The sequence below is a fragment of the Balaenoptera acutorostrata genome, chromosome 9, assembly GCF_949987535.1.
Source record: "Balaenoptera acutorostrata chromosome 9, mBalAcu1.1, whole genome shotgun sequence".
In the NCBI taxonomy this organism is placed as follows: domain Eukaryota; kingdom Metazoa; phylum Chordata; class Mammalia; order Artiodactyla; family Balaenopteridae; genus Balaenoptera; species Balaenoptera acutorostrata.
In genome coordinates this window covers 46,442,912-46,587,090 of record NC_080072.1, presented here as the reverse complement: position 1 = coordinate 46,587,090, position 144,179 = coordinate 46,442,912, and the positions used below count along the sequence as shown (strand labels likewise).

General features: G+C 41.5%; 2 protein-coding genes, 1 non-coding gene and 1 pseudogene across 3 annotated transcripts; 2 read left to right on the top strand and 2 right to left on the bottom strand.

Moving 5' to 3' along the window:
• The first annotated feature begins 60,605 nt into the window (after nt 1-60,605).
• On the top strand, nt 60,606-61,728 carry LOC103018464 (60S ribosomal protein L36a-like; annotated as a pseudogene).
• Nucleotides 61,729-67,858: 6,130 nt separating this feature from the next.
• CTR9 (CTR9 homolog, Paf1/RNA polymerase II complex component) lies at nt 67,859-93,093 on the top strand. The gene is made up of 25 exons (XM_007174927.2): nt 67,859-68,242; nt 69,819-69,917; nt 71,614-71,853; nt 72,367-72,484; nt 72,959-73,048; nt 74,419-74,567; nt 75,663-75,770; nt 78,284-78,391; nt 78,499-78,735; nt 78,963-79,052; nt 79,167-79,295; nt 79,406-79,589; nt 81,214-81,302; nt 81,813-81,998; nt 82,086-82,173; nt 82,316-82,464; nt 84,512-84,628; nt 84,771-84,916; nt 85,828-85,899; nt 87,114-87,249; nt 87,399-87,545; nt 88,172-88,329; nt 89,388-89,484; nt 89,711-89,823; nt 92,000-93,093. The coding sequence occupies exons 1-25, from the start codon at nt 68,198-68,200 to the stop codon at nt 92,445-92,447; spliced, it is 3,543 nt and encodes a 1,180-aa protein (XP_007174989.2). The 5' UTR covers nt 67,859-68,197; the 3' UTR covers nt 92,448-93,093.
• Nucleotides 93,094-113,674: 20,581 nt separating this feature from the next.
• Nucleotides 113,675-126,422, bottom strand: EIF4G2 (eukaryotic translation initiation factor 4 gamma 2). Its single transcript, XM_057553257.1, has 23 exons — nt 126,374-126,422; nt 126,011-126,022; nt 124,566-124,692; nt 124,164-124,229; nt 123,373-123,513; nt 122,711-122,813; nt 121,864-121,995; nt 121,708-121,774; nt 121,475-121,626; nt 120,632-120,742; nt 120,363-120,446; nt 120,175-120,273; nt 119,756-119,897; nt 119,506-119,666; nt 119,014-119,127; nt 118,285-118,410; nt 117,688-117,792; nt 117,384-117,599; nt 117,038-117,296; nt 116,502-116,706; nt 116,137-116,348; nt 115,928-116,049; nt 113,675-114,503 (listed from the first exon to the last, which is right to left on the bottom strand). The coding sequence occupies exons 1-23, from the start codon at nt 126,420-126,422 to the stop codon at nt 114,438-114,440; spliced, it is 2,871 nt and encodes a 956-aa protein (XP_057409240.1). The 3' UTR covers nt 113,675-114,437.
• Nucleotides 118,819-118,961, bottom strand: LOC114236837 (small nucleolar RNA SNORD97). The gene has a single exon (XR_003622694.2). It is a non-coding gene; the product is annotated as a small nucleolar RNA SNORD97 (small nucleolar RNA).
• Nucleotides 126,423-144,179: the final 17,757 nt, after the last annotated feature.

The following is a 144,179-nucleotide window of genomic DNA, read 5'->3' as shown; positions in this document are numbered from 1 at the left end:
GATAATAAAGGATTATAACCCATGAATAAAGTAAGAATTCACAAGTGGTCCCAGGGTACGCTGGGGAGAGAAAAGATCTTGGCATCCTGACTGCATTAGGCCAGCCCTGGAGGGAACAACCACTGGAAAAATTGTCCTCCACTTTCTCCACTCTGCCTCCAGAGCATGACTTACCCATTTGCTTCAAGGACATGCACTGTGCACATACCCTGTGCATGGGCCTCTGCTAGGCAGTGAGGTTGCAGAGGTGAGCAAAACGGAGATTATGGTATAAGAGTCAAGAAAGTAAGTAACATCTATGACTAAAGGGTGTGTAAAAGTGGTTTGCAAACTGTCTGTCGGTATGCTTACAAGAGGCGTTAGAGTAAACTCTTGTCTAAGGAAGAACGTGGTGAGTACCATGGATGGGCTGGGCTGGGCTCACTGAACTTGAACCAAGGGCTGCAGGCATCCCAAGGAAGAAGACGTGGGGGCATTAAGGAAGTTTCGATTCTAGAGGAGTGGGCACTTGAGGCAGTCATGCACCCACACAGGTCAAGGTTTCAAGATGTGGAGAGTGGGTCTGGGATGGTATCCCTAGAGAAGTAAGTGGTGTGGGCCTAAGCGTGGCAGCGGGAAAGTGCTCAGCGCTGCCGTGGCAGGGGTTCTGTCATGGGGCTGGGCTGAAACGGTCAGACTATGAGGGAACGTTGAACCCTAGGCTTGAGTTTGGACTTAACTCCAAACTGGGGTTGGGAGCCCCAGGAGGTTTCTAAGCTGGACCAGTGCATGATGAGAGCTAGGCTTTGGGAAGATTCTTCTAGGACAGGGGGACCAGTCAGGAGATTAGTGATAAAAGTCCTTTGGAGCCAGATGGATTCCAAGGAACTGTGGGGAAATAAATTAATCTCTCCAGTGTCAGTTTCCTCTTCTTCAAAACGGGTAACACTGGGGATTATCTTCAAAAGACCTGTCATGGCCCACAGGCTGGCCAATTAAAATAGGTACCAATGGCTGTCTTGCTGGAGTTGCTGGGTCCTAGAGGTCCCCTGCAGTTCCAGGCACGAACTCTTCTCTTGCCAGATCATGGGGAGATCCAGGGAATTCTGCGGGGGAGTCCAGGGCAACTGGGGTGGTGGGGGAGTAGTCAGGGGTCTCGGGGCAGGAGCTGTTTACCAACTGACAAGGAAGTACCTCAATATTTTAACAACACATGGCTATGGTGAGGTGGCTGGGGTAAACATTAATTAGCCTGGGTGCTCCTGAAACACCCCATAAAGATGTGGCTCTCGAGAGAGAGAAGAAGATGTCTAGGATGACCAGGTTGAGCAAATGGATATATAATAGAGTCATTTATAGAGATGGGAAAGTGAACTGGGGGACCGGAGTAATAGACTCAAGAGTCCCATTTTGGACATGTTAAGTTTTAGATGACTATGAAACATCCCAGTGGAGATGACACACGGACAGCTGGACATGTGAAGCTCTGCACAGAAGTGGTAACAGCAGTGATGAGGGTGGGCAGAAAGACATAGACTCAATAAATTTGTGACCTAACTGCATGTGGGGGATTGAAAGAAGAGGTCGGGTGACTCCAGAGTTTTGCCCCTGGACAGGTAGAGAAATGCTAATGCCAAAGGGCAGCCAGGAACAGGCACTCACTGGTTAAGAAAGATGAGTTCAGTGTGAGATGCTGCTGGGATGCCTGGATGCAGACAATCAAATGGAGATGCCCAAGTGGAGATGCCCAGAAGATGGTTAGAAATACGGGATTGCAAGGATTGTTGCTTGAGAGAGGTCCAGACGGGTGGCATAGATTTTAGAAATATGGATCTCTAGGAGACCTTTAAGTCAAAGGTGAAGATCGTGAACAAGCTACTGGACATTTGGGAGGGCCATGACAATAAGTGGAATCAGAAGTCAATTTGCAGGGGTTACTTATGGGGTTTGGTGAGGTCTTGGATGTGATGGCGATGAGGCTCATTTCATCGTGCACTCAGCAAATATGTGCTGACATGGGTGGGTGGAAAAGGGAAGGAGGATGTGGGTAAGAATGGACTATGATACCAGGATGATCTTAGATAACCCAAAAGGGGGTAGAGGACCGGGGAGGATTTCAGAGAAGGCGGTACTACTCTTTGGAGAAGTCTGGATGAGTCTGTCTCCTCCTCTGGGCTCCCCTGGACCCTGTGCTCACACACATCCATCAGAGCAGAGCTTTCCATGGCTTACATACTTGTACACGGGTGTAAATGGACAAAGTTGCTCATGGCTGCCGGTGGTTATTTGGGGATTATGGTGGCCCCAGACCCCACCAACACACTCAAAGAGCTGAGAGGAATCAGTATCTCAGCCTTACTCTTTCCCATTCATAGCCCACGGGAATGCTGGAGCACACCAAAGAGAAACTCGATATTAGACATCTGTCACTTGTTGTTGGGACTTTTCTGCCTCCCCTACCTAATTTTGAGGTCCTCAAAGACAGGGGTCCTAGTGTAGGACTCTCTAAGTGGCAAAGAACAGAAACCCACCCTGGCTGGCTCAAGCATAAAGGGGGCTGTGCCAGTGATAACTGAACCCCCCCAAAACCTAAGGAAGCATACCCAGACCTCAAGGGAGCAGAATGCTGTCGGGACCTGAGGCCCCTACTCTGTCTGTCTGTCTTAATGTCTCTATCCTTCTGTCTCCCTCAGGCCATGTAACCCTCTGCCTGTCTCTCTTTCCCTCTCAACTCTCTCTGCCTGTCTCTCTCTGCCTGTCTCTCTTTCCCTCTCAACCCCCTCTCTCCTTCTCTCTCCTTCTCTCTGTGCCTCTGCTCCCTCCTCCTTCTCCTCTCTCTAGTCTTGCTTTTTCTGGACTTTTCCCTTGCTGTGGCTCACATGGCCTCTCAGCTCCAGCTGTTTCCTTCCCCCAACCACCTGACAAGTGTCTTGTTTCAGATTTTCAAGAACATCCGACTGGCCTAGCTTGTCTGTTTAAGCCAAGTCTCCTAAGTCATTAGCTACCTTTGGAGGAGATAGCTCTCTCTGGTCTAAGAGTCAGAGCTGGGGCCATGCGTTAAATACAGTGGCCCTTTTTAGAGCCAGATACTGGCATCAACCAGCCAGCAGCCTCTTTATTCAGGGGATTCTCATTTCCTATGGGCAGGACCTCTTTGAATGCAACCTACAATTGTGTTGGCTCTTGTAACAACCAGGTCATTCTTGGCTCATCGAAAACCCACTGTCCACTGAGGCACCCAGATCTTTACCACAAAAATTGAGCTACCCCTACCTTGCCCTCCCCTAAACTATCCTGAGTAACTCTGCAGTCTCAGCGTGTTCTTCAAACACAGGATTTCTGTGCTGGTGCCGTGATACAACAGATTGTTTATCTCACCAAAGGAAGAGCCAAACTTTCTCAGATTGTCCTTTCTGGCTTCACATAGGTATGGGTTTTGTTTTGTTTTTTTTATGAAAAAGGGAAAGATATGTGAAGCATAAAAGGATTTTTGAGGTTTCCAAGTTGACATTGCACCATTAAATTAATTCTAACAAAAGCTCGATTTCACTAATCCTGAGAGGAACTTGATCTCCAGATGCACTGACTTACTGGTTGGGTGCCTGCACCACGAGGCCTCTTCCACAGCCCAGAGTTGGGTGTTTTTCCTTTTTAAAAGACTTTGAAGTTGCGAAGAGCATATGTCACTTTTTAAGAGCAAACCCAAAAGAACTCTTGCAAGTAGTTTTGTTCAAGTGAAGGCTAACTGAATTAAATAGAACAGTCCCCTTTCATAACAACAAAAGAAGAAGAAAGAGGAAGAGGAGAAGGAGGGGGAGGTTCATTTGTTCTTCCCCATCTCCCTGATAGGGAACGCTGGGCGGCTCCAGGGCTTGGTTCTCAGACCTAGATTCTTTTCTAACTGCACTCACTCCCAAGAGGATCTTATTCGAGCTCGTGATTTTAAATACCACCTATTTAAACTCTCTGAAGACTCTCAAATGCTCGTGTCCAGTCTGGACCTCTCCCCCAACTCCAAAGTCATATATCCAACTGCCCACTCAACACTCCTCTTGGGTGTCTCATAGGCAGCTCCAATTTAACCCATCCAACCCGCAGGACCTGCTTTGCCCTCAGCTTTCTCCATCTCAGTAAAATGCAAGTCCATCCTTCAAGCTGCTCAAACACAAAACATGACTCATTCATGATTCCCCTTCTTGCTCCCCACACACCCTACAGGGAATCGATCAGAAAATCCTGTTGGCTTTATCTTCAAAATATGTCCAGAATCTGACCATTTCTTGCTACTTCTACCGCTGCTACTCTGGTCTAGGCCTCCATGATTTCTTGCCATTGTCATCAATGCAATTGCCTCCTAATTGTTCTTTTGCCCCCACAAAGCAGGCAGAGTGTTTCTTCTCCATCATGAGTTATATCATGACTTATAAGACTTACTTTCTATCAGGTACTATACATGGCAATTTATATCCATCGTTTATTCTCAGAATGTATTCCCCAAAAATGTTCAGTCTGCATTTTCCAGTTAAGGGAGTGAAATGAAATACCTTATCCAGAATCACACAGCCATTCTTTGAAAGAGCTGGACCTGAACACCTCAAGGCCCTGGCTCTTTCCTTAAATCCAGTTGCTGACAATAAATTTGATTTTCATTCCCAGGAAATCCCTTTCTCAAAGCTGCCTGCTGAAGTCAGTGCAATCTAAAGTCAAGTTCATAAAAAGAGATTTTAACAAAATCAGGTAGGTAAAAATGGAAGAAAAGCAGGAAGAACATTTCTGTAGGTCAGTCTTCTTGACGGCAGTTTACCTGCCCAATTTATTCTGTTCAATCAGTAAATCTACCCAACTTATGGTGTGATATATCAGAAAGAGGTTTTTCAACCAGGTACCCTGGGGCCATATGAGGATAATACCAACCAGGGCCATATTTACTCTCCTTCCCCTCCTTGGGATTCTGGGACCTGTAGCATCATTTATTTATTTTTCACATCATTCTGGGTGCAACGTTCCTCAGGCTCAGTACCTCTTTTATTTCAACAATGACAAAAACTGCACAAACAAATATCTGAGCACATCCTCCAAACATGGAGAAATGTCTATGCTTCAGAATTCACATATGCCCAATCCAATCCATTTGTTTTTGTAAGCTTGAACTTTCACATTTAAAATAAACCATGTACTAGACAAAAGAATTCAGTTTGGATCTGAGCCTTCCTTTGTGATCATCCTTCCTTCTTCTGGATTAAAAGCAAAAGACATCTGCGTGTTTTGGATTCTCCAAAAGCTAGTTTTGAGGGGTGCTAGGGACCGCCCTCATTTTCTTGGATGGGGATTCTGCTCAGTTTTTGTTTTTGTTTTTTTTCCTGAATGTTGAAAGCATTCTGGGAATGGAAAACTGTAGGGCAGGACCCTGAGGGCAGGGCACCTGGGTGATGGGTTCCCTAAGAGCAGTAAGGGACTGAGTGGAGAAGTTACCCCCTGGAAGATGCATAGCTTTGGGCAGCAACCTTAGCTCTGCATGGAGGCTGTCACCCATGACCCACAGGAATCTGCTTGTGCTTCAAATGTGGATATAGGGGTTGGGGTGGGGATTCTAATGGGCTAAAAATATCATGTGAACCAGAAAGGCTCTGAGAAAAGGTAGTGTCTGCTATTAAGCAAGACACATCTCAGAACTACGAGAGGTGAAGAAGAGGAGTATGCCAAAGCATAGAACCAGACTTAATACCAGCTGGTGATCAAGCTCCAGAAACAGCAATTTGCTCAAAGAAAAACAGGATAGAATCTCAGGGACTACAGCCAAAGGGACCTGCCAGGAAGGGAGAGAGTGGGAATCCGTAGGGTCAGTGGAAGAGAGCAGTAAGGGAAGGGTTTTACTCTTCCAGAAGTCTGAAGACCCACCACAGTCCTTAGGGAACATGACACACACTGCAGAGAATGTCCTTTGGCTAGAGTAGGGACTCAAGCCATAGATTAAAATCCACATCTTAATATTCATTTATTCATTCATTCATTCAATAAACTTGTATCTTCTCTACTTCCTGCTAATGAGTCTCCTTGTTTTTACTCTTGCCTTTGTCTAATCCAATCCAGTCCCCCCAGAGCAGCCAGAGACACACTTCTAAAATGCTATTTGGTTGCTTACACCCTCTGGCAGAGGGAGAACAGACACCAGTGACTGAAAGGACTCCACTCCCTGTATCAAGAGCTCCTCTCCCTGAGTCCGGCTAAGTCTGCCCTCCTCCTTCCTGCTTAAAAGATCCACTGCTGACCTTGGACCCTTCACATACCTTCACTAGTTGCGTTAACATGAAGACCTGAGTGATCTCTCCTTTCATTTTGCATTAGAGTAATTCTTTGAACTCTCAGAGTTTAATCTTATTTTTTGTAGTTTTTAGAAGGAGAATGGGGTAGGACAAATGATGCTGCCTCATTGTGACTCATTTACGTCTTCCCTCTGCCCCCAGATCCTCTCAATAAGACCTCCATATAACATCTATATATAACAGAGGGACTGCTAATGTAAATTTCAAAAAAAACCCTATAATTTTTGCTATGGTTAGAAGTGGGAATAGCAAACTACACTGGGGTAGATTGTACCTACTGTGGGGAAAAAATCAGCTGAGTGACCTCCCCTAACAAATATAAGGCAAATAAGTACTCGTGCACAGGAAAGAGATGTAACAAACTCTTGTAGCCTGACAAAGACTACCTCTCCCAAATATCTGTGATATATCTACTGTGGTAAATCTGCATAGGAGACAAGGGCATTGAGCCCCTGACCCTTTCCTTTTGCAGGAGCATTATTACAATCTCATTGACATATTGGGAGGGCCCCAATTGGAATCTGTGAGCAGAAGGGGATACCAAGGGGCCCAGAGGGGAACACATCATGAGGGTGATCTAGCTCGTGATAAGAGCCTAAGTGGTCACGGAGGAGCGAGGTGGGGGGTTTGGTGGAGCATGTAGCTGAGGCTGCAGGTCCCTCTCAACCAAGCCATCCTGACGTGGTGGTGTGCTTTGGGTGTAATGCCTGAGTCAAATGTATGAACTAAAAGAGCTGTAACTTTAGAACCTAAATAAGAGACACTCCTGTGACCCAAGAGGTTATATCAGCCAGCTAGAGAAGGTTACACTACAGTAACAAAAATCTCCAAAGTCTCAGTGGCTTACAACAGTAAAGGTTTATGTCTTAGTCATATTACATGCTGGCTATGGTTTGGCTGTAGCTCTGCTCCATAAACTCTTCACTCCAAGACTCAAAGTGAAGGAGCAACCCCACATCGCCATTTTTGTGGCAGAAGAAAAAGAGAGAGAGTGATGGCTCTTGAAGTTTCTGATTAGAAGCAGCACATGTTACTTCCATCTCACTGGCCAAAGCAAGTCATAGGGGCAAGCTGGACAGCAGTGGAGTGAGAAATACAATCCTTTCACAAGGAGGGTAGAGACAATCTACCACAGAGAATTCTAGACTAGTGAGGGCATTGTTATGGCAACAAGCTACAACTACTTGAGACATGTTTTCAACTATTACACCATATGATGGCAACAAAAACAGGGGCAGCAACATCATCATTGGACCAATGAGACTCTAGGGTCCTCTCTCTGCCTAGCATTTGGAGGCAGGACTGTCCCCTTGGACTGAGTAAGCCTCTGAGGTTATTAGAAAATTCAAGGGAAAAAAAATACCTCCAGTGGAAGATACAGGACTTCCTGCTAAAAGACAGGCATGCGGGTGCTTAAAATTTTTAAGGAAGATGATTTTAGTTGTACTCCAAGCTGGGAAAGCAGTTCATAACAATTATATGCAAAATCAAGAAGATGGCTTATGGTTGTAACAGTTAGCAGTCAATCAATAGTAACCATATACCAGATAAGCTCTGTTAAGCACTTCATATGAATTACTTTAATCCACACAAGAATTTATAAGTAGGTAGTATTATTACCCCTATTTTACAGAAATTAAGATTTATAAAGGTGAAGTATCCTTTCCAAGTGTACAGAGTTAGCAGATGTAGAGTTCTGATTCAAACCCAAACCTCTCCAACTCCAGAATTTTCTCCCTAAACCACATTTGATTACCTCCCTCTGATACTCTTCCCTTTTCCTCCTCTAATTTGACCCCATTTCTTATTTTCTGTCTTTGCCTGTTTTCCTCTTGGACACTGCCTCTGCTACTGCAGCACCAGGAGCCTCTCCAAAGAAAGATTCCCATTCTCTGTCTCCACATCCTGAAAGTCAAAACTTAGACCTGCCCAGGTCCAGCCCTAAAGGTCAAGGTTGCTCTGCAGTGTCCTGGATTCCATACCCCTCCCTCATTTGCCAAGAATGGTCACCTCCCCGCCTTGAGTCCATCTCTGGCTGCAACTCTCTGCCACCATTCCCACACTGGGAGGGCCCAGCTCTGCTAGAAAAGAGGCAAGAGGGGCAGATCTCCAAAGCACACCCTGCAGCAAATGTACAGCAAGCAGACAGCTAACTTGTCCTAATTCACAAGGAGAGGTTCCCATTTCTAGAAACAAACCTATCCAGCGAAGAACAACTCAGGAATTTTAAAACACTGAAAATACTCCAAGTGCCAGAGTCTTTCTGTGGCAGGCCCAAACCGTTCAAGGCCTTAAGCAGCCCCACACTTGGCATTTGGAGAGTCAGCAATTACCATTTCATCCAAACAACTGGCGTGCTAAAGTTTACCCTTAGAAGGGTGACCATATGCTTTGAACCAAAACCAGGAAAACACTCAGTGAGAGATTTCTTTTCTGATTTGTGAATGTATTTAAAAGAAAAGTCTCCTGATAACCTAAAAATCCTATTGCATTTGGTTTTGCATTCAACGAAATCCCTTGTATAAATAAAAATACAATTCTATGAAATTGGAATTGTATATCTTCCCCTAATTACTCTGTCAAGGCAGGCTTACATCTGGAAGTCTTCTCCTAAAGTAGTGTTTCTCAACATGTGATCACCTTCTGTGCATGCTTTAAATTGATGTTCCTGGATTCTACCCCAGATTGGAGGTGGTAGAGCAGGGAAATCTGTCATTTCTAGCAAGGTTTCTAAGAAATTCTCACTGAAATTTGAGAACCACTGCCTTAAATAATGAAAGCCCCTCCCCAAAAAAAGACTAATGAGTTCATGTGAAATAGAAGTTTTGGAATCCCCCAAATGCCTATAACTTCTCTCAAAAATGAGTCCATGCCATTACTTGCAAAAGATTGCTGGTATGTGGCCAAGATGGTGGAGTAGGAAGAGCCTGAGCCCACCTCCTCCCAAAGGCACACAAAAATCACAGCTACTTACAGAAGGGAACTCACACAACTCAACATCAAACAAACAACCCAATTAAAAAATGGGCAGAAGAGAGAGATTGGTTCAAGATGGCGGAGTAGAAGGACGTGCGCTCACTCCCTCTTGCGAGAGCACTGAAATCACAACTAACTGCAGAACAATCATCGACAGGAAGACACTGGAACTCACAAAAAAAGAGACCCCCACATCCAAAGACAAAGGAGAAGCTGCAATGAGTTGGTAATAGGGGCGCAATCACAGTAAAATCAAATCCCATAACCACTGGGTGGGTGACTCACAAACTTGAGAACAATTATACCACAGAAGTCCACCCACTGGAGTGAAGGTTCTGAGCCCCATGTCAGGCTTCCCAACCTGGGGGTCCGGCAATGGGAGGAGGAATTCCCAGAGAATCAGACTTTGAAGGCTAGCGGGATTTGATTGAAGGACTTCAACAGGACTGGGAGAAACAGAGTCTCCACACTTGGAAGGCACACACAAAGTAGTGTGCACATCAGGACCCAGGGGGAAGGAGCAGTGACCCATAAGAGACAGAACCAGACCTACCTGCTAGTGTTGGAGGGTCTCTTGCAGAGGCAGGAGGTGGCTGTGGCTCACTGCAGGGACAAGGAAGCTGGTAGCAGAAGTTCTGGGTAGTACTCCTTGGCATGAGCCCTCCTGGAGTCCACTATTAGCCCCACCAAAGCCTCCAGTGCTGGGTTGCCTCAGGCCAAACAACCAACAGGGAGGAAACTAAGCCCCACCATCAGCAGACAGGTGAATTAAAGTTTTACTGACCTCTGCCCACCAGAGCAACAGCCAGCTCTACCCACCACCAGTCCCTCCCATTAGGAAATTTACACAAGCCTCTTAGATAGCCTCATCCACCAGAGGGCAGACAGCAGAAGCAAGAAGAACTATAATCCTGCAGCCTGTGGAATGAAAACCACATTCACAGAAAGATAGACAAAATGAAAAGGCAGAGGACTATGTACCAGATGAAGGAACAAGATAAAACGCCAGAAAAACAACTAAAGGAAGTGGAGATAGGCAACCTTCCAGAAAAGAATTCAGAATAATGATAATGAAGATGATCCAGGACCTTGGAAAAAGAATGGAGGCAAAGATCAAGAAGATGCAAGAAATGTTTAACAAAGACCTGGAAGAATTAAAGAACAAACACCTAGAAGAATTAAAGAACAGAGATGAACAATACAACAACTGAAATGAAAAATACACTAGAAGGAATCAATAGCAGAATAACTGAGGCGGAAAAACGGATAAGTGACCTGGAAGACAGAATGGTGGAATTCACTGCCACAGAACAGAATAAAGAAAAAAGAGTGAAAAGAAATTAGGACAGCTTAAGAGACCTCTGGGGCAACATTAAATGCACCAACATTTGCATTATAGGGGTCCCAGAAGGAGAAGAGAGAGAGAAAGGACTCAATAAAATATTTGAAGAGATTATAGTTGGAAACTTCCCTAACATGGGAAAGGAAATAGCCACCCAAGTCCAGGAAGCACAGAGAGTTCCAGGCAGGATAAACCCAAGGAGAAACACGCCGAGACACATAGTAATCAAACTAACAAAAATTAAAGACAAAGAAAAATTATTAAAAGCAACAAGGGAAAAACAACAAATAACATACAGGGGGAACTCCCATAAGGTTAACAGCTGATTTCTCAGCAGAAACTCTACAAGCCAGAAGGGAGTGGCATGATATATTTAAAATGATGAAAGGGAAGAAACTACAACCAAGATTACTCTACCTAGCAAAGATCTCATTCAGATTTGACAGAGAAATCCAAAGCTTTACAGAGAAGCAAAAGCTAAGAGAATTCAGCACCAACAAACCAGCTCTACAACAAATGCTAAAGGAACTTCTCTAAGTGGGAAACACAAGAGGAGAAAAGGACCTACAAAAACAAACACAAAACAATTAAGAAAATGGTAATAGGAACATACATATTGATAATTACCTTAAATGTGAATGGATTAAATGTTCTAAGCAAAAGACACAGGCTCGCTGAATGGATAAAAAAAACAAGGCCCATAGATATGCTGTCTACAAGAGACCCACTTCAGACCTAGGGACACATACAGGCTGAAAGTGAGGGGATGGAAAAAGATATTCCATGCACATGGAAATCAAAAGAAAGCTGGAGTAGCAATATTCATATCAGATAAAATAGACTTTAAAATAAAGAATGTTACAAGAGACAAGGAAGGACACTACATAATGATCAAGGGATCAATCCAAGAAGAAGACATAACTATGGTAAATATTTATGCACCCAACATAGGAGCACCTCAATACATAAGGCTAAATGCTAACAGCTATAAAAGAGGAGATCAACAGTAACACAATAATAGTGGGGGACTTTAACACCTCAGTTACACCAATGGACAGATCATCCAGAGAGAAAATTAATAAGGAAACACAAGCTTTAAAAGACACAATAGACCAGATAGATTTAATTGATATTTATAGAACATTCCACCCCAAAACAGCAGATTACATTTTCTTCTCAAGTGCACACGGAACATTCTCCAGGATAGATCTCATCTTGGGTCACAAATCAAGCCTCAGTAAGTTTAGGAAAATTGAAATCATATCCAGTATCTTTTCCGACCACAACACTATGAGATTAGAAATCAATACAGGGAAAAAACCGTAAAAATCACAAACACATGGAAGCTAAACAATATACTACTAAATAACCAAGAGATCACTGAAGAAATCAAAGAGGAAATCAAAAATTATCTAGAGACAAATGACAATGAAAACACGATGATCCAAAACCTATGGGATGCAGCAAAAGCAGTTCTAACAGAGAAGTTTATAGCAATAAAATCCTAGCTCAAGAAGCAAGAAAAATCTCAAATAAACAGTCTAACCTTACACCTAAAGGAACTAGAGAAAGAAGAACAAGCAAAACCCCAAAGTTAGTAGAAGGAAAGAAATCATAAAGATCAGAGCAGAAATAAATGAAATAGAAACAAAGAAAACAATAGCAAAGATCAATGAAACTAAAAGCTGTTTTTTTGAGAAGATAAACAAAATTGATAAACCTTAGCCAGATTCACCAAGAAAAAGAGGGAGAGGACTCAAATCAATAAAATTAGAAATGAAAAAGGAGAAGTTACAACAGACACCGCTGAAATACAAAGCATCCTAAGAGACTACTACAAGTAACTCTATACCAATAAAATGGACAACCTGGAAGAAATGGACAAATTCTTAGAAAAGCACAACCTTCTGAGACTGAACCAGGAAGAAATCGAAAATATAAACAGACCAATCATAAGCACTGAAATTGAGACTGTGATTAAAACTCTTCCAACAAACAAAAGCCCAGGACCAGAGGGCTTCACAGGTGAATTCTATCAAACATTTAGAGAAGAGCTAGCACCCATTCTTCTCAAACTCTTCAAAAAAATTGCAGAGGGAGGAACACTCCCAAACTCATTCTACAAGGCCACCATCACCCTGATACCAAAACCAGACAAAGATGTCACAAAAAAAGAAAATTACACACCAATATCACTGATGAACATAGATGCAAAAATTCTCAACAAAATACTAGCAAACAGAATCCAGCAGCACATTAAAAGGATGATACACTATGATCAAGTGGGGTTTATCCCAGGAATGCAAGGATTCTTCAATATATGCAAATCAATCAATGTGATACACTGTATTAACAAACTGAGGGAGAAAAACCATATGATCATCTCAATGGATACAGAAAAAGCTTTTGACAAAATTCAACTCCCATTTGTGATAAAAACCCTCCAGAAAGTAGGCATAGAGGGAACTTACCTCAACATAATAAAGGCCATATATGACAAACCCACAGCCAACATCGTTCTCAATGATGGAAAACTGAAACCATTTCCTCTAAGATCAGGAACGAAACAAAGTGGTCCACTCTCACCATTATTATTCAACATAGTTTTGGAAGTTTTAGGCGCAGCAATCAGAGAAGAAAAAGAAATAAAAGGAATCCAAATTGGAAAAGAAGAAGTAAAGCTGTCACTGTTTGCAGGTGACATGATATTATAGAGAGAGAATCCTAAAGATGCTACCAGAAAACTACTGGAGCTAATCATTGAATTTGGTAGAGTATCAGGATACAAAAGTAATGCACAGAAATCTCTTGCATTCCTATACACTAATGATGAAAAATCTGAAAGAGAAATTAAGGAAACACTTCCGTTTACCATTGCAACAAAAAGAATAAAATACCTGGGAATAAACCTACCAAAGGAGACAAAAGACCTGTATGCAGAAAACTATAAGACACTGATGAAAGAAATCAAAGATGACAGAAACAGATGGAGAGATATACCATGTTCTTAGATTGGAAGAATCAATATTGTGAAAATGACTATACTACCCAAAGCAATCTACAGATTCAATGCAATCCCTATCAAACTACCACAGGCATTTTTCACAGAACTAGAACAAAAAATTTCACAATTTGTATGGAGACACAAAAGACCCCGAATAGCCAAAGCAATCTTGAGAACGAAAAATGGAGCTGGAAGCATCAGACTCCCTGACTTCAGACTATACTACAAAGCTACAGTAATCAAGACAGTATGGTATTGGCACAAAAACAGAAATAGAGATCAATTGAACAGGATAGAAAGCCCAGACATAAACCTATGCACCTATGGTCAACTAATCTATGACTAAGGAGGCAAGGATATACAATGGAGAAAAGACAGTTCCCTCAATAAGTGTTGCTGGGAAAACTGGACAGCTACATGTAAAAGAATGAAATTAGAACACTCCCTAACACCATACACAAAAATAAACTCAAAATGGATTAAAGACCTAAATGTAAGATCAGACACTATAAAAGTCTTAGAGGAAAACAGAGGAAGAACACACTTTGACATAAATCACAGCAAGATCTTTTTTGACCCACCTCCTAAAGTAATGGGAATAAAAAAATAAATAAACAAATGGGACCTAATGAATCTTGAAAACTTTGCATAGTGAAGGAAACTATAAACAAGACAAAAAGACAACCCTCAGAATGGGAGAAAATATTTGCAAACAAATCAACAGACAAAGGATTAATCTCCAAAATATATAAACAGCTCACACAGCTCAATATTAAAAAAACAAACAACCCAATAAAAAAATGGGCAGAAGACCTAAATAGACATTTCTCCAAAGAAGACATACAGATGGCCAAGAGGCACATGAAATGCTGCTCAACATCACTAATTATTAGAGAAATGCAAATCAAAACTACGATGAGGGGACTTCCCTGGTGGCGCAGTGGTTAAGAGTCTGCCTGCCAATGCAGGGGACACGGGTTCAAGCCCTGGTCCGGGAAGATCCCACATGCAGCAGAGCAACTAAGTCCACGTGCCACAACTACTGAGCCTGCGCTCTGGAGCCCGCAAGCCACAACTACGGAGCCCGTGTGCCACAACTACTGAAGCCTGCACGCCTAGAGCCCATGCTCTGCAACAAGAGAAGCCACCACAATGAGAAGCCCATGCACTGCAACGAAGAGTAGCCCCTGCTCACCGCAACTAGAAAAAGCCCACACGCAGCAATGAAGACCCCATGCAGCCAAAAATAAATAAATAAATAAAATTAAAAAAAAAAAACTGCAATGAGGTATCACCTCACACTGGTTAGAATGGGCAACATCAGAAAATCTACAAACAACAAATGCTGGAGAGGGTGTGGAGAAAAGGGAACCCTCTTGCACTGTTGGTGGGAATGTAAATTGATACAGCCACTATGGAGAACAGTATGGAGGTTCCTTTAAAACCTAAAAATAGAACTACCATATGACCCAGCAATCCCACTACTGGGCACTACTGAGGAAACCATAATTTGAAAAGAGTCATGTACCACAATGTTCACTGCAGCACTATTTACAATGGCCAGGACATGGAAACAACCTAAGTGTCCATCAACAGATGAATGGATAAAGAAGATGTGGTACGTATATACAATGGAATTACTCAGCCATAAAAAGGACTGAAATTGGGTCATTTGTAGAGACGTGGATGGACCTAGAGTCTGTCATACAGAGTGAAGTAAGTCAGAAAAAGAAAAACAAATATCGTATATTAACGCATATATGTGGAACCTAGAAAAATGGTACAGATGAACCAGTTTGCAGGGCACAAATAGAGACACAGATGTAGAGAACAAACGTATGGACACCAAGGGGGGGAAAGCAGTGGGGGGTGGGGGGGATGAACTGGGAGATTGGGATTGACATGTATACACTAATATGTATAAAATAGATAACTAATAAGAACCTGCTCTATTAAAAAAAATTTAATTTAATTTAAAAAAAAAGAAAGGAAAAAACATATCAAGGAAAGGATACATGAAGAATCCAGTTTGAAGGAAACTATGCCCCAAGAAACAAAAAAGTTTCCCGCAAGTGCTTCATGCTTTGGAATAAATGAATGAGAGCCAAAGTCTATAAACTGAGCATTGAGTACACATTGATGGGGTTCAGGACACACTACCCCAAAATATGGCATCTTGGTGTACTGTATATTTTAAGAAGAAATTTGAGAAAATGACGGAAGCAAGAAGGTCACTCTGACCTTCCTCTGCCCTTCTCCCTTGAAAGAGTCATTAAAACCCTCAAGTGAGACGAACATCCTTGTCTCCAAAGACAAAGTGACACCTGGAAGAATCTGAACAAGAAGGCCTTGTTAGACTTACCCAAGTTTACTATAATTACCTCTTACTCCTTGACCTATCATATTCCTCCACGACTGTGTACTCTTGCTCAAACCTAGCATAAAAAGACTCAGGTCTAACTGTCAAAAAAACCCCAAACAAACCATAATTCAAAAAGACACATGCACCCCAATGTTTATTGCAGCACTATTTACAATAGCCAGGTCATGGAAGCAACCTAAATGCCCATAGACAGACGAATGGATAAAGATGATGTGGTACATATACACAATGGAATATTACTCAGGCATAAAAAGGAACAAAATTGGGTCATTTGTAGAGATGTGGAGGGACCTAGAGACTGTCATACAGAGTGAAGTAAGTCAGAAAGAGAAAAACAAATATTGTACATTAACGCATATATGTGGAATCTAGAAAAATGGTACAGATAAACCAGTTTGCAAGGCAGAAATAGAGATGCAGATGTAGAGGACAAATGTATGGACACCAAGGGGGAAAGCAGGGTGGGGCAGGTGGTGGTGGGATGAATTGGGAGATTGGGATTGACATATATACACTAATATGTATAAAATAGATAACTAATAAGAACCTGCTGTATAAAAAAAAATAAAATAAAATAAAATTTTTTTAAATGGGCAGAAGATTTGAATAGATATTTTTGCAAAGAAGACATACAAATGGCCAACAGACACATGAAAAGATGCCCAAAGGGCACAGGACCAGCTGGTATTTTTATATATTTTTTACAACTGAAGCTTGGGTTTTGGAAAACCTGGGAGGCTTTGGGGAAGAAGCTCAGGTTACAGGGATCAGGCCTGAGGATGGAATTCATGACTCTTGGACTCTGGCACCTGAATAAGGACAAACCTGAAAGACAGACACTTGCTGATCTGACCAAGGGGCCTGAGTATGGAACAGAATGAAGAAAGTACCCAGTCAAAATGCACAACTAGGCAGGATCTATAACAGAACTCCTTGCTCCAGGCTACTTATCTGGAATTCCAGCTGTTGCCAACTTGGGCTTCCCTGTCCTCAGGTTCACTGCTAGAGATGCATCACCAACTTACTTTAGATCCATGCTGTTGAGGGACAATGAAACAATTGCTGCTTACCCCTTGGTCACCACACATGCCAATCAGAATCCACAGTGTGCACCTGCCATTGGGTCACTTCCTCCAGCACCTGCCCAGCTGGGGGCTTTGGGGAAGAAAACAGGTAATCCTGGCCTCCAGCCCTCCTGCTTATCCTGCTGTAAGTAATCATTCATCCACTCTGACTCCTGACCCACCCGGCCGTCTGAGGCCCCACCTCATCCCTCTCCTAGACTATTGCAGCAGCCTCCAGGTTGCCCTCCCTACCCCCAACTCCTACCACACAAATCCACTGCACAGAAAGCTACCCCATCAGTTTTCTTAAGGCTCAGTCAGGATCAGGTGCTCAAGCTGGTCTGAACCTCTTCAATGTCATCCTCACTGCTTAGAGAATAAAGTCTAAATCCCTCAACGGGACATCAAGATCTTACACAATCCAGGCACAACTTTCCCTGCTCATTTCATTTCCCATTCTAGTCTCACATGGATCTCCTACCCTGTGCTTGAGCCATATTTAAATTCTTGTTCTCCTATAATGCTCTGCATGTTCCAACCTTCCTATCTTTTCAGTCTATTCTTTCCCCTCTGAAGCCCTCTTTTGTCTCTGCACTCACTGAAATCCTAGCCATTCTTTACAACTCATTCTTCTTTTTTTTAACATCTCTATTGGAGTATGATTGCTTTACAATGGTGTGTTAGTTTCTGTTTTATAACAAAGTGAATCACTATACATATACATATATCCCCATATCTCCTCCCTCTTGCGTCTCCCTCCCACCCTCCCTATCCCACCCCTCTAGGTGGTCACAAAGCACCGAGCTGATATCCTTGTGCTATGTGGCTGCTTCCCACTAGCTATCCATTTTACACTTGTTAGTATATATAAGTCCATGCCACTCTCTCACTTTGCCCCAGCTTCCCCTTCCCCCTCCCCATGTCCTCAAGTCCATTCTGTGTCTTCACTCCTGTCCTGTCCCTAGGTTCCTCATAACCACATTTTTTTTTTAAGATTCCACCACCTCCATGAAGCCTTCCTAGTTGAAAGTAACTTCTCATTTCTCTCTGCCTCTAAGTACTTGTCATCATCTAAGTAGCCATCCTTGTCGCTCTCTGCCTGTGTTTCAGTTTAACCCTTATTTGAATGTAAACACTTTGAGGGCAGTGCCGTGTATTAAATTGCTAGCATGGTGTGTATATTCAATAAATATTTGCTGAAGCTGAACTGATCTAGAAGATGAAATTACACAGGGAGTTCTGGGGCAGTTAATAGAAGAAAGAAAGAATAGAGATCCTGGCCCTGTGTCCTCACAAAGCCAGCACGCCCTCAAGGATGAGGCTGGGGAGGAAGTCGCAGTGTCCCTAGGCGTGGCCACATCCCAAGGGCTCACTACTGTCTCCAGCCACATAAATCCTGCAGCAGTGTTCAGAGACAGAGCCTTGACCTGGTGAGAAGCAGACACAACAACTGTCCGAACCCAGGTCACCTGGGTGTTAAGATGCTGAGACGTTAATGCCAGAAGCATGCAGCCCAGACTCAAGCAACCACATTCGTGCGTCCTTCTCAGGGCAGAATGTGGCTCTCTTGGAGGAGGGGCAGGGAGAGTCAGCCGTGACATTGCGCTGCCGTGAACAGCATCAAGATGGCTTGAGGTGTGCAGAAGTGATAGAGGTCATGAAAGGGCTTCTGTTTCGCTCTGCACACACCCTGACGTCTTTGGCTTTCAGCTTGCCCACTTCCTCTGGTCTGGCATAAAGAAGGCCCAGTTGTCAGCTCTGGGCACTGCTTGCACTCCTGCCCTCCCATAGGGACCCAGGTTTCCTACAGAACAGGGGGAGTGGTGAGCTGTCATCCCCTGCACTTCTCAGGGAACGAATTCCCGGAGCTGTGGGAATTTGCCGTGAGGCAGGAAGCTTCTTCCTAGTGACTTGGGTTGGAGGTAGGAGGAAAAGGAGGTGAACAGAGCATCTGGCCTTGGCCCTAGCCCTAGGGTTCCAGCATGCACAGCAGGCTCGGGGATAGCCTGTGTGACCACTGGGAGTCCACCACCCCACCACCACTGCCACCGCTGCTCAGGGAAAAGGGAAAAATAAAAACGTCTGTAAGATGAGCTCCTACACACAAACCTGGAGGCTTATGGGGCCCCACAAACCTGCCACTACCAGTGAGTGACTGATACAATAGGTATCTCAGTAGAACGCAGTTCACTTAGAAGGTTGAATGGTTACCATTGAATTCCACTAAAATCCCATCAATTATCAGGGCTTTATAAGAGCTCCTGACAAATAATGATAACTTACTGTTATGGGTTGAAGTCCTAACCCCCAGTACCTCATAATGTGACCATATTAGAAATAGGATCGTTGCAGATGTAATTAGTTAAGATGAGGTCACTAGGGTGGGCCAGATTCAATGACTGGTGTCTTATAATGAGGGAAATTTGGACAGATACACACACACACACACACACACACACACACACACACACACACAAGGAGAGCACCATGTGAAGAGACACAGAAGATGGCCACCTACAACCAAGGAGAGAGGCCTGGAATAGATTCTTGCTGAACAGCACTCAGTAGGAACCAACACCGCAGACATCTTGATTCAGACAGACTTCTAGCCTCCAGATCTGTGAGACAACATATTTCTGTTGTTTAATCCACTCAGTTCATGGTACTTTGTTATGACATGCCTAACAAATGAACACTCTTACCATTGAAAAATTCTCACTATAAATCATGATCACTTATTTCAGTTAGCCCTACAACAACCCAATGAGTCAGGTATTTTATTTATCCTCATTTTTCCAAACGAGGGCTCTGAGGCTATGAAAGGTTAAGAAATTTGCCCAAAGTATTAAGTTGTGGAGCCAAGATTTGAACTCTGCTGCCTGACTGTGAAATCCGTGTTCTTTTCTGCACCACCCACCACTGCCCCAGAAAGAAGGGAAGTCCTGATGAATAATGCTGTCGTGGGAACCAGGCCCACGTGAGCTCTGCCTCGTAGTCGTGCTCCCCATGTGGACACACTCAATTCATTGTTGTCAACACAATGGGCTTCCTGACATGCCACCGGGGTAGACAACACCTGGCAGTTCCCAGATGGCTACACAGGAGCCAGGGTGGATGACAGGCCAGCAAGGGCCAACAGGTGAGGCCCAGCTGACAGGATTTGGCAAGAGGGTGAGGCCAGTATTCATGGACCTGACAGGTTCAGTCATGGTTCTACAGGGTGGGTGGCACTGGGCACTAAGAGAAGCCAATGAGAATTCTGTGAAGGCAGGAAACAGACGGGCAGTTATTAGGAATTGAGCCTGAAAAGGAATAAGGACAAGACAGGGGCAGAAATGCAGGATCTGGGACCCACGGAGACCAAAGGGGCTGAAATTCAAGGCCAGAAGGTGGGGGAGGGACCACAGGAGCCCCTCAAGGAAGATGCTGCCCAAGGTCAGAAGTAACTGGTCTCTGAGGCTGATGCTCGTGGGTTTGACTTTGGTGGGAACAAGGTAGCGTTTAGAAGAGGCTTCTTGTCTAACTACTGGAGAAATAACTTAACTTGAGCAAATGAAGCAAATGGGGGAAATCCCATGTCAGGCAGTTGCCCCAACTGCAGGCTTAGAGCCATCCTGGCTTTCATTTGGGGTTTCTCTGCCCTACTCTGCCTGGTTCAAGTCCAAGGGTCATGAAAGGCCTTTAACAGCTCTGGACAGAACACGCCTTCCTCATTTCTCTCCTGATTCTGAGCCCTGACTTCCTACCAGATAGGGTCCTAACACTCCTAGCAGATGTGCCCCAGCCACTTCCCAAGTGTTTCCTAGCCACTATCAGCAAGCCACCATCGCTTCCCTGAGTGTCTGGGGTCTCAGATATGAGCTTATGGGCTTCGCCAGTTGGGACCAAGGCCAGCCTTCAGGAAGTTGGTGGCAGGGGACTTGTTTCCCTTCTGAGCTCTACTTACCCATCTTCACACCATTGCAGGACTTCCTCACCCTACCTTCTGTGGGACATGGATAAGCATTTTAAATGTCATTATTTGTATATTCTAATCTAATGTACATTTTGAAAAGGCAAAATTTTATAAGTAGCAGCATAATTCTTACAGCGCTTTGGGATAAGTTTAACAAACGATGTCACAAGAACTGTAGAGAAATTCTGCTTTTTGACCCAGTAATAGCACCCTTGCAATGTCATTCTAAGGAAACATTCAAGAGATGAGGAATATACTCATTCATGAATTTAGTAAGCTTGCTAAAGATGTGAGGGCTGTGTGGAGGGATCACTATGCAGGGCACTCTATTCCATCTTGCCAGCAACCTCTGACTTCCTGCATTCCCCTCACCCCTTTTCATTTGTCCACCCAGATGACCTCTGAGGCTCCAAATCCCGCCCCCCCCCATTATAAAGAGCAACTCAGCTCTCCATAACACCTTCCCCAACACTCCCCCACCCAAACCCCCCAAATGCTCCATTCAACACTCTCACTCCCCACTCCAGAGAAGGCAGTGAAAAGTGGTTATGCTTAGCATAGTTTTCCTCTTCCTCTCACATATACTATGGAAATTAGAAAGCTAATTGAAAAGAGAGAGGGTTAGCTCTGTATGTGCTGACATGAACAAAAGATATTGATGATTTATCACCAAATGAAACAAACAGACAAGTTACGGGGCCATATATACAGTGTGATACCTATGTATCCATGAGGTCTGGCAGGCTCTGTGTCAATCTGTTAGCTGTAGTTTCTTTCCTGTGGGGAGGAAATGGAATTGAGGTTATAATGGAGAACATTCGCTTTTTTACTCCATATAAATATATTATTTGAACTTTGTTTATTTTACAATGAAAATGTATTGATTGTGCAAGTAAGAAAGAAAAGAAGATGTAGGATTTCAGCATGGGGAAAGCAGGCCAAGGATTGCCAAGGCCCTGCCCTCTTGGAGAAGCAAATTTTTACCCTCAGCTAGTTTGCTCATTTTTCCCCAACTGCCTCAGGAAGCCGAGAGAGAGTGGGCTCTCCTGTTGGAGGCGTTGCTCAGAAAGCCAGGCTTAATGTTCTTCCATTACTGCTGGCTAACAACCCTTCTCTCTCAGCCTTTCCAGACCACTCACCCGCACGCAGTGCACCAGGGTTGTATGGGGCCCGGAAGACCCCTCCTTGATAGGTTCTCCTTCCTCTGGTGAGAGCCATGCCAAAAAACCTGGGGTTCACCAGGACCACAAGCTCCTCTTCGACAAGGAGAGGTGAGGGAATTCTGAGTTGTTATTGATATCCCCTTTCACCTTTCTCGGCAGGATTAATCAGGCTCGGCCAAAACCAACCAGTAACCCTGAATGAAAACAGAGAAGACAGAGAGCCTCAGTTTTATCTTGTCCACTGTGCCTCAACTCATAGGAAACAAAGGTAAGTCAACAAGCTGTGGTTTGTAACCACTTTAATGGATCAGGGGAAGTAAGAGCCTTGAATGTCCTCCCAGGTCAGATGGAAGTTTCCCTCCTGGGAGAAGAAAATTCCTGCCAAGTTAGTGCTGGTTGTTGGCAGGCCACCTCAGGTCCTTGCCTTGTGGTGCTCTCCATAGGGTTGCTTGAGTGTCCTCACAACATGGCAGCTGGATTCCCCAAGAGCCGGTGATCCAGGGGTGATCAGGCCACATCTTTTATGACCTAGACTCAGAAGTCACACATCATTTCTGCCACATTCTATTCATTAGAAGCAAATTAGTAAGCCTAGCCCAGACTTAAGAGGAGGGGAATGAGGCTCCACTTTTTGAAGCGAGAAGAAAGAATTTGTGGGCATATTCTAAAACCACCACAGTCATTACCTATCAGCCCTTGTATAGCTTCAAGAGACACAAAAATGAGTCACACAAAATCCCTGCCGTCAACCGCAAATCAATCAATGTGATACACCACATTAACAAATTGAAGAATAAAAACCATATGATCATTGCAATAGATTCAGAAAAGATTTTGACAAAATGCAATATCCAGTTATGATAAAAACTCCCCACAAAGTGGGTGTAGACAGAACATACCTCAACATAACTAAGGTCACATATGATAAGCCCACAGTTAACATCATATTCAATGGTGAAATGCTGAAAGCATTTCCACTAAGATCAGGAACCAGACAAGGATGCCCAGTCTCACCACTTTTATTCAACAAAGTATTGGAAGTCCTAGCCACAGCAATCAGACAAGAAAAAGAGATTTAAAAATCCAAATTGGAAAGGAAGAAGTAAAAGTGTCATTGTTTGCAGATGACATGATACTATACATAGAAAATCCTAAAGATGACGCCATAAAACTACTAGAGCTCATCAATGAATTCAGTAAGCTGGAGGATACAAAATTAATGTACAGAAATCTGCCACATTTACATACATTAACAATGAACTATCAGAAGGAGAAATTAAGGAAACAATTCCATTTACAATTGCATTAAAAAGAATTAAATACCTAGGAATAGATGTAACTAAGGAGGTAAAAGACCTGTACTCAGAAAACTATAAGACACTGATGAAAGAAATTGAAGACTAACAAAAACAGATAGAAAGATATACTGTGTTCATGGATTGACAGAATTAATAGTGTTAAAATGACCATACTACCCTAGGCAATCTACAGATTCAATGCAATACCTATCAAAATACCAATGGCATTTTTCACAGAACTAGAATAAATAACTTTAAAATTTCTATGAAAACACAAAAGACCAAGAGTAGCAAAAACAATCTTGAGAAAGAAGAACAGAGCTGGAGATATCCCTCCAGCTCAACACCGCTAATCATCAGGGAAATGCAAATCAAAACCACAATGAGATATCACCTCACACCTGTCAGAATGGCCATCAGCAATAAGACCACAAATAATAAATGTTGGCCAGGACGTGGTGAAAAGGGACCCCTTGTACACTGTTGGTGGGGATGTAAATTGGTACAGCCACTGTGCAAAACAGTATGGAGGTATGGAAGTTCCTCAAAAAACTAAAAATAGAACTACCATATCATCCAGCAATTCTACTCCTGGGTATATCTCTGAAGAAAACAAAAACACTAATTCGAAAAGATGCATCCCCCCCAATGTTCATAGCAGCATTATCTACAGCAGCCAAGATATGGAAGCAAACTAAGTGCCCATCAACAGATGACTGGATAGAGAAGATGTGGTATAAATATACATACAATGGAATATTACACAGCCATAACAAAGAATAAAATTTTGACATTTGCCACAACATGGGTGGACCTGGAGTCTATGCTAAGTGAAATAAGTCACACAGAGAAAGACAAATACTCTACTTTATCTCTTATACATGGAAACTAGAAAATAAAATGAATATAACAAAACAGAAGCTGACTCACAGATATAGAGAACAAACTAGTGATTACAAATGCAGAGAGGGAGAGAGGGGCAAGACAGGGGTAGTGGATTAAGAGGTACAAACCACTCTGTATAAAATAAATGTTACAAGGATATATTGTACAGCACAAGTAATATAGCCAATATTTTACAATAACTTTAAATGGAGTATAATCTATAAAAATTTTGAATCACTATGTTGTACATCTGAAACTAATATAAGATTGTAAATCAACTATACCACAATTTTAAAAAAATTCCCTGTCCTCAAAAAACTTTTTGGCTTGACTTCCCTGGTGGTCCAGTGGGTAAGACTCCGTGCTCCCAATGCAGGGGGCCCAGGTTCGATCCTTAGTCGGGGAACTAGATCCCACATGCATGCTGCAACTAAAGATCCTGCGTGCCACAACGAAGACCCAGAGGAGCAAAAATAAATAAATATTTAAAAAAAAAGAAAGAAAGAAAAACCTTTCAGCTTAACAAAGGAGACTGACAAGTCATACTGGATTATATAAGCTGTGGGAACACAGAGGACAAAGTTTTCTCCTGGGGGAGGGAGGACAGTGGGAGAGGAGTCTCTGAAAAGAGGTAGTATCTGATGTGGGCCTCGGAGTGTGAGTAGGAGTGTGTTAGATCAGGTGAACTGATGCTCAGCCCCCATTCCAACCACCTTCTGGTGTTCCCTATTCTGCAGGAGCTGCTAAGATAAAACTACATTTCCCAGACTTCTTTGCAGGCGACGCTCTGGAAAGGATTTAAGTTCTACTCAGTAAGACGCACAAAAGCAAGATTTGGAGGGCAGGAATCAGGTGTGAGCCAAGCTCCCATCCCTTCTGCTATTTCTGCTGACGATTCTGCCGTGGAGGTGTTTGCTTTTCCTACAGCACAGGTGGCAGCAGCCCCAGACCCTGGCTCATGGGGATATCCTTTTGCTGTTGAGACTGTGGCTAGTGTGGCATGGTTCTGGAGTGGCAGCTATGCGCTTCCTGAGCGTAGACAATGCTCAGGCCTTCCAGAACCTCTTCTAGAGTTGGAGTGGAAGGACTCAGAGCACAGGGACAGCTTGCCTCAAACTCTCCCTCCTATGTCTACTCCTCCTGGCCCCCTTGACTTCAACCCTTTCATATCCTTAAATGAGTGAGAGGCCACCCCTTTGCAAGGACTCAGAGGTGATCTTACTTTGGCCAGTGCCAGGATCTTGGAGCCTTAACTACAGCTGGGAGTGAAGCCATTTCATTTTAACAACCAGTCGCTCCAAGTTAAAAACCATAAAATGCCAACAGAAACTTAAGCTGGCCCTCTCCAGTCTTTCACTGTCTCCCTCACTGAACCCATCCACACATGCAAAGTTGTCAGCCAAATGGAAGCGTCACTGGATTCATTTAAGGGATAAATGTGGGACCTTTAGAAAGTCTATAAGCCTAGCAGATGTCAGGAAGCCAGCAACTGATGTTTGCCTGTGGTATCTGGGCTGTGTACCTGGGATGTGCAGGTTAGAACAGAGCTCACCTCTCCCCAGTCCTGGGCTGCAGAGACACTGACTTGTGATGGGGTTTTTATTGCTCTTGTTTTCAATCATTAATGTACCAGCATCACATGCCAGCTTCCACAGGGCTCTCATTCTCCAGCAGGCTCCCCACCCCTGCGCCCACATACACATACACATACACAGTGCTTCAGATACTCGGGAGACTGACCTTCCCACATTCATTTGATAAATATTTATAGCTTAAGAAACAACAGGCTGGAAAGCCCACAACAGCCATCAATCCCACCCACAGTGGGACTTGCCTGGTGTCAGCTTGGCTTGTAAACCTCACTGAGTGCAGGGCAAGGCGTCCTGGGCAAGAGGCAATAAATACACACTGCTTGGTTGAGCCCCTAATTGACAGAATCTTGAAACCAGAAACCGAGTCTAGGTTTCCTGCGTAGCCCGTGAGCCTTAGATGGGAAACAAGCATGAGGACAAGATGGATTTGACTTCTGAAAGATGACTCTTTTTTGAATTGCAGTAAAGAGTCAGTGTCCAGATGTCTCCCAAAGACCTCCTTATGCAGCTTCTAAACATTTTCTAGATCCTGGACCCCTTTCAGAATGTGATTAAATTTCTGGGTATTCTCCCCAGAAAAATACACACAGGCACATACACAACAACACTGTGCATGTAATAACTTCAGGGACAGGCCTTCCAGAAGGTAAGAGTCTCACAGAGAAGGTAAACAAATGAAAATGCACGTGAATATAGAGGACAACGTGACGGGCACTCTGAAGGATTGTGGCGCTTAAGTATTTTGAGAGTTCATGGGGGAGAGAGGTCAAGTTGTAACGTAAAGAGCCAAGCACAACAAGAAGGAACCAATCCTAAATGCATTCCCATGTCCTCCAGACGTCCACCGAGGGCTTCTGTACCCTGATGTCCAAGTGAGGTGGCCTGGACTTCTGAATCCCATGGACCAGAGAGTTCCACGTGCTCTCCAGCATTTCTGCTGGCTCCCTGTGGGGACCTCAGTCTCCTGGCCCTTCTACCTCTCGAAATTCTAGCTTCCTCACACACCACTTCTGTCCCCATACGACATCCCCCCCCAACACAAAATTCAGCCACTCCTTTGGCTTCCACAATAGAAAAATTCAATCCCACCAAGCATTTATACATACAGGTTTTACAAAATATGGGAGAATGGGTCCTGGGAAAGGGTCATATTATACAGCACCTGGCCTTCTGCCATCACTGAGTCCCTCTCCCTTCTCTCCACACTTTTGTCTCTTTCACCCTTTTTTTCAGAAGCAGCTCAAAGAGTTCCTGAGCCTTAGTGCCCGCTGACACCTAGGCCCGGGGTGAGGGTGGGGTGAGGGTTGGTGGGGAAGGAGAAGAACCCTCTCTCCAAGGACGGATCAAGGCACCCTTCCAAAGCACACACGCAGTGACTTCTCTAAGAGGAATTCAGCAATAAAAGTCTCTCCATCCCATTTGTATTGGTGAGTTGAAGAGAACAAAATCCACTCCAGCTAGATTAGGCAAGAAGGGATTTATGACAGGATATTAAGTGTCTTACAGAACTACTAGGAGAAATGTAGAAAAGACTTTAGGTTGAGCTTTCAGAAAAGCCTCCCAAAGAAGAACTGGGCCACCAAGGAAGCTGCTTGCTCCAAAACCACCACTGCTCCTGCCACAAGGTCACCAGCAAAATGCATGATCCTGGCCTCCCAACATCCATGAGGCTAGAGACAGGACACCAGGATGCCTGCTCACGCCACCAGAGAGAGCTCAGTCAGTCCCTCAACTGCAATGCCAGCAGAAAGAGCAGGGGCAGCAGAAGTATGGCCTCTGCCGGGCTTCCACCCCGATCTCTTTTGCCTCATACCTTGAGGTCTGATCATCCATCCAAGGAAAGACATCCGAGAGTCCATTACAGTCAGGATCCACAGGGCCTGTCCAACAGGTGGGGACTCTGGTCTGAGCACTCATCCTTGTAATGTGGGTCACACACACTTGTGTGCCCTTCTCCTTGCCCCCAGGCAGAGCCAGGACTGGAATGAGGCAACGGGGCTCCAGGGGCGCAAAGTAGAAGGAGGCACTCCCTCTATGGCTCATGCAAGTGAAAGGTCAGCACCTGGAGTGAGTGTCTCCTTAAATATTTGTGCACTTGGTGCCTTGCTCGCCTCATCTTAGTTCCAGCCAGCTCCCAGGGGAGACTAACCTGCACTCCTTCCCCAGCCTTGACAATCTGGAAACAGGTCCTGGCTGGACATCGTGGTGAGATTTCCTGCCACCTTCAGCTTGATTCCTAGGCCAGATGTCAGAGGGGGCACCAGGCTGTCTGAAAGCCAACATTTCTAGGCCCAGCTTCCTGAATTCAGGAGTCTTCAATAAACCGATGTATTTTGTACCTCTTAACCCCCACCCCTATCTTGCCCTTCCTACATATAAAATAAATAAACTATAATGACATATTGTACAACACAAGGAATATAGCCAATATTTTACAGTAACTATAAATGGAATATAACCTTTAAAAAGTGTGAATCAGGGACTTCTCTGGTGGTTCAGTGGTTAAGACTGCAAGCTCCCAATGCAGGGGGCCCAGGTTCGATCCCTGGTCTGGGAACTAGATCCCACGTGCATGCCGCAACTAAGAAGTCCTCATGCCACAACTAAGAAGTCCACATGCCACAACTAAGAGTCCGCATGCTGCAACTAAGAAGCCCGCTTGCCACAATGAAGATCCTGTGTGCTGCAACTAAGACCCGGCACAGCCAAAATAAATAAATAACTATTTTTAAAAATTGTGAATCACTATGTTGTATACCTGAAACTTACATAATACTGTACATCAACTATACCTCAGGACTTCCCTGGTGGTGCAGTGGTTAAGAATCCGCCTGCCAGTGCAGGGGACACGGGTTTGATCCCTGGTCCAGGAAGATCCCACGTGCCGCGGAGCAACTAAGCCCGTGCGCCACAATTACTGAGCCCGTGTGCCACAACTACTGAAGCCCGCACGCCTAGAGCCTGTGCTCCGCAACAACAGAAGCCACCGCAATGAGAAGCCCACACACCACAACAAAGAGTAGTCCCTGCTCACCACAACTAGAGAAAGCCTGCGCGCAGCAACGAAGACCCAACACAGACAAATATACATAAATAAATAAATGTATTAAAAAAAACTATATCTCAATTTTTAAAAAACTAAGTAGAAAATAAACAGCTGTATTTAAATCCCTCTGTGCTGATGTCTCATGAGGGATGCTGCTCTTTTGTCTTATGGAGTAAGGAGTTCCTTCTCCTTTTTCACACCAATAGGCAATGAAAGAGATAGAATATGGCTAAGCTCACCCCACTTTCCACCAACTTGCTCCCAAAGGGAGAAAAAGGAAGAAAAGCATTGTGGTAAAAATAAATAAATTAGACTACATTAAAACTTAAAACTTCTATGCATCAAAGGACACAATCAACAGAGTGAAAAAGCAACCCACAGAATGGGAGAAAATATTTATAAAACATATACTATCTGATAAAGAGTTAATAACCAGAATATATAAAGAACTCATACAACTCAATGACAAAAAAATAAACAACCTGATTTTAAAATGGGCAAAGGACTTGAGTAGATATTTATGCAAAGAAGACACATAAATGGCCAACAATCACATGGAAAGAGGCTCAGTATCACTAATCATTAGGGAAATGCAAATCAAAACCACAATGAGACACCACCTCACACCCATTAGGATGGATACCTTAAAAAAAAACAAATAACGGAGTCCCCCGGCAAGATGGCTGAAGAGTAAGACGCGGAGATCACCTTCCTTCCCACAGATACAGTAGAAATACATCTACACGTGGAACTGCTCCTACAGAACATCCACTGAACGCTGGCAGAAGACGTCAGACCTCCCAAAAGGCAAGAAAATCCCCACATACCTGGGTAGGGCAAAAGAAAAAAGAAATAACAGAGACAAAAGAATAGGGACGGGACCTGCCCCTCTGGGAAGGAGCTGTGAAGGAGGAAAGGTTTCCACACACTAGGAAGCCCCTTCGCAGGCGGAGACTGCGGGTGGCAGAGGGGAAGCTTCGGAGCCACGGAGGAGAGCGCAGCAACAGGGGCGCAGAGGGAAAAACGGAGAGATTCCCGCACAGAGGCTCAGTGCCGAGCAGCACTCACCAGCCCAAGAGGCTTGTCTGCTCCCCTGCCGGGGCGGGCGGGGGCTGGGAGGCGAGGCTCGGGCTTCAGTCGGATCACAGGGAGAGGATTGGGGCTGGCGGCGTGAACACAGTCTGAAGGGGTTAGCGCACTACAGCTAGCCGGGAGGGAGCCCGAGAAAAAGTCTGCAGCTGCCGAAGAGGCAAGAGACTTTTTCTTGCCTCTTTGTTTCGCGGTGCGCAAGGAGAGGGGATTCAGAGCGCCGCCTAAACGAACTCCAGAGACAGGCACGAGCGCGGTTATCAGCGCGAAAACCCAGAGACGGGCAGGAGACGCTAAGGCTGCTGCTGCCGCCACCAAGAAGCCTGTGTGCGAGCACAGGTCACTCTCCACACCGCCCCTCCCGGGAGCCGGTGCAGCCCGCCACTGCCAGGCTCCCGGGATCCGGGGACACCTTCCCCAGGAGAACGCACGGCACGCCTCAGGCTGCTGCAACGTCACGCCGGCCTCTGCCGCCGCAGGCTCGCCCCGCCTCCTCCATACCACTCCACCCCCCCACCCCCACCCCCGGCCTGAGTGAACCAGAGCCCCCGAAGCAGCTGCTCCTTTAACCCCGTTCTGTCTGGGCGGGGAAAAGACGCCATCAGGCGACCTACATGCAGAGGCGGGTCCAAATCCAAAGCTGAACCCCGGGAGCTGTACGAACAAAGAAGAGAAAGGGAAATCTCTCCCAGCAGCCTCAGAAGCAGCGGATTAAAGCTCCACCAACAACTTGATGTGCCTGTATCTGTTGAATACCTGAATAGACAAGGAATCATCCCAAATTCAAGAGGTGGACTTTGGGAGCAGGATATATTAATTTTTCCCCTTTTCCTTTTTTTGTGAGTGTATATGTGTATGCTTCTGGGTGAGATTTTGTCTGTATAGCTTTGCTTTCACCATTAGTCCTAGGGTTAGGTCCGTCCGTTTTTTTTGTTGTTGTTTTTTTTTTACTTAAAAAAAATTTTTTTCCCGTATAAATGTTTTCTTAATAATTTTTTCCTTATTTTCTATTTTTAGAAATTAAAAAAAATTTTAATAAGTTTTTTCATATTTTTTATTTTAAAAAATTAAAAATTTTTTTCTTAATAAATTTTTTTCTTAATTTTTTTATTTTTTATTATAAAAAATTAAGAAATCTATTTTTAAAAATTAAAAAAAATTTTCTGAATACATTTATTCTTAATAATTTTTTTCTTATTTTTTATTATAATAGCTTTATTTTACTTTATTTTATCCTCTTTCTTGCTTTCTTTCTATTTTTTTCTCCCTTTTATTCTGAGCCGTGTGGATGAAAGGCTCTTGGTGCTCCAGTCAGGCATCAGGGCTGTGCCTCTGAGGTGGGAGACCCAACTTCAGGACACTGGTCCACAAGAGACCTCCCAGCTCCACGTAATACCAAACGGTGAAAATCTCTCAGAGATCTCCATCTCAACATCAAGACCCAGCTTCACTCAACGACCAGCAAGCTACAGTGCTGGACACCCTATGCCAAACAACTAGCAAGACAGGAACACAGCCCCATCCATTAGCAGAGAGGCTGCCTAAAATCATAATAAGGCCACAGACACCCCAAAACACACCACCAGACGTGGACGTGCCCACGAGAAAGACAAGATCCAACCTCATCCACCAGAACACAGGCACTAGTCCCCTCCACCAGGAAGCCTACACAACCCACTGAACCAACCTTAGCCACTGGGGACAGATACCAAAGACAATGGGAACTACGAACCTGCAGCCTGTGAAAAGGAGACCCCAAACACAGTAAGATAAGCAAAATGAGAAGACAAATAAACACACAGCAGGTGAAGGAGCAGGGTCAAAACACACCAGACCTAACAAATGAAAAGGAAATAGGCAGTCTACCTGAAAAAGAATTCAGAATAATGATAGTAAAGATGATCCAAAATCTTGGAAATAGAATAGACAAAATGCAAGAAACATTTAACAAGGATGTAGAAGAACTAAAGAGGAACCAAGCAACGATGAAAAACACAATAAATGAAATTAAAAATACTCTAGACAGGATCAATAGCAGAATAACTGAGGCAGAAGAATGGATAAGTGACCTGGAAGATAAAATAGTGGAAATAACTACTGCAGAGCAGAATAAAGAAAAAAGAATGAAAAGAACTGAGGACAGTCTCAGAGACCCCTGGGACAACATTAAACGCACCAACATTCGAATTATAGGGGTCCCAGAAGAAGAAGAGAAAAAGAAAGGGACTGACAAAATATTTGAAGAGGTTATAGTTGAAAACTTCCTTAATATGGGAAAGGAAATAGTTAATCAAGTCCTGGAAGCACAGAGAGTCCCATACAGGATAAATCCAAGGAGAAACATGCCAAGACACATATTAATCAAACTATCAAAAATTAAATATAAAGAAAACATATTAAAAGCAGCAAGGGAAAAACAACAAATAACACACAAGGGAATCCCCATAAGGTTAACAGCTGATCTTTCAGCAGAAACTCTGCAAGCCAGAAGGGAGTGGCAGGATATACTTAAAGTCATGAAGGAGAAAAACCTACAACCAAGGTTACTCTACCCAGCAAGGATCTCATTCAGATGTGATGGAGAAATTAAAACCTTTACAGACAAGCAAAAGCTGAGAGAGTTCAGCACCACCATACCAGCTTTACAACAAATGCTAAAGGAACTTCTCTAGGCAAGAAACACAAGAGAAGGAAAACACCTACAATAACAAACCCAAAACATTTAAGAAAACGGGAATAGGAACGTACATATCAATAATTACCTTAAATGTAAATGGGTTAAATGCTCCCACCAAAAGACACAGACTGGCTGAATGGATACAAAAACAAGACCCATATATATGCTGTCTACAAGAGACCCACTTCAGCCCTAGAGACACATACAGACTGAAAGTGAGGGGATGGAAAAAGATATTCCATGCAAATGGAAATCAAAAGAAAGCTGGAGTAGCAATTTTCATATCAGACAAAATAGACTTTAAAATAAAGACTATTACAAGAGACAAAGAAGGACACTATATAATGATCAAGGGATCCATCCAAGAGGAAGGTATAACAATTGTAAATATTTATGCACCCAACATAGGAGCACCTCAATACATAAGGCAAATACTAACAGCCATAAAAGGGGATATCGACAGTAACACAATCATAGTAGGGGACTTTAACACCCCACTTTCACCAATGGACAGATCATCCAAAATGAAAATAAATAAGGAAACACACGCTTTAAATGATACATTAAACAAGATGGACTTAATTGATATTTATAGGACATTCCACCCAAAAACAACAGAATACACATTTTTCTCAAGTGCTCATGGAACATTCTCCAGGATAGATCATATCCTGGGTCACAAATCAAGCCTTGGTAAATTTAAGGAAATTGAAATCGTATCAAGTATCTTTTCCGACCACAACGCTATGAGACTAGATGTCAATTACAGGAAAAGATCTGTAAAAAATACAAACACATGGAGGCTACAGTACTTAATACACTACTTAATAACGAAGTGATCACTGAAGAAATCAAAGGGGAAATCAAAAAATACCTAGAAACAAATGACAATGGATACACGATGACCCAAAACCTATGGGATGCAGCAAAAACAGTTCTAAGAGGGAAGTTTATAGCAATACAAGCCTACATCAAGAAACAGGAAACATCTCGAATAAACAACCTAACCTTGCACCTAAAGCAATTAGAGAAAGAAGAGCAAAAAAACCCCAAAGCTAGCAGAAGGAAAGAAATCATAAAGATCAGATCAGAAATAAATGAAAAAGAAATGAAGGAAACAATAGCAAAAATCAATGAAACTAAAAGCTGGTTCTTCGAGAAGATAAACAAAACTGATAAACCATTAGCCAGACTCATCAAGACAAAAAGGGAGAAGACTCAAATCAATAGAATTAGAAATGAAAAAGGAGAAGTAACCACTGACACTGCAGAAATACAAACGACCATGAGAGATTACTACAAGCAACTCTATGCCAATAAAATGGACAACTTGGAAGAAATGGACAGATTCTTAGAAATGCACAACCTACCGAGACTGAACCAGGAAGAAATAGAAAATATGAACAGACCAATCACAAACACTGAAATTGAAACTGTGATTAAAAATCTTCCAACAAACAAAAGCCCAGGACCAGATGGCTTCACTGGTGAATTCTATCAAACATTTAGATAAGAGCTAACACCTATCCTTCTCAAACTCTTCCAAAATATTTCAGAGGGAGGAACACTCCCAAACTCATTCTACGAGGCCACCATCACCCTGATACCAAAACCAGACAAAGATGTCACAAACAAAGAAAACTACAGGCCAATATCACTGATGAACATAGATGCAAAAATCCTCAACAAAATACTAGCAAACAGAATCCAACAGCACATTAAAAGGATTATACACCATGATCAAGTGGGGTTTATTCCAGGAATGCAAGGATTCTTCAATATATGCAAATCAATCAACGTGATACATCATATTAACAAATTGAAGGAGAAAAACCATATGATCATCTCAATAGATGCAGAGAAAGCTTTCGACAAAATTCAACACCCATTTATGATAAAAGCCCTGCAGAAAGTAGGCATAGAGGGAACTTTCCTCAACATAATAAAGGCCATATATGACAAACCCACAGCCAACATTGTCCTCAATGGTGAAAAACTGAAACCATTTCCACCAAGATCAGGAAAAAGACAAGGTTGCCCACTCTCACCACTATTATTCAACATAGTTTTGGAAGTGTTAGCCACAGCAATCAGAGAAGACAAAGAAATAAAAGGAATCCAAATCGGAAAAGAAGAAGTAAAGCTGTCACGGTTTGCAGATGACATGATACTATACATAGAGAATCCTAAAACTGCCACCAGAAAACTCCTAGAGCTAATCAATGAATTTGGTAAAGTAGCAGGATACAAAATTAATGCACAGAAATCTCTTGCATTCCTATACACTAATGATGAAAAATCTGAAAGTGAAATTAAGAAAACACTCCCGTTTACCATTGCAACAAAAAGAATAAAATATCTAGGAATAAACCTACCTAAGGAGACAAAAGACCTGTATGCAGAAAATTATAGGACACTGATGAAAGAAATTAAAGATGATACAAATAGATGGAGAGATATACCATGTTCTTGGATTGGAAGAATCAACATTGTGAAAATGACTCTACTACCCAAAGCAATCTACAGATTCAATGCAATCCCTATCAAACTACCAATGGCATTTTTCACAGAACTACAACAAAAAATTTCACAATTTGTATGGAGACACAAAAGACCCCGAATAGCCAAAGCAATCTTGAGAACGAAAAATGGAGCTGGAGGAATCAGGCTCCCTGACTTCAGACTATATTACAAAGCTACAGTAATCAAGACAGTTTGGTACTGGCACAAAAACAGAAATATAGATCAATGGAACAGGATAGAAAGCCCAGAGATAAACCCACGCACATATGGTCACCTTATCTTTGATAAAGGAGGCAAGCATATACAGTGGAGAAAAGACAGCCTCTTCAATAAGTGGTGATGGGAAAATTGGACAGGTACATGTAAAAGTATGAAATTAGGACACTCCCTGACACCATACACAAAAATAAACTAAAAATGGATTAAAGACCTAAGTGTAAAGCCAGACACTATCAAACTCTTAGAGGAAAACATAGGCAGAACACTCTATGACATAAATCGCAGCAAGGTCCTTTTTGACCCAGCTCCTAGAGAAATGGAAATAAGAACACAAATAAACAAATGGGACCTAATGAAACTTAAAAGCTTTTGCACAGCAAAGGAAACCATAAGCAAGACGAAAAGACAACCCTCAGAATGGGAGAAAATATTTGCAAATGAAGCAACTGACAAAGGATTAATCTCCAAGATTTACAAGCAGCTCATGCAGCTCAATAACAAAAAAACAAACAACCCAATCCAAAAATGGGCAGAAGACCTAAATAGACATTTCTCCAAAGAAGATATACAGATGGCCAACAGACACATGAAAGAATGCTCAACATCCTTAATCATTAGAGAAATGCAAATCAAAACTACAATGAGGTATCATCTCACACCGGTCAGAATGGCCATCATCAAAAAATCTAGAAACAATAAATGCTGGAGAGGGTGTGGAGAAAAGGGAACACTCTTGCACTGTTGGTGGGAATGTAAATTGATACAGCCACTATGGAGAACAGTATGGAGGTTCCTTTAAAAACTAAAAATAGAACTACCATACGACCCAGCAATCCCACTACTGGGCATATACCCTGAGAAAACCATAGTTCAAAAAGAGTCATGTACCAAAATGTTCATTGCAGCTCTATTTACAATAGCCAGGACATGGAAGCAACCTAAGTGTCCATCATCGGATGAATGGATAAAGAAGATGTGGCACATATATACAATGGAATATTACTCAGCCATAAAAAGAAATGAAATGGAGGTATTTGTAATGAGGTGGATGGAGTTAGAGTCTGTCATACAGAGTGAAGTAAGTCAGAAAGAGAAAAACAAATACAGTATGCTAACACATATATATGGAATCTAAGGGAAAAAAAAAAAAGGTCATGAAGAACCTAGTGGCAAGATGGGAATAAAGACACAGACCTACTAAAGAATGGACTTGAGCATATGGGGAGGGGGAGGGGTGAGATGTGACAGGGTGAGAGAGTGTCATGGACATATATACACTACCAAATATAAAATAGATAACTAGTAGGAAGCAGCCGCATAGCACAGGGAGATCAGCTCGGTGCTTTGTGACCACCTAGAGGGGTGGGATAGGGAGGGTGGGAGGGAGGGAGATGCAAGAGAGAAGAGATATGGGAACATATGTATATGTATAACTGATTCACTTTGTTATAAAGCAGAAACTAACACACCATTGTAAAGCAATTATACTTCAATAAAGATGTTAAAAAACAAACAAACAAACAAATAACAAAAAAGCCACCAGAAAATAACACATGTTGGCAAGGATGTAGAGAAATTGGAAGCCTTGTGCACTGCTGGTAGGAAGGTGAAATGCTGCAGCCACGATGGAAAACAATATCATGGTTCCTCAAAAAATTACAAATAGAATTCCGTATGATCCAGCAATTCCATTTCTGAGTATATACACAAAAGATTTGAAAGTAGGGTCTTGAGGAGATGTTTATACTGCCATGTTCATAGCAGCATTACTCACAATAGCCCAAAGGTGGAAGCAATCCAAATGTCCATTGATGGATAAACAAAATATATACATACAGTGGAATATTATTCAGCCTTTAAAAGGTAGGAAATTCTGAACATGCTGCAACATGGATGAACCTTGAGAACACTAGGCTAAGTGACATATGCCAGTCACAAAAAGACAAATTCTGTTTGATTCCACTTACCTAGAGTAATCAAATTCGTAAAGACAGGAAGTAGAATGGTGATTCAGGGGCTAGGGGATGGGGAGAATGGGGAGTATAATGGGTAGAGAGTTTCAGTTTTTCAAGATGAAAAGAATTTTGGAGATTTTTTTATACAATAATGTGAATGAGCTTACCACTACTAAACTGTACACTTAGAAAGAGTTAAGAAGGTAGATTTTATGTATATCTTACCACAATTAAAACATTTTTAATTAAAAAAAAAGAAAAGCATTATGCATGAGCTGCCTTTCTCTGCCCTCTCTATATAACAGTGTTTGAGGATTACCATTTGGATTAGAAAGGGCCTTTAGAATACCTGCCCAAATCTGCAGGAGCGCTATGTGTTTAATATAGTACATCTGCCATTGGTGGTGGAGGGGCTGGGGCACCAGGCATTGCGCTCAGTACTGTACTTTACTTGTGGTTCCTTTTTCTTTTATTTTTAATTTTTATTTATTTACTTATTTATTTTTGGCTGTGTTGGGTCTTCGTTGCTGCTTGTGGGCTTTCCCTAGCTGCGGCGAGTGGGGGCTACTCTTCGTTGCGGCGCACGGGCTTCTCACTGTGGTGGCTTCTCTTGTTGCGGAGCACAGGCTCTAGGCATGCAAGCTTCAGTAGTTGTGGCACGCGGGCTTCAGTAGTTGTGGCTCGCGGGCTCTAGAGCACAGACTCAGTAGTTGTGGTGCGTGGCACACGGGCTTAGTTGCTCTGAGGCACGTGGGATCTTCCTGTACCAGGGCTTGAACCCGTGTCTCCTGCGTTGGCAGGCGGATGCGTAACCACTGTGCCACCAGGGAAGCCCCATGGTTTCTTATTTAATCCACATGAAGACCCTAGGGGGTAGGTCTAATTATTAGGGATGAAACTGAGGCTTCAACAGGTTAAGTAACTTACCAAGTCACAGAGCTAACACATCAGTGACCCTGAGACCTGACCCCAGGTCCAGTAGGGCTCTGAGGCTGGGTGGCCAGCACCACACCACACTGCCTCCCTGACAGAGGCTGACTTTTCAAGGTCCATTTCAGGCTCCTTCCCAGCACGATCAGAACCATGGTGTAAGAGGCTCTCTATCTTCCCCATTCCTACCACTGCCCCCATGAAATGTTAAATAAACGTACAAGGATAACTTTCCTTCTACCTCTTTGCAGCCGCCGCCCCAAGAGGCCCACCCAGACCAAATCGCACACAGGAGGCGGCCAGCGGTGCGGTAGGTGGTGTGCTGCCCTGGAAGGGAGACCGAGAGTTTTCCAGCCAAAGGGCCCTGGGTTGAAAGCCCAGTGCCACCCCTACGTACCTGTTTGACACTGAGCACGTGACACCCTCTCTGAGCCTCATTCATTATCTGTAAAATGGGATAAGTGATCCTCACCTCGTAGGGTGGTTAAAGGGTTTAAATGAGTATGTATACAGTCCTTCCTCAGCATCCGCAGAGAATCAGTTCCAGGAGCTTCCTCGGACGCCAAAATCCACACATGCTCAAGTTGCTTATATAAAATGGGTACAGTAGGCCCTCCGTATCCATGGGTTTTTCATCCATGGATTCATCCAATCTAGTATTGAGTGGTTGGTTGAATCAGAAGCTGTGAAACCCATTTAGGTCTTTAATCCATTTTGAGTTTGTTTTTGTGTATGGTATTAGGGAGTGTTCTAATTTCATTTTTCACATGTAGCTGTCCAGTTTTCCCAGCACCACTTATTGAAGAGACTGTCTTTTCTCCATTGTATATTCTTGCCTCCTTTGTCATAGATTAGGTGACCAAAGGTATAAGGCCAGACACTATAAAACTCTTAGAGGAAAACACAGGCAGAACACTCTTTGACATAAACCACAGCAAGATCTTTTTTGACCCACCTCCTAGAGTAATGAAAATAAAAACAAAAATAAACACATGGGACCTGATTAAACTTAACAGCTTTCGCACAGCAAAGGAAACCATAAACAAGAAGAAAAGACAACCCTCAGAATGGGAGAAAATATTTGCAAATGAAGCAATTGACAAGGGATTAATCTCCAAAATATACAAACAGCTTATGCAGCTCAATATCAAAAAACAAACAACCCGGGGCTTCCCTGGTGGCACAGTGGTTGAGAATCTGCCTGCCAATGCAGGGGACACGGGTTCGAGCCCTCGTCTGGGAAGATCCCGCGTGCCGCGGAGCAGCTGGGCCCGTGGGCCACAATTGCTGAGCTTGCGCGTCTGGAGCCTGTGCTCCGCAACAGGAGAGGCCGCGATGGTGAGAGGCCCACGCACCGCGATGGGGAGGGGTCCCCACTTGCCGCAACTGGAGAGAGCCCTCGCACAGAAGCGAAGACTCAACACAGTCATAAATAAATAAATAAATAAATAAATAAATAAAAGAACGTGAATTTCTAAAAAAAAAACAAAAACAAAAACAAACAAACAACCCAACCCAAAAATGGGAGGAAGACCTAAATAGACATTTCTCCAAAGAAGACATAGAGATGGACAAGAGGCACATGAAAAGATGCTCACCATCATTAATTATTAGAGAAATGCAAATCAAAACTACAATGAGGTATCACCTCACACCGGTCAGAATGGCTGTCATCAAAAAATCTACAAACAATAAATGCTGGATAGGGTGTGGAGAAGAGGGAACCCTCTTGCACTGTTGGTGGGAATATAAATTGATACAGCCACTATGGAGAACTGTACGGAGGTTCCTTAAAAAACTAAAAATAGAACTACCATTCAACCCAGCAATCCCACTACTGGGCATATACCCTGAGAAAACCACAATTCAAAAAGAGTCACGTACCACAATGTTCATTGCAGCTCTATTTACAATAGCCAGGACATGGAAGCAACCTAAACGTCCATCAACAGAGGAGTGGAGAAAGAAGATGTGGTACATATATACAATGGAATATTAGCCATAAAAAGGAACGAACTTGGGTCATTTGCAGAGATGTGGATGGACCTAGAGACTGTCATACAGAGTGAAGTAAGTCAGAAAGAGAAAAACAAATGTCGTACATTAATGCATACATGTGGAATCTAGAAAAATGGTATAGGTGATCTTATTTGCAAAACAGAAATAGAGACACAGACGTAGAGAACAGATGTATGGAAGGAAGGGGGAAGGGGTGGGATGAATTGGGAGATTGGGATTGACATATATACACTATTGATACTATGTATAAAATAGCTAACTAATGAGAAACTACTGTATAGCACAGGGAACTCTACTCAATTCTCTGTGGTGACCTAAACGGGAAGGAAATCCAAAAAAGAGGGGATATATGTATACATATAGCTGATTCACTTTGCTGTACAGCAGAAACTAACACAACATTGTAAAGCAACTATACTCCAATAAAAAAGTAATTTAAAAAAAAAAGAAGGGCTTCCCTGGTGGCGCAGTGGTTGAGAGTCTGCCTGCCAATGCAGGGGACACGGGTTCGAGCCCTGGTCTGGGAAGATCCCACATGCCGCAGAGCAACTAGGCCCGTGAGCCACAACTACTGAGCCTGCGCGTCTGGAGCCTGTGCTCCGCAACAAGAGAGGCCGCGATAGTGAGAGGCCCACACACCGCGATGAAGAGTGGCCCCCGCTCGCCGCAACTGGAGAAAGCCCTCACACAGAAACGAAGACCCAACACAGCCATAAATAAATAAATAAATAAATAAATAAATTTAAAAAAAAAAAAAAAAGAAGAAGAAGCTGCAAAACCCAGCAGATTCAGAGGGCAAACTGTGTATGCAAAATCTGTGTTGTCAGCCAAGGTTGCCTGTCCTTTGAAATTCAAAAACACTGGCTTGAATCTTATTTCAGCCTCTGCCAGGGACAAGATCCATCTAGAGATTTATTCCTGCACAAATCGGAATTGTGTCACTTTCCTTCGAAGGCAAAGAGGCTTGGTTTTAAATACTATTTTCTTCTCTGTTATCCATGAAAATTTCCAAGAACTGTGCCAGGTCCATCATAATCATTTTGAGGACCAAGAGGTCAAAGAAGGGGTAGAAAGGAACAGTCCTCCTTCTTAAAGCAGAGGCTGGACCCCTCCACAAACGACTTCCGGGAGGAGTTGATCTGTTCTGAGGTTTTCTGATCTAAGAAACAGAAAACCCAACCTGAAGGCCTTAAATACCAGGCAACTTATTTGTTCCCAAAGTCTAAAGTTCAGAGGCAGGGTGAGCTTCTAGCACCGGTTGTTCAGAGGCTACACCTCTGTTTGCCTGGGTCTCTCCCCTCCCCCTCCCACCCCCATCAGCTCTTTCCCAACTGGCCTCTTGGGGTAGCAGGATGGCTCCTGGCAGCTTCCAGGGTGACATGCCTCCTCATTCACAGCTAATGGATCAATGTGGTCACATGCCCACTCCTATGCCAAGGGGGTTGGTATTACGTTGATGACTTAAGTCAGTTGGAACCTACCCCAAAACCAAAAGTTGACTTGATCCTTGACTTAAACCACATTGTTGTTATACACGGTGGGATAGCTACTGGTGGGGCAACCGTATTACAAAACCCTTTATCAGTGTGGGTGTGTGTCAACCTGTATGTGTGATATGCCAGTGTGTGTAAAGTATGAGTGTGCTATGTGTATGTCATGTGTCTGTGTGAGAATGTGTGTGAGATGTGTGTATATAAGTGTAGGTGTGCTTGGTAATCATTTTGCAATGTACACAGGTCAAATCATTACACTGTGCACCTTAAACTTATACAGTGCTGGATGTCAATCATATCTCAATAAAACTGGAAAAATTTAAAAACCGTATGTACGCTATGTGATTGTGTGTATATGTGTGTATGTGAAGTGTGTGTGTGTGCTGAGAAGAACAAGTGTCCAAATTAAGTGTCACTTCTGTTTGGGGCCTTTCCCTCTGATCTCTGCTGCTACCACCTTGATGGCCACTAGGGGGCACTGTGCTCCCCTTTTAACACTCTGGCCAATGTGTGTACAAAATCCTTTTCCCCTAAGCACAGATGAGAGGTTGGAAATTTTGAAAACAACTATACTAACAAAAACGAACAGAAAGGAAATCAATTCAGAGAGCATAAGAAACATTCAAAGTTGTTTCTTACAACGTACATTGCGGAGCCAATAATTACCTCCTGTTTTCCGCAAAGCGCTGTCTGCCTTTGAGTCTTCCCAGCTCCTGGCTGTGACTGAGGGACACCGTCTCACTCCCTGCTTTGCTGAACAGTCTCCAAGAAACCTGTTCCCTTGCAGCCAAGGCCAAAACTCCCATCTGTGCTCACCATTTCACCTCAGGGCCCTTCCTCCCCACCCCCTCCTCTCCCCCTCCTCCCATCACTGTTCCAGGAGACTGCCTTTCCCAGCAGCAAGGGGCCCACAGTAAAACAGCTTCATTATACTCTGCAAGCTAAGAAGCAGCACGATCTAAACACAGATAGAAAGGTGGCCTCATGCTCTCCATCAGCGCAATTTAGACTCCCACGAGAGACCAGAAGGTCACCTTCTCCCCAAGCCCTAGTCTGGTGCGGGTTCTAGCTGCCTGGCCTGCTGTCCAGCCCCTCCCCCTCCCCTTCCCTGCCCTCGCCCGGGCCCTGGCCAATCGAGCAGAACCACAGTCCTGTGCAGCCCTCTACTGCCCTCTGCTGGGGTTTTGCTTACACAGCCCCGGAGTTCACCAGCACCCAGGGACTACGGGACTCGCTTCACCAACTCTTTCAGAGTTCCCCTTTGGTCTGGCCGCTGGAACATAACTCACCAATATTTTAACCCACCCATCGCTTCTCAGATGCTTAATTAATCTTTTTAAAGCTCTAAGGGATTTAAAACTCTCACTCCCCAGGGACAGGGTGAAAATTGAAAGAACTTACTTTTTCATTCATTCATGATTCAAATGTTTATTGCATGCTGTTTGCTAGACTCCGTGCTTGCACTAAGGACACAAAAAGGAATAAAAAAGAAACTATCCCAAAAAGGAATAAATAAGATGCTGGGATAAAATATAACAAGGAGAAGCTACTTGGATGAGGAGGAAGCAACTCTTCCTCACTGCAACTTTTGTTCTCCTGCCCATCTGCACATAACAGCCAGAGTGACAATGTTATACACCGAGAAATTGGAGCATGTCACTTTCCTACTTCAAATCCATTAAGTGCTTCCATTTGTATTTAGGACAAAACCAAGCTGTCCCTACAAAATCTGGCCTATCTTTCCAACTCCATCTTGTGTCCTTCTCTCCTGTGTTTGCTGTGCTCACCACACTGGTCTTTTTTTAGCTTCCGCAAATAAGCCAAGCTGTTTTCTCTCTCCCAACCTTTGGATATGCAGCTCCCTCTACCTCAAATGCTCCTACCTTCGTCTCCATGAAACTGGTTACTTCTTATTCTTCAAATGTCAGCTTATATGTCACCCATCAGCAAGACCTTCTCTGTCTTCCCCATCCAAAACATGTCCACTTCTAGTTCTATCTGATATCAAAACATATTTTGAAACTTCAATTAATAAAGCAGTTTGATATGAGAAGAAATTAATGAAACCAAAGAAAAATAAGAAATAGACTCTAACGCACAAGGGAATTTACTGTAAAGTGGAAAGGTGAGATTTCAAATCATTGGGGAAAAGAGGTTAGTAAATAAAATAAAAGTAAGTAGTGATAGCAAAACAAGTCAGTACCTATTGAGATAAGAACAAAGCTGGGTTCTTATCTCACTCCTTACACCCAAGTCAATTCCAAATAGATCAAATATGAACTGTAAAAAATAAATCATAAAATATCTTTAAAAAGGGGGTTAACTAAACACTAATCTAAGAAAGAGGCTTTTCTGAGAAGGCTATGAAATCCAGAAGCTAGAAGGGGAAAAGTTAGTCAACTTGCCTAGGTAGCAATGTAACTTTGGTATGAAAAAAAAGGAAAACAACAACAAAAACTGAAACTTAAATGAAAGGCTAGGTTCCAAAACAGGGAAAACAAATTTAAAACATATTTGTCAAAGAGCTCTTTTCCTTAACTTAAATAGAACTGATATAAATGAATATATATATATATATATATTTAAAAGCCCAACAGAAAAGTGTGCAAAGGGTAGAAAGAGATCATAGAAAAGCAAATTCAAAGGATGATAAACATGCAGAAAGATGTTCTAACTCATGTATACTTAAAGAAATGCAAATCAAAATGGTAAGAAAACATTTTTTTTTTCACTTATCAAACTGGTACAAGGCTTCTCTGATGCTGGCAGGGATGTGAAGAAATTAATCCTCTCATCCACTTTTGATGGAAGGGGGGTACAAATTGATGCAATTTCTTACTGCAGGTAAATCTGATAAATACAAAAATTTAAAAGGCACATGTCTTTTTATATAGCAAAAAATTTAGATATGGTTATACCTACAAAAATTCAGTCACATATGTACAGTTATCTTTCTGGCAGAATTTTTATAAAAACAAAACTCAAAGTGTCCATTAAAAGTAAAATAAATTATCCATCATCTATGATTCCATACATAGAAAATCCCAAAGATGCCTTGGAAAAACTACTAGAGCTCATTGATGAATTCTGTGAAGTTGCAGGATACAAAATTATTATATATAGAAACCTGTTGCATTTCTATACTAACAATACACTATCAGAAAGAGAAATTAAGAAAACAGTCCCATTTACAATCCCATCAAAAAGAATAAAATACCTAGGAATAAATCTAACCAAGGAGGTAAAAGAACTGTATTCAGAAAGCTGTAAGACACTCATGAAAGAAATTGAAGATGACACCAACAGATGGAAAGATACACCATGTTCATGGATTGGAAGAATTAATATTGTTAAAATAACCACACTACCCAAGGCAATCTACAGATTCAGTGTAATCCACATCAAAATACCAATGGCATTTTTCACAAAACTAGAACAAATAATTTAAAAACTTGTATGGAAACACAAAAGAACCCAAATAGACAACAATCACCTTGACTTCAGACTATACTACACAGTTACAGTCATCAAAACTATATAGTGCTGGCACAAAAACAGACACAGAGATCAGTGGAACAGAATAAAAAGTCCAGAAATAAACCCATGCACTTATGGTCAATTAATCTACAACAAAGGAGGCAAGAATATACAATGAAGAAAAAACAGTCTCTTCAATAAGTGGTGCTGGGAAAACAGGACAGCTACATGGAAAAGAATGAAATTAGGACATTTTCTCACACCATATACAAAAATAAACTCAAAATAGATTAAAGACCTAGGTGTAAGACTAAATACCATAAAACTCCCAGAGGAAAATATAGGCAGAACATTCTTTGACATAAATCATAGCAATATTTTTTGAATCTCTCTCCTAAGGCAAAGGAAACAAAAGCAAAAATAAACAAATGGGACCTAATTAAACTTAAAAGCTTTTGCACAGCAAAGGAAATCATCAACAAAATGAAAAGACAACCTACTGAATGAGAAAATATTTGCAAATAATATGACCAATAAGGAGTTACTATCCAAAGTATATAAATAGCTCATGCAACTCAATATAAAATAAATAAACATGATTAAAAAATGGGCAGAAGAACTGAATAGACATTTTTCTAAAGAAGACATACAGATGGCCAAAGGCACATGAAAAGACAGTCAACATTGCTAATCATCAGGGAAATGCAAATCAAAACCACAATGAGATATTACTTCACACCTGTCAGAATGGCTATCATCAAAGACATTACAAGTCAATGTTGGTGAGGGTGCAGAGGAAAGGAAACCCTCTTGCACTGTTGGTGAGAATGCAAATTGGTACAGCCACTGTGGAAAACAGTATGGAGGTTCCTCAAAAAACTAAAAATAGAACTATCATATCATCCAGCAATTCTACTCCTGGGTATATCTCTGAAGCAAATGAAAACACTAATTCAAAAAGATACATGCACCCATATGTTAAAAGCACCATTATTGGAGAGAGGGGGCAAGATGGCGGAAGAGTAAGACGCGGAGATCACCTTCCTTCCCACAGATACAATAGAAATATATCTACACGTGGAACTGCTCCTACAGAACACCCACTGAACGCTGGCAGAAGACGTCAGACCTCCCAAAAGGCAAGAAAATCCCCACGTACTTGGGTAGGGCAAAAGAAAAAAAGAAATAACAGAGACAAAAGAATAGGGACGGGACCTGCACCAGTGGGAGGAAGCTGTGAAGGAGGAAAGGTTTCCACACACTAGGAAGCCCCTTCGTGGGCAGAGACTGCGAGTGGCAGAGGGGGGAAGCTTCAGAGCCACGGAGGAGAGCGCAGCCACAGGGGTGCGGAGGGCAAAGCGGAGAGATTCCCGCACGGAGGATCAGTGCTGAGTAGCACTCACCAGCCCGAGAGGCTTGTCTGCTCAGCCTCCAGGGCGGGCGGGGGCTGGGAGCCGAGGCTTGGGCTTCGGTGCTAGCCGGGAGGGAGTCCGGGAAAAAGTCTGCAGCCGCCGAAGAGGCAAGAGACTTTTTCTTCCTTCTTTGTTTCGCGGTGCGCGAGGAGAGGGGATTCAGAGCGCCGCCTAAACGAGCTCCAGAGACGGGCACAAGCCGCGGCTGTCAGCGCGGACCCCAGAGACGGGCAGGAGACGCTAAGGCTGCTGCTGCCGCCACCAAGAAGCCCGTGTGCGAGCACAGGTCACTCTCCACACCGCCTCTCCCGGGAGCCTGTGCAGCCCGCCACGGCCAAGGTCCCGTGAGCCAGGGACAAATTCCCCGGGAGAACACACAGCGCGCCTCAGGCTGGTGCAACGTCACGACGCCTCTGACGCCGCAGGTGTGCCCCGCCTCCTCCGTACCCCTCCCTCCCCCCGGCCTGAGTGAGCCAGAGCCCCCGAAGCAGCTGCTCCTTTAACCCCGTTCTGTCTGGGCGGGGAAGAGACGCCCTCAGGCGACCTACATGCAGAGGCGGGTCCAAATCCAAAGCTGAATCCCGGGAGCTATACGAACAAAGAAGAGAAAGGGAAATCTCTCCCAGCAGCCTCAGAAGCAGCGGATTAAAGCTCCACAAACAACTTGATGTGCCTGCATCTGTTGAATACCTGAATAGACAACGGATCATCCCAAATTCAAGAGGTGGACTTTGGGAGCAGGATATATTAATTTTTCCCCTTTTCCTTTTTTTTGTGAGTGTATATGTGTATGCTTCTGGGTGAGATTTTTGTCTGTATAGCTTTGCTTTCACCATTAGTCCTAGGGTTAGAACTGTCTGGTTTTTTTTTTTTTTTTTACTTAAAAAAATTTTTTTTTCTAATAAATGTTTTCTTAATAATTTTTCCCTTATTTTCTTTTTCTTTTAATTTTTTTTTATAAATTTATTTATTTTATTTATTTATTTATGGCTGTGTTGGGTCTTCGTTGCTGTGTGTGGGCTTTCTCTAGTTGTGGCGAGCGGGGACTACTCTTCGTTGCGGTGGGCGGACTTCTCACTGCGGTGGCTTCTCTTGCTGCGGAGCACGGGCTCTAGGCGCGTGGGCTTCAGTAGTTGTGGCTCACGGGCTCTAGAGTGCAGGCTCAGTAGTTGTCGTGCACGGGCTTTGTTGCTCTGTGGCATGTGGGATCTTCCCAGACCAGGGCTCGAACCCGTGTCCTCTGCATTGGCAGGATGATTCTTAACCACTGCGCCACCAGGGAAGTCCTTCCCTTATTTTCTATTTTTACAAATTAAAAAAAAAAATTTAATAAGTTTTTTCATATTTTTTATTTTAAAAAATTGAAAAAAAAATTTTTAATAAATCTTTTTCTTAATAATTTTTTTCTTATTTTTTATTATAAAAAATTAATAAATCTGTTTTTAAAAATTAAAAAAATTTTTCTGAATACATTTATTCTTAATAATTTTTTTTCATATTTTTTTATTATAATAGCTTTATTTTATTTTATTTTATCCTCTTTCTTTCTATTTTTTTCTCCCTTTTATTCTGAGCCGTGTGGATGAAAGGATCTTGGTGCTCCAGCCAGGCATCAGGGCTGTGCCTCTGAGGTGGGAGAGCCAACTTCAGGACACTGGTCCACAAGAGACCTCCCAGCTCCACGTAATACCAAACGGTGAAAATCTCTCAGAGATCTCCATCTCAACATCAAGACCCAGCTTCACTCAACGACCAGCAAGCTACAGTGCTGGACACCCTATGCCAAACAACTAGCAAGACAGGAACACAGCCCCATCCATTAGCAGAGAGGCTGCCTAAAATCATAATAAGGCCACAGACACCCCAAAACACACCACCAGACGTGGACGTGCCCACGAGAAAGACAAGATCCAACCTCATCCACCAGAACACAGGCACTAGTCCCCTCCACCAGGAAGCCTACACAACCCACTGAACCAACCTTAGCCACTGGGGACAGATACCAAAGACAATGGGAACTACGAACCTGCAGCCTGTGAAAAGGAGACCCCAAACACAGTAAGATAAGCAAAATGAGAAGACAAATAAACACACAGCAGGTGAAGGAGCAGGGTCAAAACACACCAGACCTAACAAATGAAAAGGAAATAGGCAGTCTACCTGAAAAAGAATTCAGAATAATGATAGTAAAGATGATCCAAAATCTTGGAAATAGAATAGACAAAATGCAAGAAACATTTAACAAGGATGTAGAAGAACTAAAGAGGAACCAAGCAACGATGAAAAACACAATAAATGAAATTAAAAATACTCTAGACAGGATCAATAGCAGAATAACTGAGGCAGAAGAATGGATAAGTGACCTGGAAGATAAAATAGTGGAAATAACTACTGCAGAGCAGAATAAAGAAAAAAGAATGAAAAGAACTGAGGACAGTCTCAGAGACCTCTGGGACAACATTAAACGCACCAACATTCGAATTATAGGGGTCGCAGAAGAAGAAGAGAAAAAGAAAGGGACTGACAAAATATTTGAAGAGGTTATAGTTGAAAACTTCCCTAATATGGGAAAGGAAATAGTTAATCAAGTCCTGGAAGCACAGAGAGTCCCATACAGGATAAATCCAAGGAGAAACATGCCAAGACACATATTAATCAAACTATCAAAAATTAAATATAAAGAAAACATATTAAAAGCAGCAAGGGAAAAACAACAAATAACACACAAGGGAATCCCCATAAGGTTAACAGCTGATCTTTCAGCAGAAACTCTGCAAGCCAGAAGGGAGTGGCAGGATATACTTAAAGTCATGAAGGAGAAAAACCTACAACCAAGGTTACTCTACCCAGCAAGGATCTCATTCAGATGTGATGGAGAAATTAAAACCTTTACAGACAAGCAAAAGCTGAGAGAGTTCAGCACAACCATACCAGCTTTACAACAAATGCTAAAGGAACTTCTCTAGGCAAGAAACACAAGAGAAGGAAAACACCTACAATAACAAACCCAAAACATTTAAGAAAACGGGAATAGGAACGTACATATCAATAATTACCTTAAATGTAAATGGGTTAAATGCTCCCACCAAAAGACACAGACTGGCTGAATGGATACAAAAACAAGACCCATACATATGCTGTCTACAAGAGACCCACTTCAGCCCTAGAGACACATACAGACTGAAAGTGAGGGGATGGAAAAAGATATTCCATGCAAATGGAAATCAAAAGAAAGCTGGAGTAGCAATTTTCATATCAGACAAAATAGACTTTAAAATAAAGACTATTACGAGAGACAAAGAAGGACACTATATAATGATCAAGGGATCCATCCAAGAGGAAGGTATAACAATTGTAAATATTTATGCACCCAACATAGGAGCACCTCAATACATAAGGCACATACTAACAACCATAAAAGGGGAAATCAACAGTAACACAATCATAGTAGGGGACTTTAACACCCCACTTTCACCAATGGACAGATCATCCAAAATGAAAATAAATAAGGAAACACACGCTTTAAATGATACATTAAACAAGATGGACTTAATTGATATTTATAGGACATTCCACCCAAAAACAACAGAATACACATTTTTCTCAAGTGCTCTTGGAACATTCTCCAGGATAGATCATATCCTGGGTCACAAATCAAGCCTTGGTAAATTTAAGAAAATTGAAATCGTATCAAGTATCTTTTCCGACCACAACGCTATGAGACTAGATATCAATTACAGGAAAAGATCTGTAAAAAATACAAACACATGGAGGCTACAGTACGTAATACACTACTTAATAACGAAGTGATCACTGAAGAAATCAAAGGGGAAATCAAAAAATACCTAGAAACAAATGACAATGGATACACGATGACCCAAAACCTATGGGATGCAGCAAAAACAGTTCTAAGAGGGAAGTTTATAGCAATACAAGCCTACATCAAGAAACAGGAAACATCTCGAATAAACAACCTAACCTTGCACCTAAAGCAATTAGAGAAAGAAGAGCAAAAAAACCCCAAAGCTAGCAGAAGGAAAGAAATCATAAAGATCAGATCAGAAATAAATGAAAAAGAAATGAAGGAAACAATAGCAAAAATCAATGAAACTAAAAGCTGGTTCTTTGAGAAGATAAACAAAACTGATAAACCATTAGCCAGACTCATCAAGACAAAAAGGGAGAAGACTCAAATCAATAGAATTAGAAATGAAAAAGGAGAAGTAACCACTGACACTGCAGAAATACAAACGACCATGAGAGATTACTACAAGCAACTCTATGCCAATAAAATGGGCAACCTGGAAGAAATGGACAGATTCTTAGAAATACACAACCTACCGAGACTGAACCAGGAAGAAATAGAAAATATGAACAGACCAATCACAAGCACTGAAATTGAAACTGTGATTAAAAATCTTCCAACAAACAAAAGCCCAGGACCAGATGGCTTCACTGGCGAATTCTATCAAACATTTAGAGAAGAGCTAACACCTGTCCTTCTCAAACTCTTCCAAAATATTGCAGAGTGAGGAACACTCCCAAACTCATTCTACAAGGCCACCATCACCCTGATACCAAAACCAGACAAAGATGTCACAAAGAAAGAAAACTACAGGCCAATATCACTGATGAACATAGATGCAAAAATCCTCAACAAAATACTAGCAAACAGAATCCAACAGCACATTAAAAGGATTATACACCATGATCAAGTGGGGTTTATTCCAGGAATGCAAGGATTCTTCAATATATGCAAATCAATCAACGTGATACATCATATTAACAAATTGAAGGAGAAAAACCATATGATCATCTCAATAGATGCAGAGAAAGCTTTCGACAAAATTCAACACCCATTTATGATAAAAGCCCTGCAGAAAGTAGGCATAGAGGGAACTTTCCTCAACATAATAAAGGCCATATATGACAAACCCACAGCCAACATTGTCCTCAATGGTGAAAAACTGAAACCATTTCCACCAAGATCAGGAAAAAGACAAGGTTGCCCACTCTCACCACTATTATTCAACATAGTTTTGGAAGTGTTAGCCACAGCAATCAGAGAAGACAAAGAAATAAAAGGAATCCAAATCGGAAAAGAAGAAGTAAAGCTGTCACGGTTTGCAGATGACATGATACTATACATAGAGAATCCTAAAACTGCCACCAGAAAACTCCTAGAGCTAATCAATGAATTTGGTAAAGTAGCAGGATACAAAATTAATGCACAGAAATCTCTTGCATTCCTATACACTAATGATGAAAAATCTGAAAGTGAAATTAAGAAAACACTCCCGTTTACCATTGCAACAAAAAGAATAAAATATCTAGGAATAAACCTACCTAAGGAGACAAAAGACCTGTATGCAGAAAATTATAGGACACTGATGAAAGAAATTAAAGATGATACAAATAGATGGAGAGATATACCATGTTCTTGGATTGGAAGAATCAACATTGTGAAAATGACTCTACTACCCAAAGCAATCTACAGATTCAATGCAATCCCTATCAAACTACCACTGGCATTTTTCACAGAACTACAACAAAAAATTTCACAATTTGTATGGAGACACAAAAGACCCCGAATAGCCAAAGCAATCTTGAGAACGAAAAATGGAGCTGGAGGAATCAGGCTGCCTGACTTCAGACTATATTACAAAGCTACAGTAATCAAGACAGTTTGGTATTGGCACAAAAACAGAAATATAGATCAATGGAACAGGATAGAAAGCACAGAGATAAACCCACACACATATGGTCACCTTATCTTTGATAAAGGAGGCAAGCATATACAGTGGAGAAAAGACAGCCTCTTCAATAAGTGGTGATGGGAAAATTGGACAGGTACATGTAAAAGTATGAAAGTAGAACACTCCCTGACACCATACACAAAAATAAACTCAAAATGTATTAAAGACCTAAGTGTAAGGCCAGACACTATCAAACTCTTAGAGGAAAACATAGGCAGAACACTCTATGACATAAATCACAGCAAGATCCTTTTTGACCCAGCTCCTAGAGAAATGGAAATAAGAACACAAATAAACAAATGGGACCTAATGAAACTTAAAAGCTTTTGCACAGCAAAGGAAACCATAAACAAGACCGAAAGACAACCCTCAGAATGGGAGAAAATATTTGCAAATGAAGCAACTGACAAAAGATTAATCTCCAAGATTTACAAGCATCTCATGCAGTTCAATAACAAAAAAACAACAACCCAATCCAAAAATGGGCAGAAGACCTAAATAGACATTTCTCCAAAGAAGATATACAGATGGCCAACAGACACATGAAAGAATGCTCAACATCCTTAATCATTAGAGAAATGCAAATCAAAACTACAATGAGGTATCATCTCACACCGGTCAGAATGGCCATCATCAAAAAATCTAGAAACAATAAATGCTGGAGAGGGTGTGGAGAAAAGGGAACACTCTTGCACTGTTGGTGGGAATGTAAATTGATACAGTCACTATGGAGAACAGTATGGAGGTTCCTTTAAAAACTAAAATTAGAACTACCATATGACCTAGCAATCCCACTACTGGGCATATACCCTGAGAAAACCATAATTCAAAAAGAGTCATGTACCAAAATGTTCATTGGAGCTCTACTTACAATAGCCAGGACATGGAAGCAACCTAAGTGTCCATCATCTGATGAATGGATAAAGAAGATGTGGCACATATATACAATGGAATATTACGCAGCCATAAAAAGAAATGAAATGGAGGTATTTGTAATGAGGTGGATGGAGTTAGAGTCTGTCATACAGAGTGAAGTAAGTCAGAAAGAGAAAAATAAATACAGTATGCTAACACATATATATGGAATCTAAGGAAAAAAAAAAAAAAAGGTCATGAAGAACCTAGTGGCAAGATGGGAATAAAGACACAGACCTACTAAAGAATGGACTTGAGGATATGGGGAGGGGGAGGGGTGAGATATGACAGGGTGAGAGAGTGTCATGGGCATATATATACTACCAAATGTAAAATAGATAGGTAGTGGGAAACAGCCGCATAGCACAGGGAGATCAGCTCGGTGCTTTGTGACCACCTAGAGGGGTGGGATAGGGAGGGTGGGAGGGAGGGAGATACAAGAGGGAAGAGATATGGGAACATATGTATATGTATAACTGATTCACTTTGTTATAAAGCAGAAACTAACACACCATTGTAAAGCAATTATACTTCAATAAAGATGTTTATAAAAAAAAAGCACCATTATTTGCAATAGCCAAGACATGGAAGCAACCTAAGTGCCCATCAACAGATGAATGGATAACGAAGATGTGATATATATATATATATATATATATATATATATATATATATATGTGTGTGTATATATATACACACACACACACATATACATACAATGGAATACTACTCAGCCATGAAAAATAATGAAATTCTGCCATTTGCAACAACATGGATGGACCTGGAGGGTATCATTCTTAGTGAAATAAGTCACACAAAGACAAATACTGTATGTTATCACTTACATGTGAAATCTAAAAGATACAACAAAGGAATGAATATAACAAAACAGAAACAGATTTGCCAATATAGAGAACAAACTAGTGGTTATGAGTTGGGAGAGGGAAGGGGGGATGGGCAAGAAAGGTGTAGAAGATTAAGAGGTACAAAATCCTATGTATAAAGTAAGTAAGTTACAAAGATATATTGTACAGAACAGGAAATGTAGCTAATATTCTATAATAACTGTAAATGGAGTATAATCTATAAAAATTTTGAATCACTATGTTGTATACCTGAAACTAATGTAATATTGTAAATCAACTGTACCTCAATAAAAAATAAATAAATAAATAAATAACATTAAAAAAAAATTATGGTACTGGCACAAAAACAGACACATAGACCAATGTAATAGAGTAAAGAGTCCAGAAATAAACCCACAACTTATGGTCAATTAACTACAACAAAGGAGGCAAGATTATACAATGGGCAAAAGATAGCCTCAATAAATGGTGCTGGGAAAAATGGACAACTACATGTAGAAAAATCAAACTGTGACTACTCTCTCACACCATGCACAAAAACAAACTCAAAATGAATTAAAGACTTAAATATAAGCCCTGGAGTCATAAAACTTTGAGAAGAAAACCTAGGCAGTATGCTCTTTGACATTGGTCATTGTAATTTTTTTGGATACGTCTCCTCAGGCAAGGGAAACAAAAGCAAAAATAAACAAATGGAACTATATCAAACTAAACAGCTTTTGCACAGTGAAGAAAACTATCAACAAAAGGAAAAGGCCACCTACAGAATGGGAGAATATATTTGCAAACAATTTGTCCAATAAGGGGTTAATATCCAAACTAGACAAAGAACTCACACAACTCTACATCAAAAAAACAAACAGCCAGATTTTTTTAAATGGGCAGAAAACCTGAATAGACGTTTTTCCAAGAAAGACATAGAGATGGCCAACAGGCACATGAAAAGATGCTCAACATCACTAATCATCAGGGAAATCAAAGCAAAACCACAATGAGATACTACCTCACACCTGTCAGAATGGCTATTATCAAAAAGATTACCAATAACAAATGTTGGTGAGGGTGTGGAGAAAAGTGAACCCTCTTGCACTGTTGGGAATGCAAATTGGTGCAGCTAATATGGAAAAGAGTATGGAAAAAATAGAACTACTATATGACCCAGCAGTTCCACTCCTGAGTATTTATCTGAAGAGAACAAAAACACTAATTCAAAAAAAAAATACACCTGTATGTTCATTGCAGCATTATTTACAATAACCAAGATATGGAAGCAACCTAAGTGCCCAGCAATAGATGACTGGATAAAGAAGATGTGGCACGTATATAATGGAATACTACTCAGGCATTAAAAAGAATGAAATTTTGCCATTTGCAACAACATGGACAGACATGGAGGGTATTATGCTAAGCGAAATAAGTCAGACAGAGACATATACTGTATGGTTCCACTTATATGTGGAATCTAACAAAATAAAACAAATACACAAATGTAACAAAGCAGAAACAGAGTTACAGATACAGAGAACAAACAGGTGGTTGCCAGAGGGGAGGAGTAGGAGAAGGAAAGAAATAGGTGAGAGAGATTAAGAGGTACAAACTTCCAGCTGCAAAATAAATGTCACAAGTATGAAATGTCCATTGGCGGGAATATAGTCAATAACTATGTAATATCTTTGTATGGTGACATATTGTAACTAGTTGTAACTAGACTTATTGTGGTGATCAGTGTGGAATATATAGAAATATTAAATATCTAAGTTGTGTAACAGGAAATAACATAGTGTAGAAGTCAATTATACTTCAAAAACAAACAAACAAATTTTAAAACTCATAGAAAAAGAGATCAGATCTGTGGTTACCAGAGGCAAGGGTTGGGTGGAGGGGGAATTGGATGAAGGCAGTCAAAAGGTACAAACCTCCAGTTATAAGGTAAGTAAGTACTAGGGATATAATGTACAACATCGTAAATTTAGTTAACGCTGCTGTATGTTATATATGAAAGTTGTTAAGACAGTGAATCCTGAGTTCTCATCTCAAGAAAAAAAGTGTTTTTTTCTATTCTTTAATTTTGTATCTATATGAGATGATGGATGTTCCCTAAACTTATTGTGATAATCACTTCATGATGTATGTAAATCAAATGATTATGCTGTACACCTTAAACTTATATAACTCTGTATGTCACATATCTCTATACAACTGGAAGAAAAAAATTATCTGTCATTTACATGATGCAATTATGTGCAGAGATTAAAGAGAATAAGGGTGATCTGGACATGCCAATGGGGAAAGACTTTTAATACATTATTGTTAATAATTTAATTTTAATTAATAATTAACTTTATTAATTCTCTTTTATTCTTGAAAGCATGCTGTAGAGGAAAATGATCCCTTTTGTATAATTTATAGCATTGACACATATATGGGTAAGTTGTTTTTTTTTTTTTCTGGAAGGAATCACAGGATTTTGCTTTTTACCTTTGGAGAGAGAAAATGAGATGGGAAGGGAAGGAGCGAGATTTTCCCTTTTCATTTTGTACTTCTCTGGAGTAAAGTTAAAGGGCTTGAAAACTTTCACCTTGGATTTATATTATTTTTTAACTTTTTTTTTTTTCTAATTTGCCACTCAACTGTTTGTAATGAAATTATGGTCTCAGCTATGAATGCCCCTTTCAATATATGTTCTGTGATAAACAACAGAATTCCTTTAAGCGTGTCTCCTTTAGAGTGAGCAAGATGTGAACACTTTCTTAATCGAATGCACTGGAGGGATGTTGCAGGAGCAAGGGTCTTTCATGCCATTTTCCAGGGTTGGAGGGGTGGGTGTGAGGACATAGGCTAGAGCCTGTCCCAGCCATGGCCCAGAGCGCTGTCCCTCTGTAACCCTGCTGCCTCAGCCTTCGTAGGATAACCTTTCCACACAACTCAAAAACTTGAGGGACTTCCCTTGTGGTGCAGTGGTTTAGAATCTGTCTGCCAATGCAGGGGACACGGGTTTGAGCCCTCGTCTGGGAAGATCTCACATGCCACAGAGCAACTAAGCCCATGCGCCACAACTACTGAGCCTGCACTCTAGAGCCCGCGAGCCACAACTACTGAGCCCGCGTGCCACAACTACTGAAGCCCACATGCCTAGAGCCCGTGCTCCGCAACAAGAGAAGCCACCGCAGTGAAAAGCCCGCACACCACAACGAAGAGTAGCCCCTGCTCACCGCAAATAGAGAAAACCCGCAAGCAGCAACGAAGACTCAAGCTAGCCAAAAATATAATTAATTAATTAATTAATTTTAAAAAACAAAAAAACCCTTGAACCTCAGTGCAGCCTACATTCTCTAAAGGGCTCCTGCCCAAGCCAGGGCCCCAGACCACCCACACTGATGGCCTGTGCCCTCTCCTGAATCCCAGAAGCTGGGCTATTGCTTGTCCAGTGACTCCAGAACAGCTCCAGTCTACCCAAATCAGCCAACTTCTCTGCTACCCCATGGTAGAACCACACTGCTATGGACTGACTTGTCTTCCCCCTAAAACTCATATATTAATTAAGTCCTAACCCCCAGTGCAATGGTGTGTGGAGATGGGGCCTTTGGGAGGTAAATAGGGTTAGCTAAGATCATGGGGGTGGGTCCCTTATGGTGCAATTAGTGCCTTGTCAGAAAGCTTGCTTTCCTCTCCCTCAGTCATGTGAGGACACAGCCAGAACGTGGCAATCTGCAAGCAAGGAAGAAAGCCCTCACCAGGTAACCTAATCAGCAGGCACCTTGATCTTGGACTTACCAGCCTCCAGAACTGTGAGATAAATTCCTGTTGTTTAAGCCCCCCAGTCTTGGTATTTTGTTATGGCAGCCCAAGCTGACTAATATACACAATGACTAATATTCATTAGTCTGACTAATATTCTGACTAATATTCTCCAATGAAGGCTGAATCCTTCCTAAGTTTGTCCTTCTTTGGGTATGCTCCCGCAGCCCTAGGGTACCGAAGTGTCTTTACATCATAGGGTTACTCATTTATCACAATTAATAATTCTTTATGTTATACTTCCTCTATTTAACCTCCTGTGTGGTTTCTGTCTCCTGATTGGACCCAAACTGCTTCACCAATATTTTCTATCTTAAAACTTACTTATTTCATAGCACTTACCCTAATTTGTAATTTTTTTAATTTAATTACTTGTTGCTCGTGTGTCTCCCACTAGACTATACACTCCATGGTGACAAGGACCATGTCTCTCTTCTGTATCTTTTTCAGTGCATAATTGGTACTTGGTAGACCCTTACTGACTGAGTGGAAAGCAGTAAAGTGTAGTGATTAAGAGCGTGGATTCTGGAGCCATACTCTGTGGGTTAAAATCCTGGCTCAGCCTCTTAAAAACTGACCTGGAGCAGAGTACTTAACTATGCTTCAGTTTCCCCATCTGTAAAATGGGGATAATAATGGTACCTACCTCATAGGACTCTTGTGAAAATTAAATTGGTTAATATACATAAAACTTCTAGAAGAGTTCCTGACACATAGAAAGTGATATATATACTATGTTATGTGAAGAAAGGTCAAAGGGCATGAAAGTAGTCTGGTGACTGGTGGAAGGATCATCATCTTCAAACACCTGAAGGACTATCATGTACAAGACCCAATTAGACAAAAGTCCAACAGAAATGGAAAAGTATAGAAAAGAAGTTGGGCTAATAACAAAGCATTTGAAATGGCTTTAGCCAGCCTAAAGTGACCAGTCATTCCGGTTTGCCTGGCTCTGTGTAGGTTTTAAAACTGAAAGTCCTACCCTGGGAGACCACTCGGTCCCAGGCAAACCACATGGCTGATCACTCTAGCTGTCTCCAACAAGACTTTCTTCATGAAGTAGTGAGTGTCCCTTCCTGATAGATTTGAGAAAAAGCCAAAGAGCCATGGTTCAGGGATGTTAGAGAAATTATTCCCATGTGAGGAAGAAACTGGGACTAGAAGAACTTTAACCCAGATAAAAAAGCATATTTTAACAGAGAAGTAACACGCATCTGGAGACAGGAAAACCCGAGTTCAAATTCTGGCTCTGCCACTTGCAAGCTGTGTGATCTTGGATAACTTAATTAACTTCCTGAGCCTCAGTTCCTTGATCTATAAAATAGATGTAATCGTTCCTAACTTGTAAGGTTGTCATCTGGATTAGATATAATGGATGTAAAGTGATTTGCACAGTGTCTGACGTCATGTAAGTATTCGGAGGTCCGACTCTAGGATTCTCTAAGCCCAGGGTTTCTCAGCAGCGGTTCTCAAAGTGCGGTGCCTGGACCAAGAACACCAGCATCACCAGGAACTCATTAGAAATGCAAATTCTCCATCTCACCCCACACCTACTGAATCAGAAACTGGGATTAGGACCCAAAAATCTGAGTTTAACTAGCTCTCCAGGTGATGCTTGTTACACTAAAGAGATTGAAAAGCACTGCTGTAAGCAACAGTCCTGTCTCTGAAACAGAAGAATGGGAAATCTCTCCAAAACTTGAAAAGTTCTCCCTTTATCCCACCATAATATAAAATTATTTTAAAATAAGAATAGTGCTGAAATGTTGATCCAAATGCCTTTTAAAATTACATATATATGTAAACAGGCTTTGTAAACAGGCTTCACCGGCGGGAGTCATCTACACTCTGGGGTAAATATTGATATGTCAGTATGACCAGGCCTTGGCATGCCCTCAGCCAAAAAGCACTGATAAATTGGCTTACTTTGGTTACGCTGTGTAAACCACTAACTTGACCAATCATAAACTACACAGTTGAGTTGATTTTCCATACTCATAGAGGGGGTAAGTCGGCAGGATAGCTGGAAAAGAATTTCTTAAGTTGTTATAACATACTTCTTTAGACAGAAAGTCACCCTGAGGGTAAGTAAAAAGAATTCTCACTGGAGTGCACATTAATTTTTTCTCTGCCCTAACAAGTCCCAGAATATAGTGGTATGTTTACCACATACATAAATCTGGACAAAGAATCAGGTAAAAGTATTTTTAAACTGTTCTAAACTCATTTTATAAACAGACATCTTTTAATATACAAAATCTAAGATAACTCAGTCAAAATAACCCATCTTTCCTTGAATTTGAAATGCTGCTCATGATTTTTAGGGATGAATGAGAAGAACAATCTTCACTTTTCAAAGTTCTGAGAATATCTTCAAAATATTTATTTAAACGCTCAAGCAGAAAGCTTCATCTATGCAAAGCAATAGTATGCAAATTCCTTGTGTACGTTTGCTTTTGGAAGCAGTATCCTTTGCTGTGCTTCCAACTGTGGCTTTTATCAAGCAATTCAAAATCTATTTATATATTGAGAATTCTAGGCTCCTTACACTGTGAGGGGGGAGTATTCAAAAAATATTCTGGCCTTGAGGAAAGTCAGAGGGGAGAAAAGACTGCATTCAAAACAGGTATTTTAGGGACTTCCCTGGTGGTGCAGTGGTTAAGACTCTGAGCTCCCAATGCCGGGGGCCCAGGTTCAATCCTTGGTCAGGGAACTAGATCCCACATGCATGCCACAACTAAGGAGCAGGCGAGCCTCAACTAAGGAGCCTGCCTGCCTGCCACAACTGAGACCCAGCACAACCAAATAAATAAATAAAATATTTTTTTAAAAAATAGGTATTTTAGGGCTTCCCTGGTGGTGCAGTGGTTAAGAATCCGCCTGCCAATGCAGGGGACACAGGTTCAAGCCCTGGTCCGGGAAGATCCCACATGCCACAGAGCAACTAAATGCATGCACCACAACTACCGAGCCTGCACTCTAGAGCCCGTGAGTCACAACTACTGAGCCCTCGTGCCACAACTACTGAAGCCCGCGCACCTAGAGCCCATGCTCTGCAACAAGAGAAGCCACCGCAATGAGAAGCCCGCGCACCGCAACGAAGAGTAGCCCCTGCTCGCCACATCTAGAGAAAGCCCGCGCACAGCAACGAAGTCCCAACGCAGCCAAAAGTAAATAATAATAAATAAAATAAATATTTTTTTAAAAATTCAAAAAAAAAAAAGATATTTTAGCTTCTTTCCGTGCTGATAGCAGTCTTGCAAACATGGTGAACGTTCCTAAAACCAACCGGACTTTCTGCAAGAAGTGTGGCAGGCACCAACTGCACAAAGTCACACAGGATAAGAAGGGCAAGGATTCTCTGTATGCCTAGGGAAAGCGGCATTATGACAGGAAGCAGAGTGGCTATGGTGGCCAGACTAAGTCGATTTTCCAGAAAAAGGCTAAAACTACAAAGACGATTGCGCTGAGGCTTGAATGCGTTGAGCCCAACTGCAGATCTAAGAGAATGCTGGCTATCAAGAGGTGTACTAAGCACTTTGTGCTGGGAGGAGATAAAAAAAGAAAGGGCCAAGTGATCCAGTTCTGAGTTTATTTTGTTTTGTTATGAAGACAATAAAAATTTGAGATTGTTTACTTTTTAAAAATAGGTATTTTAAATATACTGTGATATACGGACATAGAGAACAGACTGGTGGTTGCCAAGAGGGAGGGGGTCGGGGGAGGGACAGTGTGGGAGGCTGAGGTTAGCAGATGTAAGCTATTATATATGGAATGGATAAACAACGAGGTCCTACTGTACAGCACAGGGAACTATATTCAATATCCTATGATAAACCATAATGGAAAAGAATATTTTTTAAAATGTATATATATGTATAACTGAATCACTTTGCTGTACAGAAGAAATTTTTTTTACATCTTTATTGGAGTATAATTGCTTTACAATGGTGTGTTAGTTTCTGCTGTATAATAAAGTGAATCAGCTATATGTATACATATATCCCCATATCCCCTCCCTCTTGCACCTCCCTCCCACCCTCCCTATCCCACCCCTCTAGGTGTACAGCAGAAATTAGCACAACATTGTAAATCAACTATACTTCAATTTTTAAAAAGGTAAAAAAAATAAATAAGTATACTGTGATATATACTGTCTTCCAAACTGAATATAGTTCAATGCCAAGCTATTTTTGGAGACAGTAAGACAAACAGGTGACAGATTCTTGAATGATATTAACAAGGAAGGTTTCCTGGAGGAGATGGGACACGATAAAATAAAATGTATATTTTAAGGCAGGATGAGAACATTTAAACATAAAATTCTTTCTGTCCGTTCGGGCCTCCTCCCTCCCTCCCTAACGTGCAGTGCACATCTGCATTACACGTTAACCAGAGCTCCTCAAAGATGGGAAGGCCTACTCGACACTAAACATCAATTTTTTTTCTTTCTTCTGATGCTAGCAACGTAACTTCTCAGAAGATTCACATTTCTCCCCACTCTGTAGGCGGTCATAGTGACTTAACCACTCGATTTGTACATGTTTACCTGGACTATGTACCTTTGGTGAACTTTAGGTAAAATATCAGTGTATCATTTTGATGTACTTGTCCTGAAAACGTATTGCTATATGACTGTGCCTTCGACTTCTAACAGGTGGAACAGTTCTCAGAGCTTCTGAGAGTCTGTCTCGTGGGTTATAATCCCCAGTTTGATTTAAATAAAATTCTCTTTCTTCTTCTTAACTTGATTGCTAATTGAATATCTGTCGACAGACACATGATGGATGTCGAAGAATTGGTAAGTTTTAATGCTGGGATGTATTCACTTGTCACTGGTCTTTAAAGAGTGTCATTCTTGCCATTAAGATTTTGCTTGAAACGCTTCCCACATTCTGCCTACTCAAATCCTACCCATCTTTCAAAGCCACCTCAAAGTCCATCTTCTTTCCTTCCTTCAACAAGGATCAATAATAAAATCCTTAAAATAAGAAGGGATCTTGTGCTTCCTACCTTTGGGGACAACCAGAAAGAGAGGAAGTCAAGAGTTTGAGAGTGTGTGTCCTATCTGAAGTGAACAAACTCCAAGGGATGGAGAGTTGGTTGCAGTTTCCAAAGTAAAGTCACATGAGTATTGGCCTAACACTTCACACCTCATCTTATTTCCACACCGATCCCAGGAGACAGATATGACCACCCCCCATGGCCTCGCACCATTGGCAGATTACTGTACCCATGTCATAGGGCTGTTCTGAAGATTAAATGAGTTTTGGCAGGTAAAGTGCTGACACAAGTAAACATTCAGTACCTCTTAGTTACCATTATTTAATTCCCACTAGGGGAAGTAAGGACCAATCAATCAAAAATATTAAATAACTTGCCCAAACATGCCAGAGATACCACACACTTAGGGATAATTCCTGTGCTAATTTCTTGTCTTGGGAATTCCCAGACCAAGTGGGAAATGTCCAACACCCAACGTACCTGATATACAGACCTGTGGTTGCAACTTCTCTCTCTCTTTTTTTTGGCCGAGAAGGGTGGCATGTGGGATGCTAGTCCCCCGACCAGGGATCGAACCCGTGTCCCCTCCCTTGGAAGTGTGGAGTTTTAACCAAAATAAATTTCTGTTGTTTAAGTCACCCAGTCTGTGGTACTTTCTTGTGGCAACCCTAGAAAACAAATACAATTCCTATTCTTTCTTAATAATGTATACGAACTACTTAAAATATATCCCTTTGTGTCCCACTATTTAAAAGATATCTAATTTAAGATCTCAAATATTCTTTGTTAAGATCAAATATTTTAATAGTTAGCATATTGGATCAACATGTAAAATAGCTCATTCTTCAGACTGGCTAAATATATGTATTTACCAATACTACAACCAACTGCAGAATCAACAACAGAAAGCTGAAGAATCTTAGCAATCTAGTTGGAATATGTACTCAACAAAACCCACGCTGACCAAGTACACTAATTGCTTTACCTTGATCTGGTGCACTCAGGCCCAACATGGAGCACGGTGTTTGTGAACGGACATTGCACAATCATGTCAGCTGAAGGAAAATCTCTGTACTCACTCCAAAACTAGATCTGCAGCTTAAAAACATCTAATTTCACCCATGTCTGCTACAGTTAGGGAAAAACAAAAAGCTGCCTGTAGCTATCTGTGTCAAGTTACAGTTTAAGTCCCAACTGTTGCCACAGGATTTTCTCTCCTTCTAGTCTTTTGATTCCTTACAGAACCTCTTCCCCTACCTGCCTGCTGTATGCTAAAATTCCACAGAGCTTTGTCCTGGGCCCTTCTCTTGTCATTCTACATTCTTTCTTGAGTTTACCTCATCCTACCCCATAATTTTAAATTTCATCTATATACTAGCAGCTTTCGGACTTATTTCTCCAGCTCCGGAACTGTCTACTAGGCTCCAAAGCTGTATATTCAACTGCCTGTCTGATATCTGTCTCAGAGATGTCAGAGACAGGGCAAGCAACATACCTGAAACCCAACCAGTGATCTACCCTTGCCCAAATGTACTCCTCCACTAATCATTTCTATCTTGGAAAATGACACTTCATTCACGCAGTCGTCCATGCCAGAAACCTGAACGTCCTTCCTGACACTACTTTTTCAATGACCCTTGTATCCAGTTTAGCAAGTCCTGGTGATTCGCTATATAAATACATATAAATACATATATACACATATATATATACATATATATATTTCAGGATATATGTATATTTCAGGTAGTGGAAGTGGAGAGAAATGGAGATATATTATATCCCTCTCCACTTCTACCACCTTAAACCTATTCCTAGCTATTTATCATGTGTCACTCAGTAGTTTCCTAAGTATTCTGCCCACATCCTCTCAAATACTCTCCAATCCATTCTCCACAATGTAACCAGGACAATCTTTTAAAACCACAAAACCAATTCTCTAGTTTGTACACACATATTCATTGATACATATATTGCAATACATCACTTCAAACTTTTCAGTTACATTGCACCTAAGATAAAATCCGAACTCCTTAACATACCTTATGTCAAAAGAAGTCTCAGAGACAAAAGCATTAGAAAAAAAGTTTCCTTAGAAAAACTGCTTGCAAAAGTTTACAAGTGAGTTAAAGCTTTAGAAGGACTGGTTCCTCAGACACCCCTCCCCCCGCCCAAGGTTATAAGGTTTATAGTTAGCTGATTCATGACTGAAAAAGAGCAATTCTTTCATATGATTGCCATATTTCTCCAAATTTTTGCATATCTTTAGACTTGCAAAGTCAGCATTGCAAAAGTCAACGATTCTTTTTAATAAATTTATTTATTTATTCATTTATTTATTTTTGGCTGCGCTGGGTCTTCGTTGTTGCGCACGGACTTTCTCTAGTTGCAGCGAGCAGGGGCTACTCTTCCATGCCGTGGGCGAGCTTCTCATTGTAGTGGCTCCTCTTGTTGCGGAGCACGAGCTCTAGGTGTGCGGGCTTCAGTAGTTGTGGCACGCAGGCTCAGTAGTTGTGGCGCACGGGTTTAGTTGCTCCGAGTCATGTGGAACCTTCCCAGACCAGGGCTTGAACCTGTGTCCCCTGCATTGGCAGGTGGATTCTTAACCACTGCGCCACCAGGAAGTCCCAAAAGTCAGTGATTGAATCGTTTTTTTTAGGAAGTCAGTAACATGTGGGAAACGCTGAAGGTTTCATTCATTTTGGAGACTTATAGATAGTGTGACACTGACTTTTTTTTTTTCGGTTTACCTCAGAGTGCAAATGTTTTATTTTTCCTAACTGTGACGTCTACACTTACATTGGAAGCAAGGCAACGAACCAGTTTTGCTTTACATGGATAAATCTGGGCATGATCTGACTACTTCTTATGTCTTCAGACTCAGCTCATGCTACTCTCCCCAACAATTTTTATGTTCCAGTGATATGGCCTTCTTTCCGGTTCACAATGCTCTTCCCCAGCATGCTGTCTCCTCTGTCTGGTACACACTCCCCTATTGCCTTTACTTAGCCAAATTTTACTTGTCTTCCTGGTGGCAACCTAAATGTCACTTCTTCCAAATCCCAGTCTAAACTGAGCTCTCATATTATTCAATCATAGTAACTGATAGTGCAGAACAACTGCACTATCAGTTTGGATGCCTTTGATTGCCGGTAACTGAAACACCATTTCAAATGTGTTGCTAGGGTCTTAAGGCCAGGGATGTTTTGGGCAAGAAGAGTAACACTCATCACTAGGTGTACTCTTGTTTAATGCTCACATTATAAACCTTAAAATGTATTAAACGATATTTCCTGGAAATACTGTGCTGTGCTGTCCAATACAGTATACACTAACCACATGTGGTTATTGAACACTTGAAATATGGCTAATGCAACTAAGGAACTGACTTTTAAATATTGTTTGTTTTTAATTAACTGAAAATTTTCATTTTAACCTGATAATTGATTCAGTTATTGGAAAACTTTTGAGTATGCTTGGCAAACTCAAGTATGTGGATCTATTTTTTTTCAGCTGCAAATTTTATGAAATCTAAGTACAGGTCCAGTAGTTCCAATTAAAATTAAACAACTGAATTAAGTATATAAGTGTAAAGTACAAACTGGATTTCCAAGACAATATGAACAAAATGTAAGCTATCTCAATTTTCGTATTTATTACATGTTGAAGTTATATTTTGGATATATCGGGTAAAACGAAATATTTTACTAAAACTAGTTTCATCTACTTCTTTTTATCTAACGTGGCTACTAGAAAATTTGTAATTACCTACATACCTACATAGCTAGTATTATGTTTGTATTGGACAACTAATCAAAACTTAAATTTAACAGTTTCCACTTAAAGGTTTTGAGGGAGGTGGGAGGAAACACAAACATCAAACTGGTATTTTTTTAAAGATAGCTGTGTAACATGCTGAAACTGGATTGGAGTTTGGGACCAAGAGTGGATGGAGTATTGGGTAAAACAGGAGACTATGGCAGGAAAGTGATGATATTGCTTTGGGCTAGAATGGAGGTGGTGGAGATGAAACCGATACATATAAGAGGTACTTGGTAAAACTGACGGTGTTTACAAATCTATTTTATCAGATTCCTCTCTGGTTCAATCAAAACATTGATTACAATCTAATTTAATCACATTCTATAATTTAATGAAAACACTAATTAAGATATATTTAGTCAAATACTATAATCAAAACGTTGATTACAAATTTAATCCAATTCTTCAACAATTTTATTAAAATCACAAATCTAGCAGATTCTCATATGCTTCAAAGAACCAAAACCAAAAACAAAAACCCCAAAACAAAACCCACACAAAATACATGAACTACCACAATGAGTACAGAATTCATTGTAACATTCATATTTAAACTGGTCACAAAGGTAGCACATGTATGACAAACGAATAGCAGCTGCTAAACGAGCAACCAATGATTGGGTTAAGGAATTAATGATTGGATTATTCATGGCAATCTGCAACAGATTGTAAAACGAGACTGGCCAGGCCCACCTGGCAGGGGCCAAGTCCGGGGTTCGGGGGGCAGAGTAAGGATCAGGAAAGGATGGCTATAATTGGCCAGAATTCCCATGTCAGTCAGTGGCCAGGCCCTGAATCCGCGCCTCATTCGTCGCCCCGCCCACCGTAGGGCGGGGCGGATACGCCCTCGGCGTATTTATTCCGGCGCCAGTGAGGCTTCAGGTTCAGTAGCCTCAGGTCCTCGGAAAGGTGGGCAGGCCAAACGGAAGCCTCTAAGCGCTCCTCCTAAAGTCGGGGAACCTGAGCCACAGGAGGAGCCCTGCCATCGGACAGGCCCTCCCGCGGGGAAAGTTTCCGGGGCAGGGGGCGGGGCTGCCGGAAGTCGCCGGTCGCCGTCTGCTGTTCATTGTTTGAGCTGCTGACGGGAAGGAGAAGCCCGAGCTTCGGCGGCGCCGCGGGGCGGCAGTCACGACCGGAGCCCGAGCCACCGCTAGCCTCTGGACGAGCCAGAAGCCAGGAGCACCAGCTGCGGAGCGGCGGGGCCGGGCGCCCGCTCGCCTTCTGATCTCGCCATGTCGCGGGGATCCATTGAGATTCCCCTCCGGGACACTGACGAGGTAAGTGTCGAGAATGGGGGAGGGTGGGGACCTTGAACTTGGACGATCTCCCCCTCCCCCTTTCTCTCGACTTCGTTTCTGAAGCGAGAGCACCCTCTCCCCAGATCCTACTACCCGGCCGAAGCTCCGATCACGTCTTTCCCCAGCCCCTGCGCCCTCCCAGGCTGGGAACATCAGGTCCCCGCAATCTCGAAGCCACCCCGAGAAGGAGTTCTTGAAAGTTCCCCACCAACCTGTCCGTATTTGACAGTACTCTGCTCTTTTCCTAGTTCAGGAGCAGAGGGGTGTGACAGTGCCTGATAAAATGTAAGGCACCTCATAGATCACAGAGGTGGGCGCAGATGTCACTGTGTTCTCTCTGCTACTCAAACTAAGTGTCTCTCCCTGGGAATATATAGGATGTCGCCCTTCCTCCCTTAGAAACTCGAGTGTCATGGTGCACCACATCTGCCACACAAGGCTCCATCAACGAAATAGAGACCCCAAGATAATAGCCGCTGCAGTGTGCTGATAGAATTAACCCCGTCTCCCTTCCTGTCGCCTCTTTTATGGGTGGCCTATGGCTTGTCTGAGTAAAGCCCTCAGAACTGATGTTGTCTTTTTTTTTTTTTTTTTGATGTTGTCTTATTGGATATCTCATACTCTTACTTTTGATTGAGGTACAATATTGAGATATGTTTCACTTACCATAAAATCCAGTGGTTTTTAGTAGTGTAACCATCACCACTATCTAATTCCAGAACATTTTCCTACTGTTATTTTTGTGCCACATTCAGGAGTGTGTGTGACACAAATGATGCCTCCATGATTAGTGTGTACAGTGGCACTCAACTTTGCATTGCCTCTAGGACTGTGCTTCTCAAGTTGTCAGGCCGAGACTTCCCTAGTGGCACAGTGGTTAAGAATCCTTCTGCCAATGCAGGGGACATGGGTTCGATCCCTGGTCCGGGAAGATCCCACATGCCGCGGAGCAACTAAGCCTGTGCGCCACAACTACTGAGCCTGTGCTCTAGAGACTGCGAGCCACAGCTGCTGAAGCCCGCATGCCTAGAGCCTGTGCTCTAGGCATAAGAGAAGCCACCACAAGGAGAAGCCCATGCACACTGCAATGAAGAGTAGACCCTGCTCCCCACGGCTAGAGGAAGCCCGCGTGCAGCAACAAAGACCCAATGCAGCCAAAAATAAAAATAAATTAAAACAAAAAAGTTGTCAGACCGAGTCTCAGAGTCTGTGGCATGAGTCTCTGGGGTGCTTATCTGTACTTTACCTGCGTTATACATTACACAGGGTTTCCTTTTAGTTTTTTCAGTAAGCAAAGCTTCCGTAGCATTTTATAGTTCTAGTGACATGAGGACAACTAGCAGGGTTTGTTTGCTATGCTTTAATATTACCATATAACGTATTTGTCATATGCTCCTTAAACGTTTCTTAATGTATGCTTGTTCAGCCCTATTGAAAGTGAACACAAATCCTATGTATAACCATACTGATGTATCTTTAGGAAAGCAGCAGTCAAAGAAGAAATGTGAATTTAAAAAAGAAAAATAAGAGTTAAAACCTACATTTTGTATTTTAGGTCATTGAACTTGACTTCGATCAGTTACCGGAGGGAGATGAAGTTATCAGTATTCTGAAACAGGAACACACACAACTGCACATATGGATTGCTTTGGCGGTGAGTATTCATGTAACAAATATTTTTTATATGTTGACTGGAAAAAATACGTGGTTCTGTTTTCAGATACAGTAATAGCCAGCTTGGGTGAATGATAGATAGCACCATGTATATGGAAGTTAATTGTATTAAAGACCAGTTTACTAAGTGATGTGTTGGCCTCTGGTAAATTAGTGTATGTTGGTAAAAGCAGAATTCATTTAAGTTAAAGAGTACTCTATATTGAGCATTTGATTATTTAATGATTACTCAGTGAAGATTGGCTTATGGTTTGTAGATAAACTGAGAAAAGATGAGGTGCCACAATTTAAACAATCTAACACCCTCTGCCCTCCCCAGCACCAGCTGCATAATGATGTTTCTTTTTTGTGGGAACATTATAGTAAATGATTATGAATAAAATATAGTAAATACTTTGATCATTATTCCTAAGCAAGTTTGTCACAGGTCCCTTTCATGTAAAGATACACAGGAGGCCTCTGACCTTGAAGGGTCAGAGAAGTGGATCTGGAATCGGGCTTGTGTCCAGTGCTCAAGCCTAACTCTTAAAAAGTTTCTTGGGTATGGATTTACAGAGAGGTACTTTCACTGACAAGCAGTGCCCTCCTGACTTAAAGTGCTAAGTTTTCCTAGTCTTTGGAGAACAAGACATTAATGCTTGTCACATATTTTTTAAAACCAGAAGGGAACTTAGTATTTTTTAGTGCAGATGCCTCCTTTAACGGCACTTACATGAAAATTGAAGTCTTGGAGGGTTAGCATGGCACCTGTAGTAAAATAAATTCATGAAGCATTGTGGGCTGTAGGTTGTTACACAAGAAAGAATGTAGGCTTTGGGATTAGAGAGTCCTTTGTTCAAATTCCAACTCGGCTACTAACTAGACAAATGACCTACCTTCTGAGCCTATTTCCTCATCTAAAATAGGGGGTTGTTAGCACTCACTTTAAGGGTGGTTGTACAGATTAGAGATATTGTATATGAAGCTCCTGGCATTGTTTGTGGCCCACAGTAAGGGGTTAATAAATGGTGGATATTCCTTTTATTATTAATAAATGAAACAGATGCCCAGGGAAGTTATTCAGCAGACCCAAAGTCATAGACAATTTTTGATGGATCTATAACTAGAACCCAAGTTTTCTTTTTGGAATTCTTTATACCCTCTCACTATTGCTTTCTCTCTTGGGCTCTGATTTAGTTTGAAATCAACTATTGCTAGGTAAGAAGGTGGAAGTATTTGTAGTGATTATAATTTTTTAAACAGCTTTAGTAGGTATAATTCATCTATAGTAAACTGCACATATTTCACATGTACCATTTGAGAATTTTTAGCATATATGTACACCTGTGAAATCATCACCACAATCAAGATAACGAATATATCCATCACCCCTAAAACTTTCCTCCCACCTCTCCCTTGCCCCTTCACAGTGCCCAGGCAACCCCTGATCTGCTTTTTGTCACTAAAGATTAGTTTGAGATTTATCCATGTTGTAGCATGTATCCAATAGCTCCTTTTTACTGCCGAGCAGTAGCCATTTTACAGATAGACCACAGTTTGTCCATTCACCTTTTGATCAACAATTTAGTTGTTTCCAGTTTGGGGCTATTACACATAAAGCTGCTATAAACATTTGTGTACAACTTTTTGTACTGACATATCCTCCAGTAATTCTAGTTTGATTCTTTACCTTATAGCTGGAATACTACAAGCAAGGAAAAACAGAAGAGTTTGTAAAGTTGTTGGAAGCAGCGCGTATAGATGGCAATTTGGACTATAGAGACCATGAAAAAGACCAGATGACTTGCTTGGATACATTGGCAGCCTATTATGTACAACAGGCTCGGAAGGAGAAGAATAAGGACAACAAGAAAGATCTTATTACACAGGCCACCCTATTGTATACGATGGCAGATAAAATTATTATGTATGATCAGGTAAATTAAGTCAAATATCTTTGAATTTATGAAAGGGAAAAAAATACCACATGAAAGTAAAATGTGTATAATAGGCAACAGGTTTTCTTTCAGTTTTTCTTAAAATAACATAGTTGATAAGAATAGTCAAAAAGAAGTGTTCCTTAATAAAACAGAAATTTCTTTGGTCCTTGTACTGTTGAAGTAATATGGGCAAATTTAGCATGTGAAACTTATCCACATGTTGAGTTGGTAATTCCAACATCCTCAGGTGAACTTCAAGCATATTTTAAGGAGTTTGAACTTTTCTTTTTGTCATCGTTCCTGGCACAGACAACTTGCATTTCGGGATAGTTCCTCAATTTGCAATTAAGAATTGCTTACTGGTAGTTTAAACACATTACAGTGATAGAGGAATTTGTGTGATGATCCGCTTCCTTCCTATATGGTTTTCATTTTCATGTTACACATTTGTGTTAAATTGTGGTTAGTCCTGGATAAAGTCAAGTCTAAGATGATGCATTACTTTTTCAGAACCATTTGTTGGGAAGAGCCTGCTTCTGCCTACTTGAAGGTGACAAAATGGATCAGGCTGATGCACAATTTCATTTCGTACTCAACCAGTCTCCAAATAATATTCCAGCCCTTCTTGGTAAGTCATTTTCGGCAACCATCTTAGGAATCTATATTTTTCAGCTGTGCCTAGAATGTATTTCTTTGTTGATGACTCCTTAGTAACTGGGCTGGGCAGCAAAGTAGAAGAGCTTTACCTTATTAAAAATAAAACTATTACAATAGATCATTGTTTCTGTTGAAATTACAGAAATAAGATATATACCAGTTAAGCATAATTTGTTATCCACTTCTAAAGCATCAATAAACAATCTATTTGGACAACTCTAAGCTACTTTAATTATTTTATAACATTTAACATAATATAGTACTGTTCTATTTATATGCATAGATTAATATACCCTCATGGAAAACAAGTTTAAATATGAAATCATTTTTACTATTTTCAAGTATTTCTTACTGAGAAATATATTTGATTTAGGTGAGTTAGTAGAGAGCATATGAGACTTGTGTTCTTTAATAAGTGCATGTTTACTTTTAAAAATCATTACAGGTAAAGCTTGTATTTCATTCAACAAGAAGGATTACAGAGGAGCTCTCGCTTACTATAAGAAAGCCTTGCGAACTAACCCGGGATGTCCAGGTAAGAGAAAAACTGTAAGTCTAGGCTGTGTATGATCCAACTTAAAATATTGATATTTGATTCAAAAGCTGCATATGAGATCATAATATAATCTTTTTGCCCTATACTATTTTTCTTTCCAAAATCTCATTCATTTAGCAAATTTTGAAGTCAAATGTAAAATGTTTCCAGAAGGAGAGGGTGTCAGTGTCAAATTCTGTTGTTAGGCCGAGTAAAATAGGGAATGAAAGTTGATCATTGGATTTGGCAGCATACAAATCATTAGTGACCTTGATAAAGCAGTTTTACTGGAATGGTAGAGGTGAGATACTCATTGGGGTGGAGTCAAGAGAGAAAAGGGAAGGAAAGGAATTGGGAGGCAGCAAATGTAGATCTCTCAAGGAGTTTTACTATCTAGCGAAGAGTAGGAATGAATTGACAACTGGAAAGGGAAATGGAATCAAGAGGGGATTTTTTTAAGATGCGAGAATGTATATGGATGAGAATGATCTAGTTGAGAGGGAAAATTTGATGATGTGGGAAAAATAGGGCAGGGTTGCAGGAGCAGTGTCCTTAGATAAGAAGGGGTAGGATCTAGTGAGCAGTGGAGAGGTTATCCTTAGAAACATGGTTGTGTTTTGGCATGGCTTTGAAATTGGGAAGCATTTATAAGCATAGCTCTGCAGATGTGCACGTAGTCAGTCACTATATTTAAGGCCTTAATGAAGCTTTTTGTTCTCTGTTTAAAAATTGCTCTTTAAAAATTAGATATTGAAGGTACAGTGTAGCCAGGAGCATTAGAAGACAAGAAAAATACCACTCTTATAGGTGTTCTGTTCTGTGGTGAGAAAGGTATCCCTGATGAGGGGGTAAGGGTTGGGAAGTGTGAGGGGAGAGTGGTATGCTCTGACCTCCAGTGAAACCAAGTTTGTGATACACCCGAAGATTTTATAGTGTAGTTGTACTGAGGTTAATTCTGCGATTTTGCAACTCATAAATACAGAATGTTTAAGCATTTAAAAAATTTTGGGGCTTCCCTGGTGGCGCAGTGGTTGAGAGTCTGCCTGCCAGTGCAGGGCACACGGGTTCGAGCCCTGGTCTGGGAAGATCCCACATGCCACGGAGCAACTAGGCCCGTGAGCCACAACTACTGAGCCTGCGTGTCTGGAGCCTGTGCTCCGCAACAAGAGAGGCCGCAACAGTGAGAGGCCCGCGCACCGTGATGAAGAGTGGCCCCCGCTCGCCGCAACTAGAGAAAGCCCACACACAGAAACGAAGACCCAACACAGCCAAAAATAAAATAAATAAATAAATAAAATTAAAAAAAAAAAATTTGAATGCTAAAAATGCCCTAGTTTGACAGACTGAATGACTTGATTTTATTTTTGTAGCGGAAGTTCGTTTAGGAATGGGCCATTGCTTTGTGAAACTTAACAAATTGGAGAAGGCTCGTCTGGCGTTCAGCAGAGCCCTGGAACTCAATTCCAAATGTGTGGGAGCATTGGTGGGACTGGCTGTTCTAGAACTCAACAATAAAGAGGTATGTGGGTGAAAAAACTGTCTAGTTCCTGACTGATTTGTCAGGTGAATAGTATTGAATTATATATTGAATTATATCTCAACAGAGCTGTTAAAAAATGCAATCTTTTGGAGTCTTTTCTATTATTTGCCTTAGCAGTAAATTATTTAGGACAGTGATATCAATATTTACTACATGCACCCAATTTCAAAGGGCAGAAAATGCTTTCCAGTGGCAGTGTTTCTACAGTTAAGTTTGTTAAGAAAGCTAAATTCTAAAAGTTTACCTCACTATTTGAATTTATTTTTATTATTTTTTCTTTAATTTTTAAAGATTACTTTCCATTTGAAGTTATTACAAAATCTTACCTATATTCCCCATGGTGTACAGTACATCCTTGAGCCTATCTTACACCCAATAGTTTGTACCTCCCACATTCCCACCCCTCTGTTTCCCCTCCCCCCCTTCTCCTCACTGGTAACCACTAGTTTGTTCTCTATATCTGTGAGACTGCTTCTTTTTTGTTATATTCACTAGTTTGTTGTATTTTTTAGATTCCACATATAAGTGATATCATACATTATATATCTTTCTCTGACTTACTTCAGTTAGCCTAATGCCTTCCAGGTCCATCCATGTTGCTGCAAAGGGCAAAATGTCATTCTTTTTTATGGCTGAGTAGTATTCCATTATATATACATACCATGTCTTCTTTATCCATTCATCTATTAATGGATACTTAGGTTGTTTCCATTATCTTGGCAGTATCCATATCTTGCTATGAACTTTGGGGTGCATGTATCATTTCGAATTAGTGTTTTTGTTTTTTTCAGATATATACCCAGGAGTGGAATTGCTGGGTCATATGGTAGTTCTGTTTTTAGTTTTTTGAGAAACCTTTGTACTGTCTCCCACAGTGGCTATGCCAATTTTCATTCTCACCGTCACTGTTTGAAATTTTTTATCCCTGGTGAAAGTTAACTAAAACAAGAGCTATATTTTGCTATCTGAACAAATAATCTTATAATCTTATTTCTTCAACTATAAAGGAAACTTTGAAAAAGTGCTATTTAAGTAATATTTCACTCAACCCTGCCATCATTGTTTTTCTTTTAGGCTGATTCCATCAAAAATGGTGTCCAACTTCTTTCCAGAGCCTATACTATTGATCCTAGCAACCCTATGGTATTGAACCACTTGGCAAATCACTTTTTCTTCAAAAAGGTAGGAGAAATCATTTGTTAAAGTTGTTTAATTTTAAATCCTGATTTTTGTTTTTCTGTACTGCAGGTGATACTTTATCATTTTAACTTGGAAAGAAATTTGAATCAAGAGTTTTTTTTCAAGTTAGAGTTTGTATTAGTATCTGGGGATACTAATTAGTATCTGGGTATGTTTGTTCATTCATTCATTCATTCATTTAATAATTATTGACCCTGTATACTGTACCCAACATTGCGACAGGGATGTGGAGTTCAGTAAGACGTGGTTTCTGCACTCAAGGAGTTGTTTCATAGAAAACACAAACATGGGAACAAATGTAAATGTAAAAATAAAGGTCTCTGTCCTACTGTGGTAAAGAAATGAAAGAGGAAGTGATTAAGGAGAGTTTTCATCACCAAGAATGAAAAAACTCTTGAACTATGTTTTTAGAAGAAGGTCACTAGGTAGCTGAGAGAAGACAGGCACAGATCTATGATATAGTCTTAGTAGTTTAGTAAGAGTGTAGCATATGGTGAAATTTTTGCTTGTTTATTTTCACATGTTGATCATGATGTAATTTTTTAAGTTGCCACTAACTCTGTAGAAGCAGTGGCATTCTAGGTTTCTCAAATACTAAAAAAGTTTTTATATAGTTAGTAAGCATGAGTTTAATCAGTCATTTTGAAACCAGGTGCTAAATTATACCAAGAACTTTAATTAAATAGCAGTTTTGGTAAAAGTTCACAAAACTGCATCAATCCTTATTAGTAATAGATGCTGTGTTGCTGTTATTATTGCTGTTAATATGCATTGTATGCTTGCAAAATGCCAAGTACTGTTAAAAATGCATGCTGTGAATTTATATGACATTCAAAATAATCCTATGAGGTAGGTAATATTTTCCTCATTTTGTGGATGTAATGGAAGCAAGAGTTAATAGCCTGAGGTCACACAGCTATTCGCCATGATGCTTTACTCTCCCTTGCTGTAGAAGCATACTCCCCTTTCATAATGAATTATTAATTACGCTTTATGCTATAGCTGTTTTAGTACTAAAAGGCACCTACTTAGGGAGAGGATGGAAATGTATCTCATATGTAAATGAAGTGTTACTGTTTAAGATAAAACAGTTACACAAGTTAGTTTGGTTTTTACTGGAAAAACAACAGCAGCACAAAAACAGAGGATGGATGATTCTAAATATTTGAGGGCATATCTAGTAGTCAGTGCTCACAGCTGTTGGGGCAGCTTCCTTGAACCAAACGAGAATAATTCAGTTTTTAATTTTCAATGCTAGTCACCCTTCCACTGCTGAAGATAAAGACTTGCTTCTACTGAGAACAATCAGTATATTCAGAACCTTAACGATTACATAGGTGAAATATGTAAATCAAGCCAGTATATTTGAGTGTTACTGAACACCTGATCTGTGATCAGCACTGTGCCAGGTGTCATGAGGTCATCTTGCACTGAATATATGTCTTTAAGGTTTACAGAGCATGTTTACATATGTTTTCTCAGTTTGTCATTACAACAGCCCTAGAAGGTAGGCAGGGTATTTCCATACACTCATTCCAGTGAACAGTATATAAATTAAGCCAAAAAGCTGTGTCATGTAATTAAAAGTGTGGAGTTTGAATCACTCGGTTCAAATTCTGGCATCACCATTGTATATAGTTCTGTGGCTTTGGGCAAATAAACTAATAATTTCCCTAAACTTTAATTGCCTCACTTATAAAATAGTAATAATACCTACTGTATAGGATGTGAGGGGTGGTAGTTAGGATTAAATGTAATATGCATATTAAATACTTATCTAATGTGAAACACTCAGTTCCTGATAAAAGCTGCAATCCCATTATTATTTCTAATGTAAAAAAAAAAATGTCAAAAGTGGTCATTGACCAAACAAAAACTCTACTTCAGACCAGATTTCTAGTCAAATGAATAAAACACATTCCTATTAAAACTGGAAAGTTGTTTCCACCCCTGATATATGAACTCTGACTTTGAGACACTTGGGAGATTAATCCAAAGGAAAGTCAGGCCTAATAGAAAGGTCATGACCCATGCATTCAAATAGAGCTGAGTACAAGTCCAAGTGCTGGCACTTGCTACCCTCATGTGATAGAACATAGCCTTGGAGTCAGAAAAAAAAACCCCCACTAAATTGAGATTCTAGCTTTTCACCTTAGAATTGTAACTGCTCCCATTACTGTTAATAAAGGACTTAACCTCTCTTGGGTTTTCTCATCACAAAAATAGGGACTAACGCCTCAAAGGATTGTTGTGGGGATTAAATGAAGTAATAGATGTACTGGGGAAATGTTAAGTACTGTACAACTGTTAGTTCCCATCTTCCCTGAATTTATCAGCAAGGGGAATGAGGAAAATGATTTGTAATTCTGGATACAGTGCTGCTATTGTTCATTCAATGAACAAATTTTAAAAGTGAAATTTGAGGAAGCCTTATGACTGAGACTGGTAGAGTTGTTTGGGTTCACTCAACTGAGTTTTGGATCTTCCTTGTTCAGGATTACAGTAAAGTCCAGCACTTGGCTCTCCATGCATTCCATAATACAGAAGTGGAGGCCATGCAAGCAGAAAGTTGCTATCAGTTGGCTAGATCATTCCACGTCCAGGTAAGTTAACTTTACACCTTCTCTAAATATCTAATTCTTTAATGGTTTTCCAAATCATTTAAAAACTTTTGTACATATTGTTGGCCTTGTTTTACTTCATTTTTTAGGAAGATTATGACCAAGCTTTCCAGTACTACTATCAAGCCACACAGTTTGCCTCATCCTCTTTTGTGCTGCCTTTTTTTGGTTTGGGACAAATGTACATTTATCGAGGTGACAAAGAGAATGCATCTCAGTGCTTTGAGAAAGTTTTGAAAGCTTATCCTAATAATTATGAAACTATGAAAATTCTTGGCTCTCTATATGCCGCCTCAGAAGACCAAGAAAAACGAGATATTGCCAAGGTATGTTTTAAAAATCTAAAAATTTTTTTTTCTGTTAGCTATCTCTAGATGCGCATTCCTCATTTCTTGTTATTGCTAGTAGAAATATGATGGACACAGTTTTGTTAGCTGAGTTTGTTGTAGTTGAACTAACATTTGACTTACCAAACAGGGTAGAGTAGCCACCACATTTCACTGTCATACCCTGTAGTTGGAATGCTTTAGCTTAATGATCTCTTTCATCCCAGGGCCATTTGAAGAAGGTCACAGAACAGTATCCTGATGACGTTGAAGCTTGGATTGAGTTGGCACAAATCTTAGAACAGACCGATATACAGGTATTTAGCCATGTTTTCCGTCTCCTACCTGATGTGTTTTTGGTAAGCCTGATGCAGTGTTTCTCTTCCTCTCATTTTCACTTACACTTTACTCTGTCCACCATGAAAATACAGGGTGCCCTGTCAGCCTACGGAACAGCGACACGGATCCTTCAGGAGAAAGTGCAGGCTGATGTCCCCCCAGAGATTCTGAATAACGTGGGTGCCCTCCATTTCAGACTTGGAAATCTGGGAGAGGCAAAGGTAGGAACATAGAAATAGTCCCTTCTTTTATGCTATCAAGTTCAATGCACACATTTTCCTATGTATCAACCAAGTCTTTTAACAATGTAATTTTCTTTTCTTTCTCCTAGAAATACTTTTTGGCATCATTGGATCGTGCAAAGGCAGAAGCTGAGCATGATGAACATTATTACAATGCCATTTCTGTTACAACGTCATACAATTTAGCCAGGCTGTATGAGGCGATGTGTGAATTCCATGAAGCAGAAAAATTATATAAAAACATCTTACGGGAACATCCTAATTATGTTGACTGTAGGAATTTTAAACTTTTTGTGTGTGTATTAAAATGTCCACAACAGCAGCAAAAAATTTAGCCTGAAAAAATCTTTCTTAGAACCAGTAGTAAACAGTTTTAGGGAATTCCCTTGCGGTCCAGTGGTTAGAACTCCACGCTTCCACTACAGGGAGCCTGGATTCGATCCCTGGTCAGGGAACTAAGATCCTGTAAGCCCCGCAGTGCAGCTGCAGTGGGACCAAAAAAAAAAAAGTTAAACAGTTTTGAAGGTTATATGCCCCCTTTTCTTCAAGGCAAATTTGTGGCCTTAAAAAAAAAAAAAAAAAAAAGATGCAGCTTCAGTTAAATTTATGCTAGAAACAAAAAGAAACAACTAAAAACCAGTCGGACCATATTTTATAGACTAGGCCATCTTCAGTGGGTCACCTACCTTTATTAGGCTTTTAATAACTCCTTGGCATATTTGGTGATGGGTTTATCTTTATGATGGGTCCTGCTTTGATTTTATATAAACATTTTGCAATGTTTATAATAGTGAGAAAGAACAGTGCTTTTCCTGGAAATAATTATTACTAAAAATGTCCTACCTTGAGTTTTTACAACCTAGACAATGTGAAGTTTGGTAAGTTTTTAACTAAAAATATTTTATATGCTGTACTTCCCTTAAAAGAACCTAAAGCTATGATGTTTTGACTCTGGTCAAATTAGGGGCTAGCAATTTGGCCCCTGTCGTACTGTTATGGATGCAAAAGTGATTTAAAATGAATAAGATTTTAGTTGAATGTCAGGCTAAATTTGAACTGAGTTGATAGGCAGTAGTAAGCCATTGTTGATTCCTGGAGAGAGTGACATTTTTTGGAGAAAATAACAACATTTGTGTGGCACTTTTTTTATTTAAGTGGAAGAGCCACAGTAAGAGCCCAGGTTTTCTAACTAGTAATCTCTAGTAGTCTGTGCTTTCACTGTCGTGCCATATGCCAAGCACAGTGCTGTGCATCAGAGAGAAATTGGAAACAGAACAACGCTAAGCTTTTTTTTTTTAATTAATTAATTTATTTATTTATTTATTTTTATTTATGGCTGTGTTGGGTCTTCGTTTCTGTGCGAGGGCTTTCTCTAGTTGCGGCAAGTGGGGGCCACTCTTCATCGCGGTGCGCGGGCCTCTCACTATCGCAGCCTCTCTTGTTGTGGAGCACAGGCTCCAGACGCGCAGGCTCAGCAATTGTGGCTCATGGGCCCATTTGCTCCGCGGCATGTGGGATCTTCCCAGACCAGGGCTCGAACCCATGTCCCCTGCATTGGCAGGCAGATTCTCAACCACTGCGCCACCAAGGAAGCCCAACGCTAAGCTTTTAAAATAACTTGAGATGATGACTTGATCCAGGGTGCTAGCCTGGGGAATGGAGTGGAAGAGATAATCTGAGATTTCAAACAGGAAGACTTGATGGTGGCAGAGTTGCTCTTGAACTTATTAGGTTATTAATTAGTTATATTGATGCTTGATATATTTTCACCTGTGGGACTTTTCTGTTCATTGTATTAACGTATTAATGAAAAACAATTGTTTCAAAAGTATGACTTTAAAATTATGATTCTACTTTATAGCTAATATTTTAAACATGAAAACTTGTATATTTTCAGGCTATCTGCGCCTAGGAGCCATGGCTAGAGATAAAGGAAATTTTTATGAGGCTTCAGATTGGTTTAAGGAAGCTCTTCAGATTAATCAGGTTGGTAATATTAACTCTTAGCTTTGAAAAATAATTATTTCACCATTTCCCCCCAGTAAATCAGTTTTTCCTTTTAATGGCTATCATATTTCTAGACTTGGCATCTCCCTGTTTTTTTCATTTACTTGTTAAAGATACTAAAGGGTATAGAAGTCATCTAAACGTTTGGATTGTGGCCCACGGTAAGAAATAGATTTCACACCACAGCCTAGTACATACACACGTGTGTATACAGACAACTGAAATCAAAGTTTTACGAATCATTTTGTGCTCTTTCCATAGGCAGTACATTGACATTTTTACTGTATTCCATTCTGTTGCATTTCTTGTGGTGATAACTAAACACTAAATTGATGTTACAAGTCACTGATCCATCTCAACTCTCAGTTTGAAAAACACTGTTGTAAATGTAGCTTGTAAACCTCTCCAGTAATCAGCTGTTGTGGAAAGATGATTGATCTCTCTGAATCCAATTACAGATTTTGCTTCTTTTTATATGTGTGTTTTTAGGACCATCCGGATGCTTGGTCTTTGATTGGTAATCTTCATTTGGCAAAACAAGAATGGGGTCCAGGCCAGAAGAAATTCGAGAGGATATTAAAACAACCAGCTACTCAGAGTGACACTTATTCTATGCTGGCCCTTGGCAACGTCTGGCTCCAAACTTTGCATCAGCCCACCCGAGATAGAGAAAAGGTAATCTCTTTTCATCTCTTTAAAACAAAATTGATACTTATTTGATTATTGTTTGAATTTTTTTATAATGTTTGTATCTTTTTATAGGAAAAACGTCATCAAGATCGTGCTCTGGCCATCTACAAACAAGTACTCAGAAATGATGCAAAGAATCTGTATGCTGCTAATGGCATAGGTAATTATACAGTTTGGATATCGATAATAATTTGTGAAATGAATGCTTTTGGAGGGATGTTTGTAGATCAGAATTTCTCTCTAGTTGTTTTTCTGGCTACAATTAGAAAATTCTAATTCTGTGAACCTTTTTATAACTTTAGGAGCTGTTTTGGCCCACAAAGGATATTTCCGTGAAGCTCGTGATGTATTTGCCCAAGTAAGAGAAGCAACGGCAGATATCAGTGATGTGTGGTTGAACCTAGCACACATCTACGTGGAACAAAAGCAATATATCAGTGCCGTTCAGATGGTAATGTCTTATTTTTCAAGATATTTTATTTTGTGTTCATTGTTGAGCACTGGTTTCCTTAACCATTCTGGTCCTGCCTTGGAGCTGGGTGCTATCTCTTGCGATACTGTGTCTATTCAGAGGCTTATAATTGTATATGGTTAAGGCCAGTCTTTGGTGTCCAGACAGGGATGTGGGTCCTGGTTCCACCTTTAATTGCATGTCTTGGACAAAGGACATCTTCTCTGAGCCAGTTTTCATATCTATAAAACAGAAATAATTGTACCTTAATCTCATAGAATTTTGTGAGCATCCAGAATGAAAAATACTTGGCACCATACTTGGCACTAGTTTGCCTCACATAGCAGTAAGTACCCGGAAGTTAGTGGGATTTAATATCCGTTTGCTTGTTTTACCCTCTTACTTCTCAGATGAGAGAACTGAGTTTCAGGAAGGTTAAATGACATTTAAAATGAAACTCCATGGGGATAAGTTTTCATGGCTATAGAATTTTTTTTTTCATTTATTTATTTTTGGCTGCATTGGGTCTTTGTTGCTGTGCGCAGGCTTTCTCTAGTTGCGGCTAGCGGGGGCTGCTCTTCGTTGCGGTGCGCGGGCTTCTTGTTGCAGTGGCTTCTCTTGTTGCAGAGCACAGGCTCTAGGCGTGTGGGCTTCAGTAGCTGTGGCATGTGAGCTCAGTAGTTGTGGTGCACAGGCTCAGTTGCTCCACGGCATGTGGAATCTTCCCGATCAGGGCTCGAACCCGTGTCCCCTGCATTGGCAGGTGGATTCTTAACCACTGCACCACCAGGAAAGCCCGTGGCTATAGAATTTTATTATGCTTTTCATATTTGTTGATTACTTGAACTTGAAGTAAAAGAGTCATGCTTAGCATCTTTAGCATAGTAAAAAGTAAAAATGCTCTTATGGGGGAATTATTATGGTCAGAAAAAACAGGTTTCTGACCAAAGTTAGAAGACAGGCTCTGGGCTTCCCTGGTGGCGCAGTGGTTAAGAATCCGCCTGCCAATGCAGGGAACACTGGTTCGAGCCCTGGTCTGGGAAGATCCCACATGCCGTGGAGCAACTAAGCCTGTGCGCCACAACTACTGAGCCTGCACCCTAGAGCCCGCGAGCCACAGCTACTGAAGCCTGCGCGCCTAGAGCCCACGCTCCGCAACAAGAGAAGCCACGGTGATGAGAAGCCCGTGCACCACAACCAAGAGTAGCCCCCTCTTGCTACAACTAGAGAAAGCCCGCGTGCAGCAAGGAAAACCCAACGCAGCCAAAAATAAATAAATAAATAAATTTATTTTTAAAAAAAAAAGAAGATAGGCTCTGGGAAGTGGTTAACCATTTTTCTAAAAAGGATGGGTATTATTATTGTATTCAGAATATTGGAAAGGTCCTGGTCACAGGGACTTACAGAACCCAGATTGCATATGGTAGTCTCAGAGGTTGTGTTTTTGGAGGTAGGCCTTCTTGATCTGCAAATTAATTTCTAGGGATATTCAGGGGAAAACCATCTAACCATCTTCCACAAAAAAGAACTTACCTATGACAAGATATGTTCCATGGTCAGAAAGTGATATGTTCACAGCAAAATTAATACCAGTATTGCTATATTGGTTTTACTAAGAAATTAACAGCAAGAACAGTGAGACTTATCATTCTCGTTGCCAGTAGGTTCCACCAGTCCTAAAGAAAGGTGGTAGAGCACCTTAGAAGCCAGGTGTATGACTTCTAATAAGTTGTCAGTGAGCCTGTTCTAGATAATATTGCTGAAGATACAAAAAAGACCTTCCAATCTGTTTAACCTTTCAGTGTTGGTCGAAATTTCAAATGGAAGAACTATTTCTAGTATGTAGTTTTTCTTGTCAGGTTTTTATGTTGTGAAAAATGTATGCTGGTGAGTGTAAAAAATCATTCTCAAATTAGTCTTTGAAATTAACCATGCAAAAGACAAAATACCTTTTCACATAGCTCTAAAATCGCTTGAAATTTTGTTATAAAATGGCAATATCATTTAATCCTTGTTGTGTTTTAATTAACTTTTTCTTTTATTGTAGTATGAAAACTGCCTCAGAAAGTTCTATAAGCACCAGAACACTGAAGTTGTGCTCTATTTGGCCCGGGCCCTCTTCAAGTGTGGCAAGTTACAGGAATGCAAACAGACTCTGCTGAAGGTAAAAAAGAGAACTCAATCCTATGCTGCATTGTATTTTTTATCCTGTTTTACGCATACTTACACACCTAACACTCTATTTGACTAAAATCCTTTTCATGTCATTATACCATATGAAAGATTTGCTTTGTTTTTGTTTATAGGCTAGACACGTGGCACCCAGTGATACAGTTCTCATGTTTAATGTGGCCTTGGTCCTGCAAAGATTAGCTACCTCTGTCCTGAAAGATGAAAAGAGTAATCTGAAGGAAGTACTCAATGCTGTGAAAGAACTGGAGCTTGCACACAGGTAAGATTTTGTAGGAACAACCTTTGAAATGCTTTGTTTCTTTAAACCCACATGGCTCAAAAGAGGATCATTCTCTATTAGAATCATTCCAGTGATTTTTAAGCCAAAGCAGACAGCTTCCGCCAGGTGGCACCCAACCGTAGCCAGGATCCTGCTAGAATTGGGTCCTGTAGTCAGACCCCTAGAACTGGCTGGCTGGCTTTGCAAGCTTGCCCTAGATTTTTCATTGACCTGACGATAATATGACCCAGGATTTTACACACTAGAAATTTTTAGACTCCACTTATGCTGGTTTTACTTGTTATACTAGTGTCTTTTTATGCGATATTAGTTTTACTTAAGCTGAGATTAAGACCTTTCCTCTTAAATATTGAATAAATTTATTCAGCTCAGCTCAAAAGTTTTGTGACCTTACAGTACTTATTTGGTAGTTCAGTGTACGGTAAAATTAAAACCTGCCATCTCTTCAGGTTTTGTCCAGCCTTATTTGAAGTCTCGTTTAAGTATTCCTTGCCTTGCCTAGTAGATTGTAAGTGCTTTTCATGGCTTAAGCCTCTTAACCTCCATGCTGACATATTTAGTAAATTTGGTATTTAGTAAATATTCGTTGCTGGAATTGATTTTTGGTTGTTTGTGAATTTACTGATACCGTTAACTATAACTTTATCATCATGAACTTACTAATATTGAGTGGTATATTGATGAGAGTCCTTTTTTAAGTGAGTTGTATATATATTTTTCCTATTGAGATAACAGCCCTTCATGAATACATTCATTTAAGTATTCATTAAGTTTCAGTCAGGAAGTAAGCCTCCTCTCAGACTATTTTTTTTAGAACAGATTAAAAATCTAAAGGGTCTGTTTCATTAATTTTTTTGAAGTAAAGTATTTTATCTTCTCATTCTATTTAGATATTTCAGTTACTTGAGTAAAGTTGGAGATAAAATGAGATTTGATTTGGCCCTCGCTGCTACAGAAGCCAGGTAATGTTACTATTTATGGAAGGTGGCTCTGGGTGAGGCAGTGATAGCAGTGTGGACTGGGAGAGTGACACAGTAGTGAACGGGTTTCTGACCTTCCAGAGGTCAGTCTTTCACACTCCCCTCTGGGACACTCCAACCTGGACCAAGGCTTTTTCCTAAGGGTCCTTTCAGGGAATATGGCAAAGTTCAAGTACTTAAGTTGTATGGGAAAATACTTTCCTATTTCACTAATGTCAGCTATGTAGTCAGAATCAAGACACGATTCCTGAATCTGTCACATGTAAAGATAGTGTCGGGAATCTTTTTAGCTGTGCTTTGGGAGGACGGTTGTAATTTGCAAACTTAACATAGTTGACAGTATTGGCTTATGAGAAACTAAGTTAATTTTCCTAATTAAGACTTCCTGGGGCTTCCCTGGTGGTGCAGCAGTTAAGAATCCGCCTGCCAGTGCAGGGGACACGGGTTCAATCCCTGGTCTAGGAAGATCCCACATGCCGCGGAGCAACTAAGCCCATGTGCCACAACAACTGAGCCCGTGAGCCACAACTACCGAGCCCACGTGCCACAGCTACTGAAGCCCACGCGCCTAGAGCCCATGTTCCACAACAAGAGAAGCCACTGCAATGAGAAACCCGCGCACCACAACGAAGAGTAGCCCCCACTCGCCACAACTAGAGAAAGCCTGCGCACAGCAACGAAGACCCAAAGCAGCCAAAAAAATAAAAATTTAAAAAAAGAAAAGGGGGCTTCCCTGGTGTGCAGTGGTTGAGAGTCTGCCTGCCAGTGCAGGGGACACGGGTTCAATCCCTGGTCTGGGAAGATCCCACATGCCGCGGAGCAACTGGGCCCGTGAGCCACAATTACTGAGCCTGCGCGTCTGGAGCCTGTGCTCCGCAACAAGAGAGGCCGCGATGGTGAGAGGCCTGCGCACCGCGATGAAGAGTGGTCCCCACTTGCCGCAACTGGGGAAAGCCCTCGCACAGAAACGAAGACTCAACACAGTCATAAATAAATAAATAAATAAATAAAAGAACGTGAATTTCTTTAAAAAAAAAAAAAGGGCTGAAGAATTAAAAAAAAAGACTTCCCATAGGTATCACCTAATGATCCTGCTTCAAACTTTTAAATGTGTGTAAGGAATACAGATGCTCTGAGTTTTTTCATAAAAAGTATACTAGCTACATACACATTTCTCTAAATTTGGAATGTTCTAGGCAATGCTCTGACTTACTGAGCCAGGCCCAGTACCACGTGGCCAGGGCACGCAAACAGGACGAAGAAGAAAGGGAATTGCGGGCCAAACAAGAGCAAGAGAAAGAACTGTTAAGGCAGAAACTTCTCAAAGAACAGGTATGTATTGTGTTTGCGGTTATACTAGAATTAAAGGTGTGCATACATACACTTTGTATGTTAAAAGAGAAGTTCTTCTGATGGTAGCCATGATTTTTTTGTCTTAAGAACATTTTGATGAGGTTTCCTCCTACTCTTTTTCCTCATAGGAAGAGAAACGTCTCAGAGAAAAAGAAGAGCAAAAGAAACTTTTGGAACAGCGGGCCCAGTACGTAGAGAAGACCAAAAATATTCTTATGTTTACTGGAGAGACTGAAGCAACAAAAGAAAAGAAAAGAGGTGGCAGTGGTGGACGGGTAAGATATGACTCCAGTTAGAAACGAAGCTAATTGGTTAAATTCATTCAGTACTTAGTCCTGAGCTTTGGCTTCCTCCTTTGCTAAAAGATAGTTTTCCAACAGAGACTGCTTTAAATGGTATCCAGTATTTAGAAATGCATTTCACTGTTAGCTGAGTACAGTTTACCTTGTAGCAACTTTGTAGTTGATGATTTTTGCTATTTGAGGCATTCATCCCAATTACAAGTTTTTAAAGTATGGGCCTCGCCATGCACTTCTTCCACGTGACTTAGAGCAGCGGTCCCCAACCTTTTTGGCACCAGGGACCGGTTTCGTGGAAGACAGTTTTTCCACGGATGGTGGCAGTGGGGAGGGGTGGGGGGGAGGTGTTGGTTCAGGCGGTAACGCGAGCGATGGGGAGCGATGCGGAGCAGCAGATGACGCTTTGCTCGCTTGCCCGCCGCTCACCTCCTGCTCTGCGGCCCGGTTCCTAACAGGCCACGGACCAGTACCGGGCCATGGCCCGGGGGTCGGAGACCTCTGACTTAGAGGACTGATGGGAAGTGGCCTCTTTCATACCTCAGCATTCCACCCACGTTCCACCAGCCAGGAAAGCAATGACTGTGGTCTTGTTTGGGTTTCAGCGGTCCAAGAAAGGAGGAGAGTTTGATGAGTTTGTCAACGATGACACCGACGAAGACCTGCCTATATCCAAAAAGAAGAAGAGAAGGAAGGGCAGTGGTAGTGAGCAAGAAGGCGAGGAGGAGGAGGGTGGCGAGAGAAAGAAGAAGAAGAGGAGAAGGTAGTGTCATGGAATAACCTTTTAAATCACCTGGGTTTTAAATCACCTCATGAAAGTGGCAAAAGACCTTTCACCTTCTGAATCTTAGGTTTAGAATCTGTGAACAAGTTTTTATCACTTGATTCCCCCAGACAGGGAAGCCTTTCGTTCCCCCACTTCCTACTTTAATCCTAAAATGGGCCCCACTACCAAATTCCCGGCGTGCTTGGAGTCTCCACACATGTCCACAGCTTTCCTTCTGAGAGCTCCGAGTCAGTCGTAATTGCCTTTCTTATGACTGAAAATTGCAATATTTATTGGAAAATCTATGCAGTTTAGGATGAGAAACCTTAGTGCGTCCACACTGACTGTCCATCTTTGAAATCTTAGAAAAGCCACTGAGCCTCAGTTTCCTCTCTGTAAAACAGCAATGGCCCACCTCCTGGTTTTACAGGATGTATAAAATGTGAATTTATGTGAAAGAAGGGCCTTTTAATCCTCCTAGTGCCATCCGCTGTTAGGATAAGTGGTGCCCTGCCCCCCTGTCACCTGGAAGTGCCCCTAAGCTGTCTGTTCCTCTCATGGTGCTTCCGTGTCCGGGAACCTCCAGTCTTAGCTAGGCCTGTTCTTTCCAACCCATGTCTGACTCCGCTTGTGGAATGCATTCAGACCTGTGGAATTGAAGCTGTGGCTGGATATTAGCAGGCCTGGGATGAGTAGTTGGAAGGGAACAAAGAGGAGGGGAAGGAGGCTGAGTCTGGAGCCTGGGTCTTTTCTCACATCTTCTATCGCTCACCAAGGGCAAGATTCAAGCTCATCTTAGATTAATAAGAGGGCTTAACAGTGACTCAGTTAGTCAGCAGACATGGCATAAATACAGTTTTTGCAGACTCCCGAGCCACGTGCAGCGAGAGTAAGTTGTGGTCTCTGCCCTTGAGGGGTGTACAGTCTGGTCAAGGCCAGCACCTGTAGAGAAGGGTGTTCAAAATGACTAATACTATTTGAATGGCACAGAAGTCTTCGGTTTTATAGGCATGAGTGAATCTTGACAAACTTCCTCTTGGTGTTCACTACTTTAGACCTCCGAAGGGAGATGAAGGATCTGATGATGATGAAACAGAAAATGGCCCCAAACCGAAAAAGCGCCGTCTACCAAGAGCAGAGAAGAAGAAGGCTGTAAGTGTCTAGCACTATGGTTTTCATCCCCAGTAGGCATAGAAGGCTGCGGTACGCTAGAATACATTCTTCCCCTGCAGTGTCTTCAAGCACAGACACTTGTTTTTGAAGTTTGTCAGTTGCTGTTTGATTGTACCAGTATCACTGCAGTGCAAACCCAATTTAACAAGACATCCTAACGTAAAGAGTCTTGACTAATCTATTATGTTTGATCTTCTTTCTTCAGCCCAAGCCGGAACGTCTGCCTCCTTCAATGAAGGGAAAAATAAAATCCAAAGCCATAATATCATCAAGTGACGATTCATCTGATGAAGATAAACTGAAAATTGCTGATGAAGGGTAGGAATTTTTCACTTATGTTCTCCTAGTGAAGGATAACCAAGAGTGGTCACTATGCCAAAATGTCATCTCTGCAGCTTCTTAGAATCTTAGAGCGGGAAGAAGCCTGAGCACACATCTCATTCCAGTCTTGTCATTTTGTCCTACTAAATGTTTGTCCCTTAAAAAAGGAAACCTATTCTGAAATCTCATTTCTTCGTGGATATTAGCTGAAATTTTCTGTCATTTTGCTACACTGCCACTGACTGGCTTAAAGTATTAAGAGTAGCCTGATCTTGGTCACAGGGAGAAAGGGACTTTCTTGACCATTTCCTCCCTTGTCAGGCAGGGATGACTCAGGACTGCCTGCTCTATGGAGGGCTTATCGTAGACTCCTCTAGCTCACAGACTGCTTGGTGAAACAATATTCTGTTTTACTTGTGCTGAACTTGCCCCTCAAGCTCTGCATTTGGATTCCTAGACTAAGACTCTTAATACCATACTATGCTGGGTTCTTCGGATGGCCATCATTTCATTCATTCATTCAACAGACATTTGAACATCCATGCTATGAGATAGCAAGCTGAGTGCTGGGGATGCAGAGGATAAAGACATTGACCCTGCCCCCAAGGAATTTGTGCTTTAGAGACAGTGGAGAATGACAAATAAACCAAAACTACATTATAGTGGGAAAAGGGTTATCACTTATATTTTGCATTTATTGCTCTTCAGTGACCACATGTAATCTGGAGTTGAGGTAGTGGGGGGAATTACTGAGGTGTTTTTTTGTGGAAGAAAGGCTGTTTAAGTCTTAGAAGAAGAATAGAGAGTCCTAATCAACTGTACTTCAATAAAAAATAAAAATAATAAGAATTTTTAAAAAATAAAAAGAAGAGAGAGTCCTGGTTGGTTAGAGGTGAGGCAGGGGTGAGAGGTTAGCATGTCGAAGGGGCTAAGGGTCCTGGTGCAGGGCTGGTCTGGTAGGGTAAAACATCTGTAAAGATCTGCAGTTCCCTTTTTCTCTGGAGATGCTGGTTGACACAGATTTGGATTGCTTTTCCCTAAAATACTGTTTCACCCTTGCCCACAGTGTTACACTGGTCCATTGATTAGAGACGTGATGGTTAGACCTTCATGAAGTGTTTGCTTATTTGGCCAGATGGAATGGAGTGAATTAGATCCCAGGGGCCCACTGGCCCTTAGCGTGTATACAGAATGAGTTATGTGATGGGTGTCTAGGTTTTTTCTTTCAGATGTAAGCACAAAGAGCCTTTCTTCGGTCTGCAGGGATGTTTTCATTTAGGGAGAGTAGTATGTTTCACCTCCCTCACCCTTCTTAGACTGACCCTGTAGGATTTAATATTCCTTTCTTGGAATATCTGTCATGGAAACCAAAACCAAGGAATATGCCCGAGGAGAAGCATGTCCTCCTCTCCACAGCCCTGGTGGGGGAGCAGCTGTGACAGTGGTGAAGGGAATGTCCTTTCCTCCAAGAAGCCAAGATTCCCTGGGTGCCACCGCACCCCCAAGCATTAGCACAGGTCCGCTGCCCTTAACATCTGATAAGTAGAGGGGTAACTTTGGCAAAAGTACAAAAACAAGCTGCAGAACCCTTTTATTTAGCCCTAGCTTCCTATGTTGAGTAGGTCTAGTCATGGCGGAGGGCACCGGAGCAGAAGCAGATCCTGGGACAGAAAGGGTGACTTCGCTCCTCAGCGATCTTCTAGCACAGATGGCAGTGGCACAGAGGAGCTTCCCTCCCAGCCAGCCTTGGGACAGAGTGCATTCTTCAGTCTCTGCAGCCCAGTGAGGTCCCGGGTTGCACCTCTGCGGCTGTGTATTGGTTTATAAAGATAAATAAATGTATCCCTTCCTTTTCATAATTTTACATACGAAATTGAGAAATGCTTCATTCTGATGAAGGGTGCCTGGGATGACCAGTGCGGTCACCCGTCACTGTCTATGTTCTGTCTCAGAGCTAAAGTGCCTTATTCTTTTTAACTTTTTAATCCTCTCTTTATTAATAACCCTATCACATTTACAAAAAAGCACACCAAAGGAATATCACAAAACGAACACTTGTGTCAACAGCGATCCGGTCAAGACATTAAATGCCCTTCTTTTTTCAAGCTCACCCCTGGTTTGTCAAGGCTCCCTCGGCCAGAACCCTGGTCTAACGAGCGTTTGTCTTTGCCAGACATCCCCGCAACAGCGACAGCGACTCCGACGAGGGCCAGCGGCGGAAGACGGGCGCCTCCTCGGAGGAGAGCGACTCCGACGAGAACCAGAACGAGGCCGGCAGCGAGGCCGGCAGCGAGGCCGGCAGCCCCCGGCGACCCCGGAGGCAGCACTCGGATGAGGATTCAGACAGCGACCAGCCGACCAGAAAGCGCAGGCCCTCGGGCTCCGAACAGTCTGACAACGAATCCCTGCAGTCCGGGCGGAGCCGCTCGGGGGGCTCTGAGATGGACTCTCGGCCTGCGTCCCCCAGCGCCGAGTCGGACCGCTACTCCGAGAGAGCATCTGACAACGAGGGGTCCGGCAGAGGCTCCGGCAGGGGCTCCGGCAATGAATCCGAACCCGAGGGATCCAACAACGAGGCCTCGGATCAGGGCTCAGAACGTGGTTCGGATGATAGCGACTAGGCTTTATTTCATGAATAAGCTTCATCTCCGCAGGAAACTTTTTTAATATATGAAAGCTGTGATAAAAACATTTCAGGTGTTTGGTCAAACAGTGGTGGATTTTTCCTAAGGCAAATTTTTTCTCCTATCCATTTGTACGTTACTATGTCCCAAAAGGTGTTTCCCTTGCGAGAGTCCAATATTTGAGTCTCTTGAGCAAAAGGTGACTATTCTTTATTATGGTACAATTCCACCTATCATATGTGAAAACCCCAGGAAGATAAACCCACATGCTGAACCATTCCTCCCGAGGTTTGACTGAAACTGTGGCAGATGTCTCATCTTCTTTGTATGTTAAGCAACATATTATTAGGACTTTTATTGCAATCTTTTACCAAGTGGTGCGAGGAACTTGCTATTAATGTCTTTGTTCCATTTCAAGTTTAGATCAAGAATATTTTTATTTTCTGGAGGAAGAGGTATCTACTGTATAATTGCACCAAAGTACAAATGAAAGGAAGGTTTTCTTCAATAGTGTAATACTGCAGCCATGTAGATAAAACGACAAATATATCATTTGTTAGGTTGAATAAGATGTGGAAAAATGCTTTTCTGTTAGTAGTATGCAAAGACCTACCTAAGCCACATAATAAAATTCTTTTACCAACTTTATTGTGTAACTGTGTTATTTTTTTTTTTGCTCAGTACATTTGTATATGAAAATTTAGCATCTATAAAAATATGCAAATATTTGGAAGAACCTGAGCTAAGCTGGAGCTTGTTTACTCAAAAGTTTTGTAATTCTTTTTTTTTTAACATCTTTATTGGATTATAATTGCTTTACAATGTTGTGTTTCTGCTTTATAACAAAGTGAATCAGTTATATGTATACATATATCCCCATATCCCCTCCCTCTTACGTCTCCCTCCCACCCTCCCTATCCCACCCCTCTAGGTGGTCACAAAGCACCGAGCTGCTCTCCCTGTGCTATGCAGCTGCTTCCCACTAGCTATCTATTTTACATTTGGTAGTGTATATATGTCCATGCCACTGTCTCACTTCGTCCCAGCTTACCCATCCCCCTCCCCGTGTCCTCAAGTCCATTCTCTACGTCTGCGTCTTTATTCCTGTCCTGCCCCTAGGTTCTTCAGAACCTTTTTTTTTCTTTTCTTTAGATTCCATATACATGTGTTAGCATACGGTATTTGCTTTTCTTTTTCTGACTTAACTTCACTCTGTATGACACACTCTAGGTCCATCCACCTCACTACAAATAACTCAATTTTGTTTCTTTCTATGGTTGAGTAATACTCCATTGTATATATGTGCCACATCTTTATCCATTCTTCTGTCGATGGACACTTAGGTGGCTTCCATGTCCTGGCTATTGTAAATAGAGTTGCAATGAACATTGTGGTACATGACTCTTTTTGAATTATAGTTTTCTCAGGGTATATGCCCAGTAGTGGGATTGCTGGGTCGTATGGTAGTTCTATTTTTAGTTTTTTAAGGAACCTCCATACTGTTCTCCATAGTGGCTGTATCAATTTACATTCCCACCAACAGTGCAAGAGGGTTCCCTTTTCTCCACACCCTCTCCAGCATTTGTTGTTTGTATTTTTTGTTTGTTTGTTTGTATATTTTTTGATGATGGCCATTCTGACGGGTGTGAGGTGATACCTCATTGTAGTTTTGATTTGCATTTCTCTAATGATTTGTGATGTTGAGCATCCTTTCATGTGTTTGTTGGCAATCTGTATATCTTCTTTGGAGAAATGTCTACTTAGGTCTTCTGCCCATTTTTGGATTGGGTTTTTCTTTTTTTGATGTTGAGCTGCGTGAGCTACTTGTAAATTTTGAAGATTAATCCTTCATCAGTTGCTTCATTTGCAAATATTTTCTCCCATTCTGAGGGTTGTCTTTTCGTCTTGTTTATGTTTTCCTTTGCTGTACAAAAGCTTTTAAGTTTCATTAGGTCCCATTTGTTTATTTTTGTTTCCATTTCTCTAGGAGGTGGGTCAAAAAGGATCTTGCTGTGATTTATGTCATAGAGTGTTCTGCCTATGTTTTCCTCTAAGAGTTTGATAGTGTCCGGCCTTACATTTAGGTCTTTAATCCATTTTGAGTTTATCTTTGTGTATGGTGTTAGGGAGTGTTCTAATTTCATTCTTTAACATGTAGCTGTCCAGTTTTCCCAGCACCACTTATTGAAGAGGCTATCTTTTCTCCACTATATGTTCTTGCCTCCTTTATCAAAGATAAGGTGACCATATGTGCGTGGGTTTATCTCTGGGCTTTCTATCCTGTTCCATTGATCTATATTTCCGTTTGTGTGTCAGTACCATATGGTCTTGATTACTGTAGCTTTGTAGTATAGTCTGAAGTCAGGGAGTCTGATTCCTTCAGCTCCGTTTTTTTCCCTCAAAACTGCTTTGGCTATTCGGGGTCTTTTGTATCTCCATACAAATTTTAAGATGATTTGTTCTAGTTCTGTAAAAACTGCCATTGGTAATTTGATAGGGATTGCATTGACTCTGTAGATTGCTTTGGGTAGTATAGTCATTTTCACAATATTGATTCTTCCAAACGAAGAACATGGTACAACTCTCCATCTGCTGGTATCATCTTTAATTTCTTTCATCAGTGTCTTATAGTTTTCTGCATACAGGTCTTTTGTCTCCTTTGGTAGGTTTATTGCTAGGTATTTTATTCTTTTTGTTGCAGTGGTAAACGGGAGTGTTTCCTTAATTTCTCTTTCAGGTTTTTCATCATTAGTGTATAGGAATGCAAGAGATTTCTGTGCATTACTTTTGTATCCTGCTACTCTACCAAATTCAATGATTAGCTCCAGTAGTTTTCTGGTGGCATCTTTAGGATTCTCTCTGTATATCATGTCACCTGCAAACAGTGACAGCTTTACTTCTTTTCCGATTTGGATTCCTTTTATTTCTTTTTCTTCTCTGATTGCTGCGGCTAAAACTTCCAAAACTATGTTGAATAATAATGGTGAGAGTGGACAACCTTGTCTTGTTCCTGATCTTAGTGGATATGGTTTCAGTTTTCCACCATTGAGAACAATGTTGGCTGTGGGTTTGTCATATATGGCCTTTATTATGTTGAGGTAAGTTCCCTCTATGCCTACTTTCTGGAGGGTTTTTATCATAAATGGGTGTTGAATTTTGTCAAAAGCTTTTTCTGTATCCATTGAGATGATCATATGGTTTTTCCCCTTCAGTTTGTTAATATGGTTTATCACATTGATTGATTTGCATATATTGAAGAATCCTTGCATTCCTGGGATAAACCCCACTTAATCATAGTGTATCGTCCTTTTAATGTGCTGCTGGATTCTGTTTGCTAGTATTTTGTTGAGGATTTTTGCATCTATGTTCATCAGTGATATTGGTCTGTAATTTTCTTTTTTTGTGATATCTTGTCTGGTTTTGGTATCAGGTTGATGGTGGCCTCGTAGAATGAGTTTAGGAGTGTTCCCCCCTCTGCTATATTTTGGAAGAGTTTGAGAAGGATAGGTGTTCGCTCTTCTCTAAATGTTTGATAGAATTCGCTTGTGAAGCCATCTGGTCCTGGGCTTTTGTTTGTTATAAGATTTTTAATCACAGCCTCAATTTCAGTGCTTATGATTGGTCTGTTTATATTTTCTACTTCTTCCTGGTTCAGTCTCAGAAGGTTGTGCTTTTCTAAGAATTTGTCCATTTCTTCCAGGTTGTCCATTTCATTGGCATAGAGTTGCTTGTAGTAATCTCTCATGATCCTTTGTATTTCTGCAGTGTCAGTTGTTACTTCTCCTTTTTCATTTCGGATTTTATTGATTTGAGTCTTCTCCCTTTTTTTCTTGATGAGTCTGGCTAGTGGTTTATCAATTTTGTTTATCTTCTCAGCCAGCTTTTAGTGTTATTGATCTTTGCTATTGTTTCCTTCATTTCTTTTTCATTTATTTCTGATCTGATCTTTATGATTTCTTTCCTTCTGCTAACTTTGGGGTTTTTTTGTTCTTCTTTCTCTAGTTCCTTTAGGTGTAAGGTTAGGTTGTTTATTTGAGATGTTTCTTGTTTCTTGAGGTAGGATTGTATTGCTATAAACTTTCCTCTTAGAACTGCTTTTGCTGCATCCCATAGGTTTTGGATCATCCTGTTTTCGTTGTCATTTGTGTCTAGGTATTTTTTTTGATTTCCTCCTTGATTTCTTCAGTGATCTCTTATTTAGTAGTGAATTGTTTACCCTCCATGTGTCTGTAATATTTTTTCCTGTGATTGATATTTAGTCTCATAGCATTGTGGTTGGAAAAGATACTTGATATGATTTCAATTTTCTTAAATTTACCAAGGCTTGATTTGTGACCCAAGATATGATCTATCCTGGAGAATGTTCCATGAGCACTTGAGAAGAAAGTGTATTCTGTTGTTTTTGGATGGAATGTCCTATAAATATCAATTAAGTCCATCTTGTTTAATGTATCATTTAAAGCTTGTGTTTCCTTATTTATTTGCATTTTGGATGATCTGTCCATTGGTGAAAGTGGGGGTGTTAAAGTCCCCTACTATTATTGTGTTATTGTCAATTTCTCCTTTTATGGCTGTTAGCATTTGCCTTATGTATTGAGGTGCTCCTATGTTGGGTGCATAAATATTTACAATTGTTATATCTTCTTCCTGGATTGATCCCTTGATCATTATGTAGTGTCCTTCTTTGTCTCTTGTAATAGTCTTTATTTTAAAGTCTATTTTGTCTGATATGAGAATTGCTACTCCAGCTTTCTTTTGATTTCCATTTGCATGGAATATCTTTTTCCATCCCCTCACTTTCAGTCTCTTTGTGTTCCTAGATCTGAAGTGGGTCTCTTGTAGACAGCATATATACGGGTCTTGTTTTTGTATCCATTCAGCCAGTCTATGTCTTTTGGTTGGAGCATTTAATCCATTTACATTTAAGGTAGTTATCGATATGTATGTTCCTATTACCATCTTCTTAATTGTTTTGGGTTTGTTATTGTAGGTCTTTTCCTTCTCTTGTGTTTCCTGCCTAGAGAAATTTAGCATTTGTTATAGAGCTTGTTTGGTGGTGCTGAATTCTCTTAGCTTTTGCTTGTCTGTAAAGGTTTGAATTTCTCCGTCGAATCTGAATGAGATCCTTCCTGGGTAGAGTATCCTTGGTTGTATGTTTTTCCCTTTCATCACTTTAAATATGTCCTGCCACTCCCTTCTGGCTTGCAGAGTTTCTGCTGAAAGATCAGCTGTTAACCTTATGGGGATTCCCTAGTGTGTTATTTGTTGTTTTTCCCTTGTTGCTTTTAATAATTTTTCTTTGTATTTAATTTTTGATAGTTTGATTAATATGTGTCTAGGCATGTTTCTCCTTGGGTTCATCCTGTATGGGACTCTCTGTGCTTCCTGGACTTGACTGACTATTTCCTTCCCCATATTAGGGAAGTTTTCAACTATAATCTCTTCAAATATTTTTTCAGTCCCTTTCTTTTTCTCTTCTTCTTCTGGGACCCCTATAATTCGAATGTTGGTGAATTTATTGTTGTCCCAGAGGTCTCGGAGACTGTCCTCAGTTCTTTTCATTCTTTTTTCTTTGTTCTGCTCTGCAGTAGTTATTTCCACTATTTTATCTTCCAGGTCACTTATCCGTTCTTCTGCCTCAGTTATTCTGCTTTTGATTCCTTCTAGAGAATTTTTGATTTCATTTATTGTGTTGTTCATCATTGTTTGTTTGCTCTTTAGCTCTTCTAGGTCCTTGTTAAACGATTCTTGTATTTTCTCCATTCTATCTCCAAGATTTTAGATCATCTTTACTATCATTACTCTGAATTCTTTTTCAGGTAGACTGCCTATTTCCTCTTCATTTGTTTGGTCTGGTGGGTTTTTTTTATCTTGCTCCTTCATCTGCCCTGTGTTTCTCTGTCTTCTCATTTTGCTTAACATACTGCATTTGGGGTCTCCTTTTTACAGGCTGCAGGTTCATAGTTCCCATTGTTTTTGGTGTCTGTCCCCAGTGGCTAAGGTTGGCTCAGTGGGTTGTGTAGGCTTCCTGGTGGAGGGGACTGGTGCCTGTGTTCTGGTGGATGAGGCTGGATCTTGTCTTTCTGGTGGTCAGGACTGCATCCAGTGGTGTGTTTTGGGGTGTCTGTGACATTATGATTTTAGGCAGCCTCTGCTGATGGGTGGGGTTGTGTTTCTGTCTTGCTAGTTGTTTGGCATAGGGTGTCCAGCACTGTAGCTTGCTGTTCATTGAGTGGAGCTGGGTCTTAGTGTTGAGATGTAGATCTCTGGGAGAGCTTTCACCGTTTGACATTACATGGAGCCGGGAGGTCTCTGGTGGACCAATGTCCTGAACTCGGCTCTCCCACCTCAGAGGCACATGCCTGACACCTGGCTGGAGCACCAAGACCCTGTTAGCCACACAGCTCAGAAGAAAAGGGAGAAAAAAAGAAAGGAAGAGTGAGAGAGAGAGAGAGAGGGAGGGAGGGAGGGAGGGAGGGAGGGAGGGAGGGAGAAGAAAAAATAAAGTTATTAAAATAAAAATATTTTTTAATTATTAAAAATTTTAAAAAATTAAAAAGTAATAAAAAATAAAAGAGAGAAAGAAGAGAACAACCAAACCAAAAAACAAATCCACCGATGATAACAAGTGCTAAAAAGTATACAAAAAAAAAAAAAAGAAAAGACAGAACCCTAGGACAAATGGTAAAAGCAAAGCTATACAGACAAAAATCACACAAAGAAGCAAACACATAACACAAAAAGAGAAAAAGGAAATATATATATATATCTATATATAAAAAAAGGAAAAGAGCAACCAAATCAATAAACAAATCTATCAATGATAATAAACTCTAAATACTAAACTAAGATAAACATAAAACCAAAAACAAATTAGATGCAGAATGCAAACCTCAAGTCTACAGTTGCTCCCAAAGTCCACCTCCTCAATTTGGGATGATTCGTTGTCTATTCAGGTATTCCACAGATGCAGGGTACATCAAGTTGACTGTGGAGATTTAATTCACTGCTCCTGAGGCTGCTGAGAGGAATTTCCCTTCCTCTTCTTGTTCGCACAGCTCCCGGGGGTCAGCTTTGGATTTGGACCCGCCTCTGCGTGTAGGTCGCCTGAGGGTGTCTGTTCTTCGCTCAGACAGGATGGGATTAAAGGAGCAGCTGATTTGGGGGCTCTGGCTCACTCAGGCCTGGGGGAGGGAGGGGTATGGATGCGGGGCGAGCCTGTGGCAGCAGAGGCTGGCGTGACGTTGCACCAGCCTGAGGCACGCCGTGCGTTCTCCCAGGGAAGTTGTCCCTGGATCACGGGACCCTGGCAGTGGCGGGCTGCACAGGCTCCCAGGAGGGGCGGTGTGGATAGTGACCTGTGCTTGCACACAGCCTTCTTGGTGGTGACAGCAGCAGCCTTAGCGTCTCATGCCTGTCTCTGGGGTCCGCGCTGATAGCCGCGGCTCGCACCCGTCTCTGGAGCTCGTTTAGGCGGTGCTCTGAACCCCCTCTCCTCGTGCATCCTGAAACAATTGTCTCTTGTCTCTTCGGCAGCTCCAGACTTTTTCCCGGACTCCCGCCCAGCTAGCTGTGGCGCACTAGCCCCCTTCAGGCTGTGTTCACGCAGCCAACCCCAGTCCTCTCCCTGGGATCCAACCAAAGCCCGAGCCCCAGCTCCCAGCCCCCACCCGTCCCCGCGGGTGAGCAGACAAGCCTCTCGGGCTGGTGAGTGCAGGTCAGCACTGATCCTCTGTGCGGGAATCTCTCTGCTTTGCCCTCCGCACCCCTGTTGCTGCGCTCTCCTCCATGGCTCCGAAGCTTCGCCTCTGCCACCCCCTGTCTCCGCCAGTGAAGGGCCTTCCTAGTGTGTGGAAAGTTTTCCTCCTTCACAGCTCCCTCCCAGAGGTGCAGGTCCCATCCCTATGCTTTTGTCTCTGTTTTTTCTTTTTTCTTTTGCCCTACCCAGGTACGTGGGGAGTTTCTTGCCTTTTGGGAGGTCTGAGGTCTCCTGCCAGCGTTCAGTAGGTATTCTGTAGGAGTTGTTCCACATGTAGATGTACTTCTGATGTATTTGTGGGGAGGAAGGTGATCTCCACGTCTCACTCCTCTACCATCTTGAAGGTCCCTCTCAAGTTTTGTAATTCTTTGTAGATTTGTGGAGTGCTTTTAAGGATGCAAGAAACTATTTACAATAGCCAAGACATGGAAGCAACCTGAGTGTCCATAAACAGATGAATGGATAAAGAAGATGTGATTATACACACACACACACACACACACACACACACACACACACACACACACACTGGAATACTACTCAGCCATAAAAAAGAAGAAAATCTTGCTGTTTGTAATGACTTGGATGGACCTTGATGGCATTATGCTAAGTGAAATAAGTCAGAGAAAAATACCATATGATCATTTATATGTAGAATCTAAAAAACAAAGCCAAACTAACCTAAGCTCATAGACACAGAGAACAGATAGTGGTTGTCAGAGGCAGGGGGTGGTGGAGTATGGGTGAAAGGGTAAAGGGGGTCAAAAGGTACAAACTTGCAGTTATAAAATAAATAAGACGTGGGATGTAATGTACAGCATGGTGACTATAGTTAATACTGTAATGCATATTTGAAAGCTGCTGAAAGAGGAGATCTTAAAAGTTCTCATCACAAGAAAAAAAAATTTTTTGTAACGATGTATGGTGACAGGTAAACTTTATTGCTCAACCCTGCCCTAGCTCTTGGTTGTCTCTCAAACCTTTGTGCTTGTCCAAGCAGCCTATTTTATTTTTAATAGCTCCTAGTAGTTGAGGGTGTGTTGACCCCCGTCAGTGTCCCAGAGGAGAGGATCTCAATCAGCACCTAGATTAAGGCTGATTGGAAGCCAGACTCTCAGGCAGCAGCAATGATGATATGCTAATAGGCCTCTTTCACATAAAGGCTGAATTCCTGGGTCTGTTGGCCGTGAGGGTGGGAAGCATTTCAGATTCAGGTAAGCTGGGCCAAGGCAGAGTGAAAACACACTGATGGCGTCCACCAGCCTCTGTTCCCTGAGCCGGCCCTTGAAGTGTGCCTGCCCCTCAGGCCACAGCTGCTGGACAAGCAAATAGGCCTCTTTCAACAGAAAGACAGGGTAAGTTTCAATCTGCTGTCTGTGCTGCCTGGGGGTAGATGTCTGCGAACAACTGTTCTTCTGATTGTTACAATCCCGTGGACCCAGGGAACTCAAGGCCCCCCTGGCCTCCAGAGCCAGGAAATGGAGGGGCGTCCCCTGGGCTACAGCTGTAAAAACTGGGTCACCAGATGTAAAACCCGGGGCACCGGGCGAGTGTAGCAGCTCCCCTCCAGGAGATCCCAGCTCTGGAAGGCAGCGGGGGAGGAAAGATGGCGCCCAGCTGGGGCCAGGTGGGAGGCAGGTGCAAGGATGGTGCCCACTGAAAAAACTTTTTTAATTTTTTAAAAAGAAAGATTTTTTTAAAGATAAAAGAGATAAACGTTTTTTTAAAAAGAAAGAAAAAGATAGTGCCTGCTGGCTTTAGCAAGGCAGAAGGAGCACAGAAGGAAACCACAGGCCTCTGTCCGGGCCAGCAGGCCAGGGCCCCTCAGTCCGATGCTTTAAAACTAGCAGATGAACCTCTTTCACCTCAAGGCTGGGCACTTTGCAAAGGCTGCCCTGCCCTGGGTCCTGGGTGCGCGAGTCCGTGTGAGCTCTCTTGGAGACGTTTCTCGGTTTGCCAGGGCCCCACGGGTCTTTGGAGCATGAACTGGTGGTTTTCAAAACTAGGTGTTTCGGGGGCTCGTCTCAGGAGCAGGTCTTGAAAGGTGGAGTGCACAACGTGGGACTCAAGCCGTCTGCTCTTCAGGGAGAAGCTCTGGGTTTGGGGTCCCTTCCCATTGTGCCCATTGTGGGTTGGGGGCTTCATAACAAAATGGTGTTTCAGCCTTTCCTACCCACTTTAATGTGGTTTTTTTCTCATGTGCCCAGTAGGAAGGAGTTGTTCTGCTAGTTTTTAGGGGTTTTTTTTCAGAGAAAATTGTTCCCTATGTAGCTGTAGATTCAGCATGTGCGTGGGAGGAGGTGAATTCAGGATCCTTCTGTGTCCCCTCCTTGAACTGGAACCTTCGCCTTCCATTTCTTAGTGGCCTTGCTGTTAGCAGAAGGCAGCAGGGAATAGCTGGTGAAGAGCAGAGATACTGGAGTCCAGGAGTCCTAGAATCTCACCTTTCGCCACTCACAAGCCGTGAGACCTGAGGCAAGCTACTTACCTAGTTAGGCCACTTTCTGACACGAGCCATTTCTCCTACCCTGTATGTTTTGAAAGCCTCAGTTGGATCTGTCCCAGTTAGAGAATGCTATTTGCTCTGGCTTCGATGTTAATTCAGAACCAGACCAAGTTCCACAACCATAATTCTAGCTATTAAGCTTTAAAATAACTTTTGCTTAAATTGTGGCAAGAAAAACCACTTTGTTATTCTGACTTGAAACTCACTTCCTCCATTGGAGTTATTATGTTTATAACATGAAGTTTCCTAATCGGGCAACTCTTCTAATATAGCAGAAGACTATACCTAACTTGTAGGATTGTTGGGAGGATTATGAAGGCGGATTCAGGGATGTACCTGTGATCAGTTCCCAGTGACGTCCTCCCTATGAGCAAATCAGTTCCGAATGTCTGACAGTATTCGTCAAACTTACGGATCCTTGTTCAGACCAAGTGGGGCTGGGTCAGTTACCCTTTCATAGGTCATCCTTTTAAAAGTGCTTGCTTCTTCCTAGTTCCTGTTGAGAAGAATATTTTTGAGTATCCCTTGTTTTGATTTCACTAATGAATAATTTCTTCCCTGGAAGAGTAAGTAGACAATAGAGGCAAGAAAGACCATTTAAAAGAGAGAAGAGTCAACTCCTAAAACTAGAATTTGGAGTGTAGGGCAGCACAACCTTTTCCTAAAGGTAGTTTTGATGCTCTGGTCATTTGGGTAAGTTAGAGCGGTGCAGGTCAGTTGTGATGCTCGCCGTATAACATCAGGAGCACAGGAAAGGGTTTATGTTACAGGCTAATCCAGTTCATCTAGATCTCAGTGTGCCCACTGATTTGGGTGGAGTAGATCAACAGATTGCAGCCTGTCCTCAGAGTCGTACTTTGCACCGAGCGCCGGCAATAGGAAGGCTGCCCTGGCCTCTAGCCTGACTGTCACCCCCACTGGTGTGACAAAATGCTTCACTTTTCAGCCTCAGTATCCCTACCTATAGAATAAGTTGAGATCCTTCTAAGTTATATGTTCCAGGGTCATTGCAGAGGATTTTAAACAGACTGTCTTGTCTATGTCAACTGCGTTAGTAACTTGAGGTCTTTCTGTGTCAAGTGACTGGAAACTTATTTTTTCATCAGTACAGATTATATTTTTTGCTACAAAATATATGTATTTGCTCTTTTTGCTTATTTATTCTGCTTACTACAGCAAAAAAAAATGTTTTTGTAACATTTTTCATTTTGAAAATATCGAGTTTTGGAAAATATCTTAACTTTTTATTCATCTCCCTTGACATAGCTGATCAATTCTAGATTGCCTGTGGCAACACTCCTGGGGCAAATCTGTATTTGTTCTTTTTATGTAGTCCACAGCTAAGTAGCAAAGAGGACAATTTTAGGTAAAAGACATCAGGGCTGGATTTTCAAGCCTCTTATCCAGAGGTCACTAAATTTGTGAATTCACCTTCTTGTCAATTCTATCTCCTAAGTAGAACTCTAATCCAGTGTGTTCCCCAGAATGTTTTCCATGAAACATCAGTCCGAAAAGATATTCTTTGAAAAATAAATTCCACAGCCAGGTAGGTTAGGAAAATGTTGTGTCCTATTGCAATTAGGATGCTTTTAGTGACAAGTCACAGAAAACACTGTTTCAAACCGATTTAACAGTAAGGAAAATTTATTGTATCCTGTGCTGGACATCTGGGATTTGGGGAAAGGAAGGTACAGTTCAATCAGAAGACTCAGTATTGTCAAAGACTCAGCTTCATTCATTACTTTTATCATGAACACAGAAGAATATGTGATGTAATAAAATATGAAAACAATACAAGAACTATACCCCTACCACAGGCTTCCTGTATGCCCTTTCTCTGTTGCTGCCCTCTGCATTCCCACATATGATACTTTTGAGTGAGGTATTAACCCTCTTTTGATGATTCAGGGTCATAATTCGAACGCTGGTTATTGTCGCGTGTTCCTATAGAAAGTGAGGCGTGTCAGGCTCCTCAGCTCTGCCCCGAATGACCCCAGACTATTGATTGAAATGATCTATTCCTATGTCCCCACCAGACAGTGAACTCAAGGACCAGGATTATATCTTTTTCATCTCTTTTCCAAGGTCCCAGCATAAGACAACAAGAAGTAGGTGCTCATTTATATTTTGTTCTTAAAATCACATTTCTTATCTAAAAATGGAGGTTGCAGGAAAAGATTGGACTCTCTGCTCTGAGGTATCTGGTGCCTCCATCCTTCTCTCCTACAATGGATTTTGGCAAATTTGTTTTGTTGGAGCCATGTTTACACTTGGACCGTCAATGGCAGCCATTTGGTCCAAGCCCAGATGCCCCTTCCCAGACATGGCAGCCATCAGCAAGTGCACTGCCAGACTCTCCACATGGTTGTAAATTGTAATGTTGCAGTTTCTTAGAAACCTTTAATACGGCTCACCGGATTTTGGTCTCATTTTGACAATTGCGAAGGCACCAAATATTAGTCAAACTACCGAAAGATGACCCCTCTGAGCATGAGCCTAATAAATGAAACTGTGGGTTGGTTTTTAGTCCCCGACAGACTGGATTCCTCTAAGTGGGGTGGAGTGTCTTTGACAGCATCTTCTCCGGAGAGAGCTCAATGCCAAAACCTTTGTTCGCTCCAGGACTGTTTTGTTCTTTGAAACAATGCGGCTTTGATTTCTCCAGTGGGAGCCAGTGCTCCAATTTCCTTGACTGGAAAGAAGTGGAGACTTCATTTCCTGCCACAGCCCGCTGCCAGGTTGTCCTGACCTGCATGTACGCGCTGTGCCTGCCTGCAGACACGTTCCTCGCTTCTCTCTCCTCCTGCTGCTCCCAGCCTTCAGTGGCAGCGAAGCACTGCAAAGGAGCACTCTTGGGCCAAGGAGGTGGGAAAAGGCAGCATCACCATACTCCTTGGCTGTGAGCAATTAAAGGAGGGACAAATGCTGGGGCTGGCTTAATGGATGTTCAAACCTTGCTTCAGCACCTGCAGCCCTCTTATCGGTCTAGTCTGAACTTTCTGGCATTAGAGCCACGAGTATCCCTCTTTTTCATGGTTCACAGAAATTGCAGAAGTCAGATTTCCACTCTTCTGATTCCAAGAAGACTCAGGGACTCTTCATGCTGCAATCTCACATTGCAAACAGCTGATCTTGTGCAAAACCCCTATTCAAAGCAGCTTTGAAGCTCTCAGTTGTCATATGAGCTGACAGCGTAATCCCAGGGACAGTTGTGCTATGGCCAGTGGCCCTCTATTCCCTGTGGTGCAGACAGCAAGTGCCTTATAGTTATTTAGCCCCAGGGGATGGGGTCTGAGAATGGAGAGAGGGTTTGGCTTTTGGAAAGAGCTGGGACCATTTTTTTTTTAACTATTATTTTATTTTATTTATTATTTATTTTGGTTGCACCGGGTCTTAGTTGTAGCAGGCGGGCTCCTTAGTTGAGGTTCGTGGGCTCCTCAGTTATGGCATGCAAACTCTTAGTTACGGCATGCATGTGGGATCTAGTTCCTTAACCAGGGATCAAACCCAGTCCCCCTGCATTGGAAGGCGGATTCTTAACCATTGCGCCACCAGGGAAGTCCCGGAAAGAGCTAGGACCTTTGATCCATAGTAAAAGGAGGAGAGTCACGTGGGGACAATTGTTGGCAAGTCGGTAGTTTCAATGGTAGGAAGAGATGGGGGAATAGAATTGCTTCTCAATGAAGTAGAAGCTGAGTCCCAGGCCACCACAGCTGGGGACACAGTACAATCCTTGGTGGTCAGCAAGGGGGGCTGTATTAGGTTGTGTATCAAGGCTCGTCAAACTTTAATGGGATTCTGATCCAGTAGGTCTGTAGTGAGACCAGTTATTCTGCAATTCTAACAAGTTCCCAGGTGATACTAGTCCAAAGACTATACTTGGAGTAGCAAGGTTGTATATCATTACAAATGTGCCCTTGCTGGGGGAACACCCACAGTTTTTTTTCATTGGGGCTGAAAAGCCTGGCAAGGCAATTTCACCAGCTAGGGCTGGGGTGTGGAGAGACAGGGAGGGGAAAGTCAGCGAAGGCTTAGGGAAGGAGGAGAAAATGTGAGATGGTTATTTTGAAGAACAGGGAAGTCAACATACCGGGGAGGTAGTGACGTCTGGTGGCACAAACTTCAAAGGATCTGGGTGTTCGGAAGAAAGGAGGGCAGACGTGGCTGGAAAGCGTTGGTGGGAAGCAAGGTGGACACTGGCCACCCGAGGCCACTGGCATGAAAGGAAGGACAGCAGGGGAAGTGATGGCATCAGGGGACAGCTGTGTTTCCTTCAGAACAAGGTGGCAGGAATGTTCAGAGAGAGATTGGGGATACAGGGACATTTGCTGGTGATGGACTGTGGGACCCAGAGGGTATGGAGGAAGGGCTTGAGAGAGCAGGGGCGGGGAGTTGGCATAGATTAGCAGGTGTATGGAGACGTTCGGGGGCGGGGGGTCCAGGGTGGCTGACAGGGGGCACTTAGCCTTCTGCTGGCCTGAGGAGGGAGGGAGGCCCAGTGGGAAGATGTGTAACCAGTTCAGGCTGCAGGGAGTGGGGCTGAGGGGGTAGCGGCTCCGGCAGCTCTGGTAACACACAGGTCCTTTTGGGGGCGGCACTACAGGAGCAACGTTGCTCCTGGCACCCGAGTTACAAGTGCCCAACTGCATCACATTAGGATATTTGGCCTTTCCATTTGTCCAGTAGGTGGGGTATTTTCCATCTCCATTTAACATATGGATTGTGGGATCTTAGTTCCCTGACAAGGGATCGAACCTGTGACCCCTGCAGTGGAAGCACGGAGTCTTAACCACTGGACTGGGAAGTCCCTAGCATACAGAGTTTTCAAGTGATCCTTAAAATGGCTTGTTTACAACTTTTGCTAACTCTTTAGATTGTGTGATAGTGTCCCCAGGAATAATGATTAAATCCGTGTTAAATTTCTTTGTGCTTTCTGGCACAGCTTGATGACATCTGCAAAGATCTGATTTCCAAATAAGGTCACATTGGCAGCTACCGAGAGTTAGGAAGTCAGCATATCTTTTGAGGGGGACACAACTGAACCTATTAAAGGGGGATTTGGAGGCTGATTGCTCCTCACTTCAGGTCCTGTGACCCTCACATACTCACTAGCTCTGCGCACCCCCAGGAAGGAGGGGCTCACTGTCGCTGGGACAGGTCTCTTCCTTTCTTTCCCCCTCTCTGTCCCCTCAACATGCAGTTGTGCACGTGGTGGTGAGGGCTGGCTCTCGAGATGCAGCGCAGGGTCCGAATCACGATGCTGTGACTTAAAACTTTCGAAAGAGCATGAAGAAATGTGCTCCTAACCACTGGCTGAATAAATGAAAGATCTTGGGTGAGGTGCTTAACTTCTCTGAGCCTCAATTTCCTCATCAATGAAATAGAGATGGTAAAGTACCTGCCTCAAGGAGGTTGGGAAGATGAAATGCAATGATTAATGTACCTAATCCAGCCTGGCATATACTAAATGCCCAAGAAATGTTAGCTAGAATAATCATAATAATAAGCCATAGCATAGCACTGGATAGTATTAATGCATTATTAATATCATTAATAAATAATAATAGTAATCCTCCAAAGACAGTCCATTCCACGTAGAAAAAATACCGAAGTTATTACCATGTCCTACTAGCTCCACGTGTCGCCCCTGCCCCTCTCCAGCCTCAGGCCCCTACTCTATTCAGTCACACTGACCCCTGCATTGACCCTCAGGCACTCCACCTGTGTTCCCATCTCAGGGCCATTGGTTTTGCTCCCCCTCTTCCTGCAGATATCTGCATAGTTCACTCCCTCGCTTTATTTAGATCTTTGCTCAGAGGTCACTTCCTCATAATACCCTATTTCAAGTAGCATTTACATCACTCTTGTTCTGTTTATTTCTCTGCGTAGAGCATTTTTTACTACTGACATTATATATGTGTTTGTTCTCTTTCTCTCCAATCACCTGGAATGTTTGCTCCATAAGAAGACTTTGTCTCATTCACTGTTATATCCCCAGCACTGGAATACTGCCTGGCACATAGCTTGGACTCAATAAGTATTTATGAGATGAATGGATTTGGAGAGCAATCCCACGCCTGTCCAACGCTGTTTTTCATTACCTATCTGACTCCTCACAACAACCCTAGGAGGTGGACAAACCAAGGATTATTTCACAGATAAGGCAAATGAAGCCCAGAGAGGTAAAGTGATTGACCTAAGCTCATGGAACTAATTAATGGGGGAGCTGGGATGCACGCTCTGGTCTGTGACTCTGTACGTCCCAGGCAGACCTGAACAGCCCTCAAGGATTCGCTGCTTATCAGTCACAGCGTTGCATCGTTGAGGCCAAAATTCTCACTGCCTCTTCTCCCATTGATGAGCATGCCCAATAGGTCTTGGCCTTTCCTGTGGAACAAGGGTACAATAGCCTGCCAAGGGGGTCTTTCTCCTGGGAGCCCAGCAGAGGGCGCTATAGAGACAGCATCCTGATGGGTGGCCTTGCTCTATCCCATCCTCCTGGACTAACTCCAGGTGATGTAGGCTCGGAGGACAGCCTGTGGGTCTGGACAGCCTGTGTGACTTCAGTGTCCTGCTTCTGCTCCTCTCTGCTCTGCGCTGAGAAGTTCCCTTGGCAAGAGCCCTGGCTTTCCTTGGAGGATGCTCCTTGGAAGTCTCAGAATCTATTGAGGTAAGTGGGGAACAGCTTCGTGATTCCCTGTCCTCCTGGCCCCACTGCACAGCTGCTATTCTCCAGCAGAAGATGAAAGATGCCCCCTCATTTGGAAGTGGACTCTGTCCTGGTGTAGAGTGGAAGGGAGATGGGAGCTCTGCGGAGCCAGGAGAAAGGCGGAGGTGGGTTCCCCGCCTGTGCCTGGAAAGCCCTCCCTCAACTCAAACGTTTGCTGGGAAAGCAACTCTTCCTTGAAGTCTCAGCTTCTCCAGGATGTTTCCTCCTCTCCCCTCAGGTGGCCCCTTTCTCCCATCTCAGTGTGTCCACTGCCTGCCCTATGGCCACAGGGGTCTGCTCCTGTCTGCTCCCCCTCTGGACAGTGGGCTCCCTGCGGGGAGAGATGGTGTCTTAACTCATGCTGTGTCCCAGCCCCTAGTGCCAGGCTGGCACAGATGAGGAACTCACTTTTGCACGTACAGATGAATAAATGAATGTAATGTGGGGAACGTGGTTCTTTGTAATTGGACTGGAAGCATTGGGAAATGGTAAGGCTGGGCAGCCACTAATGAGAAAAAGTCAAGTCCCTTCAACAAGGATTTTTTGATAAATACCGTTTTTAGTTTCTGTCTAGTGGGTACAGATAGGTATGAAAATTCTAATGTAGTGTATAGACTCTAGTCTCTCACTCAGAGTTACCATGAAGTCAACGAAGCTTATGTTTCAAGGCCATTTTCTTACATAGGACTCCTCTGGGCCCGGAACACAATTTTGTCTTCTTTTAAGAGCCACAACTTCTCCCCCACCCCCAACTGCATAAAATTTGGGTTTCTAAAAACCTAGATTCATGTCGCATTCAATACCTATTTACTGATCCCTAATATGTGCCCAGCACTGTGCTAGGCACTGGGAATAGAGCAATGAATGAGACAGTCCCCACCCTCCTCTTGGGGGAGTAGAAAGTGGAAAGACAAGCATTAAGCAGTTGGTCACAGTGCAATGTAGTAAGTGCTAGGTGGGGAAGTGGGGTACAGAGTGGACTCACAGTGGACAATGATGGATTTTTCCCTAGCTGTCCACCCAAATCCCTCCCAAAGTTCCTTTTTTTCCCCCTACACTATATAGCTGGGGTCAGGGCCTGCTTGACACAAGAGGGGGCCCAAAACCCAGACGCTTGATCCACTAAAGGAAACCAAGGCAGCAAGGGGTGGACACATGATTCAAGCTGTCAACTGTGGGCTTCTACCCAGGCCTCTGAGGACCTGGTGTCACTGGGCAATTCGTTCAGATACTGGCAGGGAATGCTCTGGAGTCTGATGTGGGTGGTTTTACAGCACTGCAGTGAAGAAATAGGAAGTAAATGGCTTCAAGAGCTATAATGGAAGTAAGATGGATAACACATGGTGATTGGCTAAAAAGGGGGTAAAGAATGACTTGGGTTTTTGGCTTGGATGGGGTATCATTCTGAGCCAGAAGAGGAAATGTTGGTTTGAGGGAAAGAGTTCAGCGATGGACATGTTGAGTTTGAAGTGCTTGTGGTACACTCAGATAAAATGTCCAGAAGCTGGTGGGATGCACAAGTTTGACGTTTTGGAAAGAGGTGTGAACTCAAGATACAGATGTCATCAGCACACAGGTGGTTAAGTGGAGCTACTTGAGTGCTTATGCATGCTAGGCACCAAGTTCTGGGGATCCAGCAGTGAATGAGACAAAAATGTCATGCTCCTCACATTCTAGAGGGAGTCAACTGCAAATATGCAGCATGTCACATAACAGCGGTAGACGTGGAGATACCTACAGCAGGGAAGAGATGAAGGACGTGCTCAGCATTACATTTACAATATGGAAGACAGGTGTGGCCCTTACTAATAAAAGTGGTATTTGAGCCAAGACTTGACAGGGGAAGAGAGCCAGTCATCCAGTTTTCCAAAGGGCAGCAGGAACAGAAAACCTCCAGTGCTTGGCATGTCCCAGGAACCTCAAAGGAGGCCAGGGTGGTGGGAACAGAATGAGCAAGAGCCAGTGGCAGGAAACGACCCGAGAAACAGGGTGCAGGTAGAAGCAGGGAGGAAGGGAGACTAGATCAGACCTAGGGCTGTGTAGATCAATTTTAAGTATTTCCACTTAAAAATCTAGGTTGAAAGTCGTTTTGGCGGATTTTGTGCTAAGCGAGTTTTGTTTTGAAGGATTCCTGTTCCTCTGGCTGCTGTGTTGGAGACTAAAAGGAGAGCAAGGGTAAAGCAGAGAATCCAGTTAAGGGTGGTGTGGTATCTAGGCGAGAAACGAGAGCTACAGTTGAAGAGGTGAGTTGTCCAATTTCTAATGTTTTGAAGGAAGAATTAACAAGATTTGATAACTGGACATTTGGTTTGACATCAAGCATTTGCCATTAGAGACTTAAGAAGGCAGAGTGAGGAAGAAGGAAAACTGAGGTGTCCTGAAAAGAAGTGAAGTCTCAAGGAGTGATTTACTGTCAAATGCTGCCTGGAAGATGATCAAAACCTACTGGGTAACAGGCAGCACTGGAGTTACTAGTGATCTTAAGTTTTGGTGTAGGAGTGAAGTGCAGCCTGTTTGGGGGGTGGGGTGGGGAAGAGTTGGCAAAATGAAGGCAACCTGTTTTGCTGTATTTAAAGGAAAGCCAATTTTGGGGGAAGATGTGGAATTTTTTTTTTTAATTAATTATTTTTGGCTGTGTTGGGTCTTCGTTTCTGTGCGAGGGCTTTCTCTAGTTGCGGCAAGCAGGGGCCACTCTTCATTGCGGTGCGCGGGCCTCTATCATAGCCTCTTGTTGTGGAGCACAGGCTTCAGACGCGCAGGCTCAGTTGTGGCACACAGGCTTAGCTGCTCTGTGGCATGTGGGATCTTCCCAGACCAGGGCTTGAACCTGTGTCCCCTCCATTAGCAGGCAGATTCTCAACCACTGCGCCACCAAGGAAGCCCGAAGATGTGGAATCTTATCTTTAAGATACGACACTGTAGACTTAGTGTGCTGATACTAAAAGCATTATGTCCTTCATGCAAGGCACATGCCCAGTACATCCAAATATTGTCATTCCATAGTATGGTAGGTTGTAAAACACCCTGTTCAGTGTCTTTTGAACAAGATGCGAGTGGGGAGATGTTGCTCTTTAAGGGGCATCTGAGTTGTTCTTGAAGCACTGGTTGGGGGGGACACAGGTGTGACTTCTGACAAGCTGCCCCACACCACGTCGAACTCTGGGACATCCTTTGGCCCAATTCTCTAGCTGAATTGCGAGAATTCTGGCTGTAAACTGAAGCCAAGGCCCACCTCTCTAACAAAAGAGGCTACATTTGCTGGGTTAAAAATCAGTTTCCCCCTTGGGGAGGGTTGGGCAGAGCACCAGGAATGCCATTTATTTCTACAGCCTAGTAAAGTCAGCTTCTTGATATTCTATCTGAAGTCAATTTAATTTACACAAGTCTCCACTTAGCTTTAATTTCATGGTATTTACAATATCCACCAAAAGCTCTGAATCTGTTAGAACTTCAGTGAAGAGGTCTGCTAGGGCACAGGGAGAGCTAGCTTCTGGTAAAACAAATACTGGTTTTACCCACCACCCCTCTCAGAGAATAAGCAGGTGCAACACTGAAGACAAAGGTTCTATCAGATTTAGCAGTATGGTGTATTACTGTCCACCTAGAGGCTCCCCCCAAACCAAGTACAGGTTGCTCTTAGAAGCTAAGACAAGCAACCAGGACTCCAGCAACACTTTCAAGAGCCCCTACCCAAGCCAAAGCCTGCCTAGGATTGTCACATAACAAGGGGTTGGGGATTTGAGCAAATGCTTATTAAGTGGTTTCTGAAAATATATTTTAAACCTCCATGCAGGGCTTCAGTTAGATTAAGGAGCCAGTTTTACTGGGCTACTCTGGGGTTTCAAGGGGGAACCTTCCTTGAAACAGGAACAATTACAATTACTGAGAATGATGATAGGATTGTTACAGTTGTTTTGACCATGAGGGTGATAAACCTCTCAGTTCACCACACAGTTCAGTATGCTGACGAAAAGATAAATGTCACCAAGTTTGTTGTTATGCATTAGCAACGTCCCTCTGAATTCATAAGACTTGTGATTCTCAGCACTGCCCCTGATTACAGGTATTGTATATTGGTTACTTCCAGTAACATGACCTAAAGAGGAATAACCACCTTGAATTTTCTGTCTAATCAGAAAATTGTGAATTTCTGATTATGAATTAAAAGTTCCTAAGACAGACCTATCTCAAAACAAAACCTATCAATTCTTCATAAATTTGTAGGTGCTACTTAAAGTCACACAACTATATCAAGTATCACAATGTTTATTGATAGATACAAGTATATAAAATCAGGGCATGAACATGACTTGATAAATTAAGTAGACTTAATTTCAATACTATAATAAGAGGGACCAATTCAAATTCTCACCATTTGTTTCACACCCACAAAGACCACTTCAAGGGCATTTACGATCTCTCAAAACTGATCAGTTTTGTGCAAGTAAACCATGTTTCTTTTAAAAAGACTTGTGCACTTGCCCAGGCTCAAGGATATTAAAATCTAGCACATAAAGCCCATTACTAGAGGTAGAAATACAGGCAATATACTATTACGGCAACAACCATCAATTACAGTTAAGAATTTTTCTGTAACAACCAAATGGATAATCAAATATTGCAACAACTCAAGTATTACTGAGCAAAGTGCATTTCTACAGTATTCAGTGTTGCTATTCAGTTTTCTAACTTAAAACAGCCTATGATAACTGGCAGCAAAGAAGGTCCTTGCAATAGACTGCCTCTGCTTGAGAACTTATGATGTAATTATTGCATGCTGCTAATATACTATCTAAACATTAAAGATACTCCTAAAATATTTGATGGTAGACTATGATTAAGACATTACACTACAAAAAAACCTTATGCAGAAGGAAATCCTAACTGACGCGCTTCTGCTTTAAATATTGTGAAAACATTACAGCGGAATGAATTTTCGCAGTGGTTAGGTCAAATGCAGTTACATCATAGCAACAGTATGTTTTGCACAATTTAAGGCTTTGGCTGGTTCTTTTAGTCAGCTTCTTCCTCTGATTCTTCTTCTTCAGCAGTTTCTAGCCAGGTTAGCCACTGATTCACCTGTAAATTTGTAATTTAACGAAATAAGTAGTACTTACAGAAGACAGAATAGCAGAATTTTTTATTCCAGATCAAACAACCTACCTAAGGACAGAAGTTTTAGATAGTACCACACATTTTGTAATTGCCAACAGTCTTCAGAACCTACATTTATGTATTAGCTGTAAGTTATTTTAAAGAATGGCTTAAGGACAGGAATAAAGATGCAGACGTAGAGAATGGACTTGAGGACACGGGGAGGGGGAAGGGTAAGCTGGGATGAAGTGAGAGAGTAGCACTGACATATATACACTACCAAACGTAAAACAGATAGCTCGTGGGAAGCAGCCGCATAGCACAGGGAGATCAGCTTGGTGCTTTGTGACCACCTGGAGGGGTGGGATAGGGAGGGTGGGAGGGAGACACAAGAGGGAGGGGATATGGGGATATACGTATACATATAGCTGATTCACTTTGTTATACAGCAGAAACTAACACAACACTGTAAAGCAATTATACTCCAATAAAGATATTTTTAAAAAATGGCTTATTATTTGGATTTGGGATTACAAGCTGTTTAGGAACCGTCAACTTGGGTGTCATTCTTTGACACCACTCCCATTACCCTTCAGGACTGTTTTAATATGGGACAGTGGCTCCTCCCAAACTTAAATACATTAGCAATGTGGCCGGGGCGGCGGGGGGCGGGGGTGCGGCGTGGAAAGGCACACAGGACAACAAAGAAGATTCTGAAAAAGTAGATCTCCAGCCCCACCCCGGAACTGTAGGATCAGATTCCCCAAGGACAAGACTACAGAAAAATGCTGTGAGGGTAATCCTCATGAAGCTAGTTCCTGAACCTTAGGAATAAAGATACTATAGACCATCATTTCTCAAAGCCTGGCCCCTGGAAAAGTAGTATGAGAATCACCTGGGTTGTATAACACACACAGGCCTACTAAATGAAAATGTCTAGGATCAGACCTGAAACTTCCTTTTAAATTACTTTCCAGGTGATTAACGTATGCTGTGGAATCCCCTGACATACAAATTCTTCCCCATGGCTAGAATTCTACTCCCACTAAATAAGATAAAAAATCATGGTATGAGAAATCAGAAACAATCTCATCTTTACTGACATTTAAAAAAAATGTCTCAATCCAATCGTGTATAATCACCCTATCTTTGTAAGTAGCTTTACTTCTAAAAAATGTTAGCCACCTCTAACCTAACAGCTTAGACACTACTAGGATTGAAGCCTTTTATTTCATAGCTTTACTTCATTTTGCTAACTGCCTACTTTACCACAGCTTTTAATAGTGAAGAATGACATGTATGTACAAATTACCAGGGTGATTTTGCTTGTATTTCAACTTTAAAAGGCTCATTATAAAGCAATACCAAGTAAACTGGAAAAAGCACACCAAATTTCTCTCAAGATTTACCTGGAACAAAGCCTTGCCTTTCCCTGGAAACTCTTGGGTTATATCTTCTTTCCAAGCCAAGAAAGCTTCTTCTTCAATAATCTCCATGTCATAGAAGTGAACAAAAAAGCGGAGTAACATGCCTAAAAGACAAAATGTAACCCCATTATTTAGTGTGCTGTTTAAGAATTGCCCCTCACTCATCATTCTTCTGATGTTGGTCCTCTCACCTTTCGGGAAGTTGCTATTGTAGCAGTGCACCTGAAGAGCATAGAGGGCACTGACTTGTAGATCAACGTGATCATGAAGGAATTTCTGCATTACTGGCTTGAAGGAAAGAAGCAGTTGTTTTTCCTGCTCTAACTGTTCTTTGGAAGGAGCAGAGGAAGAATCTGTTTCATCACTGGGTGGGTTTACTTCACTAGAAATGTACTGTAAGAAGCTGCACAGAAAGAGGTCTTGTTAGAACCTCAAAGTGAATTTTCTAGCTCAAGAAACAGACAATTCTTAGTCCCTTGCCTTGTAGATTTTCTAGGAAACAAAACACAGGTTAACTCTCTACTACATGTAGAAAACCACAACTCTGTTATCTTACCTCGTCATTAAGATGTTCACAAATCCTTTATCTACATGAAGTTTGGGAGAGATGTTATCTTTAATCCACTTATATATGGTTTGAGGAGATGGATCCAACTTTATTTGCTTTAACAGTTCCTTCTCCAATTTGAGGAGTGGGAATAAGAAACTCAGTCCCTTTCCTTCCAAGATCTCCAACATGCGGTCCTTATTCTGATCAATTTCTGAAGAGACAAAGCCATTCCCATCATCAGGTAGTTCATTTTACCTATGTTGGTCTAGAAAACTGCTCTACGAATGATTTTCCAAATGCACAAGATTCGTGTAAAATAATAAGGAACTAACCTAGCAAAGGAAACTCAATATTTGGACCAAATGAGAACAGTTAAATCATAATAACCTTTTCTTTTTATAAAGATGAAGTCTATCTGTGGGAATGCTTATTGTTATCTGGACAGGATAATCACACTGACCTATATAAATTCACTCAAGGTACTAAGGAATGCCCAGATTTAGAATTAAAAATAAACCAAAAAATCCCCAGCATTCTCTTACCTGGGAGCATTTTCTGCATATTGACCTTGCTTTGTTGGAAAAGCTCTGTTAACCATTCTCGATCTTGTAATTTAGCTAATTGCTGAAGACAAAGTAAGAAGAGAGGAAAATGGGTGCCACTTTCCAGTGGTTGAGCTAGTTCTGAAATGCTCACCAGCTCCGAAATGATAGCACGAGCTGCAAACTGTGCTAAATATGATTTCACCAAGGGGATGTCAACCTCCAGTTTGGGGCACTGGTCCAATACATTCAGGAAAGCCTTAGAAGGAATATATAACACAGTCAATTTTATTAGTTTCCAAATTTGAAAGGCAAGAGTTCTTATGGAATCCGGAAAGTATTCTACCTGCATGAAGTTGTCACTTGTGGCTATCCCTTCCTGTTTGAGTAAACTGATCAAAGAACTTGCTTTTTCTTTATCTTCATCACTTCTGTCTAGTGACAGGATGATTACTTTGCTTAACATCTCGGGGAGAAAGTGTTTAGGAGCCCTCATCTCTCTTACACCATTGACAGCTTCGTTTGCATTTCCACTATTCAGATATTCGGTTACAACAGTTTCCTGAAAAGAACAAAGTCCAAATATCTTTAGAGTTTTCCTATCTCAAATACACTCCATGAAGCAGACTATGGGATTATTTGAGACTTACGGTTAATTTAAGCAGTTCTTCCTTTGATGGCGGTGGCTTTTTACTGGTCTTGGCAGGCTTTTCCTGAATAAGTGGTGGATTAGTTTTGAGACCAAGCTGAGGTGTCTAAAAAACAGCAAAATGGTAGATATGAATGTTTAATATTTTTTTTATTATTAAAAAGGAGCTTATGAAGTTAGAGAGAAGACATTAAAAAGCAGCCTTCAGGGCTTCCCTGGTGGCGCAGTGGTTGAGAATCTGCCTGCCAATGCAGGGGACACGGGTTCGAGCCCTGGTCTGGGAGGATCCCACGTGCCGCGGAGCAACTGGGCCCGTGAGCCACAACTACTGAGCCTGTGCGTCTAGAGCTTGTGCTCCGCGACAAGAGAGGCCGCGACAGTGAGAGGCCCGCGCACCGCGATGAAGAGTGGCCCCCGCTCGCCGCAACTAGAGAAAGCCCTCACACAGAAACGAAGACACAACACAGCCAAAAATAAATAAATAATTAATTAATTAATTAAAAAGAATCATTTAAAAAAGAAAAAAAAGCAGCCTTCAGACATCTTCAGAAAATACTGGAATGACAGCAAACACTGTCATGCTACATACAGTCCATACCTGTCCCAGAGGTGGTGTTTGAGTGCGTGGTGGTTGTGCACTAGGAGGAATCATAGTTATCTGGGGCTGAAGCTTTGGCACTTGATTTTTATTCATTAGGAAAGACTGAGCAGGCCTCAGGCTAATCTAGAATTGCGAACAAATCAGAACAGATATCCAAGTTAACAAGCAGTTAGCTAACATATTAAATACAACACTCCAACATCCTAAAGTTAATTCAGCATACACAAGCATGACAGAATCTATGGCAGAAACTTAAGTATCTTAAATAGCTAAACAGGTTACTCCATGTTATTAGGTTTAATTTCTGGCAAGAAAACTAAAGATCTGATGAGCACAAAAATAAAATACTGTTATAAGTCTTATACCAGAATTCTCTAAGGATTAGCATCACTAAAATATTAAAAACCAGAAGATTTAATCAAGAGTTTAGAAAACATTTTACTTTATTTTAAGTCATTCTATTTGCAGGGAAGTCACAATAAAAATCTCATCAACCATTTTCCTTGCTCTAACTGAAGACTTTTAAGAGATTTGCCCTCATATCTCATAATCTTCGCTCATAGGACGCTGGACATCCAAAGAAAGAAAAAGCAGTAAAGAAAAGAGAGAAAGAAGGTAAAGAATTCCAGCATTAAGTCCTCTTAATAACGCGTCTTTTTATAATCATCGGGCAACAGATTTCTGAATTGACAAACTATGGTATATAAGTAACATAGGCAAATGTACCTCATCTGCATTAAGCTGTCCTTTCTTAGAAAACCGAGGTGGCATATCCTTCGACTGTCCTTGCAGCTGGGATAAGAGTCCCTGACTCTGGTTATGGTAGAGCTGGCTTAGCCCCTATTTCAGAAAGAGAGAAAGAAAGTCTAGATAAAAAGGGGTCCACAAATTATGGTAATCAAGTACCAAAGGGATGAGGCCAAGCCATAGGAAAGCTTAACTGAATTTGCCCAGAGAAAGTAAAAGGTGAAATAGGAAGAATAAATATCTAACCTAACTTACATAAAGCGATGTGACTTTACTAATAACTTTACTAATCTTAAGGATAAGCATTTTACCCAGTTTGAAATAACTGTCACACATATAAATTTGGTTTAGAAAAACACATTTTTAGGTTTTCTAAACCTGAAATATCTGTCCTTTTAAAAAAGCAAATCTATTCATATACATTCCAAGACTTAATACCTGTTGCCTAAACATCCTTAAATGTTTTCTTACCTGGCTTTTCATAAACTTGCCTCCCATCTCCCCAAACTGCGACTGTGTGGGAGGCATGATGTGTCCCCCATGGCCATTGAAGAGTTGATTTGAACGATGACGCCCCATGGTGGGTGAAAATCTATCCTGGATAACTCCTGGACCAGTACCAATTCCGCTACCTTAAAATACAGACATGAAGAACTCTTTACTATTAAAATGTTAAACTCAGTTTTTAATGTAACCAAACCACTATTTTGTTCAAAATCACCTGGCATTTGTCCAAACATATCAGCAAGTCCTCCAAGTGGGTCCCTATCCATTTTCATCCTGGGTGGCATGAACGGTCCCTCCAGAAAGAAGTCACTTCTCATCCCTTGAGCCATAGGAGCAGGAATAAACACTCCTAGATCCTTCAGAAATATAAAGTGAATAAACACTTATTTCTGAACACTGTTTTACATAAAAATGAACTTCTCACATTGGGAAAACTAGAAATACTTCCCTGGACTATTAAGAGTGCTATTTATATAATTTCTATAAACAACTTCTCTCAAAGGGGCATACAAGACAGCATAAACATTAAGCTCTACTGGTAAGATGAGACAGTCTCAGAAAGTTTAAGGTCTTTGTGCTATTATAAACTTTAAACTTAAAACCCACTTGATTAAAAACAAAGCAAAAACTTACTTTTACTGCATCTTGACGGATTTGATTGATCGTCTTTGGTCCATTGTCAAGAAAAGCCTTGCGAGGAACCCAATGGTGTTCTCTCAACTCTACGGTATCCTTTAATATAAAAAGTTTTAATAAGTATTATTTTAATATCCCTAAACAGAAAGACAACATACCAACACACCTAAAGAAACCAGTTTTACCTGCAGCAGGAAACGAATCCTTGCTGGCAATTCCTTACTTAACATCAAGGAGCACATTCGGGCAAAGTACTGATCCATTAAGGACTGAAAGAAAAAAAAAAAATACACTTTCAGAAGAAAACGCTAAAGGCAAATGTATACTATTTAAGGCTTCTAAGTATTATCGAGGTTAATGACTAACAGCAATCCTCTATATCACAAAAATAGGTTGTTTGATGTGAATAAAAATCAAGACAAGCTTACACTGTTTCTGTCAGCAACACACATACCTTGGCTCGTTCATGGTCTAACCTAGGTCCCACTGTCCTCATTATCTGACAGAGGCACTCCAAATCCTCTCCCATATCTTTGAGTTGGACTCTCTTCTTTTTTTCCAAAAGCTGCCAAAAGAAATAAATGTCACATGTTTATAAATCCTTCTTGGGGGGCTTCCTTGGTGGCGCAGTGGTTAAGAATCCGCCTGCCAATGCAGGGGACACGGGTTCGAGCCCTGGTCCGGGAAGATCCCACATGCCGCGGAGCAACTAAGCCCGTGCGCCACAACTACTGAGCCTGCGCTCTAGAGCCCAAAAGCCACAACTACTGAAGCCCAAGTGCCTAGAGCCTGTGCTCTGCAACAAGAGAAGCCACCGCGATGAACAGCCTGCGCACCTCAATGAAGAGTAGCCCCTGCTCACCGCAACTAGAGAAAGCCCGCACACAGCAACAAAGACCCGACACAGCCAAAAATAAATAAATAATTTTAAAAATAAAAATAAATCCTTCTTGGTTTAGATGTAGCACTTTCCCTTAAGTCTGCATTGACTCATAGCTCCTACAGTTCCTACAGTGTCTAGTATAGAACTCTTTATCTGGTTTCTGTTGAAGACATCCCTCCAAACTGAGCAACTTACACATAGGCAGACAATCAGTTCTACCCCTACCTTGCGAAACATGCTGCATATTTCCATATTTACAACATTTAAAATAACAATTTTGCTGGCAAACTAAAATATTTAACTAGCCTACCAACACTCTCACATGGCAAAGTTATAAATTATAATTGACCCATCTCCCCCAAATAATGATGTACCCAGTGACTAATGTAAGCTTACATTCCCACTCATACTTACTGTTTTGATGCACTTATGAAGGATAGATTCATGAATAAGATCAAGCTTTCCAAGTTCTCCAATGAATTTGATGTTCCCCAACATCTTGATCTTGGCAATGGCTCTCTGTTCCTCCTCCTCGGGGAGGAGGGGATTCTCACGCTTATCATAGACTGAAATAAGTAAGAATAAAATCAACATTCAGAATTAAGTTGAACATATACAGTACTACATAGTACCAAACAAATTCTCACCATCAACATTTCTGGTTCGGTTTTCAAATTCATCTTGTAATTTGGAAATTAGGAGGCGTCTGAATGTCTATTGGAAACAAAAGACACTTTTGTCAGAGCTTGCTAATGAAACCTTTCAAATCAACTTTAAATAAGCAAGCAAACACTACCACTTACTGTGCTTTGCTTCTGTCCTGGCTGACCCTCTGCTGCTGGGCCATCAAAGTTTGGTGCATCTTCTGCCAATCGCAGACATAGCTGAGCATACAGTGAGCTATACTTTGGCTCTTCTAGGGCTTTGTCCACAATCTAAAATAAATGACTTTTTAAAACTAAATATGACAACTTTTGAAAAAACCTTTCTTTATAACTTAATACTTCCTTGTAGTCTTAAGGATCTTGAATCTCACAAATTTCTGACGAATTCTCTATGCCTCATCCGTAACCTGGGAATAAGAACATCTCTTTTGTAAGGCTTATTGTGTACACTAAATCAGGTGAGGCATGTGAAGTGCTTTAGCACACAACCTGGAAAAATATAAGCACTTAAATTTTGTTAGCTATTGCAGTGTACCAAAGAAGTCTAATTACACAGATCTCATACTAGCAAAACTCTCCCCCCTCAGGAGTTGAAATTATCTTGGAAAAACTATAAACAGATGCTGGAATCACATCAACTATCATAAAATTCATTTCCAAAACCAAAATGTGGCGTTCTTCACATAAGGAAAAACAAAGCAAAAACCCCCTTAATAGCCTAATAGCCCAATTAACCGTGCAACACAACACATACAATTTAAAATGACCTCTTAAGTCTGATACCATTAGAAGTTAGTGATTTTCTAAAAAAAAAAAAAAAAAAAAAAAAAACACCAGTGTTCAGAGATACATACATCTAATGTGTAACTCACACCTCAGTTTTAAGCAATAATGCAAATGTAAAAAACAACAACACACACACACACACCCCAACCTGGGTTAAATCTTTTCCTCTCCCTTTCGGTTAAGCCAACATTTAACTTACCAGCAGTATGACCCCTTTAAGGATGAGTTTAGACTCTACACCCACATTGAGGAGCTCAAGGCATAGCTTGTCAAACTTCTCAGGAGTAAGCTTATTTAGTATGCTAGGAAAAGAGGATTCAGACTAGGTATCAGCCAACACACAAAGAATTATTTAGTTGAAAAATCACCTTTAAATTATGTTCATTTTTTCCCCCATCACTTTCCCCTTTAATATCAAGACATATTCTTCTTAACCCATCTAACCAAAATTGAAATAAACTTGTTATTTAAAATATATCTACCTAATTGGGGGGTCCCCAGCTGTTGGACAAGAAACTCACATCCTCAAAACCTAGATCAAGAGCCTCCTTAATATCAAGGCTAGATCCAGGAGCTAAAACCGTTATGTTCTGTGCATCACTGGGTACACAGCAGGCATAGGAAATGTCAGCACAATGAGCTTGTGCATTTTAACCCAATGACTGAAAGCAACTAACTCTGAGCCCCAAAACACTGATGTGCCAATTTTCAGCTTAAAACTGTCAACGCTGGCATTCATTAAATACACTTAGGGCACGAACACTGCCTTCCAAGTAATATAGCATACACACAAAAGAAACACAGTTAATCCATTTCTTCCCTCCTTTTATTTAAAGGACAAAACAGCCCCGATAAACTTACCCTCTTACTTTCCTGAAGATTGCATCATGTCGTTCTTTTTCATTTGCGGAGTTGTTTGCTGCGGAGTTGTCATCTCGTCTAGTGCTTCGTGCAGGAATCCATTTCTGAGCGTTTTGCCCTGGGGTTTTCCCCAGGAACTCGCTAGTAAAAAATTAAGAAAATAAAGATTAAGACAACTTGAAACATAGCATCCAGTCACATATCAAATGTCAGATCAGAAATCCTTCTAAACAGAAAAAAGTTTAGTTTTTTCTCAACTTCCCTTACAACTAAGCAACTCACAATCAGTGGTTCTCAAACAATATTGTACATCAGAATCACCTGAAGGGCTTGTTAAAAGATTCCTAGGCCCGTCCCAGTTTCTGCTTTAGTGGGTCTGGGGTAAGGCCCGATAATCTGCATTTCTAAGCTCCCAGGTGATGCCAGTGTTGCTGGTCCAGGAGCCACACAAGAACCAACATCTTCTAATGTCTCGTGACCATGTTATACGCATACAGATTTACTACCACAATTTAGTACGGACAATAATGGCTGGCTTCAGAAACAACATCAGTGAAAACAATCCAAAGTGTAACAGGATAAAATAGCAGTTGAGAACGTCAACTCGTATTAGATGGTTTGGCTAAAAAATAATTACGAACTGATATTCTAAATTTAGGATATGTAACAGAAATCATACCCATTAAGATAGGATTCCTGATGCCTTATTAACTATGCTGTAATGCATTAGAAAGACCATTAATCTAAATCTATTATTTACAGAAGTCATTCTTTTCACACGTTTACTATACCTGTTGCCAGCAGTCTTGGGATAGTGCTGAGGTGCACCCCTACTTCCTCCTCCGCCCGAAGAAGCACTATTTAACAGAAAAACTTTTTTAAAAAAAAAAAGTATACCCCAAGTATATTTCACTCAAAATAGATAAAGAATCTCTTTAATTATTCTGCATTTCAGTAAGTACACCACAGATGAAGACTGAACTTAGGCCCAATGGAAACCCAAGTAATTAATTACATTTATTCTTCAGATAGCAAATAGAAAACAATGACAATTTTAGGGCTTTAAAAAAATGTACTCGGCACATTATAAATTAAACCTGCAGCACAATTAAATCAGAATTACTTGGTGTGGTTATTCCTTGGTTTTGTGATTAGTCTTGTCACAATAATTGCCAAAATAAATCTACACATACCTGAAACGAGAAGCACCCCCTTCTGCAATCGCACTCTCCACTTTGGCGGCTTGACAACGAAGAATCTTCAAAAGAATAATATTAATGGATGGGGTGGGGAGGGAAGGGGATGGGAGAAATGAAAAACCTAGAATGAGAAAGAGTACCAAAATTAGACACCGCTATCATACAAATCTGTAAACCTGCTTCAATTACAATTTATTTCAGAGCCTGACACTGCAGTTGATTGACCTTACACTGCAGCGCAGATCTCGTAAGACTAAAATAGAATGTACTCGAAACACAAATGGACAATAAAATTTTATTTTGTTTACCACCTGGAAATTCTCGTGTTCAAGGACGCAAGGAAGTGCCTACATAGAAATGTAAGAACCTCTCAATTGCTAAGAACCAATCCTTAAGAAAGCCACATTCTACCTCCTTTACAACTGAGCACTGAGATCAGTAATAGACAATCTAACTCTTAACAAGACGGACACGTCCTGGGAAAACAGTTGTAAGTTTTTACTGCCTCAACGAACTACACTGAATAAGGGGTTAACTAAAGACGGCTTTCCCCACTGTTCACTCTTAACTGGGTGCACAGGGCCCATCGGAAGACCGGGGCCACAACATGGCAGCAGGAACCTCCGCCCCATTTTTTCCTTTCCTGGGAACAAAAGAGCAGTGGAGTCCTCCCACCCAGGCCCGAGTTAGGGAAGTGCTTCCGACAGCCTCTCGCGAAACCTCCGCGGGCAAGCCTCGGGGAGGAGTGGAGGCCGCCCCCGCGGCCCGGCTCCCGGCTCTTTGTTCTCAGGCAGGAAGGCGGCCTCCTTCCCACCCGCCGCCTCCAGCGGCCCCCTCCCACCCATAAATCCCCAAGGGACTGACAGCCGCCTCGCTGCTCCCTCCCCACCCGACAAAAGCTCAAAAACCCTCGCTTCCCTCCCCTCTCCCGTCGCAGACGGGGCTCGCCAGGCAGGCCCTTCGCTCCTCCACCAAGGGCAGCCCGGCCGCTCCCCGCCGGCCCCTGGTCCCATACACCTCCTCCCCGCCGGGAGGCCGGGCTCCGGGACTCCTCCGCCTCGGCTGGTCCCACGCCAACGGCCGGGCCCTCCCCGCCGGTCCGCGTCCCTCCCCCCAGCTCGCACCGCCCCGCCACGCTCTCCCCATCGGAGCACACCCGCGCCCGGGCTCCGGCTCCGCGGGGGACGGCCGCCGACAGCCACAAAGACGTCCGGGGGCCGCCACGTTCCTTCTACTCCGTCAGCAACGGGAAGGGAGAACAAAGGGGAAGAATTTTCAGGTGCCCGAAGCGCGAAGGAAACGCTAGAAAGGGGTCGCCCCGCCCGGCTCCGCCTGCGGCCGCCATTTTGTACCGCTCGAGAAGAAGCGGGCAGGGGCGGCGGCCATTTTAGAGCGCTTCACTCGGCGGCGGCGGCGGCGGCGGCAGTGGCTCCACTCACCTTCACCGAGAACTCAGCAGCTGCCACTGCAGCTGCCTCCTCAGGATCCGGTCGTCGGGGACGGGGAAGGGAGGGGGAGGGGAACGGAAAACAAAAAAGGGGGAGGGAAGGGGGAGGAAGGAGTCGGGACTGGCTTAAAACTCTCAGCTCAAAAGAGTCGCTGCTGCAGCCACCACCCGGTACTCGCCGCCACCTCCATAGAGCTCCAACTCGCTGCTGGCGCTGAGGCGTGTCTGAAGCCGAACTTATCACTCTAGGGCAGCCGAACCCACCAGAGCCGCCCCGAATGGCTCCTTTGCTACCCAATCAGCGGCCCGGCTGCTGTCTGCCGCCAATCAGCGCAGGGCGGCGGGGAGGAGCCACAGGGCCAAGCTCGGTTGCGGCGCAGCCCCTCCGCAGTGCGCAAAGCCATATTCGCGAAGGCTCTGAGGGCAAGCCAGTGGCGTAAGGGGAACTGAGCACCGTCGGGTTGCGGCCCATTTGCGTAAAGTCCTAGAGCCCTCTGAGTCTGCGTTGGTGTGGCTGCCTTGTCTTCCTCCTGTCTTTTGTTCCTGGAGTCCGTATCCCATGCTCGAGATATACAGGCCCCAGCCCCTCTACCTCGTTTTCTCACCAGGAATGTGGGAAGGAAGCTCGCCCTTCCACCCGACCCTGTCCTTGGCGTGTGCGATCTCTGCTTTTCCTAGCGCCCTCGAGGAGCCGAGATTGCCCCTCGCAGGCTGGGCCTCCCTCGGACGGGCCTGTAGGGCTAAGGCCTGGCGCCCCCGCGGCGCTGCGCCGGGAATCGTTGGTCTTCAGGTGCTCGGCTTCGGCAGCCTTTAGGTCGGGGAGCCGGGAGAGTAGTTGAGAAAAGACGATGCATCTCCAAGCGTTAAAAGAGCTTCATTCAGTTCCCTATTTATTCCACCCCCTGCTGAGTGAATGAGAAAGGGATGAAAGGAAGGGGTTTATTGTCTTTGTACCTCACTAGAGAAGCAGCTTTTCCCGAAGTTATGTCCTGCCAGCGGTCACGGAGGAAGACCTAGAATATACAAGAATTCTTTGGAATAAGTGTTTGCGGAGGGCGGGAGTCTGGAGGATTTTAATTGCCAGCTCCTGATTTGTTTGTTTTTTAAGCACATTGAAGACTGACAGCTGTATATTTCCATTTTACAGAAGGTCCATCCTAACAAATAGGATTAGGCTTTTCAAAGCCAGCAGGTTGAACTATTTATACTTCTCGGCTAATATTTTAAGGGAGTTGCAGTAAAATGAAGTGTTCCATCGTATGCGACATTTTAGCTATACAAACATGGAGTCATATTTCCATATAAACAACAGAAATGTCTCCATCTTCATCTTGAATATAGTTCTTGATATAATGTGTAATCTAAAGGAAGAAACTGTGTGTGTGTGTGTGTGTGTGTGTGTGTGTGTGTGTTTTAACGTGGATGACGTTTAAAGAAAGTGTCCAACAAAGGGCAGGATTTCCAAGGATTCAAACCTGTTTGACATGTCAACAGCTTTGGGGTTGAAAGTACCTAGTCCTCGATAGGATTTTCAATGGAGGTGCCAGTTTTTCCTAGGACATTTACACCTGATTGTGGAAGGGTGTGGTGGGCCCTGAAGGTTTCTAACACAGTTCCAGCATCTTTAGCTCTTTGCCGTATATTAGGCTGATCATTCCCCCTCATTATTATATTGTTCCAGAATTATTGCTATCAAGTCAATTTCACTTGAACTTTAACAACTGGAAAAGATATTCTCACCTTTGGAGTTAGTTACATGTAAAAAAAAATTTTTTTAAAAAGGAAACTATTTTTAGGAAAGGTAAAAATTGTGTTTCAAATACAAGAAGTTCAACTTTGTAATTTCAGGACCCTTTTAGCTTCAAAAATAACACCAGGATAATATTTTAAAATAATTTCTGTAGGGCATTACAGTTTGCAAAAAAGCTTTCATATATATGTGATATTTTTACATAACTGGCTTACATTCTTCATGATTGATAATACATTAATCTGATAGAAAGAATAGTGTTCAAAAACTATTCTAGGTTAGACTTCAAAGAGAGTATTTACTGAATCCTAAAACCTGGATGGTCTTTTAATTGAGGAACTTGAAGCTCAATAACTAAAAATAAAAGAGGTTTTATTTAATTTTTGCTAATTGTGAACTCCTCTGCTATGGACTTTGCAGGTATGAGTGTATGTGAGAAATTGGGCTAAGAGCAATAAAGTAGAAATACGGATAAAACACAATCTTTCAATTACTTTTCAATCAGTGGGCGGCGCAGATATTCACATTTTGAAATATTTCCATCACATCATGGATGTATGAAAATTCAAGTCGTCTGGAATTCAGCTTTTAGTTTATAGAAAATTGAATTTTAAATACACCCACTTCAATCTGCTCATTTTAACACTTACATTTTATGTCAGTTTTCTAAAGATTGCGAAGCTCTTAAGAGTACTGACTGACTTGTTAACTTATAGATATTTGCATTATTTTAATTAATAATGTCAAATGCTGGTTATTATCTTCTCTGTGCTTAAGGATTCCCCAATCATACATCTCCAGCCCAGATCTCTTACTATCTTCAATTCTGAGTTTCTAACAGCCTATTTATCAGAGATGCAAACTTGCAGCCATATTAAGTCTAGGCCATACAGTAGTTTTAAACATTTGAATTAGTTGACATTGAAATTTTAGGAGATTTTACATACAAATCTAGATTTCCATCTTTTCATGAAAAATCTTAAAATATGGCAATACTGGGCCTGAAATTCCAAAAGGGCAACATTCAGGTATAGCTGAGTAGTGACTGCCTCATCTAGATGTTTTCTCTTCATTCCACCATAGTGAAATCTGACTTGATTCACTCATTTATGTTCCTGTGTGGCCTCTATAGCCATTTTTCTTTTTTCTTGTTATTTATTCAAATTCAACAGACTCAGTATTAACTGATCATCTTCCTATTACAAGGAAAAGGAGCAGACCAGCTAGTTCAAATATCTTCTCTACCACTTACTGTGTGACTTTGGGCAAGTTTAACTGCTCTCTCTTCTTAGTTTCTGAATCTATAAAATGGGAATAACTGTATTTACAGAGTTGTTGTAAAGATTAAATGAGATAATATATGTAAAGCCCATAGCATAGTCCCTGATGTAGTAATTAATGTCAGTTACTTTATTGTCAATAATATTGATTATCCAACTGCTTCACAACTATTTTAGTTTTGCCAAGGATTCCACTATTCTTCTATACTAGAAACTTGACTCTACATTTTCTCTTTCCCTTTGATCAGGTATAACATTCAATTTATTATTGAGTCCTAGTGCTACTTCCCTCTAAATCATCTTCTTCCTACATACATCTGCTTTCCTACAGTGTCATTGCTTGCATGCTAATGTAGGCCTTAGTAATTGTTCCTCCTGAATTATTGAAAAATTCTGGTTGTTCTCATGTAGTCTTTTCCCTCTATGCTGTATACTCATATTAGTCTTCCTTAAAACACTTTTCTTCCCCAGCATATTACTACCATGCTTAAAAGAATCTTAGTGCTTCACTATTTTCTACATCAGTTTGATCTCAACCTCGGCTGCACAGTAGAATCACTCGGGGGAACCTTTTAAAACTCTCCATGTCTTGGCTGCATCCAAGACCAGGTAAATCCGAATCTCTCAGAGTCGGATCCAGCATCAACAGCTTTTAAAGCTCTCCAAGTAACTCTAATGTGCAGTCAAGTTTTGAGAAACACTGTAGCAGTTCAGGGTATTATAGAAACGATAACATTTACAGCTGAAAAAAAACCTAGGAAAAGAAAACTGGACTCTGGAAACAGTAAAAGACTTTGCCCAAGTAGGGAAACAGGCATTAGAACCCAGGGATCCCACTTCATATGCCTTTGCCTGGCTTTCAGACCCTTCATCTGCTGGCCCTACCCTACCTCTTCTATTGGCCTTGTTTTTCACCACTCCCAGACACCCAGAGGTCTCTCATAGTGCCAGTTAGGCTGGTATTGCTGCCTCCAAAAATTCATTCCCACTAGCGCTCCATTGCTTGCAATTTTGAGGCCATCCTTATTTATCCCGTTTGCTATTTCATTTCTGAAGCACCGATATGAGTATTTAAGTACCCTGCTCAAAAACCTCAGTAGGTCTCCCCTAAGAGAATAACATCGGGACCCCTTAGTTTGGCATAAAAGGCCCTTTGTAATCTGGTTTCAGACTACTTCCCTGTTTCTGGACACATCCCTCCTCCATTTTTTGTTATTCATAATCTAGTTCTACGGTACTCAAATTTTGCTTCATTATAACACCCACATTCTATAACATATGACCAAAATTTGGTGGTCTTTTTCTACCTGGCAGAAAAAAATAAGGCTAATGAGTTAATCTACTAATGGCTAGGCAAGGAGCTTGGGCTTAATCTCTGTTTTCAAAGAGCTCACAATCTAGATGAAGAAAAGATATATACACCAATTACATACAAGGGCAGGAAAGGGTAGAATCAATGCTAAACTGAACAAGAAAAAATGCTGTAAGGTTTCATAAAGGGAATAATAGGGGCTGAGGCTGGGGCCATCCTTCCTTGAATGCCAGAATTATGATTTGGGACTGACTATATGGGCAAAGAAAGTTCTTGAGCTGATCAGACCTCTAGTTAGTTTTGGTTTAAAGTTGATCAGTTTTAATTGATCAGAGTGCTGTTTTAGGGAAATTAACCTTGTGGCTTATGTAGAATGGATTGAAAGGCAAATCTGGAGATAGGGAGGTCAGTTAGAAGGCTATGTACTGCAGTATTTTTATGGGGCTTACTTTTATCTCCCTTCTAAAATTGTAAGGCCATTGAAATGGGGAACACTTCTCCTGCACTTCTAATAGAGTTCTTTGCACACAGCAGGAGCTGAGAAAATATTTGTGCATATTATCTTTTTGACATTTATTCATTCCTTTTTCTCTTGGCTTCCATGACTTTACACTTTCCAGGATTTCCTCCTACCTCATTGGCTCCTTCACCAATTCAGCTGTCTCTGCTGGCTTCTCCTCCTCTGCTTGACCTCTAAATATTAAAGTATCCAAGGATTTATTCTGGGCCTTCTCTTCCCTCTGAGTACTTTCTCCCTAGGTAATTCATCTGTCCTATGACTGTAAATACCATTTATATGATGATGATTTCCAAATTCATATCTTCATCTCTGATTCATTCCCCCCCCCCATGCAAGCTATAGATATATATCAAATTGCCTACTGAAATTTCCCCTTGGATATATAATAGGCATTTCAAATTTAACATGTTCAGAATAGTTTTTCCTCCATTGATCACCATCTGCCAGTTGCTAAGGCCCAAAACCTATGAATCATTCTTAATTCCTCTGTCTCTCATCTCCTGTATCTAATTCATCAGAAATTCTATTGGCTATATCTCCAAAATATATCTTAAGTTGGTCCACTTCTCTTGATCTACTTTGCTGTCACTTGAATCTAACCACCTTTATCTCTAGTCTGGATTACTTCAATAGCCCCCTAACTGGTCTCTCAACTTCATTTCTCGCTCTCCACTACGTTTTCTACCCACAAGCCTGTCATCTTTTAAAAATGTCAGATAACACCACTCGTGCTTAAAGCCCTTGATCATGGATATACATTACATCCACAGTAAAATCCAAACTCTCATTGTGGCCTGCAAAGCCTTACATGATCCAGCCCTTGACTATCACTCTGACCTTGTCTCCTACCATATTCCTCCTTGACCTCTCTGCTTTAGTCACAATGGCCTTTTTTCTTCTATTCTTCAGACATATCCAGTTCATGCAAAGCTTTCTATTCCTCAAACATGCAAAGGCTATGGCTACTTATTTTTCAACTTCCACTGCTCCCAAATTTCTTACTCCAGTTTTTTTTTTTTTTTTTTTTTTTTTTTTTTTTTTAAAGAACTTCCCTTTTATTTTTTAATTTTTTTTTTAAACAAATTATTTGTACTGGTTCTTTTTGTTTGTTTTATTTACTTATTATTTATTTTTGGCTGTGTTGGGTCTTCGTTTCTGTGCGAGGGCTTTCCCCAGTTGCGGAGAGCGGGGGCCACTCTTCATCGCGATGCGCGGGCCTCTCACTATCGCGGCCTCTCCCGCTGCGGAGCACAGGCTCCAGACGCGCAGGCTCAGCAGTTGTGGCTCACGGGCCTAGCCGCTCCGCGGCACGCGGGATCCTCCCAGACCAGGGCTCGAACCCGCGTCTCCCGCATTGGCAGGCAGACTCTCAACCACTGCGCCACCAGGGAAGCCCCTTACTCCAGTTTTTTACATGGTTGGCTCTTTTTCAAAATTTGGGTCTCAGCTTTATGAGCTTATGGTCCCCTTTTTAGAAAAGCCTTCCCTGATCACCCTATGTAATGTTTCCTCTTCCAGGCACTCTATCATATTACTCCACTTATTTTTTTCATAGTCCTTATCACTATCTGAAATGATTTTTTCCATTCTTTCTTGTGTATTATCTGCTTATCGCATTAGGATGTAAGCTCAATGACAGCAGGTAACTTGTCTGTCATGTTCACTGTTACATCCTTTATATACAGTACTTAGAATAGTTCCTGACATATAATAGGCAGAATAGTTCCTGACATATAATAGGCATCAATAAATATTTATTGAATACAAGAATATACATTCTCTCATTTGAATCTCAGTACAAGTCATGTGGGGTAGGTAGGGAAGTGTTATTTCCCCAATTTTACAGATAGGGAAATTGAAAGAGGTAATAATTACTTTTCCAAAATAATGGTTCATGTGTGGCAGAATCTCATACTTTCCCAAATGCACCAAGCTCCCTCCTATAGCAACATGAGTAACCATAATGGGGATATTCCTTTTTTTTTTTTTTTATCACTTTTGCATGCAATGTATAAGGTGCTTGCATTAGTTTCTTATGGCCACCATAACAAATTGTCCCAAAGTAGGTGGCTTAAAACAACAGAAATTAATTTTCTCACAGTTCTGTAGGTCTGAAGTCCAAAATCAATGTGTTGGAAGGGCTGTACTTCCTATGGAGGCTCTAGAGGAGAATCCATCTCTTGCCTCTTCCAGCTTCTGGTGGCTGTTGGCATTCCTTGGCTTATGACTACACTTCTCTCTGCTCTGTCTTGGCATTGCCTTCTTCTCTGTGTGTGTGTCACAAAACTCCCTCTGATTCTCTCTTATGAGGATGCGAGTGATTGCACTCAGATAATTCAGGATGAACTCCTTCTCTTGAGATCCTTAATTATATTTTTGCCATACAAGATAATATTCACAAGTTTCAGGGATTAGGACATGGGCATTTCTTTTGGGGGCTACCATTCAGCCCACTTAAGTGCTCGTAGCATTTTAGTGCAAAGCTAAATTCTTGGACTTCTATTTCACAGGTCAGTCTTTACCTGGATCATCATTCATTCATTTAATGAATATTTAGTGAGCACACAATGCATGCTTTTACAGTACTAGAAGTTGGGTATACATCGATAAACAATTCTAAGCACTTTATGCTTTGGGTAAGAAAGGGTGCCATTAATAATTACATTGGGACAGTGGGCATAAACCAGGACTATACCAGGTAAAGACATGTGATCGTCTTGCTTATGATGCATATTGTTAGGCCAACAGAATGAAATAAACCAAGATCCTGCCTGTTAGTATTTTTCCCTTTGCCATTTTTTTTCTAAGTCAAACATAGTGTTTATAAAGTTCTTAAATGGATAGATAGCAGCATGACTGCTCTCACTGAACTTCATCAATATGGATACCTCTTATACCTTTGGGTATAGGACTTGTAAGCTGGAAGTGGGAGGCCCATTTCAGGGCAAAATTTTCTTTATCAGATGGGCCAGAGACACACCTGAGCCTTAAGTAGAGGAGGATAACTGATGCTTTCAGTTCACTGCATTTCATAATTTTTTGAGAGAAAATAAATTTAGAGAATGGGTAATGTTCATCTGCAAGAAACACTGCTGGCAGGTGATCAAGATTACTAGCAGTTGGGAATTCCCTGGCGGTCCAGTGGTTAGGACTTGGTGCTTTCACTGTGGTGGCCTGGGTTCAATCCCTGGTCGGGGAACGAAGATCCCACAAGCCTCGGGGCGCAGCCAAAAAAAATAAAAAAAGATTACTAGTAGTGGCAACTTAGATGATATAGTCTTCATGGGCAATTCCTAGTATTCCTTTCTTTCCAAAGTAAAAAAGCGTATGTGAATGCAAGTTACTAAGAAAGCTATTATAGGGATAATATTGCATCCACTCTTATTTATTAAATAAGAAAATAATTTGCAAACTTTGGTACTTTATATAATTTTTATTAGTGACAATACTTATTTACAGTACATCTTACAACTAATGTGACCAAAAAGTGTGCTAAAACAATGCAGTTAAAGAATCATTGTTCTTGCAAATGTAAATAATAGAACTGAAATAGACACTTCAGTGCCATAAACCAAGTATTTAATCATGTTTTGGAGGGCAGTAAGTACACATGTCCAGAGCATCGATAATATACACTTGATAATAATTTGTAAAGTGCTCAGGTTTACTCTTTAAACAATGCTTTCATTGCAGGAGAAATATTCTTATTTCCATTTCACAAATGAGGAAATTGAGATTTGGAGAAGCTAACTGACTTGTCCATGTCTATTTTTTTAAAACTTTTATTCCAGTGGTTATTCTTTACTTTATACTTCATCTCTTAATAGAATATATAGTTTTCAGAATTAAAATAATGTATGGTACTTGTTTAATGCCACTAAACCATTTACCTGAGTCTGAATAATATAATCAAAGCAGCTGTGATGATTAATTTTTTTGCTTTAACTTGCCAAGGCCACAGTGCCCAGATATATGGTTGAACATTTTGGATGTTTCTGTGAAGGTGTTTTTTGGATGAGATTAACATTTAAATTGGTGGACTTTGTAAAGCAGATTACTCTCCATAATGTGGGTAGGCCTCACCCAATCAGTTGAAAGTCTTAATAGAACAAAGACTGATCTCCTTGAAACAAGAAATTCTGCCAGTAGACTGCCTTTGGACTCAAACTGCAACTCTTCCCTGAGTCTCTCCCTCTCCTTCCCTCTCTATGATTAGGAAACTATTGTGGTCAGGCTGAGTTGTCTTCTTAAGAGAAGCTGAGACCAGAGGGCAGACAGCAGAAGCAAGAAAAACTACAATCCTGCAGCCTGTGGAACAAAAACCACATTCACAGAAATATAGACAAGATGAAAAGGCAGAGGGCTATATACCATACGAAGGAACAAGATAAAACCCCAGATAAACAACTAAATGAAGTGGAGATAGGCAACCTTCCAGAAAAAGAATTCAGAATAATGATAGTGAAGATGATCCAGGACCTCGGAAAAAGAATGGAGGCAAAGATTGAGAAGATGCAAGAAATGATTAACAAAGACCTAGAAGAATTAAAGAACAAACAAACAGAGATGACCAATACAATAAATGAAATGAAAACTACACTAGAAGGAATCAATAGCAGAATAACTGAGGCAGAAGAACGGTTAAGTGACCTGGAAGACAGAATGGTGGAATTCACTGCTGCGAAACAGACTAAAGAAAAAAGAATGAAAAGAAATGAAGACAGCCTAAGAGACCTCTGGGACAACATTAAACGCAGCAACATTCTCATTATAGGAGTCCCAGAAGGAGAAGAGAGAGAGAAAGGACCAGAGAAAATATTTGAAGAGATTATAGTTGAAAACTTCCCTAACATGGGAAAGGAAATAGCCACCCAAGTCCAGGAAGCACAGAGAGTCCCATACAGGATAAACCCAAGGAGAAACACACCGAGACACATAGTAATCAAATTGGCAAAAATTAAAGACAAAGAAAAATTATTGAAAGCAGCAAGGGAAAAACAACAAATAACATACAAGGGAACTCCCATAAGGTTAACAGCTGATTTCTCAGCAGAAACTCTACAAGCCAGAAGGGAGTGGCATAATATACTTAAAGTGATGAAAGGGAAGAACCTACAACCAAGATTACTCTACCCAGCAAGGATCTCATTTAGATTTGATGGAGAAATCAAAAGCTTTACAGACAAGCAAAAGCTAAGAGAATTCACCACCACCAAACCAGCTCTACAACAAATGCTAAAGGAACTTCTCTAAGTGGAAAACACAAGAAAAGAAAAGGACCTACAAAAACAAACACAAAACAATTAAGAAAATGGTCATAGGAACATACATATCGATAATTACCTTAAACGTGAATGGATTAAATGCTCCAACCAAAAGACACAGGCTTGCTACATGGATACAAAAACAAGACCCATATATATGCTCTCTACAAGAGACCCACTTTAGACCTAGGGACACATACAGACTGAAAGTGAGGGGATGGAAAAAGATATTCCATGCAAATGGAAATCAAAAGAAAGCTGGAGTAGCAATACTCATATCAGATAAAATAGACTTTAAAATAAAGAATGTTACAAGAGACAAGGAAGGACACTACATAATGATCAAAGGATCAATCCAAGAAGAAGACATAACAATTATAAATATATATGCACCCAACATAGGAGCACCTCAATACATAAGACAACTGCTAACAGCTATAAAAGAGGAAATCGACAGTAACACAATAATAGTGCGGGACTTTAACACCTCACTTACACCAATGGACAGATCATCCAAAATGAAAATAAATAAGGAAACAGAAGCTTTAAATGACACAATAGACCAGATAGATTTAATTGATATTTATAGGACATTCCATCCAAAAACAACAGATTACACTCTCTTCTCAAGTGCGCACGGAACATTCTCCAGGATAGATCACATCTTGGGTCACGAATCAAGCCTCAGTAAATTTAAGAATATTGAAATCATATCAAGCATCTTTTCTGACCACAACGCTATGAGATTAGAAATGAATTACAGGGAAAAAAACGTAAAAAACACAAACACATGGAGGCTAAACAACACGTTACTAAATAACCAAGAGATCACTGAAGAAATCAAAAAATACCTAGAGACAAATGACAATGAAAACACGATGACCCAAAACCTATGGGACGCAGCAAAAGCAGTTCTAAGAGGGAAGTTTATAGCTATACAAGCCTACCTAAAGAAACAAGAAAAATCTCAAGTAAACAATCTAACCTTACACTTAAAGAAACTAGAGCAAGAGGAACAAACAAAACCCAAAGTTAGCAGAAGGAAAGAAATCATAAAGATCAGAGCAGAAATAAATGAAATAGAAACAAAGAAAACAATACCAAAGATCAATAAAACTAAAAGCTGGTTCTTTGAGAAGATAAACAAAATTGATAAGCCATTAGCCAGACTCATCAAGAAAAAGAGGGAGAGGACTCAAATCAATAAAATCAGAAATGAAAAAGGAGAAGTTACAACAGACACCGCAGAAATACAAAGCATCCTAACAGACTACTACAAGCAACTTTATGCCAATAAAATGGACAACCTGGAAGAAATGGACAAATTCTTAGAAAGGTATAACCTTCCAAGACTGAACCAGGAAGAAACAGAAAATATGAACAGACCAATCACAAGTAATGAAATTGACACTGTGATTAAAAATCTTCCAACAAACAAAAGTCCAGGACCAGATGGCTTCACAGGTGAATTCTATCAAACATTTAGAGAAGAGCTAACACCCAGCCTTCTCAAACTCTTCCAAGAACTTGCAGAGGAAGGAACACTCCCAAACTCATTCTATGGGGCCACCATCACCCTGATACTAAAACCAGACAAAGGTACTACCAAAAAAGAAAATTACAGACCAATATCACTGATGAATATAGATGCAAAACTCCTCAACAAAATACTAGCAAACAGAATCCAACAACACATTAAAAGGATCATACACCACGATCAAGTGGGATTTATCCCAGGGATGCAAGGATTCTTCAATATACGCAAATCAATCAATGTGATACACCATATTAACAAATTGAAGAAGAAAAACCATATGATCATCTCAATAGATGCAGAAAAAGCTTTTGACAAAATTCAACACCCATTTATGATAAAAACTCTCCAGAAAGTGGGCATAGAGGGAACCTACCTCAACATAATAAAGGCCATATACGACAAACCCACAGCAAACATCATTCTCAATGGTGAAAAACTGAAAGCATTTCCTGTAAGATCAGGAACGAGACAAGGATATCCACTCTCACCACTATTATTCAACATAGTTTTGGAAGTCCTAGCCACGGCAATCAGAGAAGAAAAAGAAATAAAAGGAATACAAATTGGAAAAGAAGAACTAAAACTGTCACTGTTTGCAGATGACATGATACTATACATAGAGAATCCTAAAACTGCCACCAGAAAACTGCTAGAGCTAATTAATGAATTTGGTAAAGTTGCAGGATACAAGATTAATGCACAGAAATCTCCTGCATTCCTATACACTAATGATGAAAAATCTGAAAGAGAAATTATGGAAACACTCCCATTTACCATTGCAACAAAAAGAATAAAATACCTAGGAATAAACCTACCTAGGGAGACAAAAGACCTGTATGCAGAAAACTATAAGACACTGATGAAAGAAATTAAAGATGATACCAACAGATGGAGAGATATACCATATTCTTGGATTGGAAGAATCAATATTGTGAAAATGACTATACTACCCAAAGCAATCTACAGATTCAATGCAATCCCTATCAAATTACCAATGGCATTTTTTACAGAACTAGACCAAATCATCTTAAAATTTGTATGGAGACACAAAAGACCCCGAACAGCCAAAGCAGTCTTGAGGGAAAAAAACGGAGCTGGAGGAATCAGACTCCCTGACTTCAGACTATACTACAAAGCTACAGTAATCAAGACAATATGGTACTGGCAGAAAAACAGAAACATAGATCAATGGAACAAGACAGAAAGCCCAGAGATAAACCCACGCACCTATGGTCAACTAATCTATGACAAAGGAGGCAAAGATATACAATGGAGAAAAGACAGTCTCTTCAATAAGTGGTGCTGGGAAAACTGGACAGCTACATGTAAAAGAATGAAATTAGAATACTCCCTAACACCATACACAAAAATAAACTCAAAATGGATTAGAGACCTAAATGTAAGACTGGACACTATAAAACTCTTAGAGGGAAACATAGGAAGAACACTCTTTGACATAAATCACAGCAAGATCTTTTTTGATCCACCTCCTAGAGTAATGGAAATAAAAACAAAAATAAACAAATGGGACCTAATGAAACTTAAAAGCTTTTGCACAGCAAAGGAAACCATAAACAAGACGAAAAGACAACCCTCAGGATGGGAGAAAATATTTGCAAACGAATCAACGGACAAAGGATTAATCTCCAAAATATATAAACAGCTTATTCAGCTCAATATTAAAGAAACAAAAAGCCCAATCCAAAAATGGGCAGAAGACGTAAATAGACATTTCTCCAAAGAAGACATACAGACGGCCACAAAGCACATGAAAAGATGCTCAACATCACTAATTATTAGAGAAATGCAAATCAAAACTACAATGAGGTATCACCTCACACCAGTTAGAATGGGCATCATCAGAAAATCTACAAACAAAAAATGCTGGAGAGGGTGTGGAGAAAAGGGAACCCTCTTGCACTGTTGGTGGGAATGTAAATTGATACAGCCACTATGGAGAACAATATGGAGGTTCCTTAAAAAACTAAAAATAGGGCTTCCCTGGTGGCGCAGTGGTTGAGAATCTGCCTGCCAATGCAGGGGACATGGGTTCGAGCCCTGGTCTGGGAAGATCCCACATGCCGCGGAGCAACTAGGCCCGCGAGCCACAATTACTGAGCCTGCGCGTCTGGAGCCTGTGCTCCTCAACAAGAGAGGCTGCAATAGTGAGAGGCCTGCGCACCGCGATGAAGAGTGGCCCCTGCTTGCCGCAACTGGAGAAAGCCCTCGCACAGAAACGAAGACCCAACACAGCCATAAATAAATAAATAAATAATTTAAAAAAAAAAAAAAACTAAAAATAGAATTACCATATGACCCAGCAATCCCACTACTGGGCATATACCCAGAGAAAACCGTAATTCAAAAAGACACATGCGGGCTTCCCTGGTGGCGCAGTCGTTGAGAATCTGCCTGCCAATGCAGGGGACATGGGTTCAATCCCTGGTCTGGGAAGATCCCACATGCCGTGGAGCAACTGGGCCCGTGAGCCACAATTACTGAGCCTGTGCGTCTGGAGCCTGTGCTCCGCAACAAGAGAGGCCGCGATAGTGAGAGGCCCGCGTACCGCGATGAAGAGTGGCCCCCACTTGCTGCAATTAGAGAAAGCCCTCGCACAGAAACGAAGACCCAACACAGCCATAAATAAATAAATAAAATAAAATTTAAAAATTAAAAAAAAAAGACACATGCACCCCAATGTTCATTGCATCAGTATTTACAACAGCCAGGTCATGGAAGCAACCTAAATGCCCATCGACAGACGAATGGATAAAGAAGCTGTGGTACATATATACAATGGAATACTCAGCCATAAAAAGAAACGAAATTGAGTCATTTGTTGAGAGGTGGATGGATCTAGAGACTGTCATACAGAGTGAAGTAAGTCAGAAAGAGAAAAACAAATATCGTATATTAACATGTATGTGGAACCTAGAAAAATGGTACAGATGGACCGGGTTGCAGGGCAGAAGCTGAGACACAGATGTAGAGAACAAACGTATGGACACCAAGGGGGGAAAACTGCAGTGGGGTGGGGATGGTGGTGTGCTGAATTGGGCGATTGGGATTGACATGTATACAGTGATGTGTATAAAATTGATGACTGATTAAAAAAAAAAAAGAGAAGCTGAAATTAATCTCATTCTCTCACTACCTTTGGAAAGTTGATGATTAATTTTAAAAGCTGGTCAAATTTTTAAATTGTAAGTATAGGTATGCAAGACATTTAAACACTCAGTTACTAGGGTGTGAGTTTAAAAAGCCAGGGGATGGGTTATTTATGCTGTTGCTCTGAGAACCGGTATATATATTTATATGTAGTGGCGTGAAATTATGGTTCTGGATCATCTACTAACTTGTTCGAAAACTTAAAACTAGTTACTTATTTTGTATATAGGAATTATTGAATTTTCCTAGAGATATGCTATATGAATACATGTTTCTCTCTTTTTTGTAATACATTTATTTTATTTATTTATTTTTGGCTGTGTTGGGTCTTCGTTGCTGTGCGCGGGCTTTCTCTAGTTGTGGCGAGCGGGGGCTACTCTTCGTTGCGGTGCACGGGCTTCTCATTGCGGTGGCTACTCTTGTTGCGGAGCACAGGCTCTAGGCGCGCAGGCTTCAGTAGTTGTGATACGTGGGCTCAGTAGTTTTGGTTTGCAGGCTCTAGAGTGCAGACACAGTAGTTGTGGCACATGGGCTTAGTTGCTCCGCGCCATGTGGGATGTTCCCAGACCAGGGCTTGAACCTGTGCCCCTGCATTGGCAGGCGGATTCTTAACCACTGTGCCACCAGGGAAGCCCCATATGTTTCTCTTTATAAATCTTATTTGAGTTTCTCTGATGAACGAAGCATCAATAATGATAAGAACCAAGTATGAGGATGATGACAATAATCATAATGATAGTAATAATATTTCAAAGCTTTGCAGCACTGTTTTTCTGAGAAGTCCAAAGCACTTTCGCATTTCAGATCATATCTTTGAGGGGGGATGGTAAAGGGTAGGTAGTAGTATCACAGTTCTACAGATGATGTGACTGAGGTACTCTGAGATCTATATTTAGGGTCTTGCCCTTGAAGTTGCACAAAACAGGGTCTAGAAACCAGGATACCCAGTTCCCTGCCCAAGTACTTTCCCTTCCCTTCTTTTAAATTTGGTTGCCTCCTATGTTCCCTGAACTGGGAATTAAAATACAGAAGAGTGTTCATTTTTACCCACCAAACTATAAATTCATTATATGTGATTGCTCTGGTTTACATAAAAATTGCCCAAAGTGTAGTAGCCATTCTATCAATAATTTTGGTAGGATGATTTGTGTGCTTCTAAAGATTATTGAAATATTGAGACTTCCCTGGCGGTCCAGTGGTTAAGACTCCGTGCTTCCCCTGTAGGGGGTGCAGGTTCAATCCCTGGTTGGGGAAATAAGATCCCGCATGCCACTAGGCGCGGCCAAAAAAAAAAAAAAATTATTGAAATATTAATGACTTACTAAAAATAATATATTCTCATTGGTTGAATAATGATTTGCTTTATAGAGAGAAAATAGTGAGCCAATTCTAAAAGGGAAAGAAAGGACTTCCCTAGTGGTCTAGTGGCTAAGACTCTGTGCTCCCAGTGCTGGGGGCCCAGGTTCGATCCCTGGTCAGGAAACTAGTCCCACGTGCCACCACTAAAAGGTCCTGCATGCTGCAATGAAGATCCTGCGTGCTACAACTAAGACCCAGCACAGCCAAATAAATAAATATAAATAAATACATAAATAAACATTAAAAAATAGAAAAAATAAAAGGGAAAGAAATTTGAAGATGGTGTGGCAGACTTATATATAACAAAATGAATTTTGGTTGCTATTGCACCAAATACTTACCTTTCCTTGGCTATTAATACACTGTTCTCTGGTTGACAGTTACAATCTATTGTGGCTGATTAGATAAAGGGTGGAGAAAGAGAACATTTGTGAATCACCAAGGAACTCAAAACTGAAAGCAAAGATATCATGGTGAACCAACGCTGATCCACAGTTACTCAGTGCTGTCTCAGGGACTTTAATCTTTGTCCCAGAGCACTGCACATCTCCATTTTCACATTCCCACCGCTGTGCTCAGAACCTGTCCATGACTCCTCGCCTCCCTTAGAAGAGAGAGTCTCTATCACAGTATACAAATCAACAAAATGTCTTGGTTTTGGGTGAAGAATGATAAACCAGAACAAAGGATTGTTCTTTACTTTTAGTTAATTCACTGTATCTTTTTTAAATCTTTTTTTTTTCTCTCAAGCATCATTTATACTAGAACTTCATATTTTGTTTTAGAAAAGTTCTTGTTATCTTCTGGACAGAACATTTTAAAAGTTTTGTCTCCTTTCTGCATTCTTTCACTATGGTTGCAAGCCAGAGATAAAATTCAGCTGGATTTGGGAAACAACTGCTAAGAAAGAGACTTAGATAAGTATATACTATATAGTCAATGGTAAATTCACTCATACCTTTCTGATTACAGCTCACCTTTCCACATCTCACTAGAGCCAAAGGACAAACACACATATACTAACAAACAACCAAATCAAAACCAGAGGGGGGAAAAAAAGGACCAGAGTCATTTCAAGGTCCAAAGTTATGATTTCTGAAAACTTGGAGAACCAAGAATTGGGAAAAGACATAGAGTATTATTTATTTTTAATTATAGGAAAATAGGAAAAGATATAATTTTGACAGTCCCTGGCAAATTTAAGAGAGAGACAAGGAAGATCATGATCTATGAACATGATCTATGTTTCCTCAGAGAAAACAGATTGTAGGATAATATTAGAAGTCAAAGGGTAAACATTCTTTCTTGGATTCAAGAGTCAATGGCGAGCAACAGTCAGCTCTACCCACCACCAGAGCCTCCCATCAAGCCTCTTAGATAGCCTCAACCACCAGAGGGCAGACAACAGAAGCAAGAAAAACTACAATCCTGCAGCCTGTGGACCAAAAACCACAGTTACAGAAAGACAGAGAAGATGAAAAGGCAGAGGGCTATGTACCAGATGAAGGAACAAGAAAAAACCCCAGAAAAACAACTAAATGAAGTGGAGATAGGCAACCTTCCAGAAAAAGAATTCAGAATAATGATAGTGAAGATGATCCAGGACCTCGGAATAAGAATGGAGGCAAAGATTGAGAAGATGCAAGAAATGATTAACAAAGACCTAGAAGAATTAAAGAACAAACAAACAGAGATGACCAATACAATAACTGAAATGAAAACTACACTAGAAGGAATCAATAGCAGAATAACTGAGGCAGAAGAACGGATAAGTGACCTGGAAGACAGAATGGTGGAATTCACTGCTGCGGAACAGACTAAAGAAAAAAGAATAAAAAGAAATGAAGACAGCCTAAGAGACCTCTGGGACAACATTAAACGCAACAACATTCGCATTATAGGGGTCCCAGAAGGAGAAGAGAGAGAGAAAGGACCAGAGAAAATATTTGAAGAGATTATAATCGAAAACTT

Coding starts and splice junctions, on each gene's coding strand:
- EIF4G2 (XM_057553257.1), bottom strand. CDS start 126,422: ATGGCTTTGCGCACTGCGGAGGGGCTGCGCCGCAACCGAGCTTGGCCC. Junction 124,230..124,565: donor GGGGGTGCTTCTCGTTTCAG/GTATGTGTAGAT, acceptor TCTGTTAAATAG/TGCTTCTTCGGGCGGAGGAG. Junction 117,793..118,284: donor AAACACCACCTCTGGGACAG/GTATGGACTGTA, acceptor GCTGTTTTTTAG/ACACCTCAGCTTGGTCTCAA.
- CTR9 (XM_007174927.2), top strand. CDS start 68,198: ATGTCGCGGGGATCCATTGAGATTCCCCTCCGGGACACTGACGAG. Junction 71,854..72,366: donor AAATTATTATGTATGATCAG/GTAAATTAAGTC, acceptor TTACTTTTTCAG/AACCATTTGTTGGGAAGAGC. Junction 85,900..87,113: donor CTCGCTGCTACAGAAGCCAG/GTAATGTTACTA, acceptor GGAATGTTCTAG/GCAATGCTCTGACTTACTGA.